Below are 124,467 nucleotides of genomic sequence, written 5' to 3' on the forward strand. Positions count from 1 at the left end.
GTGTCCCAGTGTCCTCTTACTGTTCTAATCATTCCTGGTACTGAAAGCCCATGAACTAGAAACTCAAAATAGCACTGACTGCTTCTCACCAGCATGCCCTCAACATACACACCTACAGAGCTTACCTGTTTTTTGGTATGTTCATTGTATTCTCCTGGAAGATTATGTGCACTTTTAATTAAGGTCTTTGCAATGTGATAATAATAAATACTAATGATAACAAGTGGTATGAGGAAGTAGACCAAGAAGATGAGCACTGAATGAATCTTTGGATGTAATTCATCCGTCTGAGGGTAGGGTATACACGCCGTGAAGCTGCCATTATCCAAGCTGCCAATGCGTGCCACCTGGGAAAATATGGCTTCGGGAATAGCCAACAGCACGGAGACCACCCAGATGCCCACGGCCTTCATGCAGGTCCACAGCACTGCCCCTGATGTCTGGATATCCATGGGGTTTACAATGGCTCTGTACCTGCGCAGACAGTACATCTCAAATTACTCTCTTAAGAAAGAAAAATTAAAAAGAGAAAGGAAAAGAGAGAGAGATTTTACTAAGATGCCAACCTGTTTACCATAGCCAAGACAAGGAAGCAACCTAGATGTCCATCAGCAGAGGAATGGATAAAGAAGATATGGTACAGATACACAATGGAATACTGCTGCTGCTACTGCTGCTAAGTCCCTTCAGTCGTGTCCAATTCTGTGAGACCCCATAGATGACAGCCTGCCAGGCTCCCCCGTCCCTGGGATTCTCCAGGCAAGAATACTGGAGTGGGTTGCCATTTCCTTCTCCAATGCATGAAAGTGAAAAGCGAAAGTGAAGTCATTCAGTCATGTCCGACTCTTAGTGACCCCATGGACTGCAGCCCACCAGGCTCCTCCATCCATGGGATTTTCCAGGCAAGAGTACCGGAGTGGGGTGCCATTGCCTTCTCAGCAATGGAATACTACTCAGCCATTAAAAAGAGTGAACTAATGCCACTTGCAGCAACATGGATGGACCTAGAGATTGTCACACTGAATTAACAAAGTCAGACAGAGAAGGAGAAATATCATATGACCTCCCTTTTATAAAGAATCTTTAAAAAATAATACAAATAAACTTATTTATGGAACAGAAATAGACATAGACTTACAGAATGAAAAAACATTTTTTTTACACTTAGTAATGTAAAAAAAAAAAAAGAATTGTGGTTTCCAGGATTAAGGATGGGAGGAAGGATAGGAACTGACATGTACATACCACTCTATTTAAAATAGATACCCAACAAGAACTGACTGTATAGCACAGGGGACTCTACTCAATGTTATGTGGCAGCCTGGATGGAAGGGGGATTTGGGGGAGAATGGATACATGTATATGTATGGCTGAGTCCCTTTGCTGTTCACCTGAAATTATCACAACATTGTTAATTGGCTATACTCCAATACAAAATCAAATTTTTAAGTTTTTTTAAAAAGAGAGAGGTGCCAACACCCCAAGCTGTTATGTAGTGTGTGGAATAACTAAGAACCCTGGTGTCTCTCTGTCCACAAGTCATTCCACTGCTTATGAGCACAGAAAAGATGAGAAAAAAATTTTTAATTGTTATTTCCCAAACTTCAATAATTTGCTTACATCCTTCAACAGTATTTTCTCCATCTACACATACTGCAAGTATTATCATATATTGAATAATTTTAATTAAATACTTTTATTTCCAGTTACTACTGCAATAACTATAGCACATAATCATAAATATAAAATGTTCACAAAATGGTATTATTAAAATTTACCTGAATACTTTTCTAGAGCTTCTGAGGTTGGGTCTCCTATGTCTTTTTTCCCCTAAGGACATTGAGAAACCTTAGAGAAGAATTTAGTTGCGGGTTTTCTCCTTAATTTAGTCACAAGGACAGAAAGAACTGGAAATGGAATAGCATTCTGTCTTTATAGCTCAAATTTTGTTAATGTCAAGACCTCATGAAGTCTTCTCCCACCTAACACCATCATAGCAGTAAATGAACCACACTCCAGGACACAATAGCTTAAACAATCCAAGCCTTCTATACCTCATTCAATTGCACATGACTATTACGTAAGTTAATAATAATGCAAACAAAACAAAATCATATGTAAATCTCAAATCACTTATATCTATCTTTAAAAGCATTTCAGGTTACCCATATACCTAGGAGGTTAACAAGATACAGAAAAAGTGATTTTAGTCAAACAAATTAGCACTGTTATTTCATCTCTGATATCTTTTAGAATATCACTTCAGATCTTTTTCTGCATCTGTAAGGTGGGGATAAAACCATCTCCCTCAAAGTTTTGTGATTAGAAAAACTGTACAGAGTACCTATTACAATGCCTGGCACCTAGCAGTTAGTTACCATGCCATGAACCTATGCCTTCTCTTTATTTATGTTTGAGTTAGTTTTATATTTCAAAAATTGAGAATAGTTTAAACTATAAAACAAGCAGATAAAGTCTCCCTCTGAGGTTCTTTAAGAATTTATCCCATTGCCCATAGGAGAGGAGCAGCTCCCAACCTCAATAACATAGTCTTTCTCCTTCCTGACTTGCACCAGATGTCATTTCCAGACCCTCAACAGGAAAGTGGCAGTTCACATTTTCATCTAGAGGGGCTTCCCACAAAATATACAGAAATGAAAGCAAAGCAACAACAAGCAGCTTCAACTCCAAATTTAATGAAGTTGCAAACACATACAGACTTTGCACATAGCAGAACTCAACAGGCATAAGTTTCTTTCTCCTATTCTGATTAACTGAGTGTTCTTCCAAAACTGAAAAAAATACAATCAGTAACTAGAATGAGCTAATGTATCTTCTTTTCTAAACTTTATCAGACGAATACATTCAAATAGGCTGGTTTGTTTTTCAAATCGGAGCGCACTGAGTGCTGCAAAGCAGAAGTCTCTCATTGTATATCTGGTCCCACTCCTGAGTTAAAACAAATTTCAAATCATTACCTCCTTATGTCCAAGAAATGTACTGCTGCCATTGTCTCTTGAATTAAATATTACAGACATTAGCTCTTGACATCCTGTTATGATATTTAAAGATTTTCTTCCTTATACCACCTTTATTCTTCTCGTCCCTAACTTCTTGATTTAGTAAGATATATTACATTTTTACAAGATAGTCAGTGCCGTATTATTATGGCTAAACAAATATTGCTCACTGAAGAGTTAAGTAGTATATTATGATGATGTTTTAAACTTAACTTTTCAGTCTGCCACTAAATAGGAAAAACCATTAAGAATTTCTAATACCAGGGAAAGTAATAATGCATCTTAATGGTGAAGAGTCCAGGTTTTGAACTGGGTTCAGACAATGGTTCCATCCCTGTGAGATTGTGGAAATGTTGCTTAATTTCAGGTCTTAATTTTCTTCACTTTAAATGGTAATAATTACAGTGCCTATTTCATAGTGTTGTGAGGATAAGAAACAAAACAAAAAAAAGCGTTAGCACAGTACTAAGGGCAATTAATCTTACACCTATCTCCAAATCCATAAGAAATTAAAATGTTCAGTGAGATGAAGTATGAGGTTAATTACTAATCAACACTTGATTACTATGTTCTGGGAGAAAAATAGAAGTGTAAACATATAACAGAGCATTTCCAAACCATTTGAAGTGTATATTGGAATGTACTATGTAATTTCACCACTAGTAATTCCAGTTCCTTGGTTTAAATTTTCAAAATGCACACTGAGAAGCAAGAGTAGGTTCTGGACCACACAGAAGAGGCAACCAACTTTATGCTGTTATTAAAGTACCCACACTATGTTTACAAAGTATGTGATACATGTAAACTGAAAAAAGTCAGTAAATATATAAAGAACAGCATTTTCTCTTTCCTTTGTCAGAGCCAGTTTACCAATTTCCAAAACAGTAGATTGAGAAAAATAGTATGAAATAAACTCAAGCCCTAGGTCTTGCTACTGATATCACTTTTAAAAATGAAAGCATAAAGAGAGTAACTATTATAATGATAGCTCTTCATTAAGTTTTATTCTAATCACTAAATAGAATTTTTTTCACATTCTAATTAAAATGGATTTCATGAAGAAGGGCAACTAAACTAAAACATCACATTTTACTTCTGATACACAAAAAAAGTGTTTTAAAAGATAATACTGAATAGAAATGGTCATAGAAACAAAATGAGATGCATAATTTACTCAAAGTCACCCGTCTTTATAGGAATGTGGTTTTAGAAAGAATACATTATACAAACTAAAAGGTCAGTAGTATTTGGTTTAAAAGACAATGACTCTCAACTTTCTATTGAATATTGTCTTTTTATCAACGAAGATTAACTTCTCAATGCCAAAGTGATGTAAAAGCATTATTACAAATGCCAAGAAATTTAGATGGACTCATTTTTCATTAATAATTTATTATGTAAATTAAAGTGAAAGATCATGAACACCACCTTAATCATGCAAGCTAAATTGTTTATCTAAACAGTTTAAGTCAACAACATACTCCTAAGGAAATTTGACCAGGGTTCCATGCAATGATGTCTAATTACACATTTCTCCCCACACCCATCCAGATATTCCTCCTGCTTAAATTCTCCAAATCATGATTGTAGAGAGTCTGGGATAGGGTACTAGACCAAGAGTCAACAGGACTGGATTCTCCTCCCAGGCCTGCCTGGACTTCAATATCCTCATCTGAAAAATAACACAGTTGAACTAGTTGATCCATAAGATAGAATAATAGACATTTCCCACTCTTGAAATATATGGAAAAAAGATTTTATATCAAAGATGCATTTTTCAGCACTGTTTTAAGACTAAAACTTAGTATCTTACCCGTTAGTAGGGGGGAAAATCATATCACTGGACTTCAGGTAATAAAACTAGAAGACTATATAAAGTCATGTCTGAAGGACATGTACTATTCTAGATGTTTTTGCTTCAAATAAATAGCAGCATTTAGTTAGTGAAATAAGTCTTCTCCTTATTTGGAAAAAAAAATCAAAATCAAACACTTTCCTAGTATTAAGGCAGACAGTCTTACCTATCAGGTTATTAAACTACTGAATAAGGAAAGTGCACTTCTAATTTTTTAGGGACACACCAAAAGCTTCTACAAGATTGTTGCACATCTATTCTATAGCTTTTCTATGAAATGGATAATGAAGATCCCCAAAGTGTGTGTGACTCAATGGACATGAGTTTGAGAAAACTCAGGGAGATAGTGAAGGACAGGGAAGCCTGGCGGAGCTGCAGTTTATTGGGTTGCAAAGACTCACGCACGACTTAGCCACTGAACAACAAAAAAGTGTGGAAGGGAAAGGCTAGGCTGTGCAATTTTAAACTAATGCAAATATTTTTAAAATAATGATTTTCTTATTTTTTTTCAAGCTTCACGTCTCTGTCCATTTTAACTCCTTTTACTCTAATTCTCTGATAGAGTCTCTCTCCTTCTCTCCCCTCTTCCTCCCTGCCCTTCTCTTACCCTTCCTTGCCCAGGTACACTCCTGCCCCTCTCCACGGCCGCGGCCTCTGCCCTTACCTGTCGGCACTGAGGGCAGTGAGAGTGAACACGGACACCCCTACGGAGGTGAGCTGGATCACCGGGATGAGTTTGCAGCCCACCTTCCCGAACATCCACTCGTCGAAGAAGTAGCGCGAGGCATCCACTGGGACGCAGGTGAGCAGCAGCAGCACGTCCCCAGCGGCCAGGTTAGAGATGAAGATGTTGGGGACGCTCCTCATGGCGCTGTTGGTGATGAAGATCTTCACCAACATAATGTTGCCCAGCAAGCCCACTGTGATGATGAGCAGGTAGAGGGACGGGATCACACAGCGGAGCACCAACTCCGGAGTGGTCCCGTCCGGGGCGGGTAGGAAATCCCTTTCCGACACCCCGGGAGCAAAACCGCTCCGATTCCCGCCCGCGGGCTGGGAGAGGTTGGAAAGAGACTCGGGTGGCATGGTCTCTTTTCCAGGAGAGTTCGCTGGAGTTTCCGTGCGGCCAGGTGGCCAGAAGAATGCAACTAACTCTTAGGCTGAATGGATTTCCCTCTCGCCAGGACAAGCTTCCCGCCCGCGAGGATCGAGTCACACCGCGTGATCCCCAGGAAGACCCGGCGGGTAAGAAGTGTCCGCAGGACCCAGCCCTTCACTTTTAGAAGGGGCGCGTTGGCTCCTGCTGGCTCCGAATTGAAAAAAAAAAAAAAAGCAAAGCCGTTGAGTCTTTGTTCCAGTTCTCGAGGGATTGTCCTCGCTTCTAGCTCGCGGAGAATAACCCTTTTGTGAATAAAGAGTTGTCGCTCTGAAATTAATTGAAGTACCTGTCAGACTTTTCGCGGGGAAGGCAGGAAGTCATCCTGTCGCTGTCCAGCCGCTGAAACGCTAGGAACTAGCAGTGGGGCGGTTAGCACTTTACTGGTCCCACAGCTTTGCTCTTGTTCTGCAGTTCCTGCAGCGTTGCGTGGGATTGGAGGGGCTCCGAGTCCTTTCTCTCGCGGGACCTCCCTCTATAGATCCATCGTTACCCGCCTCCAAGCAAGAAGCGCCCCAGACAGAAGTTTGTGAACCTCTGAAGATTTGGGGGCTGAGCTGGTGAGTCCCTGATCCTCGCACACTGAATTTAGGAAAGAACACGAGTGACAAAGGAGGAAGTAAATGAATGGTATTCCTTACTACTTTTCTTCCTTGACCCACTTTTCTCACTCCAAAGATAGAAACTCTTTCCTATAGTCAGCATATTGTTTCTTTAACTTACATTTCATTGAAATAAGATGACACCAGCCTTAGGGCAGAAAGTGAAGAGGAACTAAAGAGCCTCGATGAAAGTGAAAGAGGAGAGTGAAAAAGTTGGCTTAAAGCTCAACATTCAGAAAACTAAGATCATGGCATCTGGTCCCATTGCTTCATGGGAAATAGATGGGGAAACAGTGGAAACAGTGTCAGACTCTATTTCGGGGGGCTCCAAAATCACCGCAGATGGTGACTACAGCCATAAAATTAAGACGCTTACTCCTTGGAAGGAAAGTTATGGCCAACCTAGAAAGCATATCCAAAAGCAGAGACATTGCCAACAAAGGTCCATCTAGTCAAGGCTATGGTTTTTCCAGTGGTCATGTATGGATGTGAGAGTTGGACTGTGAAGAAAGCTGAGCACTGAAGAATTGATGCTTTTGAACTGTGGTGTTGGAGAAGACTCTTGAGAGTCCCTTGGACTGCAAGGAGATCCAACCAGTCCATCCTAAAGCAGATCAGTCCTGGGTGTTCTTTGGAAGGAATGATGCTAAAGCTGAAACTCCAATACTTTGGCCGCCTCATGCAAAGAGTTGACTCATTGGAAAAGACCTTGATGCTGGGAGGGATTGGGGCAAGAGGAGAAGGGGACGACAGAGGATGAGATGGCTGCATGGCATCACTGACTCGATGGACATGAGTTTGAGTGAGATGATGGACAGGGAGGCCTGGCATGCTGCGATTTATGGGTTCACAAAGAGTCAGACACGACTGAGTGACTGAACTGAACTGAACTGAAGGTACACAATTCTTAAATGTACAGATCTGATATACACCATTCAGAATCTACAATCTAACCACTATCCCCCAGTGTAACCACTGCTGTTCTGCCTTTTATCATCTGAAACAAGTTTACCTATATTTGAGCATCATATAAGTGGAATTATAAAATGTCTAACCATGTGTTAAACACTTCTTTGGGCTTCCCTGGTAGCTCATCTGGTAAAGAACCTGGCTGCAATGCAGAAGATCCCAGTTTGATTCCTAGGTCAGGAAGATGCCCTGGAGAAGTGATAGGCTACCCCCTCCAGTATTCTTGGGCTTCCCTAGTGGCTCAGGTAGTAAAGAATCTGCTTGTAATGCAGAAGGCCTGGGTTCGATCCCTGGGGAGGGAACATCCCCTAGAGGGCATGGCAACCCACTCCAGTATTCTTGCCTGGAGAATTCCATGGACAGAGGACACTGGCAGTCTCCCCTGGGATCACAGAGAGTCCATGGGGTCCCAGGGTCAGACACAACTGAGTGACCTTCACCTACTTACTCTGAGCCAGCTTATTTTACTGAACATTATATCTGTGAGGTCCACCCATGCTTTTGCATATAGCAGTTTTCATTGCTGTATAGTATTCTAGTATAAATTATACCATTGTTTGGCTATCCCTTCTAATGTTGCTTGACGTTTGGGTTCTTTCTAGCTTTAGCTAACTTGAATAATGTTTCTGAAAATATTCTTGTGCTTGTTTTCTTGTGCACATTTGAATTCCAGATGTGGATTTGCTAGGTCACAGTGATTAAGAATGTTCTACTTGAGCAGAAATTAACAATTTTTCAAAGTGAATTCCAAGGTTTTCTTCTTTTGCATGTCTATGAGCAATTTCACCCCTGTGTATATACTCAATATATATCTGATACTGATACAGTGTTTTAAATAGAATGTCACTAAAAACAAAATAACTTTCCAAATTCACACCATTTAAGTCTAATGTAAACCTCTCAGAAGTGGCACAGTTCTGAAGTTAACTAAGTAACACTGTTCACATTAGGAAATAAACATTTGGCTAGTTCTTGATTAAAGGATAAAATTGTATGATAACAAGAAAATTGGTCAAGGACTGCCTATAATGATCTAATGTGATGAAATGTGCCAAGCCATTTGTTAAATTTAAGTAATTTTTTCAGATATTACTGACCAAGAATAGCATTTAATTATCATAGTTTAATTAGACAAGGTAAACATTTGCATTATAATCAATTTTATGTTTTTCTAATTCAGTTACAAGTCCTAATTATACTCTTCTTGGATTTCATTACTTAAAACAGTCTGTTATTGAAGCTAGCTAAATAGAATATTTATATAATACATCTGAATATGTGTTAATGAACTTTATATATCATAGATAGCAAAGCAATTGATATTACATGTAAGTTGAAAATGTCTCTAGGAATTTTATCTTTTTATTTAAGTTTTTACTTAGCATCCAATCTCATTATGCAAAATAAGTTAACTAAAACCAATTGTCTAAACTCTGAAATCTCTCAGCCTTTCAAATTGCAACTATCCATCTTAGCCTATTTTATATGAAAATATATTGTAGTTTAAATTGCTCTATGCATAGTTTTATTCTCTTCTGGTTGTATTTGGATAATATTAATGATTTAGACAAGAAAAATGTCTAGTCTAAAACTGGATTAAAAAATAGCCAATTGCCTAGAATTGAAGAAATAAGGCATCTGAATTATTGATCTTTTCCATTCAAGTGAATCCTTATGCATTTACTCAAAGGCTTGGGTTGTGGAAGTAAAGAGTATAATAAATGTGTAAATAATGATGACCATCCTGATATTTTATTAAAATATGTTACAAATGTATTACATTATGTATGAACTACTTTAATACATCACAAGTTACATATAGGTATATGAGTGTTGCCTCATTTGTATAGAATCAATATCATCAGAGATAAATAATACTGAAAGGACAAACCTTTTTATTGGAATTGTTGGGTTCTTCAGCATCATATCTAATTTAATGTGTATAAATTTTGAATCTTAATTTCACATATGAAACAATCAAAATTCACACAGACAAAATAACTTGCTTAATTTCATAATACACTAGTAAAACTATATTGAAGTTTTTTTCAAAACTATTTTGAGGTTTATTATATTTGACTTCAAAGTCTATTGTATTGCATTGTTCCCAGAGAATAAAATTGCCTGGAAAAATGTGATTTCTATATAACTGAAGGGTGCATTTTTAATACTGACATTTTCAATGCTTTTAAAATGTATATATTACACGTTTCATTGCCTTAAATTTAACAAATACTGTTCAGAACTATATATAAACCTTTCTTGCTGTTTCAAACTCATGCAAATAAGTTAGAAATCACAACCAAAAGTAAGGACAAATCAGTCAACTGAAACTACGCCAATGATAGCAGAGACAGCATATAAGTAGATAAGAATATTTAAAATGTTAGTAAAACCTTATTTAGTGAGTTTGAGGAGGAATAGGGAAACTAAAATGTAAGGAGAGACATGGAGTATAAAAATACATATATGGAATTTATTAAAAGAAAAAGCAACATTTGTGATGGAAAGCTTTATAGGATTAACAGCTGATCAGATAATATAGTACAGAGAGAAAAAGACTGAAAACAATGAATAAAGTATCAGAGCACTCTGGGAAAATTTCAGTGACCTAATATATCTGTCATTAGGTTATCAAAGGACAGGAAACAAAGGAAAAGGTTTCTAAATAGTTGAAGAAATAACAGCCCCAAATTTTTCAAATTTGAAGAAAGTAGATCCCAGGTAGAAGAAACGTGAAGAAAATTCTACCAAGATTGAAGACTAGAAGTTTTCCCACTAAGGTCAGGAACAAGGAAAGGATGTCCCCCTTCATCACTTTCATTCAACATTGTGCTACAAGTTCTAGGGCTGCAATAGAGACATGTGTACCCCAATGCTCATTGCAGCACTGTTTATAATAGCCAGGACATGGAAGCAACCTAGATGTCCATCAGCAGATGAATGGATAAGAAAGCTGTGGTACATATACACAATGGAGCATTACTCAGCCATTAAAAAGAATACATTTGAATCAGTTCTAATGAGGTGGATGAAACTGAAGCCTGTTATACAGAGTGAAGTAAGCCAGAAAGAAAAACACCAATACAGTATACTAATGGATATATATGGAATTTAGAAAGATGGTAATGATAACCCTGTATGCGAGACAGCAAAAGAGACACAGATGTGTAGAACAGTCTTTTGGACTCTGTGAGAGAGGGAAAAGGTGGGATGATTTGGGAGAATGGCATTGGAACATGTATAATATCATATGTGAAATGAATCACCAGTCCAGGTTCAATGCAGGATACAGGATTCTGGGGGCTGGTGCACTGGGATGACCCAGAGGGATGGTATGGGGAGGGAGGTGGGAGAGGGGTTCCGGATGGGGAACACGTGTACACTCGTGGATTCATGTTGATGTATGGCAAAACCAATACAATATTGTAAAGTAATTAGCCTCCAATTAAAATAAATAAAACAGTCCATGTTAGAGAATGCATGATTTTTTATGTAGAAAATCCAAAAATTCAACAACAAAAAAACAGCTCCTGGAACTATTAATAATAAGTGATTACAGCAAGGTTGCAGGATACAAGGTTAATATACGTCAATTTATTTTTTGTATACCAGCAATAAACAAGTGGAATTTTAAACAAAAATTAAAATTCCGTTTACACTAGCACCCCCCAAAATAAAACACTTAGGTATAAATCTGACAAAATCTGTACCAGATCTAAGATCATTAAAGCAGATGAATCCATGAGGAATGCAAAAGGGCTCAAATACTGGAGACCACATCACCTGTAACCATGGTGGCCTATGGGAGACCCACAGGCACACACAAATAAAAGTATATTTGGGGGTAATCACTACCACATGAGTTTGTCTTGTCTATGTTTCTGTGTAAATGTGTTTCCTACTTTCACTCAGGCAGTTAGCATACAATGATACGACATATATGGGAGATAAAACAAAACCGGACTACCTTGTCCAAGACCCTATTACAGGAAATGAGACTAGGCATGGAGAAATCAGCACAAACAGAACTCACCTTCAATGCAAAGAGGTGTTCAAAGGATGAAAGCTTCTTGCAAAAATATTCAGGGAGAAGGCAAATGATAGCAAGCTTCTCAGTCTGGTAAAGCTTTAACTAAATCTCTTCCAAAGGGAAGAACTGTTAAATGTAAGTGAACAAAACAGTGGGAAGGAGCTTGTGCTCCAAATCAAATAGGGATTATATATATATTATTACAAATAGAAGCTGAAGTAGCCCAGGATGAGAGGACTATGTCTGGAATGACAACACAGACATTTGCCCTGTGAAACCCCTGTAATTGGTGAAAATTATAAATAAACATAAATAATCACCTAATGTCTCCAGAAATTTTTCAAGACACATACAGCAACTAAAGAAATATCATTCAATATTATCTACTAAATCAGTAAAAACATCCAAACTGACATTTGAGACTCAATCCTCTTTTTCTATCCCCACACTAAGCTCAGAATGACATTGCTCCTCTCCAAGTGGGTGCAGCCAAGAACACAGGGCTCCCTCTCGCCCCAGAAGAGGAACAGATTATTAAGCGCCATGAAGAACCATGGTAACATGACAGTCACACACAAAAAGGACAATTCTTCAGAAACTAGATTTAAAGTCACAGACTATTATGAACTAACTGATAAAGAATTCCAGACAGCCACCATGAACAAACTCAATAAGCTATAAGAAAGCTCAGATGTTCAGTAAACTCAGGAATAAACTTAATGAATACGAGGAATACTTTATTAAAGAGATTAAAATTCTAAAAGCAAACCAAACAGAAATTCCAGAGTTGAAGAACTCAATAAATGAGATGAAAACATTAGAAGGCACTGGAAAGAGAGACCATATGTTACAGAATATTCGTGAGTTTGAAGAAAGAAATCTAGAAATGATAAAGTAGAAGAGATAGAATTAAGATGTTAAAAGATGAAGAAATTCTGTGACAACTATCTGACTTCATTAGGAAGGGCAATGTTAAAACAATGGGTATCCTAGAAGGAGAAAAGAGGAGAGAGCAGAGAGCTTATGTAAAGAAATAATAGCAGAGAACTTCCTAAACCTGGGGAAGAAAATGGAGATACAAGTCCATGAAACTAAGAGAACATCTAATTGCCTAAAATCAGAAATGTGTTCGTCAAGACACATTATATAAAAGCTCTCAAAAGTTAATGACAAACAAATAATTTTAAAAGCTGTCAGGGAAAAAAGAACATGAGAAACCTCCATTAGGCTATCAGCAGAATTTTTTCAGCAGAATCTGTACAGGTCAGGAGAGACTTTGGAATGACACACTCAAAGTATTGGAAGAGGAAAAAAAAAAAACTCTCAGCCAAGAATACACAGCAAAGTTATACTTCAGATATGAAGGAGAAATAAAGGTGTTCCGAGAGGAACAAAGGCTGAGAGAGTTCATCAATGCTATTACTAGATCTCCTTTACAGGAAATAATGAAGGAAGCTCTTCTATCTGAAATGGAAAGGGAAAAAAGTACACAAAACTTTGAGTAAGATGAGAGAGACATACGGTAATACTCTATATCAAAATAGGTTTTTTAAAACTTAATTGTAGTACAAAGGTTAAAGGGGAAAAAGGCAGTAAAAGTAACTATAATTACTTCAGTTTGGTGACAAACTCACAACATAAAAAGGGATAATTTAAGACCACAAAAATGGGGAAGAGGAAAAGGATGGAACCCACATAGGAAGATGAAGATAAGGTATTATCGGCAGAAAAAGGACTATGTTATTTACAAGACACTTTACACAAAATTCACAATAACCACAAAACACAAATCTAGAGCAAAGACACAAAACATAAAAACAGGAAACAGAAAACCACCAAATTAAAATAGCAGGCCAAAAATGGAAGGAAAAAGAGACAAAAGAAATACAATCATATAAAAAGATAAAATGGCAGGACTTAACCAAATTTAAAATCACCCTTATATAATGTTATAAACCAATGTTACCTCAATTTTTTAAAAGTTGTTCTTCAAGGAGATAAAACTGAAAAATCTTTAGTTAGATTGACCAAGAAAAAAGAAAAAAAATTACCAAAGTCAGATATGAAAAAGGATCATCACTTTGGTACTTTGCAGAACACGATGAAGAAAGTGGTGAGATGATACACACAATGGAATTTATAAACCATATATTTAAAAAGGGACTTGTACCTTAAAAATATAAAGAGCCCTTATAATTCAATCATAAAAGGGTAAATAGCTCAATTTAGAAAGGCACAAAGGATCTAAAGAGACATTTCTTTAAAGAAGATGTATAATTGACCAATCAGCACATGGAAGGATGCTCAACATCATTAATCATCAGCGAAATGCACATCAAAACCATGATGAAAAACTCACTAGGATCACTATGATTAAAAAATAAAGACATCAGGAAACGCTGGTGGTCCAGTGGCTAGGACTCTGTGCTCCCACTGCTGAGGGTCCAGGTTCAACCACTGGTCTGTGAATTAATATCCCACAAGCTGAGTTATGCAGCAAAGAATAAAATAAAATTTAAAAACTAAAGACAAAATCAAGTGTTGACAAAGATGTGGGGAAATTCAAAGCCTTAGAGAAATGAAAAATGGTGCATTCACTGTGGAAAACAGTCTGACTATTCTTCAAAAGATTACACAAATTACCATAGTACCCAGCAATTCTACTCCTAAGGATATATGCAAGAGAATACCAGATTACCTGACCTGCCTGTTGAGAAATCTGTATGCAGGTCAGGAAGCAACAGTTAGAACTGGACATGGAACAGCAGACTGGTTCCAAATTGGAAAAGGAGTACGTCAAGGCTGCATATTGTCACCCTGCTAATTTAACTTATATGCAGAGTACATCATGAGAAACACTGGACTGGAAGAAACACAAGCTGGAATCAAGATTGCCAGGAGAAATATCAATAGCCAGGAGAAATAGACATGCAGATGACACCACTCTTATGGCAGAAAGTGAAGAGGAGCTAAAAAGCCTCTTGATAAAAGTGAAAGAGGGGAGTGAAAAAGTTGGCTTAAAGCTCAACATTCAGAAAACGAAGATCATGGCATCCGGTCCCATCACTTCATGGGAAATAGACGGGGAAACAGTGGAAACAGTGTCAGACTTTATTTTGGGGGGCTCCAAAATCCCTGCAGATGGTGACTGCAGCCATGAAATTAAAAGACGCTTACTCCTTGAAAGAAAAGTTATGACCAACCTAGACAGCATATTCAAAAGCAGAGACATTACTTTGCCGACTAAAGTCCATCTAGTCAAGGCTATGGTTTTTCCAGTGGTCATGTATGGGTGTGAGAGTTGGACTGTGAAGAAGGCTGAGTGCTGAAGAATTGATGCTTTTGAACTGTGGTATTGGAGAAGACTCTTGAGAGTCCCTTGGACTGCAAGGAGATCCAACCAGTCCATTCTGAAGGAGATCACCCCTGGGATTTCTTTGGAAGGAAAGATGCTCAAGCTGAAACTCCAGTACTTTGGCCACCTCGCATGAAGAGTTGACTCATTGGAAAACACTTTGATGCTGGGAGGGATTGGGGGCATGAGGAGAAGGGGACGACAGAGAATGAGATGGCTGGATGGCATCACTGATTCGATGGACGTGAGTCTGAGTGAACTCCAGGAGTTGGTGATGGACAGGGAGGCCTGGTGTGCTGCGATTCATGGGGTCTCAAAGAGTCTAACACGAATGAGCGACTGAACTGAACTGGTGGCTCAGATGGTAAATAATCAGCCTACAATGCAGGAGACCAGGTTCAGTCCCTTGAATGGGAATATCCCCTGGAGAAGGAAATGGCAACCCACTCCAGTATTCTTGTCTAGAGAATTCTATGGACAGAGGATCCTGGCAAGCTTAATCCTTGGGATTGTAAAGAGTCAGACACGACTGAGCAACTAACATACTATACACAAATTAATATAGTTTTATTCATAATAACCAAAAAGTAGCAACAACTCAAATGTCTATCAAGCAATGAATAAATAAAATGCAATCTATCCATACAATAATATTCCTATATTGCATTAAGGAATCAAGTACTGACACCTGCCCCAATGCCAATGAAGACTGAAAACACTATGCTAGTTAAAGAAGCTAATCATAAAAGACCAGATAATGTATGATTCCATTTATACAACACGGATTGTATGAAATTTATATGAAATGTTCAGAAAGGGCTAATCTATAGAGGTGGAAAGCTGCCTCGGACTGGAGAGCTGTGGGGAAATGGGAATAGGAAAAAATGCTAATGGATACTGGTTTTGCTTCCCTGGTGGCTCAGAGGTTAAAGTGTTTGCCTGCAATGCGGGAGACCTGAGTTTGATCCCTGGGTGGGGAAGATCCCCTGGAGAAGGAAATGGCGACCCACTCCAGTATTCTTGCCTGGAGAATCCCATGGACGGAGGAGCTTGGTGGGCTACAGTCCACGGGGTCGCAAAGAGTCGGACACGACTGACAACTTCACTTTCACTTTCATGTTTGTGCACACTCAGCCATTCAGTCGTGCCCAACTCTGCGACCCCATGGACTTGTACCCTGAACTTACTATGTATGTTCTTTGATTTACATCAATATATGCAACAAAATCTACTACTTGGGAAGAGGTTATTTCTGTCGGAAAGGAGCAATAAATACAACTGTTACAATTTCTGATTTGTTGATTAAAAACAAAACAAAAAGTCATTTTCTTAACGAGCAAAAGTTTGTTTGGTTTTAAAATAATGTGGTTTCTGTGAGTTTTCCAGTTAATAATGTTACTTGTAAAAAAATTAACTAGACTGCCACTTAGTCAAAGTGGTCCATATAGTCTAAGCTATGGTTTTTCCGATAGTCATGTATGGATATGAAAGTTGGGCTATAAAGGAAGCTGAGAGCCAAAGAATTGATGCTTTTAAACTGTTGTGTTGGAGAAGACTCTTGAGAGTCCCTTGGACTGCAGGATCAAACCAGTCAATCCTAAGGGAAATCAACCCTGAAAATTCATTGGAAGGAGAGATGCTGAAGCTGAAGCTTCAATACTTTGGCCACCTGATGCGAAGAGCTGACTCACCGGAAAAGACTCTGATGCTGGGAAAGATTGAAGGCACGAGAAGGGGATGACAGAGGATGAGTTAGTTGGATGGCATCACCAACTCGATGGACACGAGTTTGAGTTGGTGGACAGAGAAGCCTGACATGCTACAGTCCATGGGGTCGCAAAGAGTCGGACACTACTGAGAGACTGAACTTAACTGAGACTGCCATTTATGTAACAGTATCTTCACCTTATTCAGAAGAAACTTCAGTGAAATAGTTTTATCCACCTGCTGGTTTCAAATGGGATTCACAAAAATTTCATTTTATGCAAATTAGGACATAGAATTGGAATGGGATTGGATATGAAGGGAAAAAATGAAAACTGAAAAACCTAGAGTACCAGAAAATCTCAGGAACCTTTTAATCTGTGTAGAAATATGACTTCAAAGAATATGCATTAGTATGTTCCTAGTAAGCTCTACTGAAAGATAAAGCTCTTTGTCTCTTGGTGGGATATCTCTGAAATAATTTGCTCAGAAATCACCAAGGCACTACCTAACATACAAGGAATTTGTGCAAAATTATTATTTTGACAGAGCAAATAAATATTTCAATTCCTGGTAGTTAAATAGTATTTCTTATTCTACAAAGATAATTGAATTACTATAGTACATTAAGTTTTCATTCTAAATGTTTGTCAGAACCACAAAAGAAAACAAAATAATCCCAAATTGGAACGCTTGACCTGAATATGAAACTGATAAATAATCTGCCAGATATCTATCAAAACTAAGTAGGATTATAATTTCTTAGGAGTTAGTAGCTCCCAAGCATTTCACTTGAATTCATATTTTGTGCTTAAAGGAATAACCACAGTGTGATTTGATGTTTCCCTGCTTACGGCATATAAATGGGAAGTAGTTTATACAGGCAAACTATTTGCTTAGTTTTCAGTAGAAGAAGGTGCTTTCTTTTTTTCAAATGTCATGAAGTAAACAAAAAATATTATCTTCAAACTCAACATCAAGTAGGGATTGAATAAATCTCTAAAATCATTTGATGTGGCATCAGTTCAGTTCAATTCAGTTCAGTCGCTCAGTTGTGTCCGACTCTTTGCGACCCCATGAATCGCAGCACGCCAGGCCTCCCTGTCCATCACCAACTCCCGGAGTTCACTCAGACTCATGTCCATCGAGTCAGTGATGCCATCCAGCCATCTCATCCTCAGTCATCCCCTTCTCTTCCTGCCTCCAATCCCTCCCAGCATCAGAGTCTTTTCCAATGAGTCAGCTCTTCTCATGAGGTGGCCAAAGTACTGGAGTTTCAGCTTCAGCATCATTCCTTCCAAAGAAATCCCAGGGCTGACCTCCTTCAGAATGGACTGGTTGGATCTCCTTGCAGACTCTCAAGAGTCTTCTCCAACACCACAGTTCAAAAGCATCAATTCTTTGGCACTCAGCTTTCTTCACAGTCCAAATCTCACATCCATACATGACCACTGGAAAAACCATAGCCTTGACTAGACAGACCTTTGTTGGCAAAGTAATGTCTCTGCTTTTCAATATGCTATCTAGGTTGGTCATAATTTTTCTTCCAAGGAGTAAGCGTCTTTTAATTTCATGGCTGCAGTCACCGTCTGCAGTGATTTTGGAGCCCCCAAAAATAAAGTCTGACATTTTTCCACTATTTCCCCATCTATTTCCCATGAAGTGATGGGACTAGATGCCATGATCTTCATTTTCTGAATGTTGAGCTTTAAGCCAACTTTTTCACTCTCCTCTCTCTCTTTTATCAAGAGGCTTTTAAGTTCCTCTTCACTTTCTGCCATAAGGGTGGTGTCTTCTGCATATCTGAGTTATTGATATTTCTCCAGGCAATCTTGACTCCAGCTTGTGCTTCTTCCAGCCCAGAGTTTCAGCACTCCTCAAATAAGACTCAAGACTACTAGCATGTCTTTATCCCCTAAATACTCATCACTAACCTACAATATCCCTTGTGGCTCAGCTGGTAAGGAATCTGCCTGCAATGCGTGAGACCTGGGCTGGATCCCTGGGTTGGGAAGATCCCCTGGAGAAGGGAATGGCTACCCACTCCAGTATTCTGGCCTGGAGAGTTCCATGGACTCTATAGCCCATGGTGTTGCAAAGAGTCGGACACGACTGAGCGACTTTGGGATCTTCCATGTAGCTCAGATGGTAAAGAATCTGCCTGCAATGCAGGAGACCCGGGTTCAGTCGCTGGGTGGGGAAGATCCCCTGGAGAAGGGAACGGCAACCCACTCCAGCATTCTTGCCTGGAGAATCCCATGGACAGAGGAGCCAGGCGGGCCACAGTCCATGGGGTCGCAAATAGTCAGACACGACTGAGCAACTAACACAACAGAAAAAAAAAAAAAAAAACACTATAACCTACAATGTATCTTAACTGGCAATTCAGTCAGTTCGGTTCAACCCAGTCACTCAGTTATGTCTGACTCTTTGGGACCCCATTGACTGCAGCACACCAGGCTTCCCTTTCCATTACCAACTCATGTCCGTCCAGCCGGTGATGCCGTCAAACCATCTCATGTCATCCTCTTCTCCTACTGCCTTCAATCTTTCCCAGCATCGGAGTCTTTTCCAGTGAGTCAGTTCTTCTCATCAGGTGGCCAAAGTATGGGAGTTTCAGCTTCAGGATCAGTCCTTCCAGTGAATATTCAGGACTGATTTCCTTTAGGATGGACTGGTTTGAGCTGACAATTCAATATTTTATGTCTCATTAGCGCCACCTACTGAGTTCTGGTCACATTTCAGAAATCTCAGTTACAAGCAAATGTAAACGAAACCAAAGTAACAAAAGGATGATAATAGAAGGATCACATCTCCAGCATTTTCTTTTTATTAACGCTATTAGAATAGAGGTGAGGTAACCAGAGCAGTGGATGTCAAGTTAAAAAATAATTAGCTTTAAATTTCATTTATATAACTGTGATACTTGATTAAGATATTTCACAAAAGCAAATAAGCCATGCCTATAATTAGACTTATAGCAAAAATTATATAAAATAATGCATGTGAAAAATCCTCCCAAAGCACAAAACAGTAAAAAAAAAATTTTTAATTCTATACAAGTTAACCCATAATGGAATGCCATTTTCAGTTTAACTTTTTTCAAAAAATTTCAAAATGCCACAATTAAGCATATGATCTAAGCTAGTCTACTACTTTAACTTGATTAATCAAAGCATTTAGGAAAGCTCAAATATTTCATTTTACTGGAAAGATACTTCTATACTTGACATTTAAATCTTTTTCTTGGTATTTTCTGATTCCTAAAAATAAAGGGCCTAAAGTCGCATTTTATTTTTCAGTTCTGAAAGTGTTTTGAATCATATACACTGAACAAGGCGTATAGAGAAGCAAATGAAAAAAATGAGGGTAATTCAAACTTCTGACTTTGCTGAAATTACTGAAATGAAGAACTTAATGTGGTTAAGTATCACGTTTATAGTATTCACTGTTAGTAAGTTTTATAAAAACAGAATGATTCTGTTTAGAAAAAGTTCTCCTCACAAACTTTAACTCTTTCACTACCTTCCTATAGAGCTTGTCTGAAGTAATAAAATAACAATACACAATTAAATAATAAAAATAAAGTTAAACAACTTCATAGATCTGATCAAGTACATTTATCACACTTATTTTTTTCTGCCATATACAGAATGCAGGTACAACCCCAGGACTGAGGAATCAAACAGTGCTCCTATTACAGGTTTTCTCATCCACAGTCACCAATCATATAATAAGCAGCTAACTAAATTTGGAAGCATCTAAACATCTGTAAACATTTCGATATTTGCCACTTTTTCCTGCACTTTCAGTTTTGTCTGAATGCTTCCTTTTCACATAGAGTCTTTGATGTTTTGAAAATATAAACATAGCCAAAATATTGAAGTCACTCATACTGTCCAAATGCGAACATGAATGTTTAGCAGAAATCTTCCTGTGGCCCAATTCCTTCCTATATTCACATTTTCCTGGCTGTAAATCTCTGGTGACGCCCCTGAGGTTTCTCAGCATGAAGAGCCCAATTATAAAATAGGAAAAGCTCCAACCAAAGCCAATGCATGCAGTTACAAAGTGCTCTGGAGAGGTTAAAAGAGTGATATGAGTTCGGTCCACTGAATATAACCTGCAGCGATATTGCCAGAGAAGACAAGAATTTGAATGAGAGTAGGCTGGAAAATAAATTACCTTGTCGCCTTGAAGGCCATCTCCTTGGGTCAAGGCTAAGGGTCTTTTCTTTGGTGTTATGTGGAGATATCATCTCTATCATTATTTTTTTTCCCACACAACTAGTCTGTGGTCAGTAATCTGCTATTTTTTTGCACAAATTGTCTTTCAGAGAAGGGAAAGTGTTCTCATTCATTGAATGGGAATGATTAATCATGCTAACAACTGTCTTTCTCAAAATCCATCATAACTTTAAATCAAGGTGAGGGTATTAATAGGACTTTGTATTTATTTTCTCTTTCTAGGTTTGTACATCAGTATGTGTCTAGCTAATGTCAACAGCAGAAGAAAATAACATCATGCTTCAAAAAATGCAGTCTTTTTAATATTTAGTTAAGAGGTACTGACCTGATAAGGACCATCAGTAAACATTTCAGTCAAAACAAAACAAAATGCACTTACATCTACAAATACTTTTAATTTCCATAGCAGAAACTTTAATTCAAGGCTAAATAGACTAATCCTGAGACTAAGGATGGTGGCGTAAAATATAATTATCATAAAGGTCAATACTTACTGGTTAGGGTTTCTATGCCAAATATCCAGCTAGACGATTTACATTTATTATCTCATGTCATATTCTTACTGACGCTATGAACATACTATTATGATTGTTATTCAAGGAAGAAAACTAAATCTAGAGTGGTAAACTAATATATGTATATATATTAGTATAATATATATATCTATCTCCCAGATCATTCAGCTAGACGGTGACAGAAAAGAGAACTGAAAACTAGCGCATCTCCATTCACTAGGAAAAATGTGTCCTGGCAAGGAGCTACATAGGCTAGGATTAAGAGGCACTCTTTTCTAACTCACTTAGAATCAGAGTTGGATCACCAGGCTGTGTGCTTGTGGGGCTGTCTACCCAAATTCAGTGTGTTCTTCCCATTCATACAAAGATGTCAAGGACATCCTGTGTGTTGCCAAATGTTCTAAAAATTCAGGGTGCTGTTAGCTCAGTTGACCAGAAATGGGATCATAACACATATATTAAAATTTAGCCAGAAGAAAGTACAGAATTTGAACTAGGAATATGAAAAGGAGAAGGGCAAACTAAGACATTCTTGGAAAATGCAAAGGATTCAGATGTAGAAAAAAATAAGGCATGTGCGAGGTACAGGAGCCAGTCTGAGTAACAAAAGCATAGATTTTTTTCAGAAGGATGGGAGATCAGACTGGAAAAAAACCAACTTGTGGAATTCTCAAAATGTTAAAATAAGATGTGGGATCTGTGGTGATAAAAATCTGGGGAACAGTAGAGGATTTAGGAGAGACACAGCAAAGACGTACAAAAATGATTTTTCTAGCATGGGGTATGGAGCGGCGGCTGTGTGGCGCTGGAGCAACTGTGAGGATATACCCCACATCCAAAGGCAAAGAAGAAGCCCCAGCAAGACAATAGGAAGGGAGAAATCACATTTAGAATCAAACCCCATACCCACCAGAGACTCTCAGAGGGCTCAAACAAACCTTGTGTGCACCAGGACCTAGAGACCCCACAGAGACTGAGACAGAATGTTTGGTGTCTCCTGAGGAGGTACGGGCAGCAGTGGACTGCTGTGAGGACAGGGGCTCTGGGTGCAGTAGGCCTGGGTATGGCACAAGCCTTCCTGGAGGAGGCTGCCATTAACCCCCCATAGAGCCACCAGAGCTTACACAAGACAGGAGAAACAGACTCTGGGAGGGCTCAAACAGAAACGTGAGCACACCAGGACACAGGGGAAAGGAGCAATGACCCCACGAGAGACTGACCCAGACTTGCCCGTGAGTGTCCAGGAGTCTCTGGCAGAGGCGTGGGTCAGGGGTGGCCTGCTGCAGGGTCGGGGGCACTGAGTGCAGCATTGTGTGCATGAGACCTTTTGAAGGAGGTCACCATTATCTTCATTGCCTCCACCATAGTTTGGCTTCAGGTCAAACACAGCCCCACCCTTCAACAGATAATTGGATTAAAGATTTTCTGAGCATGGCCCCACCCATCAGAACAAGACTCAGTTTTCCCCTTAGTCAGTCTCCCCCATCAGGAAGCTTCCATAAGCCTCTTATCCTTCTCCATCAGAGGGCAGACAGACCGAAAACCACAATCACAAAAAACTAACCAATCTGATCACATGGACCACAGCCTTGTCTAACTCAATGAGACTTTGAGCCATGCCATGTAGGGACACCCAAGACAGGTCATGATGAAGAGTTCTAACAAAACGTGGTCCACTGGAGAAGGGAATGGCAAACCACTTCAGTATTCTTGCCTTGAGAACCTATGAATAGTATGAAAAGGCAAAAAGATAGGACATTGAAAGATGAACTCCCCAGGTCAGTAGGTGCCCAATATGCTACTTTCTGGAGAACTAACTCCAGAAAGAATGAAGAGATGGAGCCAAAGCAAAAACAGCACCCAGTTGTGTACGTGATAGATGATGGATGTTAAGTCCGATGCTGTAAAGAGTAATACTGCATAAGAACTTAGAATGCTGGGTCCATGAATCAAGGCAAATTGGAAGTGGTCAAATAGGAGATGGCAAGAATGAACATCAGCATTTTAGGATGTCCACTAAAATGGACTGGAATGGGTGAATTTAACTCAGATGACCATTATATCTACTACTGTGGGCAAGAATCCCTTAGAAGAAATGGAGTAGCCATCATGGTCAACAAGAGTCCACAGTGCAGTACTTGGATGCAGTCTAAAAAACAGCACAATGATCTCTGTTCGTTTCCAAGGCAAACCATTCAATATCACGGTAATCCAAGTCTATGCCCTGACCAATAATGCTGAAGAAGCTGACGTTAAATGGTTCTATGAAGACCTACAAGACTTTTTAGGACTAACACCCAAAAAAGACATCCTTTTCATTATAGGGGACTGGAATACAAAAGTAGAAAGTTAAGAAATACCTGGAGTAACAGGCAAATTTGGCATTGGAGTACAGAATGAAGCAGGGCAAAGGCTAACAGAGTTTTGCCAAGAGAACACACTGGTCATAGCAAACACCCTCTTCCAACAACACAAGAGAAGACTCCACACATGGACATCACCAGATGGTCAACACCGAAATCAGATTGATTATATTCTTTGCAGCCAAAGATGGAGCAGCTCTATACAGTCAGCAAAAACAGGACCAGGAGATGACTGTGGCTCAGATCATGAATTCGTTATCACCAAATTCAGACTTAGATTGAAGAAAGTGGGGAAAACCGCTAGACCATTCAGGTATGACCTAAATCAAATCCTTTATGACTATACAGTGGAAGTGACAAATAGATTCAAGGAATTAGATCTGCTAGAGTGCCTGAAGAATTATGGATGGAGGTTCATGACATTCTACAGGAGGCAGTGATCAAGACCATCTCCAAGAAAAAGTAATCCAAAAAGGCAAAATGGTTGTCTGAGGAGTCCTTACAAATAGCTATGAAATGAAGAGAAGCAAAAGGCAAAGGAGAAAAGGAAAGATATACCCATTTGAATGCAGAGTTCCAAAGAATAGCAAGGGGAGATAAGAAAGACTTCCTCAGTGATCAATGTAAAGAAATAGAGGAAAACAATAGAATGGGAAGGACTAGAGATCTCTTTAAGAAAATTAAAGATACCAAGGGAACATTTCATGCAAAGATGGGCTCAATAAAGGACAGAAATGGTATGGACCTAACAGAAGCAGAAGATATTAAGAAGAGGTGGCAAGAATACACAGAACTATACAAAAAAGATCTTCATGACCCAGATAACCACGATGGTGTGATCATTCACCTAGACTAGACATCCTGGAATGCCAAGTCAAGTGGGCCTTAGGAAGCATTACTATGAACAAAGCTAGTGAAGGTGACTGAATTCCAGTTGAATTATTTCAAATCCTAAATTCTAGATGATGTTGTGAAAGTGCTGAACTCAATATGCCAGCAAATTTGGAAAATTCAGCAGTGGAGAAGGAAATGGCAACCCACTCCAGTGTTTTTGCCTGGGGAATCCCAGGGATGGGGAGCCTGGTGGGCTGCCGTCTATGGGGTCTCACAGAGTCGGACATGACTGAAGTGACTTAGCAGCAGCAGTAGCAGTGGCCACAACACTGGAAAAGGTCAGTTTTCATTCCAACCCCAAAGAAAGGCAATGCCAAATTATGCTCAAACTACCATACTATTGCACTCATCTCACATGCTAGTAAAGTAATGCTCAATATTCTCCAAGCCAGGCTTCAACAGTATATGAACCATGAACTTCCAGATGTTCAAGTTGGATTTAGAAAAGGCAGGGGAATCAGAGAACAAATGGCCAACATCTGTTGGATCATTGAAAAGGCAAGAGAGTTCCAGGAAAACATCTACTTCTACTTTATTGACTATGCCAAAACCTTTGACTGTGTGGATCACAACAAATTATGGAAAATCCTGAGAGAGATGGGAGTACCAGACCACCTTACCTGCCTCTTGAGAAATCTGTATGCAGGTCAGGAAGCAACAGCTAGAACTGAATATGGAAAAACAGACTGGGTCCAAATCGGGAAAGGAGTATGTCAAGGCTGTATATTGTCACCCTGCTTATTTAAGTTATATGCAGAGTACATCATGAGAAATGCTGGGCTAGATGAAGCACAAGCTGGAATCAATATTGCCTAAAGAAATATCAATAACCTCAGATATGCAGATGACACCACTCTTATGGCAGAAAGTGAAGAAGAACTAAAGAGCCTCTTAATGAAAGTGAAAGAGGAGAGTGAAAAAGTTGGCTTAAAACTCAACATTCAAAAAACTAAGATCGTGGCATTAGATAGGGAAACAGTGGAAACAGTGATAGACTTTATTTTGGGAGGTTCCCAAATCACTGCAGATGGTGACTCCAGCCATGAAATTAAAAGACACTTGCTCCTTGGAAGAAAAATTATGACCAACCTAGATAGCATATTCAAAAGCAGAGATATTACTTTGCCAACAAAGGTCTGTCTAGTCAAAGCTATGGTTTTTCCAGTGGTCATGTATGGATGTGAGAGTTGGACTATAAAGAAAGCTGAGTGCCAAAGAACTGATGCTTTTGAACCTGTGGTGTTCGGGACAACTCTTGAGAGTCCCTTCAATGGCAAGGAGGTCCAACCAGTCCATCCTAATGGAAATCAGTCCTGAATATTCATTGGGAGGACTGATGCTGAAGCTGAAACTCCAATACTTTGGCCACCTGATGTGAAGAACTGACTCATAAGAAAAAACTGTGATGCTGGGAAACATTGAAGGTGGGAGGAGAAAGGGATGACAGAGAATGAGATGGTTGGATGGCATCACCGACTCAATGGAGTTGGTGATGGACAGGGAGGCCTGGCATGCTACAGTCCATGGGGTCACAAAGAATCAGACATGACTGAGTGACTGAACTGAACTAAATATGGCAACAAGAAGACAATTGAGAAACTATTAACATCAGAACTGAACTGCAGTAGAAGCAGAGAGGAGGGATAATCTGTCACTAGAAGCGGCAACACTGATTCTTCCTCACTATGAATGGTAGTTTTAAAAAGTTCCTAGATGTAATATCTGTCCATGTGGGCAAGTTAAAACACCAAGATCTTTTGGAATTGGACATAGGGATAATGGTCAAGAAAGACTGTACAGTTATTAAGATATCAAATAGTGATTTAATAGAAATACTAAATCAAAGAAAGAACTTCAACATTCATTGCTCTGCGTATTCTTTAACTCACAAAAACTTACACCAACCCAAGCACATACTCCCACACCTACACAAAAAGATATCTTCAGCCTATTACCACAGGAAGTTGTGCATAGAATTGTTGGCTCGAAGGGAGTGTGTAGCATTATTAAAGTTCTGCTTGAACACAGATAAAGGTCTCCCAGGGGATCTATTTTTAGAATCTTTTATGAAGGACTTGTGCTCAAACCGTACTTCCACTGTCTTGAAATCTGAGTAGCTTGCTCTTGTTTTGAGTTGTGACATACCCAGAATTGGGGAACAGTCTCTATATCATATGTGATATCACTCGATTCCAACTGCTCCACCAACTTTGAGGTTTTGTGTTTTCACAGATCTCCTCGTGTCATTTGACAATAGATAAGCAATTTGCAGCCAGGTAGTACTTAGGCATTCTTCTATTTTCTTATCCATCAAATGTCTCTTCATAACTGTTATATAATTTTAACAGATCTTTTGACATAAAGTCATCTTTTAGATTATCATTATTGTAAATTTTATCCAGTTAGCCAAAGAACCCCATAATTATCTTTGCTATTAATATAATTGCTTCTAACAAATTGACATCTGATATCATCATTAGAAACCTGCCATCTCACCCAAAGTAAGTCCTATATACATTTTAGAGATAAAAAGTGTTATTAGGAACTTGCAGCCCACAGACTCACCTTAAATTGTTTTATCTCAATAACATAAATGCTGGGACTGGTTTCCATTTGCTGCCATGTACAAGCATGCTTGTGATGATAAGGACAGTAAAGGTCACTACACATTCAAAAACCTTTCACTACATCTTGAAAAGTATGTACCCTGAACATATATAGGTGGAAGAATCATTCCTTCTAAAACTATCTGTGTGATGGTTTTAGTTCATCTGACTCATAAAACTTGAGTAATTATAGTCAGTAGCACATTTATATAATCATCTCACATATGGTTTCATATTTTACCAGCTCTGGTACATTTGCATCCTGAGATATATATTAACATTTTAAAGATAAATTAACATTTCCTAATACTTAATAAGTAGGAATTCATAGAAAAATGGATATTAAAATTTGTTTCTAAAGGGGAGCAAAAGTGGTTTATGTATCAGGTGTTCACAACAGGGAAAGACATTAATCAGCTTTCAAAAGCTAAATTTGTCTCAAGCTCATTATTATTCAAAGCAATGAATTTTCCCTGGTAACATGTCACAAAGGGAATAAAGAAAGGAAGTTCTAATGATAGCCCAGCAATTTAACACAGGATTTTAATTCAGTAATCTGGAGTTTATGCACATAAGACTGATTACATGCATAAAAGTTTGATTCTACAAGCACTTCATAAATTAAAGGAAAGCCATGTATTTCAATAATACAAAATATGTTTCAACATATACTGGAATTAAGAAGCATTTGGAATATACTGCTTCACCAAACATAAAACAATTGTTAATTTTCTTCACACTAAAGCATGCAACAAAAGCATTTACAATTTCTCATTATGTTCAACATTAAAAAATTACAAAGAACTGATCACTTGTAGAACCTATATTGATGAACATTAGGGTACAATAGGGATAAGCATTAACAAAGGAATATTAAGATTGGGCTCCTGAGTTTGACTTTGTAGCAAATAATTTCACAAAAATCATTGACTGTCAGTTGCTTGCATGCATGCTCAGTCACTTCAGTCATCTCCAACTCTTTGCTACAGTATGGATTGTAGCCCACCAGACTCCTCTGTTCATGGGATTCTCCAGGCAAGAACACTGGAATGGGCTGCATGCCCTCCTCCAGGGGAATCTTCCCGACCCAGGGATCGAACTCACCTCTGCCTTCATCTTCTGCATTGCAGGCAGATTCTTTACCCACTAAGCCACCTGGAAAGCCTGTCAGCTGCTTAATTCCCTGCAGATACTTGGTACTCAGTTGACTTCTTAATTTTAAATATAAAGTTAGAACCACTGCGCTGCAAAGATTGCAAAATTGACATTATACTTATTCAAAGGTCATATGCTCTTAACTCTTTGGAACATTGTCAGCCAAGAAACAGTGTGAAGGGGTTTTATGTTCAGAAAGAGTCGGATACGACTGAGCGACTGAACTGAACTGAGGTGTCCTTTTCTGCTTTCTGCTTAACAACAACTAGAAAACTGGATCAAAAAAAGTTAGCCATCATTGTAAAAGAAGAGACAGACAATGGAAAACAAGCAGCTCAAGACTGTAATCCCAGAGAGAGAAGTGATCCATAGGAAGCTCGATTGTTAGAACTCATTACCTACAGGCAGTTTTCAGGCCACCGGTCAGAAAGTGAAAACCTTAACAGAGCAGTGAATTGAGGAACCAGAGTCAGTGTTTGAGGAGGCAAAGATGACTAGAATTTGGAGGATAGAGTATTATCAAGGCAGGAGCTAAATAGAGAGAACTCCAGAGATCTGCAGGGGGGCTCCCCTTAAGGCTTTGACCAAGTTGTTGTTCAGTCGCTCAGTTGGGTCCAACTCTTTGTGACCCCATGGACTGCAGCACACCAGGCTTCCCTGTCCTTTATCATCTCCTGGAGTTTGTTCAAACTCATGTCCATTGAGTCAATGATGCCATCCAGCCATCTCATCCTCTGTAATCCCCTTCTCCTCCTGTCTTCAATCTTTCCCAACAACGGGTTCTTTTCCAATGAGTTGGCTCTTCGCATCAGGTGGCCAAAGTATTGGAGCTTCAAGTTTAGCATCTGTCCTTCCAATGAATATTCATGGTTGATTTCCTTTAGGATTGACTGATTTGATGTCTTTGCTGCCCAAGGGACTCTCAGGAGTCTTCTCCAGCACCACAATTCGAAGGCATCAATTCTTCGGCACTCAGCCTCTTTTATTGTCCAGCTCTCACATCAGTACATGACTACTGGAAAAACCATAGCTTTGTCTATACAGACCTTTACCTGCTCATACATAAGAATAAACTTCCCATTGCCAGGGAAAAGAAATACAAACCAGGCTGAAAGTACCTTGTGTCTCCATAGCCAGACCCAAATTAAACTTCCTTAGCAGGGTTGGTTCCACAAAGATTGGCAATTTTTTTCTTAAAGGCCTGGATAGTAAATATTTTAGGCTTACGGGCCATATGATGTTTGTTGCAAACATTCAATTCTCACAAAAGCAACCACAGACAGTACATAAGTGAATGAGCATAACTATGCTGCAATAAAACCTTATTTCACAAAAGGAGAAGCTGATCCATGGACAATAAATAGTTCACTGACCACTGTCCTAGAGATAAAAAATATTGGAAATGAAAAGTGCTCTTAACAAGCTTAACTTCAGATGAGATTCTGTACAAGATCACTGTTAGCATAGTGACTATTCATGATGAAACACAATGAGAAAAAGGATTTATAGAGAGAATCAGGTATGTTTGGCAACCTTTCAAGCATAAAGCATAATAATATCAAACATATCACACATAAATTAATATGTATTTATTCTTAGTCCCAGAACAAGAGGTGAAGGAGAAGGCAAAAATACTTGAAGAAATAATGGCTTAATTTTTTCCAAATGTGTTGAAAACAAATCCATAGATTCAAAGCATTCAACAAATTTCAAGGAAATGAGGAAACCAAGGTTTAGACTTGTTAGGTGAAACTCAGCGTTAACATGGAATGTTTAAACAGCCAGTAATGGAAGAAAAAGATAGGAACTCAGATCTTCTGGATTTACAGGCTGTGTTCTCCTACAGAGCTTGGTTATATGGATGGAGTAGCTGAAGAAGAAATAAGGGATGTGTATTATATAACTAGAAACCATGCAGCTTAGGAATATTTAAAATATAAACTTGTTGATAAACAAGGAGAGCAATACCTTTGATTTAACCATTAGGTCAAACAATTACTGGCACCACACAAATTATTGACAGTAAATCTCAGAGCTAGTACAATAACTCCAAGAGCGGTTATAAAACTTAAAATCAAAAAGTCATACATAGAAATTATTTCCAAATCATAGAATTCACTCTTTTCATTTTGTTGAAATGGGAACATACCCCAGAAAGTTAAATAACTTGCCTAAAATCACACCATTGGTTATAGACCCTTTCTTTTAAGCTATCCCCAACATCATTCCAGAAAATATAAATTATTCATACAGAAAGACAAACCCAATTTTGGCAGGTCAGAGATTTCAGTGAGATGTGAATTGGTTAAGGATTGTGATTTATGAATTGAGGCATCTATCCAGATTGCCTTCTCTCAGCTGTCCTGTGAAGCACACTGTTGCAAGCACCTAAATTGACCTCTATTTCATCCCATTCAACAGTCATTCCATAGCTCCTGCGGAGGAGGGTAAATTACTGTAACAGTTCAAAACTTATATAGAGATCATTTCTCTTTGTTTGCCAGATATAAAATAAGCCAAGATAGATTGTGACTCTACTCTGAAGGATTTAACAACATAAGTCATGCCTCATTTTAAGCAAGTTCTCTGCAGTGTGCAGTATACGGCTTCCTAGGTGGCGCTAGTGGTAAAGAATCTGCCTGCCAAAGCAGCTTAGATGTAAGAAACGTGGGCTCAGTCCCAGGGTCGGGAAGATCCCCTGGAGGAGGGTATGGCAATCCACTCCACTACTTTTTCCAGGCGGGCTGCAACACACAGGGCCACACAGAGTCGGACACGATGCACACGTGCTGCAGTATACATGTCTACATACATATGTACAGATGCATACATATACATACAACACAAGCACACGTGCTCTTATCTAAGCTTCATGAAGGCAGGGGTCACATCGTTCTCACACATTCCCAGTACCTTACCTTACACAGAAGTTGATACTGTAGGTATTCAATATTTACTGACTGAATGAAAAAAGGGTAAATAAGCACAAACACATAGAAAAGCATACCTCTAGAGCAATACATATAATTTGATTTTTAAGTACTAATTTAGAACAGATTATTAAATAATAATAATAAATAACATCCAGGGATTAATTTCCATGCATAAGTTGCCATGAATAGTGCTTTTCAGCACTTTTACTTTAGCCAGTCTTGTCTTGAGATCTGCACAAAATTAGAGGTTTATCCCCTTTCTGAGTTAGACCACAAAGGTCTTAAATGTTTTTAGTATCAGAAATTTTTAGGACACCAAGAATATCTGTCAAAAGATTGTCCATGACTTCTAGGGCTTAGATTAGTACTGGAACATAGCAGTGATCGATTAATGCCAGAAATTTCTGTGTGTGTGTATGTGTGTGTAATAGCGACAGTAGCAGTGGTAGCAGCAGTGCTAAATCTGGGCTTGCCTTCCATCCGAAGTTGAAAGCTTTAAGCAAGATTGAGCAAGCAAGTTGATATAGTTGTCTCAAATTTTAGGCCATTTACTCAGGAAATCCATTGAGGTGCCCTAATCATTTTTAAAGCCTTTGAGGCTGGGAGAGCAGAAAGAGATTTTAATAATTAAATTTACTCAAAGCCCACTGGGGTTCAATCCCACTAATCCTTGGTGAGCAAAAGTCCATATCTCGGCATCTGAGTAATAGACTCTGATGGAAAAGACATTCCTCCCACATAGATTAAATGGACATAAACAGGGAGAGAGATGCTGAAAATAGACATGTATATATTTGGGCTTCCCAGGTGGGTCAGGTGGTAAAGAATCTGCCTGCAATGCAGGAGACTCAGGTTTGATCCCCAAGTCGGGAACATCCCCTGGAAAAGGGAATGGCAACCCACTCCAGTATTCTTGCCTGGGAAATCCCATGGACAGAGGAGCCTGGTGGGCCACAATCCACGGAGTCACAAAAGAGTCAGACATGACTTAGCAACTAAACAGTAACAAACAATAGCTATCATAACCTGCTTTACAATTTCTTAAATTTCCCAGAAGTCAGGTTTTTTTTCAGACTTTCAACTTTTTATTTTGTATTGAGGTATCAGTTCAGTTCAGTTCAGTCACTCAGTCGTGTCCAACTCTTTGCAACCCCATGAATCACAGCACGCCAGGCCTCCATGTTCATCACCAACTCCCAGAGTTTACCCAAACTCATGTCCATTGAGTCGGTGATGCCATCCAGCCATCTCATCTTCTGTCGTCCCCTTCTCCTCCTGTCCCCAATCCCTCCCAGCATCAGGATATTTTCCAATGAGTCAACTCTTCACGTTAGGTGGCCAAAGTATTGGAGTTTCAGCTTCAGCATCAGTCCTTCCAGTGAACACCAAGGACTGGTCTCCTTTAGGATGGATTGGTGGGATCTCCTTGCAGTCCAAGGGACATTCAAGAGTCTTCTCCAACATCACAGTTCAAAAGCATCAATTCTTCAGCTCTCAGCTTTTTCACAGTCCAACTCTCACATCCATACATGACCACTAGAAAATGTATTGAGGTATAACTGATAATTAAAAGACGCTTACTCCTTGGAAGGAAAGTTATGACCAACCTAGACAGCATATTAAAAAGCACACACATTACTTTGTCGACAAAGGTCTGTCTAGTCAAGGCTATGGTTTTTCCAGGAGTCATGTATGGTTGTGAGAGCTGGACTCTCAAGAAAGCTGAGCACAGAAGAACTGATGCTTTTGATCTGTGGAATTGGAAGGACTGATGTTGAAACTGAAACTCCAATACTTGGGCTACTTGATGCAAAGAACTGACTCATTTGAAAAGACCCTGATGCTGGGAAAGATTGAAAGCAGGAGGAGAAGGGGATGACACAGGATGAGATGGTTGGATGACATCACAGACTCAATGGGCATGAGTTTGGGTAAACTCCGGTAGTTGGTGATGGACAGGGAGGCCTGGCGTGGTGCAGTTCATGGGATCTCAAAGAGTTAGACACAACTGAGCGACTAAACTGAACTGAACTGATAGCTGATTAACAATGTTGTGGCAGTTTCAGGTGAACAGTGAAGGAACTCAGCCATATATATATATACATTCTCCCCCAAACCCCTCTCCCAACCAGGCTGCCACATAACATCGAATAGAGTTCCATGTACTATACAGTAGGTCCTTGTTGGCTATCCATCATTTTGAATATAGCAGTGTGTATATGACCTTCCCTAGCTCCCTAACTATCCCTTCCAGAAATCAGTTTTATTCTGTACAAGTAAACAAGAAAACATGGAACTAAACAAGAAAGGATGAATACATCGGAAGTTTCCCATGTACTTATCTTTTCAGACTTACCTAACAGGAAGACCCCACCCCCCAAAAAAAGATCACTCAATATTTCAGAGAATGCTCTAGACTTGAATCCACTGATTTGCACACAGGCAATTCTTAGGTAACTGAGAGGCAGTGTGTGTCAGAGCCCTTACTGGGCTGGCCTCCTGCTTTGCTGGCATGCCTGGGTGACTGTTGGCTGTGCTGACAGTGTAGGTCAGGGGATTATTAGGTCGACTACATACCCCAGGCTCTTTGTTTTTGTTTTGTTTTGTTTTGGGAGGGAGAGAGGAAAGTTGACTGGGGCCCCAGAGATCTATGAAAAAAAAAGAAAAGGAGGAGGGGAGAGAAATGTGCAGTGATAAGTGCTTTCTGTTGTAAAAGTCACGACAGGAAATAAGAGTTTGTTTCTGGCAGAAGCAAACTGGCAATGTGAGTCAAGGATTAACCCTCAGAGATGCCAGGATAACATCTCCTGAGACATGTCTCTAAATTACATCAAAAACTTCTATGAAGGATGTGTGAGTATTATACAAACAGCAACGATTGTATGAGTCCTCTCTGTGTATTTTAACCTGATTCGCATGAGTGCTGATAAATAGGGTTCTCTACGTACATGGACAGTCATACAGATATCAACCATTTACTGCAAAATATTCTGAATCTAAATAACTGTAGCTAGAATAATTCAAGAAGTACTTCTAGCTGTTGGTGCTTTAAAGCAGCTTGCTCTCTCAATTTGATAGTTGAAGAAGTAGGAAAGAAGACGTAATGACAACCAGATAAACACTATTTGGTTGTTAAGAAAGTGCATATACTAATGAGTCTAATGTTGGATTTGTTACCCAATTATTTTAATAGGTACTAGATATACTAAGATTATCTTCATTGTATTGCAAAAGGGATATTGATTGAATTCAAAGCTTTCTGCAAATTTCCAAAATTATTTATTTCATTAGCAACAAAGTCCCAGTTGACTGTTGCACTTCATATTTTCTGAGTGAAAAGCATTAAGAAATCTCATAACACATGATTTAAAGAGGACTTGATGATCTTTAAGGTTCTTTCTTCAAAATTTCATAAATCTTAAATTTTTTTAAAAATGTGATGGTGAATACATGCTTTAAAATGTCCTCCTTTAATTTTTGTTTTCAAAAGATTTTTTTTTTCTCCTAAAACTGTAACAGATGAAGCCTCCCACCGTGATTGGCCAATTTCACACCCTTTTCTTTGGATCGGTTCGAATGTTCTTCCTCGGGGTCTTAGGCTTTGCAGTCTACGGGAACGAGGCTCTGCACTTCAGTTGTGATCCGGACAAGAGAGAAATAAACCTCTTCTGTTATAATCAGTTCAGACCCATCACTCCACAAGTAAGTTTCCCTGTGTGTACATATATAAAGCTTACTCTACACCAGATAAAACTGTTTCCTTTTTAAATGTAAATAACATGTAGACTATGCTAATGAGTATTATTTCTAGAATAATGTTTTTAAAAATTAGTCATATATTTCAGGTAAATCAATTTAAGTAGATCAAGAGTTTCTTCCAAGTCCAGCATTCTATTATCTATTGATGTTAGAATTATACTCCAGGCTTGCAATTAGAAAATGCAGATAGGGTAGCTACTGAAATAAAGTATATCATCATTGTTAGTAATTGGTCAGTAATGACAGTAAAATGCAACTACTTTTTCACAATTATTAAGACATCTAAAGTTTTAAACTTTCAACATCTTGAAAATTAAATGAGATATGTCCAGCATTGCTACTTTCATTATATTATTTTTTATTCCTCATAAGACTTACAAAACTTAGAATTTTTAAGTTAGCCTCTAATGAGGGTCAGTACCTTTTGAAAGTGTATATTTTCATGACATGCTGATGGATTTTACTAAGATATTTCTGACACGCTTTAGGTGTTCTGGGCATTACAACTAGTGATTGTCCTGGTTCCTGGAGCTATTTTCCATCTATACGCTGCATGTAAAAGCATCAATCAAGAATGCATTCTTCAAAAACCCATCTACACTGTGATCTACATCCTCTCTGTTTTGTTAAGAATTAGCCTAGAAGTGGTAGCATTTTGGCTTCAGATTCACCTTTTCGGTTTCCAAGTAAAACCTCTCTACCTGTGTGATGCTGTGTCTCTCGGGAAAAAATTTACTATTATAAAATGCATGGTGCCAGAACACTTTGAGAAGACCATTTTTCTCATTGCAATGTATACATTTACTGTCATTACAATAGTATTATGTGTTGCTGAGATTTGTGAGATAATATTTAGAAGATTATGCTTTCTAATTAGTCAATGACCAAAAGGATGATTAACTACTGTCATGCCACTATTATTTATCAACCATTTTTACTTAGTTTTATCAGTGAGTACCTCAACTTCAAACATAAATATTTTTTTTTAAACTTACCTCACTGTGTCTGAAATTTATGTCTAGTATAAAATATAAGACTAAGTTCTAAGGCAGGGATTATTGAACAAACCTTTCATTCCATTTTGGGTTTTTTTTTCCCACACATTAAGAAATATACATGGAACTAATGATAACTCATTTTTTAAATAGTACTTTTACAGAGCTCTTTCATACACAACAACTTAATCAATCACAGTATTTTGGCCAGAGAAATTTTTATCAGCTCTTTTACACTGGTGGAAAAGGTAGGCTTACGGAAGTTAATGTATGCATCCAAAGTCACACAACCAGACCAGGATTCAGCTTTCTTAACTAGAAAGTCATTTCCCTCCCCCATTTAAGTAAGCAGCACACATTTTGAGGATGTAATTATTGTTGCACTCATATAAAATATGACTTAATGAAGTACAGCAGTTTTCAGTTAATTATTAAAAGAGTCATTTTATAATTTGATCACTAACTTGAAGAAACGGAGCACTTACATTTTTAATATTCTATTCATACAGTTTTCTTGAAATTTTTAATATTAAAGTATATGGTAATATGGCCACTAAATAAATAAAAAATGCTATGTAAAATAATGTGCATGGTCTCTTTGCTTCTTGTTGGAGGAAAAAAAATCCCTCTGTGCTCATAGATAGTCTATAACTGTAGTTTCTATATACAAGATTACTGAGATAGAAAATTTTATTTATATTGTTAGACTTCCTAAATCACTATGAAATGATTTCTAAGGTATTTTCATATTAATTCAGTGCATTTCTTTTTAACTGCCTGTTTTACCAATAATCATGTCCATATAATATCATTTAAAAACTTTATATATGACTGCCTTATACTAGCAGTTTATTAAGGAAAAAGTATAGTCAGTAAAAAGCAGGTTTTCAATTTTTTTCTTAAGCATTATTCAACCCATAGCTGATATCATGAATTTTTGCATTTAAGGATTTTTAAATCATTGATGCTTTCTCCACATGACAGCTCGAGACATTCAACAAATAGCTGCTTAGTATCTATTATTAAACACATACCACATTAAAAGTTCAAACACAAAGATAAATAAGGCTTAGCACCTTTATAAGACCAAGAATCCACCTGCTAATGCGGGAGACAGAAGGTTCAATCCCTGGGTCACGAAGATCCCCTGGAGAAGGAAATGACAATCTACTCCAGTATTCTTGCCTAGAAAACCCCCTGGGTAGAGGAACCTGGTGGGCTACAGTCCATGGGATCACAAAGAGTCAGACACGACTGACTGACTAACACGCAAGCACGTGCACGCACACACACACACACACACATAAATTATTGGTGTGTTAGTTCACTCAGTCATGTCCAATTCTTCAAAACCCCACAGACTGTAGCCTAACAGGCTCCTCTGTCCATGCGATTCTCCAGGCAAGAATACTGGAGTGGCTTGCCATTCCCTTCTCCAAAGGATCTTCCTGACCTAGGGATCAAACCCTGATCTCCTGCATTACAGGCAGGTTCTTTATCATTTGAGCTACCGGGAAGTCCTTACATAAATAATTCTTAAGTTCTATTCTGGGGCACAGTGAAATAACTTGAAAACAGTTGATCCTTGATGCTTCCTTTTAAGCTCTGTGAGATGGGAGCAGGGTAACCCTCACCAAAGGCCCAATTTTGCTCCATTACTAAGGCAAAACCTTTCTGAGTACCCTATGAGATACCCCTTTGATGCTTTGAAAACATTATTTTTTCACCATTCTCAAATTCTTGAATTCCCTTCTCAGGCTGGTTGACTCACTGTCTTAGTCCAATTGGACTACTATTACAAAATATCTCAGCTGGATAGGTTATAAACAAAGGAAATTTATTTCTCATAGTTCTGGAAGATGGAAGTCTCAGATCAGGGTGCAGGCATGTTCAGGTTCTGATGAGAGTCCTCCTCTGCATTATAGTCTTGTCATCACAGCCTCACATGGCGGAAAGACCAGAAGCCTCCCCCTAGGGTTCCTTTTACAAGCACACTAACCCCATTCATGAGGGTTCCATTCCCAAGACCTACTTACTTGACAAAGGTCCCACCTGCTAAAATCATCACACTGGAGGTTAGGATTTCCAAAATATGAATTTTGGGGGGAACACCAACATCTGGCCCATTGCACTCACAGTTGCCACAGGAATTACTGTAGCTACATGAAGCAGGTCTTTGCTGTGCCCAAGGAAAGAAGGGAAAGGGGTAAGAAAGATGGCCTCTTACAAATTTTCTAAGGGAAGATCATTTAAAAAAAAAAAAAAAGAATTCCCTTTAATATCATTGCCCATTCAAGGATGAACGCTTTGATTTATTCTTATTCTGATTCATCCTAGGACATTTTCAAAGTAATGCCCCTTTTAAAGAGAATTTCTACCCTAGCTGTTGGGAAAAGTAACTATTCTCACTTCTATGTGACTCTTGGATATCGTTCCTTTTAATCCTTTCAGGTAGTTCTTTTCCTGCAAAGATGTTACATTGATCAGGACTCAGTCAAAGACCCTTTACAGATCTCTGGGCTCTCATGCTTTGCAGCTTCTCCCCCTGAGGCAGTCTGTCCTGTCAATCTAGCCTCCTCAGCCCTGGACTCTCTCTCCTCAACTGACAAGGAAGAAAGATAGCATTTCTAAGCCACTAGAGGAACTCTGGTCACCTCTGCTTCATTTAAGTAAATAGTGCATATGTGTAAAGATGCAGATTCTGTGTGAGTTTGTTTGGACAGTCTTTTTAATTCCTTAATGATATATATTATTCTATGATTTCAGTTTGTTAGTAAGTATATCAGGATTGTTAGCACACAGCTATATGTTCCTGGATAATAAATGCTACAAAAAATATAGCATTTATAACATATAAATATCAGATATTTAATTATATAAAATATAAAAACTGATTTTTCTAACAACTGCAAATGTTGCCAAAATGAATAAGAATGTCAAAGCTAAACAAATAACTAACTAACCACTTGAAAATATATTTAAAGATATATTTAAAGTTATTGCATAAAAAGTTATTGGGTCAAATAAGATAATTTAAATTGAAGTTTTTCAGTCTGTTTATAAATGAAAAATGGTCAGGATACTACATATTAAATCCTATAAGATGTTGCCAAGATTGTAGTGCATGGCAAACTGACAGCAGAAAATACACTTAATATTTAAAAAAGAAACAATAAATGTAATTCAAGCAGCAAATATAAGAACTTTGAAATAAAACTAAGGAAAACAAAAACAATTTAATAAGGATAAAGACAGAAAGTAACAAATTATAAAATGAACAATATACAATAGATAGATCCAAAATTTGTCTTGAAAATAACAATTAGAAAAATGTAGCATATCAAATCATGTGTGCAAGTATATCCTTGTAAGATTTTATAATATATACGGAGTTATACATTGTCACTTGAAATACACTGTGATAATTTAAAGATGTATACTATGAAATACAAGACAACTAGGAAAACAAAAACAACAAAATTTTGTCTACTAAGCCAAAAAAGGGAATCAAAACATTCAACGAATCCAAAAGATGGCCAAAAAGACAAAAAGGAACAAAAACAAAAGGGACAAATTGAGCACAATAACAAGGTAGTAGAATTAGACCTAAAAATATCAAATTATAATAAATATAAAGGTCTAAGCATTCCAAAGCAAAACGGGGATTGCTAAGTACATTTTTTAAAATATACAGATCAAATTATTAACAGGAAGCTCACTTTAAAGATTTAAAGATTTAGTATTTTAAAAATATTTTAATGAATATTAAATAGATAATAAAAAGTAGAAAAAGATATATCATGCAAACAGTAAGGATCAGAAAGCTGAATTGGCTGTATTAATATATGAGAAAACACAAGCAGATTTCAGGGTAAGGAATAGTGACAAGGTTAAAACAGACATTTCATAATGATTAAAGTATAATTTCATTAGGAAGCATAACAGTTATAAATGTGTATGCCTCCAATTAGAAAGTGCCAAAATATAAGAAGCAAAGCCTGCTAGAGCTTAAAAGAGAAACAAATCCAATTATAATTAGATATTTCAACATCAGTAATCAACTGACAAAGTAGAATATCAGGAAGGAAATAGAACACACCAATAAATAACTGGAACTAATTAATATTAAGAGAACACTCTGCCAAGCAAAGCACAGAGTATATATATTTTTTCAAGTGCATGTGTACCATTCTTCAAGAGAGTACATTTTCTGAGTCATGATAGAGTCTCAAGAATTGAAATCACAATGGAACTGAACTAGAAATAAATATAAATAAGATATCTGAAATATGCTCAAATATTTTAGAAATGAACAATACATTTTTATGAACCTATTGATCAAAGAAAAAATTACATGGAAAATTTTAAACATTATTTATCAAAATTTGTAGAAAGCAATTAAAACAGTTATTGGCAGCATATAAAAAGCTCTAAATATTATGTTAGGAAAAAAGAAAATTCCACCTCAAGAAATTATTTTAAAAAACAGTTTAAATACTAATTAAATAGTAGGTAAATAAAAATAAGAGCACAAAACATTGAAATAGAAAACTGAAAGATAATAGAAAAGTTAATGAAATGAAAAGATGGTCTTTGAAGAGACTAGTAAAATTGATTGATTTCTAGTTAGCCAAACTGAGATAAATTAGAGAAAGATATTCTTTCAGAATAAAAGAGAAAATGAAAATTACTCATATCATAAATGAAAAAAAGAAAGGGACATCAAAACAGAACATTTAAATGATTATAAGGAAATGCCATGAACAATGTTTCACCAGTGAGTTTGATACTTATGTGAAATGGAAAAATTCCTTGAAAGAAACATATTACTAAAAGCTGACTCAACAATAATCAGAAAATATGAACATCTCTATACATATTAAAGAAATTAAATTTAAAAATCAAAAGCTTTCTCAGAAAGAAAATATCAGGCCCAGATAAAGCTTTCTCTGAAAGAAAATATCAGGCCCAGATATCTTCAGTGGTGAATTCCATCAAATGTTTAAGGAAAAAAAAATACAATCTCTTTTAGGAAGGACTATTTGCCATGTCATTAAATGAAACCAGTATAACCTTGATATCAAAAATGCTTAGCAAAAACAGTCTAGCATATATAATCCAGCAATATACATAAAAGATTAGACATCATGTTCAAATGGGATTTACCCCAGGAATGAAAGTTTGCTTAACATTCGAAAACCAATTAATGCAATTCAACTAGATTAATGGAATAAAGGAAAAAACTCACCTAGTCATCTTAATAGATGCAGATAAAGCACTGGATTACATAACCATTTATTAACATAATGAAATAAATAAAAACCCATATCTCTCACTGTCAGAGAGTTAACTAAGCTTGATAAAAAGCATCTAAAAATACCTACAGGAAATATCCCACTTAATAATAATGGAAGAATAAATAATGTCCCCTTTAGTCAGGTAAAAAGATAAGGCTGTGTACTTTTACCACTTTTGTTTAGCCCTGAACTGGAGGCCAATAAGATTAAACAAAACAAAAAATACATACTTAAATATATACTTACTCATTAATGTAGTAAGACAAAAAATAGAACATATACAGATTAGAAAAGAAGAAATATGGTCACAGACATAATCATGAAATAAAAAATTCTAAAGGACTTACTAAAAGTTACTAGAATTTGTAATTAAGTTATCAAGGTTAAAATTTCTGTAGCGTAATAAAAATGAAATTATAATTTTTAAATGTCATTTATGATAATATTCATAAACATGAAACAGATAAGAGATAAATTTTACAACAGATGTGCTAAAGCTGTACAATGAAAACTAAAAAATAATGTTGAAAGAAATTAAAACTGTTTTAAATAAGTGAGCTTTTGGTTTGGAAGCCTTCATCTTTTAAAACTCAGTCACTCGAAACTGATATGTTGATCCAACACAATTTCAGTTAAAATCCCAGCAAGCTTCTGTAGAAATTAAGAAGCTGCTTTTAACATTTACACGGAATACAAAAGACCTAGAAGAGCCAACATAATTTTGAAAAAGTAAAATAAAAGTACACAACTTACACTACGACCTCTCAAGACTTGCTCTACAATATGAATGAGTGCACCTGAATAATAGAAACAAACTCACAGGTACGGGGGCTTCACTGCAGGCTCCCTGATGAAGAACCCACCTGCCAACGCAGGAGATGTGGGCTCAGTCCCTGGGTCAGGAAGACGCCCTGTAGAAGGAAATGGAAACTCACTCCAGTATTCTAGCCTGGAGTATGCCATGGATAGGGGAGACTGGTGGGTTATAGTCCACGGAGTCACAGTCAGACATGACTTAGTAACTAAACAGCAACAGCACACCTTCCTACAAAGGTACAATAATCAAAAGAGTGTAGGGCTGACATAGTGATTACAGGAATAATAGATCAAAAATAGTTCAACACATATATAGTTATGTATTTTTTAATTCTCCAATATAACTTAATGGTGCTAGAACAACCAGATATCCATGCTGCAAACATAAGTAGCCTTTTTTTTTTAACCTTTATCCCTGTCTCAGCCATGGATATGTAGATGGAACTGGCCAAGTCATTGGTCTTCTCTTTTAATCTTCTTTAGTAACTGTTAAGAGGGAGGGAAAACAACTGAACTGAGGAGATGATAAACAATAAGAATGTGAGTCTCATATATCGGAAGCCAAATTTCTACCATAGAGAGTGTACCCTAAAGAAAGTGCTATAGGTATATACCATCCTTATTACATTGGCGGCTGCTGCTGCTGCTGCTGCTAAGTCGCTTCAGTCGTGTCCAACTCTGTGCGACCCCAGAGACGGCAGCCCACCAGGCTCCCCCATCCCTGGGATTCTCCAGGCAAGAACACTGGAGTGGGTTGCCATCTCCTTCTCCAGTGCATGAACGTGAAAAGTGAAAGTGAAGTCGCTCAGTCACGTCCAACTCCTCGCGACCCCATGGACTGCAGCCCACCAGGCTCCTCCGTCCATGGGATTTTCCAGGCAAGAGTACTGGAGTGGGGTGCCATTGCCTTCTCCAATTACATTGGCTGAGCCCTGTCATTTTCCATGAAAATATGTGTGACCACAATCAGAACAGAAAGTTTTGCTGTGAAATGACCACACTGGAGTAGTACACTGGAGTCCAGGGAATGGTGCAAAGCATTTAACTTTTTCCATCAAAACACCTGCAGGTCTAGTCTCTCTCCCTTTTCTTCTTTCTGTGGTTGCTCCTACCCCATATCTCTGCCTTCTCTAACTTGCAAAAATTCTGCCCCAGCCTAGAAGGGGATATCAGATCCTTCAGCAATTGATTAGGATTGGATGGAGAAGAGTTTAGGTCTTTCTTCATAGTAAAATATCAGTAAATTCTTAATAGAAAATCATCAACCACAAAATTCAACCTCATGTTTTTAGTATTTATTTCACAGCATAATTTCCATGTGCTGTTATGTTAACAATGTCTGTTCAGTTCAGTTCAGTTCAGTCGCTCAGTTGTGTCCAACTCTTTGTGACCCTATGGACTGCAGCACGCCAGTCCTCCCTGTCCATCACCAACTCCCAGAGCTTACTCAAACTCACGTCCATCGAGTCAGTGATGCCATTCAACCATCTCATCCTCTGTCATCCACTTCTCCTCCTGCCCTCAATCTTTCCCAGCATCAGAGTCTTTTCCAATGAGTCCATTCTTCACACCAGGTGGCCAAAGTATTGGAGCTTCAGCTTCGATATCAGTCCTTCCAATGAATATTCAGGACTGATTTTCTTTAGGATGGACTGGTTGGATCTCATTGCAGTTGAAGGGACTCTCAAGAGTCTTCTCCAACACCACAGTTCCAAAGCATCAATTCTTCAGCGCTCAGGTTTCTTTATAGTCCAACTCTCACATCCATACATGACTACGGGGAAAATCACAGCTTTGACTAGACAGACCTAAGTTCTCCAAAATATCAATTATCCTCTGGTGAAGGGAGTACAGTACTTAGAAAGAAGACAGCATATGTTGGCAGGTGGAGAAAAATCCCAGAACACTAATATTTAGGCTCCAAACCAGAACAATTATATCTGAAAGTCTGGGAGTCTGGGGGTAAGAAGGACACCTATATATGAGTTTTTTAAGAACTTCTACGGTGAACTTTAAGGAGAATCACAGATGAGATTCAAGAGGTAATAGAAAAAGAGTGCCTCAGAATTTATAAGGACAGAGAGACAATTCTGCTTTGCTTCATTAATTTCTCGATGAATCTAGCAACTTCTGACTGGATAGCGTAAATAGAGGAGAAAGAAACCATACTATCGTTGCATGATCGGCTGCTTTATCAAAATACCACAGACTGGGCAATTTATAAGCAACAGAAATCTATTTCCTACAGTTCTGAAAGTTGGATGATCAAGATTAAGGTGACAGCAGGATCAAGTTCTGGAAGGAGCCCTCTTTCAGGTTGCAGACTGCTGATCTCTTGTTGTATCTGCAAATAGTGGAAAAGCAAGCTAGCTCTCTAGGGTCTCTATTATAAGCGTATTAATCTCATTCATGAGGGCTCTGCCCACATGAGCTAATCATATGCCAAGGGCCCATCTCCTAATATCACCTCAAGCATTACCTTTAAACATAAAATTTGAAAAGTGAAAGTGAGAGTCACTGAGTCATCCCTGACTATTTGCGACCCCGTGGGCTATACAGTCCATGGAATTCTCTAGGCCAGAATACTGGAGTGGGTAGCCTTTCTCGTCCTAGCTGAACCACCAGGAAAGCCCAAGAACACCGGGGTGGGTAGCCTAGCCCTTCTCCAGGGGATCTTCCAGACCCAGGAATTGAACCAGGGTCTCCTGCATTGCAGGCAGATTCTTTACCAATTGAGCTATCAGGGAAGCCCATGAATTTGGGAGAGACACAAATATTCAGTACATAGTGCATACATTCTTAAGAGGTAATAAATATGTTGCTCAAATTGGGGAGAACACAGAACTCAGTTCTTTGAAAAACAGGCAGCCCCCTGAGTAAGGTGATGTACTCTGCAAATAACAGTGGAAAAAAGTTAGACGTGCACTGGAGGTAATACAAGGACATTGAGCAGATTCTGCTGAGGTTTGGGTGAGGGTAGGGGGGAGTGTTGATTAGAAAATAGTAAGCAGAGGAAAATTTCAGAGTTTGAGATCTTATTTCTTCAAGTGACATGATTTCAATGAAAACCAGCTTTAAGATGAACTCTCAAAACTGGAAACTGAGATAAAATGAAGATGAAGGTTACTGGAGGAAGTAAATAATGGGTCACATCCTGACAGTATGCATGGAGAAAAAAGAAAAAGGATTAATGTCACTGATGGCGGAAGGAAAAGTTGATGACTACCTACAATGGCATATACAATCGATATCACCAGATGGTCACCACTGATATCAGACATTATAGTCTTTGCAGCCAAAGATGGAGAAACTCTATACAGTCATCAAAAACAAGACCAGGAGCTGACTGTGGCTCAGATCATGAATTCCTTATTGCCAAATTCAGACTGAAATTGAAGAGAGTGTAAAAAACCACCAGATCATTCAGGTGTGACCTAAATCAAATCCCTTATGATTATACAGTGGAAGTGAGAAATAGATTTACGGGACTAGATCTGATAGACAGAATGCCTGATGAACTATACATGGAGGTTTGTGACATTGTACAGGAGACAAGAATCAAGACCATCCCCAAGAAAAAGAAATGCAAAAAAGCAAAATGGCTGTCTGAGGAGGGCTTACAAATAGCTGTGAAAAGAAGAGAAGCAATAGCAAAGGAGAAAAGGAAAGATATTCCCATTTGAATGCAGAGTTCCAAAGAATAGCAAAGAGAGATAAGAAAGCTTTCCTAAGTGGTCAATGCAAAGAAATAGAGGAAAACACTAGAATGGGGAAGACTAGAGATCTCTTCAAGAAAATTAGAGATACTAAGGGAACATTTCATGCAGACAGGCTCAATAAAGGACAGAAATGGTAGGGACCAAACAGAAGCAGAAGATATTAAGAGGTAGCAAGAATACACAGAAGAACTGTACAAAAAAGATCTTCATGACCCAGATAATCACGATGGTGTAATCACTCGCCTAGAGCCAGACATCCTGGAATGTGAAGTCAAGTGGGCCTTAGAAAGCATCACTACAAACAAAGCTAGTGGAGGTGATGGAATTCCAGTTGAGCTATTTCAAATCCTGAAAGATGATGCTGTGAAAGTTCTGCACTCAATATGCCAGCAAATTTGGAAAATTCAGCAGTGGCCACAGGACTGGAAAAGGTCAGTTTTCATTCCAACCCCAAAGAAAGGCAATGCCAAAGAATGCTCAAAGTACCACACAAATGTACTCATCTCGCATGCTAGTAAAGTAATGCTCAAAATTCTCCAAGCTAAGCTTCAGCAATACGTGAGCCATGAACTTCCAAATGTTCAAGCTGGTTTTAGAAGGGGCAGAGGAACCAGAGATCAAATTGCCAACATCCACTGGATCATGGAAAAAGCAAGAGAGTTCCAGAAAAACATCTATTTCTGCTTTATTGACTATGCCAAAGCCTTTGACTGTGTGGATCACAATAAACTGTGGAAAATTCTGAAAGAGATGGGAATACCAGACCACCTGACCTGCCTCTTGAGATACCTGTATGCAGGTCAGGAAGCAACAGTTAGAACTGGACATGGAACAACAGACTGGTTCCAAATAGGAAAAGGAGTATGTCAAGGCTGTATATTGTCACCCTGCTTATTTAACTTCTATGCAGAGTACATCATGAGAAACGCTGGGCTGGAAGAAGCACAAGCTGGAATCAAGATTGCCGGGAAAAATATCAATAACCTCAGATATGCAGATGACACCACCCTTATGGTAGAAAGTGAAGAAGAACTAAAGAGCCTCTTGATGAAAGTGAAAGAGGAGAGTGAAAAAGCTGCCTTAAAGCTCAATATTCAGAAAACTAAGATGATGGCATCTGGTCCCATAGCTCCATGGCAAATAGATGGAGAAACAGTGGTAACAGTGGCTGACTTTATTTTGGGGGGCTCCAAAATCACTGCTGAGGGCGATTGCAGCCATGAAATTAAAAGACGCTTACTCCCTGGAAGGAAAGCTATGATCAACCTAGACAGCATAGTAAAAAGCAGAGACATTACCCTGCCAACAAAGGTCCATCTAGTCAAAGCTATGGTTTTTCCAGTGATCATGTATGGATGTGAATTGCTGTTGCTGTTGCTAAGTCACTTCAGTCGTGTCCGATTCTGTGCGGCCCCGACAGCAGCCCACCAGGCTTCCCCATCCCTGGGATTCTCCAGGCAAGAACACTGGAGTGGGTTGCCATTTCCTTCTCCAGTGCATGAAAGTGAGAAGTGAAAGTGAAGTCGATCAGTCGTGTCCAACTCTTCGCGACCCCATGGACTGCAGCCCACCAGGCTCCTCTGTCCATGGGATTTTCCAGGCAAGAGTACTGGAGTGGGGTGCCATTGGATGTGAGAGTTGGACTATAAAGAAAGCTGAGCTCCGAAGAATTGACGCTTTTGAACTGTGGTGTTAGAGAAGACGCTTGAGAGTCCCTTGGACTGCAAGGAGATCCAACCAGTCCAGCCTAAAGCAGATCAGTTCTGGGTGTTCATTGGAAGGACTGATGTTGAAGCTGAAACTCCAATACTTTGGCCACCTGATGCGAAGGGCTGACTCATTTGGAAGGACCTTGATGCTGGCAAATATTGAGGGCAGGAGGAGAAGGGGACAACAGAGGATGAGATGGTTGGATGGCATCACCGACTCGATGGACATGGGTTTGGGTGGACTCCGGGAGTTGGTGATGGACAGGGAGGCCTGGTGTGCTGCAGTTCATGGTGCCACAAAGAGTCGGACACGACTGAGCAACTGAACTGAACTGAACTGAAATATGGTATAAGTCGGCAGCATTGAGCAAGAACTACTACGTGAATGCCTTATTTGTGCATTGACAAGATAGTAAGTATCAAAGAACTTTGCAAATTGTTCATTACTCTCCCAAAACAAGCTGTCTACAACCCAGCTTAGAACAAAGGCCAATTATCTTTAAGTTTAATGGTTCAGTATTCATGTTGAAAAACCATGTGGTTATTTTACCCAATGTGTCCATATAGAAGTGTAATTTAAAATTTTAAACACATCTCTCCTCTTATGCAAGAATTAAATTCAAAGTTTCTAAAGTCAGAGAGGCTTCTCTGGACGCTATTAATATAATGTGAGGAACTGGAAACGATAATTCCTGAAGGATGACAAAGGCAATTCACCTCTTTAGCTTTTCTCCCAATTAATAAACATCGTTTTATTCCTGTTTTTCCCTTTCTACCAGTTCTTAAGCCACAAAAGGGGGGTCGATGGCGAAACAAAGAGAAGTAAAACAAAATCTCTCGTCCCTCCTGCCAGCAGCCAGCAGAGGGCGCCGGTGCCATAGGCAGCGGGATGGCCGAGGCGCTCAGCCTCCTCTCGGCTCTAACCGCTACGTGCCAGGCGAACTGAGGTTGTCCCTGCTGCCAACCCGTAGTTGCCTCGCTGTCGCTGAGCAACAGGGAAATGGGTGGGATTTGCTGTGCGCGTTCGTGCGGGCACGCTCCCAGGCGGAAGCGGAAGTGTCGGCGGCAGGCGAGTAGGAAGTGGTGATTCCTGAAGAGGAGATGGCTGCTCTTGCTACACTGCCCCCGCTGCCCCCACAGTTTAAGAGCATACAGCATCATCTGAGGACGGCTCAGGAGCATGACAAGCGAGACCCTGTGGTGGCATATTACTGTGAGTCCTTCCGAGTCTCCGCGGTCCTCCTTGGCCTCCGCCCCCTGATTCTTAAGGCCGTCCCCGCCTCTCTAGCTTTAGACCTGAGCTTTGGCCTCTGACCGGTCCCTTGGGGACAGAAGTCCCTGGGGGTCCCGCCCTCCTCAGGGATCCCCAAGTTCTCTGCCCCTCCAGGCCTCAGAAAGGCAAAACTTCGAAAGTACTTTAGCGTCCACCAACTAAATATTTTTAAACGGAATACATGGGCTCATGGACTCTGAAACACAGTGTTCTAAAGTTTTCTCCCTGTGTGTACACAAATGAGCTTTCTGTCTCCACCAGGAAATCGTGAAATTAACCTGGGTAGTTAAGTAACTGAGTTGGGGCTAAAAGGAAGGTAAGTGTTCCAGAGACAGCAGTGATGTGGGCAAAGGAAGAGACTAATTGAAAACATTGTCATGAGTGTGGGTTAATTATGACAACTTGCAGGCCCAATCATAAATAGAGAGTGGCTGCTGCAGATCAAACACTTGTATTTGCCCATTTCTCCTTTGGCATTTAAACTGCTGTCTTCCACCAGTGAGAACTTTTAGCCTTGATTTTGAGTAATAAATGAGGTCGAGACATTTGGTGACATACTCTCGCTTTGGTTGTGATACATATAATCTACAGTTGATGAAAAACACAGATCACACTTGATCACACTTTTTCCTTTGCGCTAAAGAGAGTAGTTCCAGTATAGGTTATTTTATATTCCACATTCTAACTTTGCTGCAAATTAAACAAGTGACCAAGCAACTATAGTATGCTGAAAAGGATTTTTAACTTTGAGAAGCTCAGTATAATGTGTCCTCTCTTATAGACAATATAAGGTTAGCCAAAATATGGTCCACTGTCATCCTGGCCATAAACCAGGAGTACCCCATTTTCATTCCTCAAATGTGCAAGGCCATTTCAAACCTCCACATTCTTCCCTTTCTTGGAAATCTACCTTTTTTCCCACTTGGCGAACTCCTTAATTCAGATTCTAACTCAAATGTCACCTCTCCTGTGAGCAGTAAGATGATTACTCTCAAGGCTTTACCTCCTCAGTTTGTTCAGATCATAACATTTTTGCGTTACACTTGTTTTTCAGGTTCCTCAAGCAGGGACCATTAGTCATTCATTCAGCTTGTATTTATTGAGATGTTACCTGTATGAGTATTACCAGGCACAGTGGCTACAGCATTCATGAAGCTTACATATTATGGGGTGGGGGGATTAAACAGTAAAATGCGTAAATCATACAGAATATTACAAGATTGTGAAGGAAATTAAAGCTGGGAAAGAACAGGGAGTACCAGGAGTAGGGTGGTAGAAAATGAGGGAGGGATTTCATTTTCAGAGTGGTCAGGGAAAGCTTCACTGAGTTCACATCTGAACAAACTTAACCGGAGTGAAAAGCAAGCTTTGCATCACCTGGGCAAGAGTGCTCTCCATAGAGGGGATAACAAGTGCAAAAGTCCTGAGGTAGGGGTTTGCTTAAAGGAGGATCAAAGTGACCCTTGTAACTAGAGTGAATAGAGCAAGCAGAAAAGCGATGTGATTAAAGTCAGAGAGATTATTTCTTGTAACAGTAAAGCGGGAACCCTTGATTCTGGCTAGAAGCAGTCCCTCCATGGGCGCTGTATTCTATACGTTTGTCACTGTCCTGGGACCCTTGATTCCTGTGTCACTATCCTCCCTCTTTTGCTGTTTCTCCCTAAACTTGCCCCGGTTTCCTTTATTTAAAAAATAAAAGGAGCTCTCACTGTGGCATTCCCCTAGAGTTGCAGTCCTGTCTGCCCAACCTCAAAGCTAGGCTTGAAATAGTTGTCTGTAGTTGTCTTTAGATCCTTACCTTATAGATCTTTTTCAGCCCATTGCAGTCTGGTTTTCTATCCCATTATTTCACCGAAACTGCTCTCAGCAGGGTCAGAACCATGATTTTTATTGCTAAAACCAGGTGTCACTTAAAAAATATTTTTGTTATGAAGCACTGGAGAAGGAAATGGCAACCCACTCCAGTACTCTTGCCTGGAAAATTCCATGGACAGAGGAACCAGGTAGGCTACAGTCCAAGGGGTCGCAAAGAGTCAGACACGACTGAGCCACTTCACTTTCTTTCTTTCTTTCTTATGTATATGTTAAAGAACATATGTAATGTGTATATACAGTTCAAGGAACAGTAAAATGAATGCTAATATATCTACCATGGTTGCTGTGATCTGGTGAGTGTGAAATGATGTCTCACTGGAGTGGAATTTGCAATTCACTGAGTCTTAATAAGGTTGAGCATCTTTTCATTTGGTAATTAACCATTTGTGATTTCCTATTGAAATACCTACTTATTGCTTTTGACCATTTTCTATTTCATTGTTTTAATCTAGCTACTGATCTTTTGGTATTGCAAATGTCTTCTCAAAGTTTATTTGAGAAGTTTGATTTTTGATTTTTCATTCTATTTATGAAATCCTTTGATGTGCAAAAGTTCTTAATTTTAAAATATGACCAATTGAGTAATTTCTTCCTTAGGATTTATGTTCCGATTTTCTAGGTCTTGATTTCTTTTTATGTACCTTATTTGAGATTTTGGCTTCCTGAGTTTGGGGTGTCATTCATCAAATCTAGAAAATTCTCTACTTTCAATGATTGTTTGTCTGCTATCTCTGTTCATTCCTTCAATTTTAATTAGACATGTGTTGCATTTTCCTCGTTTAGCTTCTTTGTCTCTTAATGCTTTGATAGTTTGTGTCCATTTTCTTTCTATGCTGCATTCTGTGTGATTTCTCTAGGTCAGTGGTCACCTTCATATATTCTATTGTATAACCCATCTGTTTCGTTTCTATTAATATTCTCATTTTTTATTTCTAGATGTTCTCTTACTTTGTTTTTAAATCAGCCTTGCCATTTCTGATAATCTTTTAACTGTTTTAAACGCACTCATTTCTTTAAGTGCTTTAAAAATATTTGCATTTATATTTGCTGTCTGATAATTACTGTATAGGTTATATTTTAGGTCTGATTCTGCTGTGTAACAAAAAATGGCTTATGACAGTTTTTTTCTTGTAACTTAGGCGCTAGAACTACTAAACTAGTACTCTTTAAATTTCAATATGCAAATAATTCAACAGGAATCATTTTCACATTTCACAACTTCTGTGTTTCTTTCCTGACAAAGTTCCTTTGGTCAAGGTGGCAAAGCAGTATGCTTCCCTTTATTTATTTATGTATTTATTACTTTATCTTGTTCTCAGTTGCCCTCTTCCTACTTTAAAGGATAAAGGCAGACTCTCCTGCATCATTAGAATTTTTATGGTGTATTGTTCTGGAGGAGAAGGTAGAAAATCCTCCAGGGTGTCCAGGAAAAAAAGGACAGTTCTAACAAATTACTGGTGTTAGTGAAACCTCCATTTATTAAGCTATTAGATAGAGCTTCCTGTCTTTATGTGTCTTATTTGGAAGAAAATCAGTCAGAGCACAGAATAAGCCTTTATTTAAAAATGCTGGGCATGGGAAAGAAAGGATGTCAAAGGAACATTCTAACATACAGCTTTTTATAAGGGGTGTTACCTAGAGTCATCTCCTTTCAGGAATAATTAGTCAAGAATGAATCTCAGAAGAAGGAGGAATTTTTCTTAGCTATTAGCAGCCATTGTTCAATCATTTTGGATTTTATCCAGAGGAGTGCAGAGGGGCAGTTTGCAACCAAGGTCAAGTGCAAGATGGTATGGAGCATGTTGTCCTTGTTCTTGGGGAACATGGTAAGGCCATGTTCAAAACTAGCCTGTGTTGAAGTTTCAAAATGGTAAGAGTTTTCATTATATGATCCTAGCATTTCGTTCTCTGTTCCTTATTAAAGTGTCATTCCTGAAGTAAGTTCAGTTCAGTTCAGTCGTTCAGTCGTGTCTGACTCTTTGCAATCCCATGAACCGCAGCACGCCAGGCCTCCCTGTCCATCACCAACTCCCGGAGTCCACCCAAATCCATGTCCATCGAGTCGGTGATGCCATCCAACCATCTCATCCTCTGTCGTCCCCTTCTCCTCCTGCCCTCAGTTGCGTCAGGAGGCCACAGTATTGGAGTTTCAGCTTTAGCATCAGTCCTTCCAGTGAACACCCAAGACTGATCTCCTTTAGGATGGACTGAGGTAAAAGCAAAAGGGAAATGCTGAAGTGGGAGTACCTTATTTCATTCAGGTGACAAGCTCATATCAAGGTCTGTAGGTTATCAAAATTTTAGTCTTAGAATCCAGAAATGAGAAAGAGTGTGTGGGAACATGTGTTAACATTTATTTGGATTAAAGAAGTCATATTTTTCTGAAAAAAGTAAGCCTCCAATGGCTGATTGGTTTGACTTTAGCAGTTAGTTTTGCCATTTATGTAGAATGGTGGACATTCTCCTCAAATGAGGTAAATCTTCAGCTCTGGAGTGTTTTGCTTCTTTCAGAAATACATTTAAAACAAGTGATAGGATGAAAATATTATAACTTTTTTTTTCCTGCCGGAGGATGTTGAAACAAACACTATTTCTGTTTTCCCAATCCTGTCTCACTCTTACAATAAAAAGAAGCCTTTGATTGAAAGCAAATGATGAGTCTTTATAAGATCCTCTCTGTATCCTTCAGAGGAATTGAGAAATGATGAGTCTTTGTAAGATCCTCTCTGTATCCTTCAGAGGAGCTGAGATAACGAATACTCTGATGAGGGGGTGACACATTCTTTTCTAGTCTTAAAACAAATTTCGAGGCAAACCTAATTAGAATGTCAGCTAAGAAAGATTATTAAAAATGTTATTTGATGATAAGTGATGATGTGGTTTTTAGCCTATAACCCAGAAGGAATTTAGAGAATTTGGTGGTTTTGCTGTGACAAAGCTTCCATTCTCATCTGCTGCTTTATGTGAATGAATTTTCTCCCTTGTTAAATTCATAAAAATGAAAGCAGGAATGGAACCAATACTCTGGTTCATTATGAGGATAAATCACGTTAATTCATAGATAGGCAGTTTAACTCATGCATTTCCAAGAAAATTTTACTTTTTATACTTAGTGATTATTAAAATAAACACAATTCATATTGTTTTAAATGTTACATTGTTACATATAACAATTGCAAAAACTCAATTCCAGAAGAAACATTTTAACACATAGCACCTTCTCTCAGGAAATTTAATAAAAATTTAAGTTTAATTTTTTATATACTTTTGTTGCAGAGCAGTGTGATAGGATAATCAAGTAACACCTTTGAGCATGCAGATACATTTTTATAATAAAATCCTATAAAGTAAGTACATAGAAATATGGGTTAAAAGAAAATAAGACTGTATTCTGACTCTTTAAAAAAATAATATTTTTTATCTGAAAAGATTGTAATAGATACCAAATTGCTATGGTGTTTACAGTTGAAAGAGTGATAAAATTTTTAGATGTCAGTACTTGACATCTGTAGTACAGAAATTGCATTTTTTACCTGTTTAAACTTCAGATAAAAAGTAGTAAATGTCAACCTAAAAATGTGTGAAGGGATACATTTCTGTAAACTTAGAGCAAACAAAAATTTTCTAAATTCCTAGAGCAAGGAAGAATTTTTCGTGAGAAGAAAAACTAAAGGTTATTTGCTACTTACTGATTTATAAAAGTTCCATATTCTTTTATATTTCCTCTCTGTATGTTGCTCTCTGCCTGGAATCCCCTATGACTTCCTCTTAATCAAACTTTTATTGACTCAATACTTTTTCCTTTTTTTCCTTTTGAACTCTGTGTAGCTGGAGTAAGCTATGCATTGGAGGCATTATTCAGACACGTTGATAGACACTTCAATGAATAATCGGGGTTTTCCATCCTCTGGATCACTTTTCAGTATGCATTGTGTTTTGATTTTCAGATATTTGGTTGGTGTTTTTGTTTCTAATATTTTGTTGCTCTCTTAAGTTTGTGGTTTTTTTGTGGGTTTTTTTTTGGTCATGCCTCATGGCTTACAGGATCTTAGTTCTCCAACCAGGAATTTAACCCAGGCCCTCAGCAGTGAGAGCTTGGATTCTTAACCACTGGACTACCAGGGAGTTCCCAACTCAGTATTTTTTGCAGATTGGTTTTCCTGAGCTCATATGATGTCTAGAAATGGTATCAAGTACATCCCTCCTCTTGATCCTCTTGACCTTTCAGTCTCCTGGATTCTCTTGGAAGACAGGGACTGATACCTTGTTTTCTCTCACCACCTGACACATAATTGGCATTCATAAATATTTAATGAATGTCATTGTTCTAAATGTTATAAATATTCCAGCCTACTAAAATATTCACTCTGAGAGCAAGAAATATGTCTTAAATTGATGATCATTGAATCTCTTAACTCCTAATACAGTACCTAAGCCATGGTAGATAGTTGGAAATTATGTAGTTTACACGTAATATGTGTTGAGTGAATAAATATAGGGTAATTCATAGTTTTTTCACATGCTCTTACTACAGTAAGGAAGCGGAATGAAAAGAATCTCAAAGCACAGTATTTCGTAGCTTGTGGCTATTAGATTGTCATAGATATGTCATAGGGTGTGCCCTTTGTGCTTCCTCATTTCCAGTATTTTGTGATTTCCAGAAATGATTTAGATCTGGCCTTGATGGGAATACTCTAGTGTTTTATCATTTTTTGTTACCTTAGTATTCCTATATTTCTAAGTTGTTTGATCTTTTATATTCTTTTTAAGTCAGGAATAAGTGTTAAAATACCGTATATCAAATTACTTTTTGACTAATATGCTTAGAGTTTACTTCTTTGACCTTTTTAATTAGTAATAACAAATTATTGAATTTACTCTTACTTGGAACATCTCACTCCTAGAAAAAATTGTTACTTTTTTTTCATTAAATTATTTTGAAATAATTATAGATCCACAAACAGTTACAAGAAATAATACAAAGAGATCTGAGTGCCTTTTACTCATCGTGCCCAGTGGTAATATCTTGCAAAGTCATAGTACAGTATCACAGCCAGAATATTGATACTGACACAATCTACCCATCTCTTTTAGACTTACCTAGTTTTCCATGAATTCATTTGTTTATATGTCTGTATATAGCTCTAAATAGTTCTCTCAAGTGGAGGTTCATGTATCCAACACCATAGTGAAGATAGAAGTTGTCTAAGAAGAATCCTTCATGTTAATCCTGTTACAGCCAGAAGTCTGTTAGAGGAATTTCTTTTATATACTTATCAATTTCTCACATTTAAAAAATTAAACTTGAGCTAATGTCGATGCATCAAAGTTTTCTAGAATATCTTTCATATCTGTCAGATTTTCAGATTTATTAGTTAAGAAATTACAGACTTAACCTTCCCTTCCTTTCTTCATACATGTCACAGTCAGCCCAGTTATCAAATGTTTGCATTTTTACTTACCTTCGTAGTTTCTTTGCCATCATACCCTCACCTTACATCTAAGCTATTGAGATAGCTTCCTGCCTTCTACTTCAAGCTAAATGAAAGTTGCTCAGTCGTGTTCAATTCTTTGTGATCCCACGGACTATAGCCTGCCAGGCTTCTCTGTCCATGGGGATTCTCCAGGCAAGAATACTGGAATGGGTAGCTGTTCTCTTCTCCAGGGGATCTTCCCAACCTAGGGATCAAACCCACGCCTCATGCATTGCAGGCAGATTCTTTATCGTCTGAGCCACCAGGGAAGCCCCTACTTCAAGCGGGTAGTACCTGTTGCTAATTGAAAGTTCTGCTTTAAATGCTTAGTGAAAACAACACAGAATAAAAGAAGGATAAAGTTAACTAAGCATTTAGAAACCCTGTGCTACACAAGCAGTACAATTAATTTATAAAAGCATTGCATTAGGAAAAGAATGTTTCCAATAGATGAAAGACAGAGGGCCAGTGTCCTTGATAGGGAAAACACTCATACAAATCCATTTTAAAAAATGAAAACTATGATCCCCATAAATGGACAGAAATGTGTATGTACTACTAAAAGAGAACATACTAATTTTTAACGTTCAGCTGAATTAGTAGCAAGTGTAAATTAAGATGGCATACCATTTTTTGACTAAAGTTATAACTTATACAAAATGAGTATGTGATGAAATTCTCCTTGACATGGCTGTGTGAATTGGTTCCAAGTTTTAGAAAGCATTTTATTGGAGGATATAGAATTGTAAAAGTATCTGATGTGCAGTAATTCCAGTTTTGAAAAGCTTCTGCCTAGGAAATAATCACTAATATATGAAAAACTTTAGGATTATGTGAACAATTATATACGTTTGTGGCAAGCCGCAAAACAGCCTAAACATATATCATAGTGGAAATGGTTAAGTTATGGTATATCCATTGCATAGAAGGTGACATAATCATTTAGAAATTAGAAAGCATCTTTTGTAACGTGGGGAAAGATTGATATAAAAATTCAGGATATAAAATTATATATATATACACTATGATTTGAACTTTTCACTGCAAATGGTGACTGCAGCCATGAAATTAAAAAATGCTTGCTCCTTGGAAGAAAAGCTATGAAAACCTAGACAGCATATTCAAAAGCAGAGATGTTACTTTGCAGACCAAGGTCCATCTAGTCAAAGCTATGGTTTTTCCAGTAGTCATGTATGGATGTGAGAGTTGGACCGTAAAGAAAGCTGAGTGCCAAGGAATTGATGCTTTTGAACTGTGGTGTTGGAGAAGATTGTTGGGAGTCCCTTGGACAGCAAGGAGATCAAACCAGTTGATCCTAAAGGGAATCAGTCTTAAATATTCATTGGAAGGACTGATGCTGAAACTGTAGTACTTTGGTCACCTGATACTAAGAACTAACTCATTGAAAAAGACTCACATGGTTGGAAAGACTGAAGGCAGGAGGAGAAGGGGACGACAGGATGAGATAGTTGGATGGCATCACTGACTCAATGGACATGCATTTGAGCAAGCTCCCAGAGTTGGTGATGGACAGGGAAGCCTGGTGTGCTGCAGTCCATGGGGTTGCAAAGAGTTGGACACGACTGAGCAACTGAACTGAACTTTTAAAAATGCATATATGTGTGTATATATATACACACACATACACGGAGAAGGCAATGGCAACCCACTCCAGTATTCTTGCCTGGAAAATGGACCGAGGAGCCTGGAAGGCTGCAGTCCATGGGATCACTGAGGGTCAGACACGACTGAGCGACTTCACTTTCACTTTTCACTTTCATGCATTGGAGAAGGAAATGGCAACACACTCCAGTGTTCTTGCCTGGAGAATCCCAGGGACAGGGGAGCCTGGTGGGCTGCCGTCTCTGGGGTTGCACAGAGTCGGACACGACTGAAGTGACTTAGTGTATATATATATACATACATAGACACACACACATACATAATAAACTTGGAGGGAAAAATAGCAGCTTTAGGTTTCTGGATGGTTTTCTTTTGATTGTCTTTTTAAAAATTTTCTCGTAAGTGGGCGTGTTTCATACCATCATTACTAAACAACAAAAGCTTTACTTAAAGCAAAAATTTTTTTAAAACACCAATAGTAGCTCCATCTGACTATCAGAAAAAATATAAGTACCTTTAGTGATAAGGAGTACGTCAAGGCTGTATATTGTCACCCTGCTTATTTAACTTATATACAGAGTACATCCTGAGAAATGCTGGACTGGAAGAAACATAAGCTGGAATCAAGATTGCCGGGAGAAATATCAGTAACCTCAAATATGCAGATGATACCACCCTTATGGCAGAAAGTGAAGAGGAGCTAAAAAGCCTCTTGATGAAAGTGAAAGAGGAGAGCAAAAAAGTTGGCTTAAAGCTCAACATTCAGAAAACAAAGATCATGTCATCCGGTCCCATCACTTCATGGGAAATAGATGGGGAAAGAGTAGAAACAGTGTCAGACTTTATTTTCTGGGGCTCCAAAATCACTGCAGATGGTGACTGCACCATGAAATTAAAAGACGCTTACTCCTTGGAAGAAAAGTTATGACCAACCTAGATAGTATATTCAAAAGCAGAGACATTACTTTGCCGACTAAGGTCCGTCTAGTCAAGGCTATGGTTTTTCCTGTGGTCATGTATGGATGTGAGAGTTGGACTGTGAAGAAAGCTGAGCGCCGTAGAATTGATGCTTTTGAACTGTGGTGTGGGAGAAGACTCTTGAGAGTCCCTTGGACTGCAAAGAGATCCAACCAGTCCATTCTGAAGGAGATCAACCCTGGGATTTCTTTGGAAGGAATGATGCTAAAGCTGAAGCTCCAGTACTTTGGCCACCTCATGTGAAGAGTTGACTCATTGGAAAAGACTCTGATGCTGGGAGGGATTGGGGGCAGGTGGAGAAGGGGACGACTGAGGATGAGATGGCTGGATGGCATCACTGACTCGATGGACGTGAGTCTGAGTGAACTCCGGGAGATGGTGATGGACAGGGAGGCCTGGCATGCTGCGATTCATGGGGTTGCAAAGAGTCGGGACACGACTGAGCGACTGAACTGAACTGAACTTAGTGATAACTCATGATTTGAACATGGCATCATCTTCTGTAATTTTAATCAAGCTGAATTTCACTCCATTTCTAGAACCTGACTGACTTTCTGTTGTCTCCAGACCTTCCAACATTGTTCTCTAGCCCTTGACACCTCTTGCCCTCCTTACCAAACCCACTCCATTTTTATCCTTAAGGTTCTAGCTTAAATGCCACTTTCTCTGGGAGGCCTTGTCTTAAACTCCCTGGTTTTAAGATGTATTGTCTCTCAGTCCTCATTGTGCCTTGTATGGCTTTATCTGAATTGCTTTCCATATACCTGTAGTCCCTTCTAGAGTGGAAACTTAAGGAGGCTGAACCCTGCTAGGGCCTCTTGATTCATTCACTGTACCAGGTAGTGCTCGGCCACTAAAGATACTTACACAATAAGGAATAGGTACTCCAAAAATGGTGAATTGACCTGACTTTTGAGGCAGCCATGGTCCCTATAGCTACACCGTATAGTTGTCATGGAATAAAGAGGCCAGATAACTAACATTCACGTAGCTTTTGGCATTCATAACAATCCTTTTCTTCAGGGTATCTGATTTGAACCTTATAGTCATCCTGGTCCTTCTGTTAGTAAGCGATGGAACCAGGACCTGAATGACAGATGCTAGATGAGAAGTGGGTATATGAAAAATTGTTGAGAGTAGGTAGTAATTAGAATAGCAGTTACAGAGTGAAGGTAAAGGGACCTGTTAAATCAGTGGGAAAGCAAAGGGAACCAGTGCAGTGATCTGGAAGATTCCTGATAAGTGGAGAGTGAAAATGAGGACAGGCTTGATGTTACTGACATAACTTTCTGAGCTTTGTATCTCTCTCTGTCTCTTTGTTTTTTTTTTTTCACCTTAATGAAGCCAGAAAATATTTGAGTTCCTACTAAACATAGGCACCATATGATAAATATTTTTATTCTGTGACATTTGATGTTGTGGATAAAGTGAAAACTAGAAAGATTCTTTCCCTTTAAACTATGTGTTGCTATTTAGTATCGATATCAAATATCAACACATAAAGCTGATATTAAATATCAACATACAAAGTTTCAGATTTGGTTTTTAGAAGTTTCCTCTAGGGGGTGGTATTGTACAATTAATGGATATTCAGTGACCATGTATAAATGTTCTTTGAGAGTCATTTCTTTATATGACCATAGGAAAATTAGATGTAGTTCAGGAAGTTGAAAATACATATGGTATGTTTCATATACAAGATGTCATAGGACACGAGTGTAAATGCTTAAAGGCTAAATAATAATGAATTTTTATTGATGGTGGTAAGCTACTTGGATATTAGGATTAATAATCAGTTGCCTGTTATTTGCTGTTAATCACACAGAAATTGATTTAATGACTAGTAAATTTAACTAAGCTTATTATCTTTAACCAATTAAAGATAAGCAGTTTTTTTGTGCTGATTTCTGAATCTTTAGCAACTAATTTGAGCTCATAGTCCTTTTGTCTAAGTATGTATCATTTCTTTATTGTAAGCTGACTCCAGATACTTTACTGTACCCATGACAGGTTAATAAAAACCTCAGAAAGTTGGACTGCTGACTTATCCATTAATATTCCATTTCTTTTTTTATTTTGCAAACATATTTACAGACATGAATTTTATATTATACAATAGTTATTTTAATAATTACTCCTGTTTTGAGTAAGTCCTTTTGGTTTTAAACTCTCTAAGCTAACACACACACACTAGCGTTACAGTAACTTGCACAAGCTGTATGTGTGTGCTCAGTTGCTTCAGTCGTGCCCGACTCTGTGACCCCATGGACTGTAGCCCTCCAGGCGCCTCTGTCCATAGGATTCTGTCAGCAAGATACTGGGGTGTGTTCCCATGCCTTCCTCCAAGGGATCTTCCTGACCCAGGGATCGAACATGCATCTCCTGCATTGGAGGCAAATTCTTTACCAACTGAGCCATCAGGGAACCCCTATCACAGTCAACTACTATATAAAATTACATTTCACATATTAGTTTAGAACTTACTTTTCCCTTCTCCTGTCCTTTGGCTGTAGTTGTCATATATTTCAGTTATAAACCTATAAACCCTAGAATGTTGTTATTTTTTAATTGTCCTTCTTATGATACGGGGAGGGTGGTGGGAGGGGGGTTCAGGGTTGGGAACTCATGTATACCTGTGGTGGATTCATGTCAATGTATGGCAAAACCAATGCAGTATTGTAAAGTAAAACAGAAAAGAAATTTATAAAATGAGGAAATAAAATTTTTAGTGTATTCCCGCATAATTACCATTTTCTGCAGTCTTCATTCCTTTGTAGTTGGTTTTAAATGTGTCATTTTCTTGTCTGTCGAAAAGTTTATCATTTCCTTTATAGGATTGTCACCAATTCTATCAGCTTCTATGGTGTGAAACAAGCTTTTATTTTCATCCTTATTTTTGAAAGATATTTTTGCTGGGTAAAGAATTCATCAATCATTTTTGCCACTCCTCCCCACCTTTGAAGGGGTGGACTCCAGTTACATATACGTTAGCGCATTTGATGGTTCCTCATACCTCACTGAAACTCTGGTTTTGTGTTTTCCTTTTCAGTCTTTTTACTCCCTGCTTCATTTTAGGTAGTTTCTACTGCTATGTTCTGAAGTTCATTCATTTTTTCTTTTATGATATTTAAACTACTATTAATCCTGTCCAGTAAAACTTTTCATTTCAGATACTCTTATATTTCATTTCTGGATGGCCCTTTTGTGTTCCTTTGTGTATGTTCTATCTCCTCATTTTATTCATGGCTTCCATAAAATACTTCAAAATGATTTCCCAGTATTTTAATATCATCATCTGCTATTTCCATTATTTTGTCATTGTTTTATTGTTTTATGTTCACATTCTTCTACTATTGCCATCATTAGTGATTTTTGATTGATTGTGGGACAGAGTGAATTTTAAGTTCTTGAATGTCTATTCTTTGAAGGGATTAAATGCAGCCAGCAATTAATTGCTGTTCAGTTTAATTCTTTGGTGCCTTGTTTTGTTTTTAGCTTTAGAGGGCAGTTCTGAAGTACTCCTTGCTGTAGGGACAGGTTAACCCTATTACTTAGTTGCGGGCTGTCTACAGAATATCCTGGGTTAACCTCTGGGGCTCTCTGCTCCTTTTGGTTGGAACTGTAATGCATCCCAGCCCTATGTGTGCACTGGGGATAGTCCAGCTCACAGCGTCTGTTCATTCTTTGGCCTTGTAGAGTTTTCTCCTTCACATGCACATGGCAGTGTTCACCTGAGCCTCCAGATAAACTCCTATACAGATTTTGGGGTTTCTTTTCTGTGTAGTTTCATACTCTTCAGAATTCTGCCCCTCAATTTACAGCTGCCTCAGTCTCCCTGAACTCCAGTCCATTTTCTCAACTCAGAGGACTGTGTTCGGTTTAGGATTCCCTTCCTACTCCTTAGACTGGGATGTTCCTCCAGGCAGAATACTAGGTTGATATTGGTGTCATCTCATATGTGTCCTTTCTTCAGATGTCTTAATCTTACTATGTCTGTTTCCATTGTCCAAAAACCTCTTTTATATATTCTGTCTTGTTTTCTTTGATTGTTCACAGTAGGATGGCAAATATTACTCCTTGTGGCCAGAGTTAGAATCTGTGTTCTTATTTTAGTAATCAAATCATCACTATTATTTACTAAGTACCAGCACAGTCTTTTAGTAGGAATTCAGAAGGAGCTAACTTTTCTTAAAGCTATTATATTATGACAGACGCTCTAAAAATACTTCATGAAGGAATGAGTGTAGTATATACCCAGGATATATTCATTCATACTTTGTTTTTATTTTATTTTTTTCCTTTCACAAAGACAATACTAACCATAGAGCAGGTATTTATAATATACTTATGAGTAGAGTAATAGATTTGGTTCTATTTACTGGAATAAAGTGTGGCTTTATACATCAGTGTATGTCATAATGATACCTACTTGAGTGCTATATTCTTTTAACCCACTAGTACATCACTCTTAACAATTACTTTTATGTGCCTTTTGTGTCTTTATATCATGCATTTCATATTTTTAGATTTCTCATGTATAAATGAGGATGTGATAGAATGTTAATGTTTAGATTTAATGAAACTTTGAAGTATACATGCCTTGAGGATTAGTAAATATTTGTCTTCTAAATGCTTCACATTAAAGTTAGGTTGGAAAGTATTTAATCCTTTTCCAAATATGCCTCATTACTCATCTTTAAAAAATATTTATTCATAAAAATGAACACATTTCCTTGATGAAATAAATATATTTCCCTATAGGTGATTCTAGCTACATATTTATTCTGTTTTACTAGGTAATTTTCCATGTTGGACACCAATTTTTCTTCATACTGCTGCTTCTACAATGAATTACTTGTCCTGAACAGAGTTTTATATGAAAGTAGTCCTTTTTCCCATCCGTATGACTAAAAGATCTTTTGGTGTATAAATTTTCATAAGTAGATTTAACATCTTTTCACTGTATTAATATTAGAAAATGTGTCTTGTTGTACAAGTTACAAATTGTAAACCATGTAAGATACTCAGAAATATAGAAGCTAGGCAAATTTGTACTTAAATCTTTTCAATTTTGAGATGATTCTCTCCAGTTCTTCAATTATAGGTGTTACTTTGTAATAATGTCCTTGTAATTGCAAAGACTGAATATGCATGTAAGCCAAGAAGAAAATGGGTATAAGTGAAACCATTAAACTGTGTTGTCATTGCACTGTATTTCAAGTATCAGCCACTTGTATTAAGGTTAGCTTTTAGAGGGTAAGAAGCTTATATTATATTTGTGTTGTGAGGAAAATTGATGATGGTTGTGGTGGTAGTGAATTGGGAATAAATCTGATTCTCACTTCAAAGGAGATACCGATAATCTTGATTTTTATTATGAGCAATGTTGGAAGTAGTTAAAAGTAACAAATCAGAAACAAAATTGTACTTTTTACATAGGAATAAATAACTTTCTCTTGATAACAAGAAAATACTGATTAGTTTTCTGTGTGTTTGCTTAATGGACTTTTACCATTGCTGGATAGCCATTTATTTCCACGGTTGCTCTATTAGGTAGTTCACTACACTCCATAGATGGTATAATTCATATACTGTCCACTTGATAATAAAATAAGAAGAAAGACCTCCCAGGGAAATGAAGCTCACTCCTCTATTTCCTTACATTGTGTTACTGTGTTGACTAATAGTATATATAGACAGTAAATAATTAACTGATGTCTGTTTAATTTTCTGTGTGTGTGTTTGGGTGAGGGTTTGCTTGAAATATGCCTGAAATAGTCATTTGAGAAGTTGAGAAGATAAGGAAATCAGTCTTTACACAATTAATATAAAATGTCTTCAGAGAATGCCAAAACAGGAAAGAAGATGGGAAACAAAACAGAGAGCTTTAAGATTAGTTTCAAACCAGATGTTTCACACAGGACATAAAATGTTGGCATGTCATAAAAATATGTATGTTTAAAGAACTGTAGCTTTCTCAGTTTGTAGTGATGGAAAGTGTATTTTACTTGCTCAAATAAATGATACTGGAATATTCAATATGAAGAAGTATTAAGCTCTTTTGAGGTTGATAATTCTAATATTTATAGTGATGCTGATCTGTCTGTGGTCTGTGTTGCTGGTATGTAGATGCAGGGAGAGAGGATTGTTGAGCTTATATATATATGAGTGTACGTTTGCCAGAGGAGTATAATAAAAGATTCAGGGTTTAGACATAGGGCAATAAAATCCTAGAAAAATCTATCATAAAATCAAAGCTAGTTACAGAAGGAAGTTAAAGGAGAAAAGACTGATTGTAATGAAGAAGTAAGGAGACACCAATGAACTGGAAGCCTATTGTAATACACAGAGTTTAAAGTTGGAAGAAAAGCAGTTATGTTTAGATTGAGTACATGATATACTGATATTAACAGTACAGCAGTTTGAAATGGTAATTTAGTTATGAGGTTACTGGCATATAAGGGAGAGTCCGTACAGTTATGGAGATCAGAACTGATAAGAATTGAGAGCACAGCAGTAGGTATGCATTAGGAATAGATTTGCTTTCGTATTGCAGAAAGTTCGGAATTACAATGCATAAGTAAAATAAGGATTTATTTCCTCATTTAAAAGAAAGTCTGATATCGGCAGTACCCAGTACCAATTCCATGAAGCCATCAGGGACGCAGGCTTTTTCTGATTTCAAATCTGTAAACCAGCACATGATTACCAAAATCGCCTTGTGGTCCAAGCTACCTACTAGAGTTTCAGTCATCCCATTTCTGTTCTAGGCAGCAGGGAGGAGAAAAGGGAATGAGTCATTTCCTTTCCCCTGCTGTCATTCCCGTTTTACAGTCCTTCCATAAGTCTCAGCCACTTTCTGGTTATATAATATTTGTCTTAGGTAATAGCATGGCCATATTTTGCTTTGAGGAATACAGGGAAATGTACTGTTTTGGCTAGCTATATTACAACTCCCTAATAATATAGGAATCTTGTTAGTAAAGAAGACAGGGAGAAAGGATGCAGGTAGGCTGCTAGCTGTCTCTGTCACAAGTATTAATTATCCATGTGAACAGCAAAATTTTTAAGATAGTGGAAAGATAAGGAAAGACCCTAAGGTACGTGAGCAATTACAAGCATAACAGTCCAGTGGAAGAGAATGGACGAGCGCTAGACCCATGTATTTAGAACGCCTTGAGAGAATACTGTAACAGTGGGGTGCAAAAAGAAAACCAGTCATACTTACCAACTCTTCTCTTAAATGCTAGAAAGAATGTAAGAGAATTAAAACTTATTACTTGAGAGAATTGCAAAGAAAATGATTTCTTAAGTGACATTTAGGTTTTAATTAAGACAAAGAGGAAGAAGGCATCTGAGGAGAGGTAAGACAGTTTGCTGATTCTTCAGAACTGTTTCAATAGTAGTTCCAGGGAGTATGGTGGAAGGAGTAGGGCTGTGTGGAGAAACATGGACTTGGTTGGGGCAAAAAGTATAGTTTACAGTGGAGAGGAGTAAGGATGCAATGAGCAGTGATGCTCAGCCTTTTGCTTGTCTACCCTCAAGTTTAAAATGATTAGACATGAATATTATGTAACTTCATAAATAATTTTTCTGTATTGATATACTATATTTAATATATTTAAATATATATTTATTGTAAAAATACTATATGTGCCTGACTCTTTGCGGCCCCATGAACTGTGGTCTGCCAGGCTGTTCTGTTGATGGGATTTTTGAAGCAAAAATACTGGAGTGATTTGCCATTTCCATCTCTAGGGGATCTTCCCGACCCAGGGATCAAACCCTGGACTCCTGCACTGCAGGCAGATTCTTTATCTGCTGAGCTACCAGGGAAGCATATAAAAGAAAAGTATAAAGGATGAGATAAACATATCAATAAAAGGCTAATATTTTCTTCCCACACTCCAGCCATTCCCTGGACTCTTATGGGTCTCAAAGTCTGCAGCCTCAGTATAGCTTAGGGTGAAAACTGTTAGGGGAAATAGAAGCAGCCTGGCACAGAACTGATCCCTACGCTCAGCTAAAAGCCTTGCCCTTGAAAATAAGAGCAAGAACACTTAAAAGTCTCCAGAAAAAAAATTGGTAATACATTAAGAAATACAAAGATTAAATTTCAAGGAAGAAAAAGCATATTATCAGTTACAGGTATTATCATATGAGGAGATGACATTTGATCTGTAATCGCAGTAAAATCAAATAGCCAAGACATATAAAAAGTAAAAACATACTAAAGATGAACCACAAATCATGAGAGAAGGAAAGGATTTTTTACCACTTGCATTTGGGACAGATACCAGTAACTGAGGTAGATGCAAGTTATCAAAGAGTTAAATTTGAAAAACCAGAGGAAAAACTGAAAAAATCATGTAGCTGAATATCCAGTTTCTTGGCGATAAAGAGCTTTCCAAGCGTAGAATTGATAGAAAAATCACTTTGGGTACATAAATATTTTAAGTTTCTGTATTTTAAAACAACATTCAAAAATTGAAAGATGGCCTAATATTCATCCAAAATGTTTATTTTCCAAAGAGCTCATGTGATGTACTTTTAATAAAAGAAATACAGCAAAAGTGCTAGAAGAAAAGACCTGGACAGCTCACTAAGAGGATGTGTTGGGGAGTTCTGTCACAGTTATGACAAAAGAAGAGCTGACTGAGATAAGACATGAAGCTTGAACAACTCAGGAGATGACTGCTTTAAGGGGAGGGTGATCAGCCATGCTTTTAAAAGGCATGGCATGGAGAGAGGTGATTCAAACCTAGTTCTCAAACGACCTGGGCATGTTATTAAATATGACTGGTTAAAAAAAGAGAAAAAGGAAATTTTGTCACATTGTGATCAAACAATGAATATAATAAGTGGGTTTTTATTTTTGCTTCCAAATTAGATTTTTTTTTGTCAGATTAGTATCCAGTGCTAGATATTGTACAGTAAAATTGAAAGTATCATGCTTTTTACGTTGTGAGTCAGTGTAAATCAGTACAGGTCTTTAAGAAACTCCATTTTTGTTTCTCATTGATAACTGGATGAATCAAACCCCTACATTTGATACAGAAATAAATATATTAATAAATTAAACTTCAAGCTCTGTGAGATAACCCTAAAAGCCTAAGCCTTTAAAAGTAGTTCCTTCAGACACAGATATTGAATTTAAACACACGCAGAATACACAATTGTATTAGTATATTAACACATCTTTAAAGAAGGTGTGAATTGGAAACCGTAAGTGTAACTAACAGCTTGCCATGTTCTAAAGCTGTAGTAAATAAAGCTACGATAGATAGTAGACTAACAAGTAACAAAGCAAGATAGACAATATACAGAGTTGGGGCCTTTTGTCCCATGAAAATTTAATATATGATAATGAATGACAAAAGTGGCATTTAAAGCCATCAGGCAGAATGAACTGTTCTTTCATTCATATATTTTATCTATTCAGAAAATGTTTATCGAAGGCCAAGGACTGTTGCAGATGCCAGGGATCCATCAGCAAACCAAGTAGACTACAGTTGCCATTATCATGGAGTTTAAGTTGGAGTTGCAGAATCTGAGAAGAAATAGGTTGAATGATTCCCTGCTGAGGAGAAAAGACTAGAGCAGGAAAGGCGATAGTGTTCACAAGATTCCACTTGGGGGTGAGAGGGCCCTCTTTCCTACTGTATAAAGAACAGTTTGTTAAAAAGCAAGCGACCAAACAGAAAATTTGATGAAATTTTTGTTTTGATAGCTATTCTGCATTCATAAAAGAGGATATAAAGGTCTTCAGTACATTTCTAAGATCTTTTGAGTAGTGAAAATGCAAAATCAAAAGTGAGATAACACAGTCCTGAGATTGATAGGAAGTTTAATACCAGTTTTTAATTTAATGTCAGCTTTTTGTGAGTTTGGGAGAAATGACTGCTTGCATGTGGTGGTGTAGCTATAACTGCATAGTGGTCATTTGTTTTGAAGGACAGTTGAAGAGTAGCTCTTCAGGTGAAAAAGGTACACATACTACAAGCCAGCAGTTCTCCTTGGTGTCTCCCACCGGCCACTCATGCATGTGCACTCAAGAAGGCCTGGTAGTGCAGCATGGCTTGTAATGATGAAAATCTGAGAATACCTCATTGTGCTTTAGTTCAAATGTCGTGTCCGTACTGTGGAGCCCTGTAGGGCTACGCAAATCTTCAGAGCATGTTGTTGAAACTAAGAGGAAAATTACAGGCAATATGTGTACACACCAGTGGTAATAATTGCCACCAAACTTCACAGCTCTCATCACTGAGAAAGCTGTTTAGGGTTGTGGTTTCAGAGAAGTTTTTAGCTTCAGCCTTATCTGTAATATTTTTATTATTTTTTTCAAGAGATGGTATTATTGTAGCCACATGTTCCAAGAGATAGTATTATTGTAGCCAAACAAACTCACTCAGAAGGACGATGCAGATAGTGGAGTGCAGTTTATTACACCGGTGGGCCCAAGGCAGTCTCCTCTTAGCCAAGGACCCCAACCAGTTTTTGTGAAAACCTTATATACCCTAAGTGTACATGCTCAAACCCACCTCCCCAAATTCTCTGAAACTAGTCTGAACAAAGGAAAAGAAGGATACAATCAAAGTTAACCCGTGAGTGATTCGTATGCCTTAAACCCATGATTCATATGCCTTAAGCCTAGGTAGTTAACAGTGAACAATTATCAATAGACCTGTGGCCTTACCTCAATAAGCATAATAAAATTTATGATTCTATTCAGTTACACAGATAATTAGGGTGTTCTTTTAGGCGATGGAGACTCTAGGTACGAGCCCTGGGGCTCTTCCATCCGGGGGGGTCTGGTTTTCCAGTTGGTATGTCGTTTCCATAGATACTGGGCATATAGCTCAGAGTCCACAATCTGGCCCAAGATGGAGTCTTGCTTTCAAGATAGAGCCTGTTTTGTCTGTTTCCTCCTTCAGTATGTTTATTTTTACATGTATACATAAAAATGACCAAAACAATTCTCCCCATTAACCTCAGCTCAAGTGGCATTTCCTCTCTCCCAACACATATTGTGTATTTTATCAGTTATCACATATCTGGCCCTTGGCAAGTGCTCCTATACACAAGGTTGTTTTTTCTGAATGCCCTCATTTACCTACTAAATTTAAATTGCAGGTTCTTTTGACAGCCTCAAACTGGTCCTTTTATTTTAAATATAATGTCAAAAGAGAAGGCCTTCCTTCATAGAAATTTGTTATCATCATCATGAATCTTGTATTCTTTGGATAGTGTTTTGCGTTTTTTATATTTGTGAATAAGATCCACAGTAAATCAAAGTTTTATTTCTAAATTCACTTAAATTTTAAATTATTTATTAGAGACAACATATTTTAAACATTCAGTCCTGGGAATTATTCACATCATTGTATTTTTCTTTATAGGTCGATTGTATGCAATGCAAACGGGAATGAAGATTGATAGTAAAACTCCTGAATGTCGTAAATTTCTATCAAGGCTAATGGATCAGTTAGAAGCTGTAAGTTGAACACTGAACATTTTTCTGATTAATGTTTATAAGGCCATTTTATTTCATTTGTGTTTGTTATTGTAGCTCTAACTGTTGGTGGCAATCAGCAGTGTCATTATAGCTGAGGAAAAATTAGATAATTTTTTTTACATTTACATTATAGTGCTTAGGGAGTTGTAAGTAAAAGTTGGTTTCAATATCTTTGCCTATACATTATTTCTTGTTCCAGATTATTGTAGACTTTTGAATCATTATTTCATAAGTAACAAATCATTTCTAACCTTCCTTCATGCACTCACATGGATGATTGATTTAGAAATTCTTAAATAGCTCTTATAATAATAAAATGGGGGACCTCCCTGGCAGTCAAGTGGTTAAGACTTTGCTCTTCTACTGCATGAGGATGGGTTTGATCCCTGGTAAGGGAACTGAGATACCACATGCCACAAGGCACATCGAAAAAAAGAAAAGAAATGGGCTGTTTATTTAGTGAAAAAGACAAGGCAAGTTTCCTATTGTCTCTTCCTCCCACTCTTAGTCCTGTGACAGGATACTCTTATGGTCCAGGCATTCTCCTCTGCTAACAGAAATGTGGTAGGTGACTAATGAATCATCTTGAACTATGATGTAACATCATAGATTGTGTAGAAGCACCAATCCAGGGAAAACTGAATGGATTTGACTGGGTATCAATATATCAGGAAGGCAATGCTAAACTATAGTAACCTCACTTAGTAATAGGGGCTCCACCCTGTGCCCCAGACTCTTTTCTAACAATGTCAAGTTCTACTCATTACTTAATCTCCTCCCTGGGTTGGGAAGATCCCCTGGGGGAGAGCAAGGAACCCACTCCAGTATTCTTGCCTGGAGAGTACCTTGGACAGGGGAGCCTGGTGGGCTACAATCCATGGGGTCGCAAAGATTCAGACATGACTGAGTGCCTAACAAGAGAATTAGAAACCTAAATATTTATTTGACCAGTTGCATTATTTCGTTTAGAGAAACAAAACTTAAACATTAAAAATCAAAACACTTATACCAGTCAATCCAGAACCTTTTATAAATGTTGAAAGTTATTCAGATCAAAGTGTTAGTTGTATGAAGCAGCCATGGATAAGAGTGTTCTCTTTAACCTTGTATGGGTGTCTGACCGTCAGAGCCAGAACCCTGTCATCTTCTGCTATTATCCACCCAAGGTAGGCCTGGTGGCACTACTGATGACCACTCAGCTGCCCTTGGGACCTGTCTGGCCTTCTGCTTCTAACACTGCTTCTGTGAACGCGAGAAAGGTTTGAGTACTCTTTTTGAGAGTGAGGTTAGGAGGTGGATGAAACAGTATTGCTGACAGGTAGCAATACTTTGTAAAATACCATCTCTTACAGACATTAATATAGAATAAACCTCTATTAATTTTACAGCTTAACAATAATAGGTGAAATAACAATAGCTTATGGATAAGGCAAAACTTAAATGGTTCTTTATAATACAGAAAATGTAAAATCACATTTATAAAGGGACTTACCAGGAATTTTTCATTATCTACATTAAATAACAAGGAAGTTTATTCCATGGTGAGAACGTATCTGCTTGTATTATAATGTTTATATTTATATTTGGTTCACTTCAGGTATATTATGTTTTTGCTGAGAGATATTTTATGTTAAGGATGAGATTAAATGGCTTACTCCCACTAAATTTTTCTAGAAATAAATTGCCTCTCCAATTAAATTATTTCACAATGTGGGTACAGTAAACTAGTGTTACATGTGGGACTTTTTTTTTCTATTTTTGTTGGGGGTAAGGATGCCCAGATGTCTTTAAATTCCAATATTCAGTCTCTCTGGGCCTTAATTATGAGAATACTTACTTTGCTGATTTATGAAAAATTCTGTGGCTTTTTCTAAATTTAATTCTTTACTTTATAACGTTCTTTACAATTGTGTGATAATTCAGATCTAATATTCTAGAAGGTCATGTTAGTCCAATATGACAGTCTCAGTAAAATATAGTAATTTAATTTGTTGTTTTTAAAATACTTTTTCTGTGTGTAGGGAAGGGATATACTGACTGGAAATGTACATCGGTGTAAATTGTGTTGATTTGAGGTGTATATTTGGCTAAATTTAACAGTGTGCTCTGAGAAATACTTTTTAGGATATAATGATCCTTCTCATTGTATTTTTCTATATTTGATAGGAGATACTGAAATAGGAGTAAATTAAAAATTTAAATTATATGGCTAAGAAATAATTTCTTAACTCCATTTTTTTGTACATTTGAAATTTTTGTCTGATGCTATACATAGATAGTTGGGCATGTTATCTCTTTTTTTGCTCGTTATTATTTTGATATTTTGGCTTCAGAGGTGGCTCAGTAGTAAAGAATTCACCTCCCAATGCAGGAGACACAGGAGATGCAATTTTGATCCCTCGGTCAGGAAGATCCCCTGGAGGAGGAAATAGCAACCCACTCTAGTATTCTTGCCTGGAGAATCCCGTGGGTAGAGGAGCCTGGTGGGCTGTAGTCCATAAGATGGCAAAGAGGCGAACACAACTAAGCATGCTCATACATGTTTTGCTATTTAGGACTAAATTATACTTTCAGGTTATCATGAGTAACTTTCTTCAAATTTTTGTAAACTTTGGATTTGATTATTAGGATTTCTTATACTTGGTATACGCTTCTCTGAGTCCAGAATCATAAGTTCTATATCTCATTTCATTTTAGCTTAAGAAACAGTTGGGTGATAATGAAGCTATTACTCAAGAAATAGTTGGTTCTGCACATTTGGAGAATTACGCTTTGAAAATGTTTTTGTATGCAGATAATGAAGATCGTGCTGGGAGATTTCACAAGTAAGTAAAGAGAGATCAAATAAAAGTGACAAGTTTTATTACTGTATAACCAGAATTTATCCAGTTTTTTTCTTAAAAAGTACCAGGATTCCTGATTAATTATTTAGGTGTTTGTTTTGTTCTGTTTTTTTTTGAATCTTAGAATAGGTCTGGGTTATAAGAGTGATCCTGGCTTTTTAGATAACATGGCTGAAAGACAAGTACCCAGAGCAGATTCATTTCCTCAGTAAATACACTCTAACTAGCCATTCTTTAGCAGTTAAGTAAAATCTGAGTTACTATTAGCCAAAACATCCTGGTTCAGTGATACTGATTTTAAAAATTTCCAACCCCACAGATTCAAATGATTTGTCATTATAGTAAAACTTAAATACAAAGAAATACACATAGCATAATATCAATTCAGATAATATTGTCACTACACTTTCTAAAGAGAAAAGCATACTGTGAAAACCTTATTGTACCATATTCACCTGTAATATGTGTTGTCACTTCCTCCTAATACAGATTACAGAAGGAGCTCCATTGTGTTCCTAAAATCTGATTTTATTGAAAACGTGAACTTGAGTGTTTTTTAAAACATTGAAAGTTTTTTTCTCGTAGCTACAAGACTAATTCTGCATCTTACATTTTTCATTTCAATTAGACAAACTCTCTTTTCTCTTCCAGAAACATGATCAAGTCCTTCTATACTGCAAGTCTTTTAATAGATGTCATAACAGTGTTTGGAGAACTCACTGATGAAGTGAGTGTATATTCTTTATTGCCTTACTAGCTAGAAATCAGTATTGGTTGCTTTTTATTAGTTTTGTTATTGCATTGTTTATTTAGAGCACTTGTCCATCAGAAATGTAGTAAAAGCAAAACGTGCAATTTTAAATTATCTACTAGCTACATTTTAAAAAGTTAAAAACAAAAGGTGAAATTATTTTTTAACAATAAATGTTCTCTTTTTGTAGTAGATTCTTTAAATGCAGCATGTATTTTAACACTTCAGTGAGTGCATGGCTACTATATTGGTCTCTGAACCCCAGGTTCATAGTTTTATTTTATTGAGTTTTTGAATAGTACCGATCCTTGATGCTGTTAAATTTATTTATTGTTATCTGGTAAACATTACTGAAGAGAGAAACTTTTTAGGACTGGTTTTTTTTTTTTTTTCCTATTTTATTTCTTGCCAGAAATACTATTGTTAGAGATTTGTTTCTATTGTAAAATGCATATGCAACTTGATATTTTATGAGGTGCTTCCTATCCATTTTATCAGTTTGTTTCTCAAAACCACTCTGAAATAAGTTGAGCACGTATTCATTTTATGTATGAGCAAATTGCGGCTAAGTGATGAACTTATTGCCATTAGTTCCAGTGTTGTTTTTTTACTATAGTGGGCTTTACCATTCACCTGGAAAAATTGTTTTCTGAGAGGAGAGAGATTAATTTAGAAAGAGAAAGAAGAAAAGGGAGTTACAAATGAGACTGATAGAGGAATGTCTTATTAGTGATATGAAATCTCTGGAGAGATTGCTTTTTATGAAAAATGATTTTTTTCAAAATGGTTAGCTGTTCAGAGTAAAATTCCAAACAAAACAGTCTATGAGATAGTTTACATTTTCATAAAACAGTGTATCAAAACTGTGCAGAATATTCTTTGTTTATATGTAAAATGAAGTGAAGCTGTAGGGTTGATGATCATAAGCTGTTTTTGAGTTGGCAGAAATGTGCAGTACAGTTCAAAACTGCTAAATGAGGGACACCTTTTTACTGAGTGTGACTGTCCCCTTTATTTCAAAGCATCCCTGACCCTTGCCCACAGAGCATTCCTCCATCAGTCAGATGACTGGAAAACACCAGCAGATATTTCCAAACACCCTCTAGGATATGGAGCAGTGCCCATTGAGGACCACTTCTGTCAGATTTTCTTGAAATAGAGAAGTACTGAATATAAGAGAAAACTGAGAACTGGAGTGTGAAAATCAGAGATGCTTCTCACTCACTTATATTTTAAAGGTTCTATAAATCTAATGTTTGGCTCTGTTTCTGCTCCCATCTCCTGTTACTATTTATCTAGATTTTTTTTCCTGTTTTACCAGTATGTGTTGTTGTTGTCTAGTTGCTCAATCATGTCTGACTCTTTTGTGACCCCCATGGACTGTAGACCACCAGGCTCCTCTGTCCATGGGATTTTTTTGGAGAGTACCAGGTGGGTGAAGGAGAAAAAGAGACCTGATTAGAAAAGTAAGTCATAAGCGAGATTCAGTTCAGTTCAGTTCAGTCGTTCAGTCGTGTCCGACTCTTTGCGACCCCATGAATCGCAGCACGCCAGGCCTCCCTGTCCATCACCATCTCCCGGAGTTCACTCAGACTCACGTCCATCGAGTCCGTGATGCCATCCAGCCATCTCATCCTCTGTCGTCCCCTTCTCCTGCCCCCAATCCCTCCCAGCATCAAAGTCTTTTCCAATGAATCAACTCTTCACATGAGGTGGCCAAAGTACTGGAGTTTCAGCTTTAGCATCATTCCTTCCAAAGAAATCCCAGGGTTGATCTCCTTCAGAATGAACTGGTTGGATCTCCTTGCAGTCCAAGGGACTCTCAAGAGTCTTCTCCCACACCACAGTTCAACAGCATCAGTTCTTCGGCACTCTGCCTTCTTCACAGTCCGACTCTTACATCCATACATGACCACTGGAAAAACCATAGCCTTGACTAGACAGACCTTTGTTGGCAAAGTAATGTCTCTGCTTTTGAATATGCTGTCTAGGTTGGTCATAACTTTTCTTCCAAGGAGTAAGCGTCTTTTAATTTCATGGCTGCAATCACCATCTGCAGTGATTTTGGAGCCCAAAAAAATAAAGTCAGATTAGACAGATGATAAAAAGACTGGCATCTTCAGTAAGGGGACTTTTTTGAATAAAGAGCTATACTTTGAGCAAAAGAACTAGCTAATGATTACTGTGGAACTTCATACAAAGTGGGTTGTCTTTGACCTGAGGAATAATAATATGTTTAAACTTAGATTTAAAATTTTAAGTGCAGGTATATCAACCAAAAATAAATTGCCACAAGACTCTTGAAAGTCAAAAGACAAGAAATATGCAAAAGAGAGGGGAAAATTCGAGTTAGGAGAGTAGACAAACTCTCAGGTTAAGAAGATAGTTTTAAAAGAGAATATGGTTAGATAAACATCCTGATAAACACCTGCATGTAAAAGGCTAGAGGAAGAAATGAATAAAGAAACACAATTAGAGAAGAGGATGGAAATGTCAGATGTCAGAAGAGAACGTCATAATGAGGCAAAGTAGCAGATCGGTTTGCCATATCGTTCTGAGTGTCTCTTCCTTCTGAGAGGCGTCTCCTACTTCTTACTTGGAGGAACTGCTTTTGCTCACATATCTCAGAAGCACGCACACAGTTCCATGAAGTTATAACTGCCAACAGTGGGGAACCCAGACAATAGGTAAAGTGACAGATACAGGAAAGAGAACAAAATGTTCACAAATCTTAAGTGAGTAATGGAGATTTTGTTTTGTTGTTGTTTTAATTAATGGACATATAAATATCTCTATTTAGCATGTAATTCATCTGTATTTCAAAAGAAAAAAGAATCTAAGTTTACATTTAGGTACTAGAGCCAGACATCTTGGAACGCAAGGTCAAGTGGGTCTTAGAAAGCTCACTATGAACAAAGCTAGTGAAGGTTATGGAATTACGGTTAAGCTCTTTCAAATCCTAAAAGATGATGCTGTGAAAGTGCTGCAGTCAATATGCCAGCAAATTTGGAAAACTCGGCAGTGGCCATAGACTGGAAAAGGTCAGTTTTCATTCCAATCTCAAAGAAAGGCAATGCCAGAGAATGCTGCACTCATTTCACATGCTAGCAAGGTAATGCTCAAAATTCTCCATGCCAGGCTTCAAAAGTACATGAATGGTGAACTTCCAGATGTTCAGGCTGGATTTAGAAAAGGCAGAGGATGAGAGATCAAACTGCCAACATCCATTGGATCATTGAAAAAGCAAGGGAGTTTCAGAAAAACATCTACTTCTGCTTTATTGACTATGCCAATGCCTTTGACTGTGTGGATCACAACAAACTGTGGAAATTTTTTTAAGAGAAGGGAATACCAGACCACCTTACCTGCCTACTGAAAAATCTGTATGAAGGTCAAGAAGCAACATTTAGAACCGGACATGAAACAACGAACTGGTTCCAAATCAGGAAGAAGTACGTCAAGGCTGTATATTGTCACCCTGCTTATTTAACTTATATGCAGAGTACATCATGAGAAACGCTGGGCTGGATGAAGCATAAGCTGGAATCAAGATTGCTGGGAGAAATATCAATAACCTCAGATACGCAGATGACACGACCCTAAGGGCAGAAAGTGAAGAAAAACTAAAGAGCGTCTTGATGAAAGTGAAAGAGGAGAGTGAAAAAGTTGGCTTAAAACTCAACATTTAGGAAACTAAGATCATGGCATCAGTCCCATCACTTCATGGCAAATAGATGGGGAAACAATGGAAACAGTAACAGACTTTTTTTGGAGGGGGCTCCAAAATCACTGCAGATGGTGACTGCAGCCGTGAAATTAAAAGACACTTTCTCCTTGGAAGAAAAGTTACGACCAACCTAGACAGCATATTAAAAAAGCAGAGACATTACTTTGCCAACAAAGGTCCATCTAGTCAAAGCTATGGTTTTTCCAGTAGTCATGTATCGGTGTGAGAGTTGAACTCTAAAGAAAGCTGAGCACCGAAGAACTGATGCTTTTGAACTGTGATTTTGGAGAAGACAAGAGTCCCTTAGACAGCAAGGAGATCCAGCCATTCCATCCTAAAGGAAATCAGTCCTGAATATTCTTTGGAAGGACTGATACTGAAGCTGAAACTCCAATACTTTGGCCACCTGATATGAAGAACTGACTTACTTGAAAAGACCCTGATGCTGGGAATGATTGAAGGCAAGAGGAAAAGGGGACAAAAGAGGGTGAGATGGTTGGATCACATCACTGACTCAATAGACATGAATTTAAACAAGCTCTAGGAGTTGGTGATGGATAGGGAAACCTGGTGTATTGGAGTCCATGGGGTCACAAAGAGTCGGATACGACTGAGCGACTAAACTGTAGAACCCTTAACAAGGAACTGCTTCCTTAGTTATTTGAACATAGTAGCTAAAGCCAGAGAAGGCAGTGGCAACCCACTCCAGTACTCTTGCCTGGAAAATCCCATGGGTGGAGGAGCCTGGTAGGCTGCAGTCCATGGAGTTGGGAAGAATCGGACATGACTGAGAAACTTCACTTTCACTTTTCACTTTCATCCATTGGAGAAGGAAATGGCAACCCACTCCAGTGTTCTTGCCTAGAGAATCCCAGAGACGGGGGAGCCTGGTGGGCTGCCCTCTATGGGGTCGCACAGAGTTGGACGTGACTGAAGTGACTTAGCAGCAGCAGCAGTAGCAGCTAAAGCCAGGACTACCTAATAGGACAAACGATAGGACTTCAAGAGGAGTTGGGGGAGATTTGTTTAGATACTGAGGATACTAAAGAATGTATAGTATAAGCATGAAAGCGACATTTTCCCAAAGTGTTTATACTATTTTCTTTCCCTATCTCATCACCTAACCTGCTACATAATCTTTTTGCCTTGCATATGCACTAAAGTAGGAAATCAGCATCTGTTTTGGTGGTTAAAGGATCAAGAAATCAGGAGTGGTCTGAAGTAGTATAGAGAAAATTAGGCATTGTAGGGACGGCATGGAAAGGAAGTCCCTGAAGTTATTTTATTGGGCTGAGATTTATTCTTTGGTTCTTCATGTAAATCCTGCATTTTAAATTAGAAAAGGAATGTACACACAATTAATGTGTCAGTGTAAGTAGGTAGTTTTCACTGCCTTACATATGTTTGTTACAGCATGCAAAATTTGTATATCCAGTGAAAGTTGTATATATCAAAAATTTCTTTGGCATACGGTACTGACATTTCTCATATCCATTATTACACAGCGATCTTATCCTTGCATGACTAGTGAATGGGTTTTTGGCCATGATTGAAGATTGACTAAATAAAGGCAACTGACAAGGAAAGTAAAATACTGGCAAGATTGTCCATGCATCAGTAACATAATCCCCCAGCCAACTGGTTTGATCACCCTAGTTTGAAATTCTACTTTCTCTTACTTTTAATGTTGTTTTGTTCAATCATTTTCCATTTCTAGAAATGGCATCTCCATCATTATCACTGAGGTAATAGCTTTTTCAAAACAATTATTTAAAGTGTTAAACAGTTTTAAACAGTGCTCCACTTTAGCAGCTGCTACCAAAGCAGATAAATAAGGTGATCATCGGCATTAACTCTCTGTTGTAGGTTCTCACTGTTGTCTGAGGAAATCTAAGCCTTGTATTTATTAACTTATGATTTAAGCACTCAATGCCCAAATCAAGATGCAAACTATTGGAACATTTCTTATTTCAGAATAACTATTAATCCCATGAGATGTTTTAAAAACTGGGTATATAACTGGTTACTTATAACAGTGGTAACTCATTCCCTTCTTTCAACTTTCACTTCAGTTCATTCTGTACTTTAAAAACACTAGCAGAGACAAAGACAGGAAACAGATGGGGAAAGAATGAGTTTAAGGATTTCAGGTAGGCAGATTTTTTTTTTCTTAATATATACTCCTGTAGGTAGATTTCAGGACTTGATATATTTTATTTGTTCATTTATAAAGGAAATGTAGTGGTTATTAACTACATAGTATCCCATCGTTTTTTGATAAAACTGAAACTCTTCAAAAAGATTTGTTTCTCTTCTCAAAGAATGCTAGTTGAGAAACATTAAAGCCTACAATAACAAAAAATGGGGAAAGGAAAGTCATGATTATCTTATAATTTTTATTTGTATATTTAAATAATCTTTTAATTTTGTCATCTTTATAATCAAGATAATGATTTAATTAGCATTAAATTTTTTAATGCTATCTTTAAACATTTTATATTTTCTAAAGTTTAAAAAATAGTATTTTCTTTTTTTCCTATCAACTCTGAAAATTTTTGAAAGAACAGAAAGGTAGTTGTCAGAGCCAAGCCTTACTGAACTCCCAACCAAGAGGTCATTTTACCTCTCTGGAATTGGTTTTTCCTCTGTAAATAAAATGGGAAGCATGGTTGAGCAGATCTCTGAGGTCCTTTGCAGCTATCCAAATCTATGATTATATGTGCCAAGCATACAAGAAGAGATGGGAGAGGGCAAATAAAAAACAGAGATGAGAAAGGAAACAAAAAGGGAGAGGATAGAAGCAAATATCGTTTTTGATTAAAAGCTCCAAAAGGAGAGATGAGAAATTACCCATATAAGTTATATAAATGATAATGAAAAGTAAAGCCACCAGAAATGATGACAGCAAAGAACTAATCTCTAGTAATAAAAAAGGAGAAGAAACCTGACATGGCATTGTGGGGGTTATCAGTAGAGGAGATAATAGGGTGAACATCTGGGGCATCTGTATGGCATTTGTACATAAAGATGTGAAGTCTTCTAATTAAATTTATTTAACATTTCAGCCTTTTTTTTAAAGGTCAGTCGTTCACAAGCTATGTTACTACAGATAACCTAATGAATTTTCCTATTTTAGGCTCTTTTTCCATGCTCTCCCCAATCATTGTTTTAGTGAAGAACCTAAAAGAGACTTTTCCTTTCCTGGTATTGCAAGTCCAGGCTCCTTCTTGGTACTTCTTACCAGTCCCTTTTTACGTTTGTCAGACCAATCTGCTTACCGCCATCTCTGCTTTCACTGTTGTAAACTAGGTCTTTTTTAGCCTGCTTTGTCTAGGTCTTGCCTTCTCTACAAGTCTTAGCTACATTATTCTAGCCCTTATGTGCATTTTTCCATTCTCTCAAATTTTCCATGATTGAGATTATATGATTGTTAAACTATAAGTGCATTAACTTAAGGTTTATATGTTGTACTTTGGAATAAATGATACTGCACATCCTCAAAGGAGGGACTTTTTCTCATTCTACTCTTACATCTTTTTTGGCAGTAACTATAACTTTGCACATTGGTTAAAATCTCAGAGTGCAAACAGTAGCTATTCAGTAGCTGTTTAGCTATAGCTATTTCAAAAGTTGCTATAGTTTCGCTTTTCATTTTTCTATCTATAGATGAAGATAAGGTTCAGACTTGTTTACACAGAACTTCTTTCATAGTTCTTATAAAATGCAACAGATATAATTTTACTTGGTCTATTTTCTGACTTTTTTTCCTTTTAATTTCATGTCAATATTCATAGTTGCCCAAAATTTTAAAAGTCTACATTTTCTTTAGTCTTTAGCTTAAAAAAAATAAAATGGTTTATCTGTTGCTATTCTGTTTCTGAACTCTCCTATCTGTTTGGTAGACCCAGGTTCAATTACAGGGTCAGGAAGATCCCCTGGAAAAGGGAAAGGCTACCCACTCCAGTATTCTGGCCTGGAGAATTCCACGGACTGTATAGTCCATGGGGTCCCAAAGAGTCAGACATGACTGAACAACTTTCATTTAACTCTTTTAACTGTGCTTTATATAATTCCATCTCAGAATTTGATTAAATTTATAGTCATGTAAACTTTTACCATTCCTATAGCTGTCTTGGAATCAGTGTCCCAGTTTTAGGTGTAGAGTCACCAGAGTATATGTTAAATTTTTTACTTTTCTCTTTTGAAGCAAGCAATGTTCAAACCATAAATAGGTTATATTCCTACTGGAACATCTTGTGTAAACTACTTATGGCCAGTGTTGATAGACTTCCTTTTATTGTATTTTAGGTTTATTTCACTTCTAGCAATGTTTGAGGAGCAGATACCATTTTGCCTTTATCTGTTGAGTTTCTGCTAATTTGAGGGAATCAAATGGTGTGTTTTCCTGCCCTCATGGGGTTTGTGTTCCAACTTGGAAAGAGAAGCAGAATAACTGATTGTGATGATATATGGTGTAATAAGAGCAAAATACAGTAAAGGGATATACTTCTACCATTGATCTGGCACTGTACTTAGACACTTTTTTCACTTTTACAACCCTGAATTACAGTTAGAAAACAGACTCAGAAAATATAAGTTCCTTATGCCCAGATACTATGCCCCAGTACAGTATTCACAAACTCTGTGATAAAGGTCCAGCCTCTTTTTTTGTTTCTCTCTTAATAGCCATTCTTTTGCAGACTGATTGTTTTGTAAAATACAAGTTATGATTATCTAGAAAAATAGCACTTAAAGAAGACATATAAAATACAAGCCAGATTTGTTTTGTCTGCTAAATGCTCTCAATTTCTATACTATCTTGTCACAAAACTGGTAAACAGTTTATGAGCCAGCTCTGGTTCTCAGACCATATTTTGATTGGTGCTAATCTACATTTCCTCTATTGGAGCTCCTAGAGAATCCTGTTTATATTTTAATCTGGAACTCTCCCTACTCAAAAAACAGAGCTGCAACATAACTGGAATGATCATGTACATGAATAGCTGGCTTCAAAGGAGATGGTCTGTTTAAGGTATTCATTTGCACTGGAAAGTTTGGAATTAAGTAAAATCTTATTGCTAGCCTGGAAAACCATGGTAGATCAGGAGAAATGCATCTCCTTACAAAATCATGAGTTTTTCTTTTTTTGTTTTTATTGGCTGTGTTGGGTCTTCATTGCTGCATGCAGACTTTCTCTACTTGGGGAGAGGTAGGGTTACTCTTCATTGCCATTCTGGGCTTCTCATGGCAGAGCCTTCTTGTCTTGTTGCATAGCATGGGCCCTAGGCGCTTGGGCTCAGTAGTTGTGGTACACGGGCTTGGTTGACCTGTGACATATAGATCTTTATATGACAGATCTTTGTGGCACATGACAGACTTTATTTTTGGGGCTCCAAAATCACTGCAGATGGTGACTGCAGCCATGAAATTAAAAGACGCTTACTCCTCGGAGGAAAAGTTATGCCAGCCTAGACAGAATATTAAAAAGCAGAGACGTCCCTTTGCCAACAAAGGTCTGTCTAGTCAAAACTATGGTTCTTCCAGTAGTCATGTATGGATCTGAGAGTTGGACTCTAAAGAAAGCTGAGCGCTGAAGAACTGATGCTTTTGAACTGTGGTGTTGGAGAAGACTCTTGAGAGTCCCTTCAACTGCAAGGATATCCAACCAGTCCATCCTAAAGGAGATCAGTCCTGAGTGTTCATTAGAAGGACTAATGCTGAAACTGAAGCTCCAATACTTTGGCTACCTAATGCGAAGAACTGACTCATTTGAAAAAACCCTGATGCTGGGAAAGAGTGAAGGCAGGAAGAGAAGGGGACCACAGGGGATGAGATGGTTGGATGGTATAACCGACTCAGTGGACATGAGTTTGAGTAAACTACTGGAGTTGGTGATGGACAGAGAGGCCTAGCGTGCTGCAGACCATGGGGTCTCAAAGAATTAGACATGACGGAGCAACTGAACTGACAATGAACTAATATGGATCTTCCCAGGCCAAGGATCAAACCTGTGTCCCCTGCATTAACAGGCAGATTCTTAATCACTGGACCACCAGGGAAGTCCCCAAATCATGTGTTTTGTACATATACCATACCTTACGTTTTCATGCTCTCACTATATACTGAAAGTCTCATTCTTAGTAATTATAATAATAAATAGATCTATGAGGGTAGTATTGTCTCTCTTGCTAGAGTAGAAATTTCTCTTTTATTCACCTCTGCATAATAATTGCCAAGAACAGTGGCAGATACAAGCCACTGTTCTTCAATTAACTCTAAGTGAATGGAGTAGTTTTGCATGCAGTATTAGTATAATGTGGTTAAGAGTACTGCAGGCATTGACCTCAAAATTCCATATGCCATTTTGTAACTGAGTGACTTTGGGTAATTTATTTGAGTTAGGTAAACCTGTTCCCACATCTGTAAGAGGAAGAAAAGTATAAAGCCTGCTTCATGAAGTTGTCCTGGATTTTAAATGAGAAAATTCATGTAAAGCTAGGTACTTTAACAAAGTACCTAGTATATAGTAAATGCTCAACAAACATTCGTTTTTTCTTTTCTTAGTTGGTAGATAATCTTCTAGTGTCCTGTATTTAGAAAGGATATCCTTATCTACTCAATCTCATATATTAAGGTATATTTATTCAGAAATAAGCATTATGTATTATTACTTTATATTTGGATGTCCAACATATACAGTTGGAATTACAAAACAGACTAGAAAGAAAGTGTTGAAGAAATAATGGCCATAGACTTTCTAAACTGGGTGAAAAAATACTTACGGATCCAAGAAGCTCAGTGAATCTCTACTAAAATAAACACAAAGAAACCATACCCAAGAGCATCATGGTCCAACCTGTAAATATCAGTGATGGAATTTGAAAGAAATCTTGAAGGAGCAGTCTTGGGAAATAACGGATTACACACAAGATAACAGTGCTTTGAAAGATGGTTGATTTCTCTTTTTCTTTTAAACATTCTGGCAAGAAGATAATGAAATTGGCATATTTAAAGTACTAAATATACTTTGGCCACCTGATGCAAAGAACTAACTCAATGGAAAAGACCTTGATGCTGGGAAAGATTGAAGGCAGGAGGAGAAGGGGACAACAGAGGATGAGATGGTTGGATGGCATCACCAACTCAATGGACATGAGTTTGAGTAAGCTCCAGGAGTTGGTGATGGACAGGGAAGCCTGGCATGCTGCAGTCTGTGGGGTCACAAAGAGTCGGACATGACTGAGTGACTGAACTGAAAGTACTGAAAGAAAAAACAAATGAGCAAAAAACCGTGACAACTCAGAATTCTTTATAGAGCAAAGCAAATAATGAAGGTAATACTCCAAATAGGAAAAGGAGTATGTCAAGGCTGTATATTGTCACCCTGCTTATTACTTATATGCAGGGTACATCATGAGAAACACTGGGCTGGAAGAAGCACAAGCTGGAATGAAGATTAAAGTGAAGTGAAGTCGCTCAGTCATGTCCGACTCTTGGCGACCCCATGGACTGTAGCCTACCAGGCTCCTCTGTCCATGGGATTTTCCAGGCAATAGTCCTGGAGTGGATTGCCATTTCCTTCTCCAGGGGATCTTCCCAACCCAGGGATCGAACCCAGGTCTCCCACATTGTAGACAGACACTTTACCGTCTGAGCCACCAAGATTGCCGGGAGAAATATCAATAACCTCAGATATGTACCACCATTATGGCAGAAAGTGAAGAGGAACTAAAGAGCCTCTTGATGAAACTGAAAGAGGAGAGTGAAAAAGTTGGCTTAAAGCTCACATTCAGAAACGAAGATCATGGCATCTGGTCCCATCACTTCCTGGGAAATAGATGGGGAAACAGTGTCAGACTTTATTTTGGGGAGCTCCAAAATCACTGCAGATGGTGACTGCAGCCATGAAATTCAAAGTCGCTTACTCCTTGGAGGGAAAGTTATGACCATCCCAGATAGCATATTCAAAAGCAGAGACATTACTTTGCCAACAAAGGTCCATCTAGTTAAGGCTATGGTTTTTCCAATGGTCATGTATGGATGTGAGAGTTGGCCTGTGAAGAAAGCTGAGTGCTGAAGAATTGATGCTTTTGAACTGTGGTATTGGAGAAGACTCTTGAGAGTCCCTTGGACTGCAAGGAGATCCAACCAGTCCATCCTAAAGGAGATCAGTCCTGGGTGTTCATTGGAAGGACTGATGCTGAAGCTGAAACTCCAATACTTTGGCCACCTCATGCGAAGAGTTGATTCATTGGAAAAGACCCTGTTGCTAGGAGGGATTGAGGGCAGGAGGAGAAGGGGACGACCAAGGATGAGATGGCTGGATGGCATGACCAACTTGATGGATATGAGTTTGAGTAAACTCAGGGAGTTGGTGATGGACAGGGAGGCCTGGTGTGCTGCGATTCATGGGGTCGCAAAGAGTCGGACACAACTGAGCGACTGAACTGAACTGAATACTTTCAAATAATGAAGGTAAAATAAAAGGCATTTTTAAATTAATTAATTCATGACTAGATGTTCTGCAATAAAGAACTAAAGAACAGCAGAAAGGAAGCTTTTCAGGATGAAAGAAAATGATTCCAGATGACAACTTGAATTTATAGGAAGGAGTAAAGCATAATGATATGGTGTATAATATTGATACATTTAAAACTATATATTTTTTGTTCATTTCTTTAAATAAATATATGCCTGTTTAAGTAAAAATTATTATAACTATACATATGTATATTTGGCAAACCCAGAAGAGAACAGAGAAAGGGAATAGAGAGAAACAGGAATAGATAGAACTAATATAAAGCAAACGGCAAATTTTAAGCCTACATACAGGTGTATGAGTACATACTATAAACGTAAATAAAATAACACTCCAAATTAAAAGTAGAGATTTATAAAAGAGCAAGCCTTAACTTTATACTATTTATAAAAGTCATCCTTATTTTGAAAATGAAATGATAAAATAATAATCAATGTAAATATACTAAGTTAGATTGGAAGTGGTCATATTATGTTAGATAAGGTAAATTTTAAGGTGTTTTACCAAAGGTAAAATGGGACATTTTGTTCATCAGTTGTTATAGTTCATTAAGAAAATACCAGTTATAAATGCCTATGTATCTAGTAAGACTTTAAAACTTTATGGAAAAAAAAAGGTGATAGACATAAAGAAAATATATAAAAAATCCAAATTATAGTTGGAGATTTTAACATTCTCCTCTCAGTCATTGGTGGATAAATAATTTTAAAACAGATTAACTAAAATGAATAAAGACTGGCCACATCTCAAATATTGACTAAAAAGTGCAAACAAGAGCTTTCATACATTGCTTGGTGAAAATGTTAGATGTAATAACCACTTTGGGAAAAGATTTGGCTGATTTTTATAAAGTTAAACATCCACCTACCTTTTATCCAGCCATTCCTCGGTGTTTATCCAAGAGAAATGAAAACATGTCCAGAAAAGACTTGTTCAAGAGTGCTCATAGGAACTTTATTCATAATAGCCCAAAGCTGGAGACAACCCAAACGTCCACCAACAGAGGAACTGATAAATAAATTGTGCTGTTATTAAGGTATAAAAAGGTGCTACTGATATACCCTAAAACATGCTTCAATTTTGTAGACGTTATGCTGAGCAAAAAAAAAGAATGAATACAAACTATATGATTCCCTTCATATAAAGTATTACAATAGATAATTTTATTCTAATGAAGAAAATTAGTATTTTGGTGTGTGGCAAGGGGAAGTTGGACAGGGAGGCCTGGCGTGCTGTGATTCATGGGGTCGCAAAGAGTCGGACACAACTGAGCAACTGAACGGAACTGAACTGAACTGAAGGGGAAGTTGAAAGTTGATCTGGAAAGGGATATAAAAGAACTTTCTAGAAAAGTAGAAATGTTGTATTTTGATAAGAATACATTTTACACTTATGAATCTTTTTGGGAAAACTCAGCAAACTATATACACTTAAGATTTGTACATATCAAGGTATATCAATTTTACTATACAAAAAAATGCTGAATAATGAACTATTATTAATAGATTTGGTTTTTCTTGATGGTATTTGGTTAGCAATTCTAAAACTGCTTACTCTATTCAAGAATTGTGCAATTGAGTAAATATATTGAGGGAGCCAGGTTTCTTACTTCTGGGAAAGGAAGGTACATTGGGGGATGGGAGAAGACTAGATTGTGTTATAGTGTTGGGTTCAAACTGGCTATGTCCATATTAACTCATGCTTTTAAATATACAAATAAGGCAAGCTAGATATATGTATATAAATAGTTATATATGTATAAATATGTGTATAGACAATAAATGCACGTATTTATGTACATGCAGTGTATATACATAGATTTGTGTACACATGCACATAAAACATAATACCCATATCTCTGTACTGAAAGGACCTAGAAGCAATGATGCATCAGTAACAGTGAGCACCTGTAGTACCTGAGTTTGGGTTCTAAATACCCTTCGGGTCTCACAGGACTGAATTTCTTGGGCTGGGTCAGGGAAAGTCCTAGATGAAGCTGGGCCTTCTTATTCTGCCAGAAAATAAAGAAGTGGTTCACATAATCACAAGCACATATCAGAAAGATCCAGAAGCCAACTGGAAAGTGTTCCTACTGTCTGTATCAGGGACAATTTGACTATCAAAATATGGCATTAATAGGTAACCCATTGAAAAGAATTCATGGCTCCCTACTGAAGGATACAATGAAATAAATAAATAATGGAAGGATAGAGAAAGCTTCTTACAGTAGAGTTCTGACTAATAAGTAAGAAGTAGAGAAATAACAATAAAGTTAGAAATCATTCATGGGGTTTAAAACTAGTGGGTAGAAAATTTGGTGAAGAGCGAGATATTTACATTAGTATCTAAATATCTCCCCTCAAATTATTTATTAAGTTTAAAAGGAAAAATATTAAGCTAGCAATGAAGAAACCTGTCTGATACCACCTTAACCAAGTCGTCAGACTTAATACAACCAGTAATGGGACCAGCTAATACTATGTGCCTCTTATTGAGTTGAAATAAGAAAGACAAACATCTCACAACCTGAACCTAATCATAAGGAAACATCAGACAAATCCAAACTGAAATGTCAATGTCCAGAAACACTAATAACAAAGGCTGTCTAGATTAAAGGCTGAAGAGACCTGACAACTAAATAATGTTTGCTTTTTAAGTTTTTATAAATAGACCCAAGGGAGGAACTACCAGGAACATCATTGGGCCATTTATAAAATTTATTGGGACTGTGTATCAAATAGTACTCTTGTGTAAGTGTTAGATTTCCTGATTTTAATAACCGTTGTCTATGAGATTGTCCTTCATCTTGGAAAATGCTTAATGAAAGGTTAAGAGGACAGTGACTTAAATTAGTACTGATAAAAATGCAGTTAATATTTTGCATACTAAGAAGTCAGGCATATGTAAGTAGATTGATAAAATGTAAACAATTGGGTGATCTGAGTGAAAGATTCTATACTAGTCTTAAAAACTTTTCTCCCAGCTTAATGAAATTATATAAAATAAATTGCTTCCAAAAACATATATATCTGTATATAGAGAGAGACAGGTGTTTTCTTTTTCCCCCCCAAAAAATAATATTAGCTTCTTTTCTTGCCTTGGTAGACTAGGTTTTATATGGTTAATGCTCATACCTTCTTTGGATGAAAGTAAAAAGTGAAAGTCATGTCAGATTATTTGCGACCTCATGGACTATACAGTCCTTGGAAGTCTCCAGGGCAGAAAGAATACTGGTGTGGGTAGCCTTTCCCTTCCCCAAGGGATCTTCCCAACCCAGGGATTGAACCCAGGTCTCCCTCATTTCAGGCAGATTCCTCTGTCCCTGGGGATTCTCCAGGCAAGAATACTGGAGTGAGTTGCCATGCCCTCCTCCAGGGGATCTTCCCAACCCAGGGATCGAACCCAGCTCTCCCTCATTGCGGGCAGATTCTTTATCAGCTGAGCCACCAGGGAAGCCCAAGAATACTGGAGTGAGTAGCGTATCCCTTCTCCAGGGGATAGTCTTGACCCAGGAATCGAACCGGGATCTCCTGTATTGCAGGTGGATTCTTTACCAGCAGAGCTACCAGGAAAGCCAACTTTGGATATCTTTTGGCTAATTGGAATGTACATTTCACATATCATAAAAATAGAGTAAATTTAAATATATATTTTAGTTAAGATTTTTTGCTACAGTTTTACTCTCGTTTTTGTTTTGTTTTTTTGTAAAATTCTAGTTGCTTTGAAAAATATAAAGGCATAAAATTTTGAATAAATCTATGAAATATGTGTAATTTGTGATTAGAAACTTCAATATTTGAATCATTGTGATAGTAAATTTGTTGAATATGTACTTTTAAAGTGATTCTCATTGTGCTATGCCCAATGTTAATGGGAGTTATATATAATCCTTATTTTTTGTGTATAATATACTTGGGAGATCATGGCATCCAGTCCCATCACTTCATGGCAGATAGATGGGGAAACTAGAAAACAGTGGCTGACTTTATTCTACCAAAATCACTGCATATGGTGACTGTAGCCATGAAATTAAAAGACACTTACTCCTTGGAAGGAAAGTTCTGACTGATCTAGACAGAATAGACATTACTTTGCCAACAAAGTTCTGTCTAGTCAAAGCTATGGCTTTTCCAGTGGTCATGTATGGATGTGAGAATTGGGCTATAAAGTAAGCTGAACGCCGAAGAATTGAGGCTTTTGAACTGTGGTGTTGGAGAAGACCCTTGAGAGTCCCTTCAACTGCAAGGAGATCCAACCAGTCCATCCTAAAGGAAATCAGTCCTGGGTGTTCATTGGAAGGACTGATGTTGAAGCTGAAACTCCAATACTTTGGCCACCTCAGGCCAAAGTTTGGCCACCTGACTCATTTGAAAAAACCCTGATGCTGGGAAAGATTGAAGGCAGGAAGAGAAGGGGATGACAGAGGATGAGATGGTTGGATGGCATCACCAACTCAATGGACATGAGTTTGGGTAAACTCTGGGAGCTGGTTATGGACAGGGAGGCCTGGCATGCTGCAGTCCATGGGGTCACAAAGAGTCGGACATGACTGAGCGACTGAACTGACTGATACTTGGGAGAATTGTGGACCTAAGGGTACAAATGTATTATCTGTGATATCACCAAGTTAGAGATTTTTACTTTCTTTCATGTCGCTAACTACTTTGAAATGTTATGAAAACTGTGACTTATCTTCCATCCATACGTGTATTGCTTTTTTTTGCATATAACTTAGGGAGTTTCAGGGATACCCTTCACCCTATCCCCTGACTTTTCCTTGGAAGCCCAAGTCAAACTGTGCACTCAAGTTTAATGTTAACATGTATTCATTAGCAAAATGCCATTCTAGGACAAACAGCTTCAGAATCATTTGCGATACTTGATTTTAAAAAAACATGGATTCCAGAATCTGCTGTCCATTCATTCATTCACCAAATATTTGTTAATCTCTACTATATTCCAGACACCATTCTAGGCACTAGTAATACAGCAGTGGATTAAATCCCTGACATCATAGGAATCACATTTCTCTGGTAAGGATAGACACAAATAAATAAAATGTATAGTGTGTCAGATGGTAAACATCATGGGAGGTCTCTCATGGTGGGGATAGGAAGTTCAGTTTAAATAAGGTATTTGGGAAAGGTCTTACTAAGAAGCCCTGAAGAAGATAATGAGGTAAATCATACAGATGTTCCAGGAAGAGACAAGAAAAAGTGCCAAGATTTGTGAACAGCAGAGTTACCCATTAAAGTTCAAGACGTAACAAGAAAGACAATGTAGCTGAATCGAGAGTGAGAGGAATGGAGGGGGGTTGGGGTGGTGGGGCAGGGAGTTCAAATATAATTGATTAAATTTGACTGCTATGTTTAAAGTATTATTGCATTATAATGGACAAAGGTGAAAATAGGGAGACCTATCAGTATATTATTAATAAAGTGAGGGCAGTGGTGGCTCAGACCAGAATTTGCAATAGAAAACATTATGAGTAGTTGTTAGACTCAAGATATATTTTGAATGTAGAGCTGACAGAATTTAAAAGATTCATTGGTAGAATATGAGAAATCGGGGGCTTAAAAATAACTTCAAAGTTTTGGGCCTAAACAGTAACAAGGCATTTATTGACTTGTGGAGGAACAAATTTGGTAGAGGAAGATGTAAAATCAGTTTTGGACTTTGGGTATTTTGAGCTATCAGATATACAAATGAAGTGCTGAGCTGAATTACAGATCCTGGCGTTCAGAAGAGAGGTCTGAGCAGAGGATATGAATTTGAGAGTCGTCACATGGTATTTAAAGCCGTTAGACAGGAAGAGATAGTCAAGATCAAAGTTTTGAAAATTTGTCCAAGAACTGAATGCTGTGCCACTCCCCACCTGAAGATGAGAAAGAATCAAATCCATATGAAGGACTAAAAAGGAACACCTAGCAAGGCAAAGAAAACCGAAAGACCTTGATAACTAGGAAACCAAGTGTAAAGGAATTGCAAAGAGGTCGGAGTACTCCACTTTCCATGCTGGTGGGAACAAGTAAGATGACATTTAAGCTTTGAATTTAGCAAGAGAGGAGTAATCCTCAATGTTGACAAAAGCAATTCCAGTGCATACTGGAGATAAAACATGCATAGGATGGGTTCAAGAGGAACAATTGTAGACAGATAATATAAAGCATTTTCTTTCAAAGTGGCTTTTTGGTTTCCTAATGGAGAATGATTTGTATTAGATTTTCTATAGTTTTAGACCAGGAGTTTATTTTTTATTATACCCTAATATGATTTTTGTATGCACCAGATTTGAGAACCCCTCTTGTAACATATGATTGGTGTTTGCTACCAATCATTCTTCAGTATAGCAAGTACAAGTGATTTAAAAATAAATGAAAATTCTTATTTAACCACTGCTGACTCCAGTGGCCAAAATTTGCAGATGTCAGCGACTCATCAACCTAGTCACAAAACAGGTACTTAAAGGCCAGGGACAAAAGTTGAAAAAAAAATTTTTTTTTTCTTTTTCCGGTAATTCCTATTTCCCTGAAAGGATGTCTGTAATCAGCCAAAAGGAATTAAAAGAGTTCAAAAATATTGACATCTTGAAATATCATCCTCTTCAAATATTGTTTTATATTTAGCATCCTTTATTTTAAAACAATTGAAAGTGAATTAGCTTTGTGTTACAACTGCCAAAATCTGCTCAAACTGTAACCACCAGTTTCTAGAGGCATCTTGGAAATAGTGGGGATTAAAAATTAAACTATTGTATTTATTTATTTGCTTTCGAGGAATTTGTTTTACTGTATTTATTAAAATTAACCCATTTCAGGGGAATAATTTTTAAATCTCACATACTAATGAAGGAACCCAAGATGGTTTAAATATCTCTATACTGTTCGTACTATGAAATTAGGAATGAAGTAACCTTCTAAAATCATTACAATATGACTTACTTAACTAAGTCTTTAGACAATTTTAAATTATTTCAAGCCAAAGAAAATATGTCTCATTTTTAAAAGATTCCAAAAGAAAGTAACTTAACTTTCCTAAGCAAGTTATTCATTTACAGTGATTCTCTATATTTACCAAAATATGTCCCATATAAATACACATTAAGTATCTGACCTTTGACTATTTAAAAGCCCATTTTCCTGTATTTTATATATTCCTGTCTAAATTGCAAATTGCATTTTGCTAATTGTAGCTAACCAGAGCACCTTGAAATGAGATAGCTGAGTTGACTGCTAGTGTGGCCTTAGATGAGTCATTTTACGTTTGTAATGCCACTTCCTCATTTCTATGATGATGGAACTGTAGATTCCTAAGAGAAAATCATGAAGGAAATATTATGGACTTTAGATAATTCAAGTGTCACAGTTAATGATGGGAGTTATTGCCTGAGTTTCACATTGGACTCCAAAGCACATGGCTAACAGTTCATCCCATTACCTCTAGCACTTAGCATGGTAAATGACTTGAGTAAATGCCAGATACCTGTGGACTTCCTGGGAACAGGGTGTCATATGGGAGTATGAGCCTAAGAGAAGAGGAGACTTTTGACATAAGAGGAAACCTCTCTCATTAGAGGAAGAATAGAATGAGAAAGACTGAAAATGAGACAGAATCCCAGTTGGAGTGAGGGTAAGGGTAGGGAATGAAACTTAAACCATGTCCATAAACTGGAAGGCCTTGAATGCTGGGTTAATCTGCATTTTACATTGGGTCAGGCTTTAATGTCTCAGAGCCTTAGTGTGAGTAAAACATAACCTGCTTCAATTTCATGGTTATGGTAAGGACCAATTAAAGGGACAATATGTGAAAGCGCTTTATAACCCACAGTTAGTTAGTTCAGTAGCTCAGTCGTGTCAGACTCTTTGTGACCCCATGGACTGCAGCACGCCAGCTCCTGGAGCTTTTTCAAACTCAGGTCCATTGAGTCGGTGATGCCATCCAGCTACCTCATCCTCTGTCATCCCCTTCTCCTCCTGCCTTCAACCTTTCCCAGCATCAGGGTCTTTTCATATGAGTCAACTCTTCACATCAGATGGCCAAAGTACTGGAGTTTCAGCTTCAACATCAGTCCTTCCAATGAATAATTAGGACTGATGTCCTTGAGGATTGACTGCTTGGATCTTCTTCCAGTCCAAGGGACTTTCAAGAGTTTTCTCCAACACCACAGTTCAAAAACATCAGTTCTTCGACACTCAGCTTTCTTTATAGTTCAACTCTCACATCCATACATGACTACTGGAAAAACCATAGCCTTGACTAGATGGACCGTTGTTGGCAAAGTAATGTCTCTGCATTTTAATATGCTGTCTAGGTTGGTCATAGCTTTTCTTTCAAGGAGCAAGCATCTTTTAATTTCATGACTGCAGTCACCATGTGCAGTGAGTTTGGAGCCCCCCAAAATAAAGTCTGTCACTGATTCCATTGTTTCCCCATCTAATTGCCATGAAGTGATGGGACCAGATGCCATGTTTTTGAATGTTGAGTTTTAAGCCAACTTTTTCACTCTCCTCTTTCACTTTCATCAAGAGGCTCTTTAGTTCTTCTTTGATTTCTGCCGTAAGGGTGGAGTTACCTGCGTATCAGATTATTGGTACTTCTCCCTTCAATCTTGATTCCAGCTTGTGTTTCTTCCAGCCCAGCATTTTGCATGATGTATTCTGCATATAAGTTAAATAAGCAGGGTGACAATATACAGCCTTGACGTATTCCTTTCCCAATTTGGAACCAGTCCGTTGTTCCAAGTCTGGTCCTAATTGTTGCTTTCCTGACCTGCATACAGATTTCTCATGAGGCAGGTAAGGTGGTCTGATGTTCCCTTCTCTCATTTTCCACAGTTTATTGTGATCCACACAGTCAGAGGCTTTGGCCTAGTCAATAAAGCAGAAGTAGATGTTTTTCTGGTATTCTCTTGCTTTTTCTGTCATCCAACGGATATTAGCAGTTTGATCTCTGGTTCCTCTGCCTTACTAAATGCAGCTTGAACATCTGGAAGTTCACGGTTCACATACTGTTGAAGCCTGGCTTGGAAAATTTTGAGCATCACTTTGCTAGTGTGTGAAATGAGTGTAATTGCATGGTGGTTTGAACATTCTTTGGCATTGCCTTTCTTTGGGATTGGAATGAAAGCTGACCTTTTCCAGTCCCACGGCCACTGCTGAGTTTTCCAAATTTGCTGGCATATTGAGTGCAATACTTTCACAGCATCATCTTTTAGGATTTGAAATAGCTCAGCTGGAATTCCATCACATCCACTAGCTTTGTTCGTAGTGATGCTTCCTCAGGCACAGTTCACTTCACATTCCAAGATGGCTAGCTGTAGGTGAGTCCCATTGTGGTTATCTGGGTCATGAAGATCTTTTTTGTACAGTTCTTCTGTGTATTCTTGCCACCTCTTCTTAATACCTTCTGCTTCTGTAAGGTGCATACCATTTCTTTCCTTTGTTGTGCCCATCTTTGACTGAAATGTTCCCTTGGTATCTCTAATTTTCTTGAAGACATCTCTAGTCTTTCCCATTCTGTTGTTTTCCTCTATTTCTTTGCATTGATCACTGAGGAAGCCTTTCTTATTTCTTCTTGCTATTCTTTGGAAATCTGCATTCAAATGGGTATATCTTTTCTTTTCTCCTTTTCTTTTAGCTTCTCTTCTTTCCTCACCTATTTATAAGACCTCCTCAGACAACCATTTTGCCTTTTTGCATTTGTTTTTCTCGGGGATGGTCTTGATCACTTCCTCCTTTACAGTGTCATGAACCTCTGTCCATATTTCTTCAGACACTCTGTCTATCAGATCTAATTGCTTGAATCTCTTTGTCACTTCCACTGTATAACTGTAAGGGATTTGATTTAGGTCATACCTGTATGGTCTAGTGGATTTCCCTACTTATAACCTATAGACTAAACACTTTTGCCCAAGATTTTAATCTTATCTTGAATTTAGCTTACTTACTTCAGTAGTCTCTAATATATATATTATACCCATGGCAAAATTTATTTCTTCTCCCTCATTCCCTGTCCACCTTGTATGTTTCTGCTTTTCTGACCTTGCTCATACTTCTCCATAGAATAGTCTTATTGCTTTCTACCTTTTTTTCACATCTTATCCATTCTGCAAGACCAAACTGAAGTACTTTTTGCTTTATCAGTTATCCTTTATTCCATTTTTTTTCCTTCATTCAGGGAACTCTTTGCTTTACTTACTCCAAGAAAATCTGTAGTACTTCCTCACTACTCTATTTTTTATAGTAATTCTCATTTATATTTTAATTCTGTATCCATAACAAGAACAGAAATAATATATTGACTTTTTTGCTGGAGTATAGGTTAATAGTAATAGTTTTAAAATAATGTTATTTTACAGATACTTAATTCAAGTAAACATGCAAACCTAGAGACTTCTAAGTGTGGGAAGAATTCACTCTTTGCAGAGCTTCAGTCTCTATTGTTTAGGATTTTGAAACAGTGAAACTAATGAGGAAAACCAGGGTTTTATTTAACACACATTGCTTATTCTGAAGGGCTTCCCTGGTGGCTCAGAGGTTAAAGCATCTGCCTGGAATGTGGGAGACCCAGGTTTGATCCCTGGGTCAGGAAGATCCCCTGGAGAAGGAAATGGCAACCCACTCCAGTACTCTTGCCTGGAGAATATTCTGAAAGAATGGGAGTGGAGGGGGAAAAAAGTTGAACCAGATGATAGTGCTGTTTCTATATGCCAAAAATAGTCAAACACTGAATATTTCAAATCATTTTACCTAAGTATATAATAAATTTAACTGAACATCCTAAACCTAATAGTCACTGAAAGTGAAAGTGAAGTCGCTCAGTCGTGTCCGACTCTTTGTCGACCCATGGACTTTAGCCTATCAGGCTCCTCTGTCCATGGGATTTTCCAGGCAAGAGTGCTGGAGTGGATTGCCATTTCCTTCTCCAGGGGATCTTCCCGACCCAGGAATCAAACCCAGGTCTCCCGCATTGCAGGCAGACGCTTTACCGTCTGAGCCACCAGGGAAGCCACTATGCCACCACAAATAATAAATCTGTATATTAAACAGAATAACTACCATCCTAATCATTTAAGCTATCATGTGTCTGAGATGCGTATACTTGTTGGGTAGCTACTGTATGCTAGTCGCCAAACTAAGTGCTTAATGTATCATTAACAACAGAGAGACATAGACCCTACCTTTGAAGAGCTTATATTTTAGAGTATGCCTGTTGTGGTGTGGGGGGCTTCATAAGCATACGTATTAAATGTAACTAACTTGTGGTAAATAATATTTTCTAAAATGTGAGAAAATTTTGGGGAAATCAGGAGAAGATTTCAGAGGAAATGATGTTCAGTCTGATCTGTGAAGAATGAGCTTAAGAGTTAGCTAGGTGAGAAAAGAGGAAAAGGCAGAGGGAACACAGTGAGTGGGACCCATGTGTTTAGGAACAGAAAAGCTGCAAGGGTGGCTTGTTGGTGGCAAGTGAACAGATAAGAACATTAGAGGAAATTGAACAGTCAAGTACCAAGTAAAGTAGGATCTGTAGCTAGAGTTACAGTTTGGTTTGTATTTTAAGTACACTGGAAGCCATTAAAAAAACTAACATGAATCGGTTTATATCTTGAAAGATCATTCTTCTCTGAAGACTGAATGATAGAGGTGTAGTGGGGATAAGGCAAGAATACAAGAAAGGAGACAGATTAAGGGGCTGTTACAGAGAAAATGGGGAGATAAGACCAGTTCTAGATAGTTATCAGAAGCATAATCAACTGGGGTCCTGATAAATTAGATGAGGGAGTCAATAGAGAGACACAGGGTAAGAAAAAGGTGCAAAACTTAATTCCCAAAGACTTCTGACTTGGGAGAATGAAATTCTGTGGAGGAAGGAGTTGAGGGTGGGGGAGCGGGTCAAGAGAACAGTTGGGGACAAGTTAATTTGAGTTATACATGAGACATCCAGGTGTAGTCACTGGATATTTGTCAGAAGCAAATTCTAGCTAGATACATAAATTTAGGAACAAAGATAAAGGTAGTATTTAAAACCGTGAGAATAAATATGGAGAGGTAAGAAAATAAGCTGTAAGACAGGAGTCCTGAGGCCTGCAGAAATCCGGCAGGAAATGCAATGGATGAAGACAGCCCACTGTGAGATAATAAATGACAAGGGTGAGGGTATGTGAACTAGAGAGGGAGGTCGGGGAGGGGGTGGTGGTATAGAGAGAATAGATAAATCTGAACATATGTGCATCATCTGAAAGGGGTTGCCTCTACTGACTCATACAGTTTTAAATATTGGTACTCTACTAGGATAATTAGTACCAAATAAACTCTACTAGGATAATTTGGACACGACTGAGCGACTGAACTGAACTGAGGATAATTAGTACCAAATAAACTCTACTAGGACAATTAGTACCAAATAAATATGGCCCTAATGTTATTCGATCTTCCTTTTTTTAAACAAGAAGTTAAGAATTTGGATTTTCTGTGCCTTTTCTAGTATTGAATTATGTGGAAAATATAATTCATATTTAAAATTGTATGAGTCAGCATTGATTTAGCCCACCAAATTACAGTCTCTGCTTGGACAGGGTACTTAGGATTATTTGGAGATCAGATAAAGGATTAGCAGCCAGAAGAGATGTTAGGAAAACCAGAATATAGTGTCATAAAAACCAAAAATAGAATGTTTCACAAAGGTCTCATGTTTAATATGGTCTCATGTTTGGATGGTCTCATGTTTAATATGCTGCTGACAAGTTTGGTAAGATGATGCCTGAAAGTGTTGGTTGGACTTACTAGCGTGTGGAATAGGCTTTTGGTGACATTAGCAAGAACAATTCCTCAGTCGAACTGACTACTTAAAATTAAGTAATGTAGAATTAAGTAATGTGAATTAAGTAATTCACTATGGGGAGTGAATTGAATGATAAAGAACTGAAGACTTTAAATATGGATGTTTCTGAAAATCTTCTTTATGAAAGTGGAGCAAAATATAATTGCACCTGGAAGAAAATGAGAATCAAAGTATGGAACTTTTTAAAGAATTGAATATATGAGAGAATTACTAAGAGAAGAAAAATTAAATACGCAAATTCAGTTATTTGGAGGGTTACCTTTTTTTAGGTTTTTATATACTACTTACCTAGGACTTCCCAAGTGGCACAGTGGTAAAGAATTCGCCTGCCAATACAGGAGACGCCAGACAGGTTCGATCCCTGGCCAGGAAGATCCCCTGTAGTAGGAAATACCAACCCACTTCAGTATTCCTGCCGGGAAATCCCATGGACAGAGGGGCCTGGCGCACTACAGGCCACGGGGTCACAAAGAGTCTCTTCTGACTGAGCGACCGAGTACACAGACACAAATACTACTAGTCTATAGTGTAGTGTAGTGTTAGTCACCCAGTCATGTTCGACCCTTTGCGACCCCGCAGACTGTAGCCTCCAGGCTCCTCTGTACACGGAGTTCTCCAGGCAAGAATACTGGAGTGGGTTGCCATTCCCTTCTCCAGGGGATCTTTCTGACCTGGGGATCAAACCTGGGTCTCCTGCATCGCAGGCAGATTCTTTACCGTTTTAGCTACAGAGACGCACTTACCTATAGCAGTATGTAAAGAATCTCACATTACAGAAACTCAACTGAGCATCTGGACTGTATGCAGTACTTATAGTTATTGATGACTTAATGGATGTTTACAACAGACTAATTACAGTTGTTTTCAACATGACATAGTCATGTGTCCTCTCCAGCTTTCCTGTACATACAAATCACCTGAGGGGTATGGGGAGGGTGTCTTGTTAGAGTATAGATTTTGGTTCAGTGGGTCTCAGTTGGACTTGAAGAGTGCATTTCTAACAGGCTCCCAGGTGATAGCAATACCACTGATCCATGAATATAGAAAACGTGTTAAGAAAGAAGAGGTAACTAGCAGCTTTTCCACCAATTTTCCAGTTTTCTTTCTAGCTACCCTATGATGTATTATTTCCCTCTTTTTAGAACTGAGGTAAATGATAATTAAAGCTGTTAAATAACCCAAGTTGAAAGGTAAAGTTTGCCTAGCTGTCAGTCAGTTGTTCATGTGTTTGCTTTGGCCACTATAGCATCTTAGTTTTTGTTTTTGTAGATTTGTACAGATCAGTTTTTCTTCAGTGAAAATTGTTGTTTTCTTTTATATTTAGTTTTAAATTCCATTTGACCTCTCTCCTAGGCATTAAGAGTTGCAAGTTTCACTGGAGGGACACTCCCATAGTTCCATTGTAGTCCTTTTCTGAAACATGAAACCTTAAAAAGTTACATGTCTTGAGGAAGATGGCTTTTCATGAAGTTTGTCATGCCTTAGGCAGTTGGTAGAATCCAGTGATGAGGTGGGGAGATTGCCAGAATATTCCAGAGCTGTACCATGCAAAAATAGGTTTTATCTAGAAGTGTGATATAGGTCATCATAATGTATAGTTTTATTTGACTTCTTTACTGCAGTCTAACATTGACATAAAAATATTTCTTTTAGAATGTGAAACACAGAAAGTATGCAAGGTGGAAGGCAACATATATTCATAATTGTTTAAAGAATGGAGAGACCCCTCAAGCAGGGCCTGTTGGGATTGAAGAAGATAATGGTATGTATTTATGTAAGTAAAATGATTTAGTGGAATCATAACTGTTCAATATATTATTATTCAGAATTTTTGGAAACCATTTTATTTCCTTCATCAGGTCCAAAATCAGGTGTAAAATTATAAACTTAGGGACAAGTGAAAAATTAAGGCAAAACTGCTCTAATATCTGTTTTCGTCAACAACAGAATGGCTTGGTTTTCTCCTGCATCTGATCAGATTTCATTGCTACATGGGACAGGCAGTCCTTTCGTAATCTATAAAATGTTTCCAAACCATAGAGAAAACTGAAAACTTACTTTTTAATAAGGTGAGTTTTGGAGGGGAAAGAGGGGTAGGTAATACTTTCACAAAATCTGTAATAGAGTATGTAAAAAATATTAAGTGAATTTCTCATTTACACCATAGTCTTTATCATCCCAGATTCTGCTGAAAGCAAAAGAAGTGAATATTTTTTTAGTATTTTGTATATCTTTATAGAAATTATTTTTTATAAATTACTAGTAAATAGTAATATATATCCTCACTTTCTTAACACAGTTGGTAAAATACACACTGTTCTATTGATGCATCTGGGTGGTTGGCTTATTTACGCATTCACTTAAGATGTTTATTTAGAATTTTATATTACCATTCAGTTAAAAAAAGAAACACTATAGTTGTACATGTAGCTACTACATGTAAACTCTTGCAGCTCTTCTAGAGATGCAGGCTTTCATAAAGCATTTCAAGTGAATTTTTGCTGTTTCTGAAGAACACTTGTTTATCTTTAGATAGCCTTTTATATATAGCACACCCTTAGAAATCTTTGACACTTGATGTTATTCTTGTTTGCAGAAGAGGAAACTGAGGTTTCAGGTTTTAGCTGTCCTAATTATTAGACCCACAGAGAGGGGAACCAGAACTGGAGTTCTTACTCTAAGTCCTGTGCTCTTTTCACTAACACTACAGTGTGAATACTGTAATACTAAGTTGTTATTAACTGTTTAAAGTGGACTGTTCTAAAGTATGATTAAGTTTTGGGCTTACTTACATCACAACAGTGAAATTGGATTTTTTAAAGTTTATTGCCACAACTTTATATCTCACTTTTTCATTTAATATTTTGGAATGTTTTGCATACTTTTCTCCCTGCTTTAATGCTTTCCATAGTCAGGATGGTATATGTCAGTACTGCTGTGTACAGAACGACTAGTCATTTCCATTTGTCCAAGAGAAAAGATCTGAGATCCTTAGCCTAACAAGAAAGACTCACCATGATGTGGCACCAGCCTACCTTACTGGCTTTATTTCCTCCTTCTGTCTCACGTTGGCTTAGTCTGGTAGGACTGCTACAGCAAAGTACCATAGACTGGACAGCTTGAACAAAAGGTATTTATTTTCTCACAGTTATGGAGGCTGGAAAATCCAAGATCAAGGTCCAGCAGTTTGGTTTCCAGTGAGATGTTAATGTGATTACTCCTTGAAGAAGTTCAAGGGCAATTAGATATTCTACCCAAGATTTCAGAAGAAAGGTCTAGGCTAAAAGTGGTATTTTGGAGTTGTCGGTTTAAAAGGAAGAAGTGAAGCTAAAGTAAAATATTGAATAACCCAGGGAGAATGGATTGCATAAGAATTAAAAGCAAAGATGGAACCAGCCTTTCTTCACCTTTACTAATCGCATTAGATTAGAAACTGAAGCAGAGGCAGTTCTATTATTTTAGGTAAGGTACTTACACATACATGTAGTAAATGTAAAAAGACATTTAATATTCATAATTTCAGACATTTATGTCTCAATTCTTAAATACACATTGAAAATGAAAATATCTTTGCTGTTTTAAACATATCATTATACTTTTCAGTAGTATTTCAGAGGTATCATTCTAGACACATTGAAATACCTAATGATCAATTTTGTTTTTCAGGTACTCTAAGTATCAATGACTTCTCTCATCTTAAACATTTTAACCTTTTCTCTGGAAAGTAGGAAGTATTACATTTTGATCATTATCATGGTCTCATTTGTTCTGAAATGGTTATTTTAGGTCTTCTATAATATTGTAGATTGTTACATATATACTGTATAATTTTTGTTTTAATTTCCCAAAATTAGCTTAAATTGAGCTTATAGTTTTTATTCATTATTTTCATTGCATTTTATAGAGCTTCCGGATAGTAGAAAATTGTTAGCTATAGAACACTAATAATCCTTTAAAATATAAAAAAGAATATTTTCACTATATACTTTCAACCTATTAAATAATTTAAAATGTAGCCTGGTGTCATAATTAGGTGTTAATGTCATAACATCTAACAGTGTCTGCTTAGAAATGGCTTATGGGTCTAAAAGAGGATGTCATGAAATCTGAATATGTATCCAAAACCTTTTCTTTAAAACTGACTTTTCTTTTTCCCAATGTAGCATTGTATTCCTTGTATTATTAAATTTTACAAGATATTCTAGGTATAAAAGATACTATGTTTAATAAAAGTCTAATTTCTGTTGTTCTGTAAGTCTAGTAAAGCTAGTAAAAAATAATAGATACTAGGAACTTCCCTGGTGGTCCAGTAGAAGGTTCCACTGAGCTTCCAATGCAGGGGACATGTGTTCAATCCCTGGTTGGGAAACTAAGATTGTACATGCTGTGCAATGCAGCCAAAAAATAAATACTATACCTTTGTTAGTTTAGAGGAAGAAAAAAAAAAGTATTCTTATTTTTGAAAGCAGTACTGTATTACCATATTGTCTAAAAGTACAGAAGGAAGTCATACAATTGATACAAAAAAGCATTCTAGGAAAAATTTAGGCGTAGCTGAAGGGGAATCTGTTAACATTCAAACTCTTGAGTTTCCACATCCACTTGGTTTCAGTATATGCAAAATGGTATTCTTTTTAAATGGTCAATATTAACCTATACTTCAGCAATAAAAACTAATGAAGGTAATTTTGAGTTTTTTTTCTTTTATTCATTATGACTACAATTTTCTCCATGGCCTTGAATTTATTTATAGTGTTTGCTTTAGAGTTATTTTCCACTAATTTCAATATCTGGGTCACATCAGGGTCTTTTCCTATGTCTCTTTTTCACCTGCCTCTGGTCACATTTTCATCCCTCCCCCCATATCTCTAATTTTTGTTATCAATAACCTTTGTAGCTCCTCTGCATTCACTTAACTTCCTTTGCAAAGTCTTGATTCTTGTTCTAGCAGACAGTTGACTTGCCTAAACTGCCCCTCTTTTCTTTCAGCTTTAAGGCTGTTACTTTCTTCAGGGCTCCTTCCCTGAGTCTGCCTGCATAATTCAAGGGCCACATAGGTATTCAGTTGAGGTTCATACAAGCATTTCAAGGCTCAGTTCTCTGCAACTCCTTTTTTTGCATAGACTTTTGGGTGCCCTCAGGTGAAAAGCGACATGAAAGCAAACCTTCCATGGTGAGATTTCTTCTGTCAAGGCTCATCTTCATTCTAATTTCTACCAACTTTTTTTTTTTTTTTGTAACATTTTATTTTGTCTTGGGGTGGAGCTGATTAACAATGTTGTGATAGTTTCATGTGAACAAGGAAGAGACTCAGCCATACATATACATGTGTCCCTTCTCCCCCATACTCCCCTCCCATCTTGGCTGCCACATAACATTGAGCCTTGTTAGTTATCCATTTTAAACATAGCAGAGTGTGCTTGTCTATCCCAAACACTCTAACTGTCCTTTGTTCACTCTCCAGTGTCTTTAAAAAGTGTTTTGATTTTTTTTTTCCTTCCCAGGATGTTTGTGTTAGAGTTCTCTAATATGGGAAAAAATTATGTTAGTATATAGAACATCTACAAGTTCACTTAGTAAAATTCCCCAAAGTGGCTAACTCTTATTACTCCTTTCTACATAGACAGCTCAATGTGAAATTCCATTCCTTTGTTTTTGTTGATTAATTTGTTGAGTGACAAACACATTTAATAGCTAGTAAACAATAAATCTTGAGTAAAAGGCAGCTGTCAGAAAATGGCGCTCTTACGGAAAGCATAAATGTGGTATGTTTGCTGAGAAGTCCTCCTTTTTTTTTTTCATAAATTTTAAGAATGAGTTTAAAGAATTTACTTTTAAGAAAAATATATGCATAGATTTTATAGAGTTGGAAAGTATTAATTTAAAGAAATGTTATTCATGCCAGGGACAGCTAAGTATTGTAAGAAAAGGAAAAAATTAGAACAATTATTTTAAGAGAAGCTGCTTATCAACTGCATTAAATAGAATTGCACTTGAAGGTTTGTCATGTTCATATATCAAAAGAATATTTGGCATTTTTATTTCAAAATACAGATTTCCTTGACTTACAATGGGGTTATATCCTGATAAACCGATCATAAATTTGAAATAACTATGATTTGAAAATGCACTTAATAACCTACCTTACTAAACATCATAGCTTAGCCCAGCCCACCTTAACCTACAGCTGGGCAGAATCATCTAGCACAAAGTCTATTTTGTCATACAGTGTTGAGTATCTCATGTAATTTATTGACTAGTATACTGAAAGTGAAAAAGAGAATGGTTGTGAGTGTATCAGTTGTTTACCTTTGTGATCTCGTGGCTGACTAGGAGCTGTGGCTCCCACTGCCCAGCATCAGAGAGAATACTATACCACTTATCACTGCCTGGGAAAAGATCAAAATTTAAAGTATAGTTTCTACCAAAGCCATATCACTTTTACACTACCATTTTTAAAAAAAAAAAGATAAAACCATAAATCAAGAACTGTCTGGACCTCGTTTAACATTTCATGTATATCATATAGTAGATGTTGAGGAAAATGAAGATGCTGGAGCCACCTCTCTGCCCACTCAGCCACTTCAGCCGTCATCTTCCACATATGACCCAAGCAACATGCCATCGAGCGGCTATACTGGAATCCAGATTCCCCCTGGTGCCCACGCTCCAGCTAATACCCCAGCAGAAGTGCCTCACAGCACAGGTAGGAAGTTGAAGCTTAACAGATTTGAATTCTTCCTTTCATAAATAACAACTGCTCCTCTTATCTTATTTTTGCCTCATAATGATGGTCCTAAAGCACGAAGTGGTCTTTAAATTCCACGCGAACCCACAAAAAAAATTAAATCCTTTTCACTGAAGTTTTTTTTGATTTATATATTCTTTAAATTGAAAGATATTTCTTTACAGTATTGTGTTCATTGAAATTTTAATACTAGTTGTATTTTAATTTTTTAAAAAATGACAGAATATTTATGTGTAATTGATTACCATTTACTTTTTATTTTATTAATAAGTATAGTGTCTATGGGCTTCCAGTGGCTCAGTGGTAAAGAATCTGCCCGCCAAACTGGAGACCCAGGTTCCATTCCTGGCTTGGGAATATCCTGTGAAGAAGTAAATGGCAACCCACTCCAGTATAGGAAATCCCATGGACAGAGGAGCCTGGTGAGCTAAGTCCATGGGGTTGCAAAAGAGTCAGATGCAACTTGTGCCACCACCACCGGGCCGCATAGTGCCTGTACTTCTCGTGTGTGTTTCCCTTTTCTTTTTCTTCCCCTCCCTTTCTTTCCTTTTCACTGCTGTTCAAGAATAGCACTGAAGTGAGTGGGTCTTATTTATAGGAGTGTCAGTCAGACTCCTACTGTGATCGCAAGATCCATTTTTCTCTTGACTCATTTCCCTAAGACCCTGCCTCTACTTTCAATATGGGTGTTATTGATGAAGGAGCCAGCTTTGAGGCACAGAACCTCAGTAGCAGTGGATTTACAGACAAGTGAAAGGAGGGGTTTCAGGTTTGTTTGTCGTTTTAAATATTACAAACATGTCTAAAAATAAACCACAGAAGTGATATCTACTGTCTTTGAATAAATTAGTACTATATACCTTGTTTTCATAGAAAAAAAAATCTGACAAAACTAGTCTCCAAGAATAAGTCAGTGTCAGTAGATAAACTGTTTAAAGTTGCAGACAGCTACTCTTTTGTTTTCTTGTATTGTGGACAGAATCACCTTTACTTCCAAATAGAAGGGCGTTTAAAACCGTAATTTAAATAAAGCTTAACTTTAATAAAATTTTTTTCCAAAAATTGTTTTTAAACTTTTACTTTTATCTCAGCCTATGAGTAATCTATGGTAGTAAACTATGTATTTCAAAATGTTTAATAGAATAAAAGTTGCCTTTGAGCCTTGTTTTCTACTATTTCTGTTATTCATCGTTACTTCATTGACTTCCAGATTTTCAGCTTCTGTTTACCCAAACCATTTAGGTTATTTTGCATGAGTTGAACAACATTTAAGTTTTCTATTTTGACCACTGTAGGTGTGTGATTAGTCTCTTCCCTCCTATTTTTCTCTTCCCTTCTATTTTAAAACTTTCAACTTCCTTTCATCTGTAAATACCACAAACATTTCTGTCTTAAGCCTATTGATGAACATGGTTGTTTTAATGCTGATCTCTTTTGTATCATCATTCTCTAAATTTTACCCTGCCTGACTTTTCATTGCGTTATGGTCTATGTAATGGCATTAATAGACCAATTTGCATTAGTTTTGTAAGTAAAATTTCATGGAACATTGTTTTAAATATTTTATTATCTTTTAGGAATGTTCAGTATTTCCATTGTAGAACAAACTAAGCAAAACCAGCTACATACTTAGATGTATTTGCCTTCAGTAAATACTGCTCGAATATACTAGTAAGTTTAAACACTGATCTAGAGCCTCCAACACTGTCATCCTTACAGAAGGACAAAGTGAAAATAAAATGCACTTGGGAATCACATAGTATTTGTTACTAGTTTCTGCTCCTTGTTAAACCACAAACTCTGCTGTTACTCATCTTTTCTCTCTCTAGGTTTTTCTTCTTTCAAAATGAAATTAATCATACTTCTTATAGTTGTTTCAATTATTAAAGAGGAAAAACTATGAAAATTGATTACTGTGCCTAACACAAAATCAGTGTTCAGCAAATTAGCTTCCTCTTTTTTTTTAACCTTCCTTCCTATTTGTGTGCCAAAGAAAGGATATTTAATAGCAAGTTAATGAACACTTAAAATTATTTTGTCAATCAGGAAAAGTATCACAGTTGTGGATAAGGTATTGACCTTACAAAAAGATTGACTAAAGGGTATTATTGCTCAGTGTATCTTAGGGCAGAGTTATGGTATAGGCATATATGCATATATTTACAGTGTGTGTTCAGTTGCTAAGTCTTGTCCGACTCTTTGTGGCCCCATGGACTATCACCCACCAGGCTCAGACTTTGTAGGGCTTTCCCTAGGCAAGAATACTGGAGTGGGTTGGCATTTTTACGTATTTACAGGATGTCTATATATCAAACATATGAGATGGAAAGTATACTTCTAGTAGGAGGGTTGTAACAGGTTGAACCACATGACAATGGTTCATAGGACAGAATAGACACAAACCACGTGTCTGTTTTTGTACAACGGAGGTGGTAGAACATTAATTTCATATATTCAAACTAACAGACTCCTGCTTAGAATATCCAGACATAAAGATAGATATCAAGAAGTAGTCTTCTATTTATTTTAGGAAGTTTTCTGGCATAAGTAGTTCATTTGGATCCATTTAAATGTGGCATTAGCCTTATTTTTTTTCCCACGTATGTTCTTTAGCATGAGGCATAAAACTGAAAATCTTAGAATTGCTTTAAGGCATCAGGTATATGTTCTTACAGATTTAGCATTTAAATAATTATTGTGTCTATTTCATAAACTTAGGCTAACAGAACTGTATGAGATAGTGCTATCCCTAATTTTCAAACTAAAGAAAAGCCATTTTCCTGAAAAAATATACATACTAGCATAGCTAATAAGTGACAGTCCTAGAATTTGAACCCAAGTCTTTCAGATTTTGTGTTTTTGGCACCTCCCTTCTATTTCCCTTCCTCTGAAAAACTAAAGTTCTATCAGATTAAAACCTACATTTCTCATATTTTTCTCCTTAAGAGCTTAGATATGGAAATCACCTGTTTGCTGGCAAATTTTTCTATTACATTAAAACAGTTTTTAAAAATTAGTTCATAGTTACCCAATAGAAAATGAAATAACATTTTCAGTTTATAAATATAGCAGATGTTTCCCCTCTTACTCACTTCAAGAATGATTTACTTTCTCTCATATAAAGGTCCAGGATGTACTTTTATCAAAGGGAAATCCTTAAGATAGCTGAAAAGAATAGTATGTACTAATATACAGTGTTTAGTTCTTCCACAGAAAAGCAAAGAGGGTGCAAGGAGGGCGGGTTTAGTGATTAAACAGCCAAGTGTTTGGCTCTTTGTGCTTTTACCGCTGTGTACTACCAGATAGAGGTCATACAGCCTACCGTTTTTTCCTTCTCTTGAAATATGCTTTCTACAGTCTGTAAATATTGAGGAAGAACATCTCAGTAGTAAATCTAAGTAGATGAAAAATTAGTTTAGAATTAATGCAAACCTTTTAATTATAAAGGCAGCTCACCTCATATCTAGATCAAAAACTTAGCTCTTAAGTGACAGAAGAACTGCATTTGAGCTCTGCTGTCCAGCCTTCGAACTGTTTTGTATTCTGGCTGACTGTTTCTGTCAGCACTATTTTCCATGATTATTCTGAAGTTTACTCAACCCAGTGATCCTACATTTGCTTATAATGTTCCTCGTAGTTATCATGTCTTTCTCTTTCACTGCCTCTTCAAATGTTACTGCCATTCAGGATTCTGTTTAATTATACTTCTTGCATCATCTTCTCGAGTTTTCTTACCAACATTCATTTCTGTTTTTCTAGAGTTCCATCATGAGAACAATTTAGTACTTAATTAGAAGTCATAAAGTATTTAATTTTTGAATGTATATAATCTCATCAAATAGGCTGTGTAAAAACCATCTGCTAAAAATAATTAGCCAGAAGTTACTTGTTAACATTTCTTTTTTGTTAAGTGGTAGAAATTTCCAACACACTTCTGCCTTCCCCAGGATTGTTTTTATGGTGACATCACTCCAACATATTGTAGTATAACAGGCTACAACCAGTTGGCAAAATAACAAATGAAACCTTTACAAATTGAGGTAAGAAGGAAAAATAAGTAGCTTAGGGCATTTTTAAAAGATAAATTAACATAAACTAAAAACTGTTCTTACTGATTTAACTGGTATTTATACACTTAGTTCAGCCTCTGTGCTAGGCCCCCACAGGAACATGTCATGGTAACTACCAAGAACATAGGCCTTGGTCCCTGTACATGGAGACAGACGAGAAGCCATGTCTTCTCACTGCTGCATAAGACTTGTTGAGCAGCCTATACTGTCAATTCAAGGTTTGGTTGAATGACTCTGATCAGAGTTCTTAATAAATGCTGACTATTTGTGGGTTTTTCTCTTTTTAGTATCACTCAAATAAAATTTTATTATAATGCATAATGGTCTTCCCAGGTGACACTAGTGGTATAAAATCCACATGCCAATGCAGGAGACATAAGAGACGCACGTTCGATCCCAGTGTCGGGAAGATCCCCTGGAGGAGGAAATGGCAATCCACTCCAGTATTCTTACCTGGAGAATCCCATGGACAGATGAGCCTGGCAGTCTGCAGTCCATGGAGTCACAAAAAGTCGGATATGACTGAAGTGACTTAACACACACATACACATAATACATAATAGATTATCTCTGTAAATTCTCTTTTGTTCTTGTTCAGTAATATTGCCTACTTAATCATCTGGAGATGTGCAAGGAAGCATTTAAAAATTAATGCAGGATGCTGACCAAGGAAACCTTGCCTTCTCCACAGAGAAAGGGGTTTGTTAGGAGGATTTTAATGTACTGAGAAACACAAATTACTTAGTAAGAAATGACATTGATATCCAGATTATCTGTGAAGAGTTGTCAACTTACCCTTTTTTTCCTAAAGATCTGTGTGAAAAATATATGTAGTCACCTACCTGTGTTTTTATGCTCAGCTGCTTCAACTGCCTGGACTTCACTAGGTAGTTTCTAAAGAGCCCTGTTGAATCTTGCATTCTAAGTTTAAAAAAAAAAAAAAAACATTATATTGTGTAATTATTTGCCTTTGAAAGTTCAAGTTTCATGGGAGAATTATGTCATATGTTTATAACTTAATAAACTAAATTTTGTTAGGGCCTTCCCAGGTGGCACAGTGGCAAAGAATCACCCTGCCAGTGCAGGAGACCCAGGAGACATGGGTTTGATCCCTGGGTCAGGAAGATCCCATGGAGGAGGAAATGGCAACCCACTCCAGTATTCTTGCCTGGAAAAGTCCATGGACGGAGGAACTTGGTGGGCTATAGTCCCTGGGGCAGAAAAGAGTTGGACAGGACTGAGCTACTAAGCACACACACATATGCCTATTTTGTTAGCATTTTTTTAAATCAAGCAAAACATAGTCGTTGAATTGGTCAGTTTAAATTTGTATGTCTCTTGACTTTGCATTTGTATAATTTTTCTTATAAATAAATTCATACATATATATGTATACACTATATAAGATTGTTTGTTAGTATTAGCTATAGCAGAAGATTGGAAACAACCTAAATGTCCTCAGTGAGGGATAGCATTATAAAATGTGTGTTCATGTATGTAATGGAACACTACTATATTTACCCATTAAAAAGAACAAGGCAGGTTTATATATTTTAATCTGGAATTATTGCTAAGGCATATTATGTGAAAATGCACAGAATAGTACAGTATGCAGACATATTACCATTAGCAAAATATTAATATATTAATAACACATGCTGAAGTATGCCTTCTTCACAGAGTGAGGAGTTTGACCAGAAGATTTTGATTTAGGCAAGAACACAGATTTCTTAGCAAAGTACATTTCTTTATTATACGTGCATACACTGGTCTGAAAATACACATATTGTTATGTGAATAGAAGGGTGCCCTAAAAATAGTGATATCCCTCAAGTGGAATAGAATGAGAGGAAAGCTTTTCACTTGTTTCCACCCTTTTCGGGGGTTTGTTTGTTTGTTCTTTGGCTATTTAAAATTTGTACTTTTCATCCATACCCCTTCATACTTTGGAAATTTTTGTTCCGTTTTTAGTTAAAAAGCAAGATTTGTATGACTTAGTAAAAATAGCACCAAGGCTGTGAAAGTGAAACTAGTTTGCCAAAACAAAACTGAATGATATAAAATAGTATATATTTAAACTGTTTTTCCTTTGGATGGGAAATAATAAGGTCCTTCAAAGTCAAGAAATCTTTCAAGTAAAATTCGTGCCTGCAGAATATATTTGAGAGCTTAAGTCAAACCATAGCTCTAGAACTCTCATTGCCCCTAAAAACTTCCCAGTTTGTTTTCTCTCTCTCTCCTGCTCCTTTCTTTTGTCCTAGTGTCTTTCCTACTTTACGCTACTGCTGTTTAGTTGCTAAGTTATAGTCTGACTGTTTGCAACCCCATGGACTATAGCAAGCCAGGCTCCTCTGTCCATGGAATTTTCTAGGCAAGAATACTGGAGTGTGTTGTCATTTCCTTCTCCAGGGGATCTTCCCAACCCAGGGATCGAACTCTCATCTGCTGCTTGGCAGTCAGATTCTTTACTACTGAGCCACCTGGGAAGCCCCCTACTACCCATTGCCTATTCAGATTGAACCTCTTAGCTTGGAGCAGCAGAATCCTGGTTTCCATTTGAGTCTGTTGATTGAGAGTAATCAGCTTTTCTTCTTCATTTGCTTTCTTGTTGATTGAATCATCTTGTTAATTGAATAATTTTTGTTAATTGAAACTCTTTGGAAGTCTCCACAGTTTATGTTAATTTTTTAGATGATTTAATAGTCTTTAGTGTATTACTTAGCATTAATCAAGAATGCTAGTTATTCACTGAATATGATATTCATGACAAGTTCTAATAGGAAGTCATAACTAATTGCTTCTTGGGTATGTAAAATATTATCTTAAAAACATATAAACTGGAAAATTGAAATATATAATTTGTAAATTTCATTGACAGAGGTGAAATGGGACTCATTCCATAAGTTAAACTAAATCATAATTATATCCTACCTTGTCCTCAAAATTATTCAATTATTTAAGAAATTAAAAGATGGGAAGGAAATCTGTTACTTCTACAGATACATGGTAAGCTTTATTGAGAAGCACCTTGAAGAAGTAGATGTGATAGAAAATGAAAAATATATAATAAGAATATATATTACCTCATAACATCTATGTAAATGCTCAAAATATATTTTTCTGCATATTTCCTATACCAGCCTCCAACATCAAATAAGATGTATATCAAATTACAGTCCATTGAGATTTCAGGAAAGTAATCAAGTGAAGTAATGAGATTCTTCCATGATCCTCTGAGTGCTTTCCTAATATATAATTAAGAGGATTGAGGGTGTAACACTTCTGTACTCATCTGTGGTTTTCTGATTTGCAGGTGTAACAAGTAACACTATCCAGCCTACTCCACAGACTATTCCGGCCATTGATCCTGCACTCTTCAGTACAGTTTCCCAGGGTAAGTCAGCTATTTTATGAGGTATAGTGTATCTCCTATTTGGGGTCATTGTTTTGTGCTTTTATCTTGGGATGACTGTATCTGAATGTCTAGGTAATTTGAAATACAGTTCTTTAAATGCCTTTATTCACCAAATTCTCCAATAAACCAAGATTATTTCTTAGATCAAAAATATTTAAATCCAAAGGCATTTCCCCCCCTCCCTTTTTTTAACAATTCCTTTTTTCATGTACTGCTGGGTATAGTGGTGCAAACATGTAACCAAAGCTGTCATGGAAGCTTCTGTTAGTTTAGTTCAAGATTACCTCGTGATTTGATTACAATCTTCTTTACCTGCACTGAGTTAGTAGATTACCTAAGAAGAGAGAAACTAACCACAGTTGAAGATAGAAGTCTCTGAGGATTGTTATTTTGATTGATTGGTTCATAGGCTAAGTGATTATTTTGTTAATTCCAGTCTTTCTAGCTTTTCTGGAAAGAGAACAACTTGGGTGTTCTGTTTGTTTAATTTAGTCTTTTTCAGAATTTTCTTCATATGTCTGATGAGATTAGTCCTTCTATATGTAAGATGAAGACCTTAATTGGTTACTTTCAGTAGCTGTCATTGAATTTCCCCTGATGTTATGTCTGCAGGTCTGTTTTCCCACTTGATTTTTCTGTTCTCCCTTGTGAAAACAGGCTATTCAGCTTCCTCCTGCATCTCAGCCATGGATAAAGAGATTTTTTTCTTGGAGGGGAATGGCAAGGGGTGTACCACACATACCTGTCAGTCCTAGCTCTATCTAGGAGGTTAATTCCATGATTTTAGAGAGACATTCTCTATCTTTTTAACCTAGGGTGCCATGTGAGAGATGGGAATGCAATAGGGCAAAGGATGTGCACGTATGCAGAGGGTGATAGAGTGAGGAAGGTTAGACTGATGGTGTAAAGACCCCTAACGCCACTCCTCATATAGCTAGACCATCTCTGAAGTTTCTCTAGGTAAGCTCCACATAAAGGCCTCCTATAAACATGTTTTGAATTGGAATGTTTTTCCACTCTTATCTAACAGCATGTGTGTTAGCCACTCAGTCGTGTATGACTCTTTGCAACTCCATGGACTGTAGCCCACCAGTCTCCTCTGTCCATGGAATTCTCCAGGCGAGCATACTAGAATGGGTTGTCATTCCCTTCTCCAGGAGATCTTCCTGACGTAAGGATCAAACCCAAGTCTTCTGCACTGCAGGCAGGTTCTTTACTGTCTGAACCATCAGGGAAGCCCATCTAACTGCATACCTCCATTTAATTTCTAGTTTTCTAGAAATTTCTTTAAATCTCTTGTCAGTTACCTGTTCCAGTTTTTACAGTGTTTGACTTCACTGCTTTTCCTTCAATTTTAGGATTTATTTCCTTGTGTTTTGCCTTATCATTTTAATATGGTTTCAAAAGGAAAAATTACATATGCTAAGTCTGCCGTCTTACCCAATCAAACTGTCAGGTATGAATGCAGAATGCTGCTGCTGCTGCTAAGTCACTTCAGTCATGTCCGACTCTGTGTGACCCTATAGATGGCAGCTCACCAGGCTCCCCCGTCCCTGGAATTCTCCAGGCAAGAACACTGGAGTGGGTTGCCATTTCCTTTTCCAGTGCGTGAAAGTGAAGTCACTCAGTCGTGTCCAACCCTCAGCGACCCCATGGACTGCAGCCTTCCAGGCTCCTCCGTTCATGGGATTTTCCAGGCAGGAGTACTGGAGTGGGGTGCCATTGCCTTCTCCGTGAATGCAGAATAAATATTGTTAAATATGTAAGGATTCTGAAGTTTCACCTACCACATACTGTTTCTAAAGAAGTTACCAGAGGATATGCTCCATCAAGAGAACAATGATAACCAAAAAAAGAAATATGAGATATAAGAAATGGTGAAATTAATCATATGTCACCTAACAGAAAAAATTCCATTGACAACTTTTCCATAGGCTTGAAAAGCAGTTGCTCTAAAATTAGCAAACCAATTTCTTAAACCTCCTTTAAGAAAACTGAAGTGGATTCCATGCAGTATATACAATAAAAAGCTGTAGAATGTGAAAGAAATGGATAAGAAGCCATAGAATTTGTCTGCCAAAAAGAATGAAAATATCCAAGAAAACATTTTAAATTGTACAAGAAATTTCAAGTAAGAAGCAAACTGAAATATGCCATGATATTGAACAATAATAGAATTATGAAATATAAGAAAAGGGATTTTGTTTGACTTGGACACAAAGAACATTCTCCTTGAAATGGCATAGACTTATCACAAACAGTATTTTATTCAAGACAGAATATAAATCAACACTGACAAATTGAAGGTAGAGAGAGGTATTTCAAGAGGTTGAAAGGTGGAATAAAAGAAGGCTCTATTTAGGGGGAGTACCCAAAAGTGAAATGTTGACATTTTTTCTAAGACAGAAGTAAGCAGCTAAGCAACTTGAAAAAAAATAATAAGTTTAGGAGGAGACAGGGTAAGAAAGAAGGAAAGAGTGTACATGGCTAAATCCTTTACCTTCTATAGCAGAGAGGAGGCCTTACAAGTAGCTGAGAAGAGAAGCGAAGCAAAAGGCAAAGGAGAAAAGGAAAGATACACATCTGAATCCAGAGTTCCAAAGAATAGCAAGGAGAGATAAGAAAACCTTCCTAAGGGATCAATGAAAAAAAAAACAGTAGAATGGGAAAGACTAGAGATCTCTTCAAGAAAAGTAAATATACCAAGGGGACATTTCATGCAAAGATGGGCACAATAAAGGACAGAAACGGTGTGGCCCTAACAGAAGCAGAAGATACTAAGAAGAGGTGGCAAGAATACATGAAAGAACTATGCAAAAAAAGATCTTCATGACCCAGATAACCACAATGGTGTGATCACTCACCTAGAGCTAGACATCTTGGAATGTGAAGTCAAGTGGGCCTGAGCAAGCATCACTATGAACAAAGCTAGTGGATGTGATGGAATTCCAGCTGAGCTATTTCAAATCCTAAAGGATGATGCTGTGAAAGTCCTGCACTCAGTATGCCACCAAATTTGGAAAACTCAGCAGTGGCCACAGGACTGGAAAAGGTCAGTTTTCATTCCAGTCCCAAAGAAAGGCAATGCCAAAGAGTGCTTAAACTACCACACAATTGCACTCATGTCACACGCTAGCATTTAATGCTCTAAATTCTCCAAGCTAGGTTTCAACAGTTCATGAACCAAGAACTTCCAGATGTTCAAGCTGGATTTAGAAAAGGCAGAGGAACCAGAAATCAAATTGCCAACATCCACTAGATCAAAGAAGAAGCAAGAGAATTCCAGAAAAACATCTATTTCTGCTTTATTGACTATACCAAAGCCTTTGACTGTGTGGATCACAACAAACTGTGGGAAATTCTTCAAGAGATGGGAATAGCAGACCACTTTACCTGCCTCCTAAGAAATCTGTATGCAGATCAAGAAGCAATAGGAAAAACTGGACATGGAACAACAGACTGGTTCCAAATTGGGAAAGGAATACATTGAGGCTGTATGTTGTCACTCTGTTTATATAACTTATATGCAGAGTACATCATAGGATATGCTGGGATGGATGAAGCTCAGACTGGAATCAAGATTGCTGGGAGGAATATCAATAACCTCAGATATGAAGATGACACCAACCTTGTGGCAGAAAGTGAAGAGGAACTAAAGAGCCTCTTGATGAAAGTGAAAGAGGAGAGTGAAAAAACTGGCTCAGTACTCAACATTCAAAAAACTAAGATCATGGTATCTGGTCCCATCACTTCACTGCAAATAAATAGGGAAACAGTGGAAGCAGTGAGAGACTTTATTTTCTTAGGCTCCAAAAAATCACTGCAGATGGTGACTGCAGCCATGAAATTAAAAGACGTTTGCCTCTTGGAAGAAAAGCTGTGACCAACCTAGACAGCTTATTAAAAAGCAGAGACATTACTTCCCAACAAAGGTCCATCTAGTTATAGCTGTGATTTTTCCAGTAGTCATGTGTGGATGTGAGAGTTGAACTGTAAAGAAAGGTGAGCACCAAAGAATTGGTCCTTTTGAACTGTGGTTTTGGAGAAGACTTGAGAGTCCCTTGGACTGCAAGATCAAACCAGTCAATCCTAAAGGAACTCAGTCCTGAATATTCATTGGAAGAACTGATGCTGAAGTTCCAATACTTTGGCCACCTGATGCAAAGAACTGACTCATTGGAAAAGACCCTGATGCTGGGAAAGATAGAAGGCTGGAGGAGAAAGGGAGGACAGAGGATGAGATGGTTGGATGGCATCACCGACTCAGTGGACATGAGTTTGAGTCAACTCTCAGGAGTTGGTGATAGACAGGGAAGCCTGGTGTGCTGCAGTCCATATGCTTGCAAAGAATCAGACACGACTGAGTGACTAAATTGAACTGAAAAACTTATAAGTCAAGAAACAATGGTATAAGATTATCATTTGGAGTTAGGGAAATAACCTAGAGAAAACAAAATCATTTTTTGGTTTAAAGAGAAATCCCTATATACCCAGTTGATAAAACTCTGCCTTTCCAAGGTTGATATATCTGATCTTGACAGAGGACTGTTCAGTTGCTAAGTCATGTTTGACTGTTCAACCCCATGGACTGCAGCACACCAGGTTTCCCTGTCCTTCACTGTCTCCTGGAGTTTGCTCAAAATCATGTCTATTCATCGGTGATGATATCTAACCATCTCTTCCTCTGCAAACCCCTTCTCCTTTGCCTTCAATCTTTCCCAGCATCAACATCCTTTCCAGTGAGTCAGCTCTTCTCATCCGGTGGCCAAAGGATTGGAGCATCACCTATAGCGTCAGTCCTTCCAGTGAATATTCAGAGTTGATTTCCTTTATAATTGACTGGTTTGATCTCCTTATAGTCCAAGGGACACTCAAGAGTCTTCTCCAGCACCACAGTTTGAAAGCATCGATTCTTCAGCACTCAACCTTTATGGACCGACTCTCACATCCATACATAACTACTGGAAAAACCATAGTTTTGACTATATGGACCTTTGTTCACAAAGTGATGGCTCTGCCTTTTTTTTTTTTTTTTTTTGTCTCTGCTTTTTTAATACACTGTCTAGGTTGGTCATAGCTTTCCTTCCAAGGAGCAAGCATTTTTTAGTTTTATGGCTGCAGTCCCTATCCACAGTGATTTTGAGATACAGATGTGAGAGTTGGATTATAAAAGAGGCTGATCTCCAAAGAATTAACACTTTCCATATGTTGTGCTGGAGAAGACTCCTGAGAGTCCACTGGACTGCAAGGAGATCAAACCAGTCAGTCCTAAAGGAAATCAATCCTGAATATTCATTGGAAGGACTGAAGTTGAAGCTCCAGTATTTTGGCCACATGATGCGAAGAGCTGACTCATTGAAAAAGACCCTAATGCTGGGAACAATTGAGGGAAGGAAGAGAAGCAGGGGACAGAGATGAGATGGACGGCATCATTGACTCAATGGACAGGAGTTTGAGTAAACTCCCAAAAGTATAGAAGGACAGGAAGCCTGGCATGTTGCAGTTCATGGAGTTATGCAGAGTCAGACATGACTTAGCGACTGAACAACAACAGTCTGTGATTCACAACAGTGAGGACCAACTATGATTGTAATCTTTAATACTCAACAAGTATTTGGAGGCTTTGTATATGTAACACACTGGTCTAGTTACTGTATGTAGATGTATAAGTACATTATTTTAAAATCTTAAATTTAATGTTTAATTCTGTATGAACTTAATATTTTTTTAAAGTGGGAAATAAAGTAAATATGGCTTTTTTATAGTCATTCATTGAAGTTATTCAACACTTACAAGTGCCTGAAAACTGGGTTAGAATCTCTAGGATATATTACTTCAGCATTCTTTTTTGAAAATTTTAGAAAATATTAATTTGGATACGAATTTAGTATCAGAGTACCTAGAACTGCTACATAACTTTGAAGTAGGACTTCATATGTCAAAATTTTCATTTTATGCTTTATTTTCTGGCAAAATTAAAAGCAACTAAAAGAAAAGCAATTATATTTATATATGTTCATTTAGAAAGGGAATCAAAATATATTATCTTTTCTTTGTATTCTGTACCCCCAACCTTCTGATCAGTTCTCAAGAGTCCTCATAAAAATTTCTAAAGAAAATGATATTTATTTCCAAAGATAAGACACAAAGTTTTTAATTTCACTTTTAGGAATATATATTCAAATCTAAATCTTAGATTAAATATTTTCAGTATGTTTTTTTTTTACCCAAATTGTTTGGCTGGGTCCATCCATGTTAAATATATGTGTATCTAGATAGAAAGCTTGATGAAAATCAATTTTAAACAAAGAACTAATAAGGATTGTTTAGGTTTGATTGTGTAGTTTAATGATATGTTTTAGTTAATCCTTAACCCTTTACATGCTTAAAAAAATTTAGATAATGTATGTGATATTTGCATAAAGTTTGTTACTTAATTTTCTATTTATATGTATATTCTAGTTCAAATGAGGTTTGAATGTCTTAGACTGTGTATATTGTTCCATAAAAAGAGATTCTCAACAATTCTGACATAAATACCAAAGCTGCTTTCCTTGTTTTATACAGAATATGAATATATAATTTTTTGCAGTTAATTTGCCAATATATAAAGGCTTGCAGTTTATGACTTCTGGAAAGAAAATCTTGCTCATATAAGTCATTATGCATTGGCATACATATAGTTTATATTAATAATTAAATTTAAAAGCATAAAGAAAATTTATTCAGATACAACTAAGGGTTGGGGAAAGACCTTCATATTTTTATATAAACTTAAACATTTTCTGTAATCTTGAGTATAAGCATTTACCTGACCTAAATAACACTTTTTATATTCTTTATAAATGTTCTCATTACTCTATTTTTCTCTTAGGAGATATCCGACTAACACCAGAGGACTTTGCTAGGGCTCAGAAATACTGCAAGTATGCTGGCAGTGCTTTGCAGTATGAAGATGTCAGCACTGCAGTGCAGAATCTGCAGAAGGCCCTCAAGTTACTGACTACAGGCAGAGAATGAAGCCTTTGTACAACATCCATGCATTTTTGGCTTAAAGAACTAACAGTCCACTACTCTATCTTCAGCCTATCAGGAGCACAGTTTTAAGGAAGACTTCAGTTCCATTGACTTTAACAATGAAATCTGTGTCTGTGTATCAGATTCCTATTGAAGTATTCATCAGCAGCCTCAACCAGTTTTCATTGTCCATTTAGTGGATCCAGTAGTCTCTGAGTGTATAGCTCTCTAATGTGAGCAAGGTCCTATAAATGCCCACTGAACCCTGCTTGTTCAAAACATGAAAACACTTCTGTAAAATGTATTGGGAATTAGCTTTGAATCTTTATCTAAATAAATGAAGGAATCTTATAATCTCTAATTTGAACAAACAGACCATAATCACTTTGCTATAAAATTCTGAACTTAACTTTTAATAGACTGCCAGAATATTCTAGATTAGAGATCATATTTTGGTTTTCCTCAAGATTAAACAGATATGAATGTTCTAAACTGTTAGATGAATCTGAAAGAGACTATATTCAAAATTTCAGTTTATACTCAAATGGAGCTATGCTAAAAAATAAAATGTTCATGAAAGGAAAAAATAATGACGTAAAGAGGTAGCATCAATTCTAGACATAAGAATAATGTTGGTTGCTCAACTGTTTTCCCTTACCCATTGACACTTAAGGTGAATTGGTATTTGCTTCCTAGGCAGTTTGACTGCATGTATTAGAGAATGAAAACAAGATGTTTGTAGTAATGCCTGGAAACTTGGTGCTTTTGAGTTAAGGTTCTCTGCTGCTATGGAATGGATTCCATAGAGTATATAGCTACGAATGATGCAGATTATAAGAACATGATTCTCAGTTGTTGAGTTTATAAGTTTTTTGTGGGGAATTATGAACTTACTGTGTCACCTGCATTTGTGCTGTGTAAAAAATAAATACAAGGTTTCTTTTAACTAGTTTGACTTGTTGCAGAGCCAGATATCATTTTTGCATGCTGAAATTGTCACATTTTTAAAGTCAGACAGTTTTTAAAATGAGAGAAATTTGGCAGATTTACCTGAAATTTATCTGATATATTTCATTCATTACACTGATATTTGGAATCTTTTAACATAGGGGTCAGCAAACTGTGGTCTGTGGGCTGGCCACTTGTATAAATTAAGTTTTATTGAAACTGAATTATTTATTTTTTGTGCTTGGTTGCTTTCCATGACTGCAGAATTATACGGCCTGCCAGTCCAAAATACGTACTACTTACTCCTGTATGGAAAAGTTTGCTGACCCCTGTTCTAACAGGCTATTTGGAAGAAAATGAATCATTAGCTCATAATGTCTTTCTGTTTTTCTTTGCATAAGTATAGTGCTATTGTATAGAGTTTGATAGAATGAATATGCAGAATAAACAGTTTTAAATTATTATAAAAACAAGCCCCACATAAACAAGCCTCCTGAAAAATATTTTCGTGTCTTTCACAGCTAAATTCTTAGAACATTTGTAGAGTACAACATTTGCATGTGCAATTCCAGGGTTCTGATACAGCTCTTTGGAACTTTATTGAAATAGAAAAATGACTTGGATGATCTTTCATGTTATAAAAGGTAAATGTAAAGTATAGCTCAGCAAATTTTTGTTCAGATCCTAACATGTCTGGCCACTGGGAATAAAACTGTCTCCTCCCATTTCACACACTACCTGTTGCTCCCAGTTGGAAGAGCGCATGGAGAGGAGAAGATGGTATGAAAACCATAGAGAAGTGGGCTTTGTCATAGCAACTCCTATCTGTAAAATGGAGGTGACACCACTAGCCACCTTAGAGTTCAATATGAAAAGTGAAATACTACACATGAAATACTCAGCAAAGAGTAGCATTCCATAAATGTTTATTGTTACTAACATTAATGTTGCAATGATAATGAAATTGATAATTAATTTCCTGAATATCAGGAAATCCCAGTTGTCTCTGCAGCCCATTACTCTAAAATGCTTTTTTGCAGGAAGAGATTGATCTATAAAGGTTTTTTAACTTTGTGATTCTGCATATAAAATCTGACAGGAGAAAGAAATTTTCTAATATATCACTAGGGTTAGGTAGTTTTCATTTGGTCAATCAGCATGTATTTATTGAGCAGCTGCTATGTGCCTGGTATTGTTCTTTGCATGAGGAAACAGCAGAAAACAAGAAAGAAAAAAAAAAATCCCTGTCTCAGAATTGTATTCTAATAGGGAGGAAATAGATAAAAAAAGAATATCATATATTATAGTCAACCAGTCGCATTTGAAAGAAACACTTTAGGTAATCTGGTGGCCCCTCAAGTTTGAGTAGTCTACCCCTACTCCTATCAGAAAGATTGAGTCTAGGAGGAAGATTCCCCTAAAGTGTGGTCACTGGACCCCATCAGCATCACAACAGGAATTTGAAAGTTCTGGAATCACATTTTAGGAACTTCCATATTAGACAGTGATAAATCCTCTAGAGAACACCAGAGCATGTAATGGGAAATGCTTGGGTGTGTGTGCGGGCCTGTGCACAATTAAGTAAGATAGGCTAGGCCTCACTGAGGTGACTGTTGAGTGAAAAAGGAAAGGAAGAGCATTCATGGCACAGGGAGGTCACAAGAGAAGAGGTAAGAGGAGAAAAGTGAGGAAGGCTGGTGAAGGAGTGAGAAGCTCAGGATCACACAGGATTTTTGTGAAAGACTTGGCTTTTCCTCTGAGCAAGATACGGAGCCAAAGGATTTGGACAGAAGAGTAACCTGGTAAGACTTTTTAAAAGGATTATATTGCCAACTGTGTTGAGACAAAGACCATAATGTGGACAAGGGTGGAAACTGCAAGATGAGTTAAAAGTATTATGGGACTTCCTGGAGATCCACTAGTTAAGAATCTGCCCACTAATCCCGGAGACACGGGTTGAATCCCTGGTCTGGGAAGATTCCACATGCCATGGGCAGCTAAGGCTATTGAGCCCATGCTCCAGAGCCCTTGCTCCACAACAGCAAAAGCCAGCACAGAGAGAAGCCCATGCAGCACAACCAAGAGTAGCCCCGACTCATCACAACTAAGACCCAGCACAACCATAGGTAAGCGAGTATTGTAATAATGAAGGTGAGACGTCACAATGGCTTAGATCAAGGATAGAAGTGGAGGTTATAGGATGTAATAGGTTTCTGGCTATTTTTTCAAAAGAGAGCCACAGTATTTCTGGTAAAGTGGATCTGACACATAGGCATAGAAGGAATGAAGGTTGATCGCAAGATTTTAACAAGTGCTTGGAAGGAGTGAGTAGTCTTTAATAGCAGTGGGGAAAGTGGCCGAATTCTGCTGACATTTAAGGCTGAAGTGCAATGTTCCCAAGTTCTTGTGACCATCCCAAGTAAAACTACTTGATAACATTGTTTTGTCGATACAGACAGAGGAGGAAGGAAAAATAAGATAAGTTCTGTCTACATTGATTGTCAACAGACATCTCACCAAATCACTGCTGAACTGGAGCTAGAAGCCAAGAATGGTTCCCAAGCCTATGGTCAAGGAAATTTACAGGCTTCAAGATTACACCAAGCAAAAGACCCTGGTTGCAGGTCTAGTGTTCATATAATTTATTTATATATGACTTCTAGAAATCTGATGTTACTGTGTGTTGGTTCAGAAAAGGTTATGTACTATCCTTTCTAAAGAAATTTAAATCCTAATAGCAGTGTTAACATCTGCAACTCTGAAAGGACAATAACTGGGTGTTGAACAATGACTTGGGGTTGAATAGTTATCTGCAGAGCTTTCTCTCTACCCCATTCCCATTTTTTTTTTAACTTGACTCATTTTATGTTCCAAAGCAATTGGATCAGATACCTAGTTTGGATCATACGTAAACCTCCAGCAGTAGAGAAGTTTTCTCTTAGATCATAAAATTTTAAGGCACCCTTCATAAGGAGGGTAAGCATACCTGGTTGGTTGTAATCTTTGATATCTGTGTGGGATTCTGAGACTAACAGCTCATTTAATGGAGTATTCTTATGAAGGACATTTCAACCAAGTGACACTTTTATAATAGTGAATATAATAACTAACATTTGAGTATTTACTAAA

At 37.5% G+C, this 124,467-nt stretch overlaps 3 protein-coding genes across 4 annotated transcripts in view; 2 read left to right on the top strand and 1 right to left on the bottom strand.

Moving 5' to 3' along the window:
• Nucleotides 1–6,191, bottom strand: part of NMBR (neuromedin B receptor) — an 8,729-nt gene extending 2,538 nt beyond the window's left edge. Inside the window, exons 1-2 of the mRNA XM_005684853.3 lie at nt 5,540–6,191; nt 126–474 (exon numbers count right to left, since the gene is read on the bottom strand). Of these exons, the coding sequence (XP_005684910.2) occupies nt 126–474; nt 5,540–5,961 (771 nt within the window). The 5' untranslated portion in view covers nt 5,962–6,191. The remainder of the gene's footprint in view (nt 1–125; nt 475–5,539) is intronic.
• LOC102190133 (gap junction epsilon-1 protein) lies at nt 34,222–36,173 on the top strand. The gene is made up of 3 exons (XM_005684905.3): nt 34,222–34,260; nt 34,927–35,109; nt 35,655–36,173. The coding sequence occupies exons 1-3, from the start codon at nt 34,222–34,224 to the stop codon at nt 36,048–36,050; spliced, it is 618 nt and encodes a 205-aa protein (XP_005684962.1). The 3' UTR covers nt 36,051–36,173.
• On the top strand, nt 48,739–121,558 carry VTA1 (vesicle trafficking 1). Of its 2 annotated transcripts, none has more exons than XM_005684855.3 (8): nt 48,739–48,915; nt 70,325–70,419; nt 73,138–73,265; nt 73,935–74,010; nt 100,794–100,902; nt 105,673–105,846; nt 113,272–113,352; nt 120,248–121,348. In XM_005684855.3, exons 1-8 carry the CDS (start codon nt 48,804–48,806, stop codon nt 120,391–120,393), a joined length of 921 nt encoding a protein of 306 aa, XP_005684912.1. In that variant the 5' UTR covers nt 48,739–48,803; the 3' UTR covers nt 120,394–121,348. The 2 variants fall into 2 exon arrangements, with proteins under 2 accessions (XP_005684912.1, XP_005684911.1); XM_005684854.3 differs by having other exon boundaries at nt 48,749–48,915; nt 105,670–105,846; nt 120,248–121,558.

This window comes from Capra hircus, chromosome 9 (genome assembly GCF_001704415.2).
Source record: "Capra hircus breed San Clemente chromosome 9, ASM170441v1, whole genome shotgun sequence".
Classification (NCBI taxonomy): domain Eukaryota; kingdom Metazoa; phylum Chordata; class Mammalia; order Artiodactyla; family Bovidae; genus Capra; species Capra hircus.

Excerpts from the sequence above, each read along its gene's own strand:
- LOC102190133 (XM_005684905.3), top strand. The coding sequence starts at position 34,222 with ATGTCTCTAAATTACATCAAAAACTTCTATGAAGGATGT. Across the intron at positions 34,261-34,926 it reads AAAACTTCTATGAAGGATGT|ATGAAGCCTCCCACCGTGAT; the intron begins GTGAGTATTATA and ends AAACTGTAACAG. Across the intron at positions 35,110-35,654 it reads TCAGACCCATCACTCCACAA|GTGTTCTGGGCATTACAACT; the intron begins GTAAGTTTCCCT and ends GACACGCTTTAG.
- VTA1 (XM_005684854.3), top strand. The coding sequence starts at position 48,804 with ATGGCTGCTCTTGCTACACTGCCCCCGCTGCCCCCACAGTTTAAGAGC. Across the intron at positions 73,266-73,934 it reads CGTGCTGGGAGATTTCACAA|AAACATGATCAAGTCCTTCT; the intron begins GTAAGTAAAGAG and ends TTTCTCTTCCAG. Across the intron at positions 113,353-120,247 it reads CTTCAGTACAGTTTCCCAGG|GAGATATCCGACTAACACCA; the intron begins GTAAGTCAGCTA and ends TTTTTCTCTTAG.